The 144,179-nt window shown below is 44.2% G+C and overlaps 6 protein-coding genes across 6 annotated transcripts; 3 read left to right on the top strand and 3 right to left on the bottom strand.

The window, feature by feature from the left end:
* Nucleotides 1–8,878: 8,878 nt before the first annotated feature.
* On the top strand, nt 8,879–11,725 carry LOC120061467 (sorting nexin-21-like). Its single transcript, XM_039011297.1, has 4 exons — nt 8,879–8,994; nt 9,762–10,041; nt 10,408–10,565; nt 10,640–11,725. The coding sequence occupies exons 2-4, from the start codon at nt 9,774–9,776 to the stop codon at nt 11,408–11,410; spliced, it is 1,197 nt and encodes a 398-aa protein (XP_038867225.1). The 5' UTR covers nt 8,879–8,994; nt 9,762–9,773; the 3' UTR covers nt 11,411–11,725.
* A 973-nt stretch (nt 11,726–12,698) lies between these two features.
* Nucleotides 12,699–69,517, bottom strand: LOC120060794 (inositol 1,4,5-trisphosphate receptor type 3-like). Its single transcript, XM_039010216.1, has 58 exons — nt 69,426–69,517; nt 57,539–57,609; nt 56,108–56,229; nt 55,882–55,968; nt 47,265–47,423; nt 46,940–47,038; nt 46,522–46,605; nt 46,222–46,368; nt 46,017–46,112; nt 45,836–45,876; nt 45,570–45,701; nt 45,374–45,473; nt 45,123–45,283; nt 44,778–44,919; nt 44,462–44,623; nt 44,079–44,251; nt 43,851–43,970; nt 43,518–43,706; nt 39,138–39,389; nt 38,888–39,032; nt 38,589–38,730; nt 38,209–38,405; nt 37,955–38,075; nt 37,777–37,831; nt 33,722–33,887; nt 33,347–33,523; nt 32,273–32,347; nt 31,537–31,656; nt 31,259–31,381; nt 30,646–30,846; nt 29,512–29,763; nt 29,076–29,201; nt 28,565–28,690; nt 28,284–28,404; nt 27,134–27,315; nt 26,007–26,155; nt 25,703–25,811; nt 25,456–25,546; nt 24,740–24,915; nt 24,000–24,147; nt 23,637–23,785; nt 21,589–21,789; nt 21,321–21,431; nt 21,111–21,206; nt 20,857–20,958; nt 20,650–20,733; nt 19,310–19,420; nt 18,962–19,154; nt 18,445–18,564; nt 18,024–18,196; nt 17,687–17,851; nt 17,317–17,506; nt 15,055–15,126; nt 14,735–14,853; nt 14,419–14,584; nt 14,158–14,318; nt 13,807–13,968; nt 12,699–13,377 (listed from the first exon to the last, which is right to left on the bottom strand). Exons 1-58 carry the CDS (start codon nt 69,515–69,517, stop codon nt 13,249–13,251), a joined length of 7,935 nt encoding a protein of 2,644 aa, XP_038866144.1. The 3' UTR covers nt 12,699–13,248.
* Nucleotides 69,518–85,410: 15,893 nt separating this feature from the next.
* On the top strand, nt 85,411–89,247 carry LOC120060795 (G-protein coupled receptor 37-like 1). The gene is made up of 3 exons (XM_039010217.1): nt 85,411–85,727; nt 86,259–86,607; nt 88,408–89,247. The coding sequence occupies exons 1-3, from the start codon at nt 85,411–85,413 to the stop codon at nt 89,245–89,247; spliced, it is 1,506 nt and encodes a 501-aa protein (XP_038866145.1).
* Nucleotides 89,248–102,046: 12,799 nt separating this feature from the next.
* Nucleotides 102,047–106,284, bottom strand: LOC120061468 (ADP-ribosylation factor-like protein 8A). Its single transcript, XM_039011299.1, has 7 exons — nt 105,721–106,284; nt 104,890–104,970; nt 104,595–104,668; nt 104,390–104,483; nt 104,142–104,209; nt 104,002–104,072; nt 102,047–103,892 (listed from the first exon to the last, which is right to left on the bottom strand). Exons 1-7 carry the CDS (start codon nt 105,841–105,843, stop codon nt 103,837–103,839), a joined length of 567 nt encoding a protein of 188 aa, XP_038867227.1. The 5' UTR covers nt 105,844–106,284; the 3' UTR covers nt 102,047–103,836.
* Nucleotides 106,285–109,681: 3,397 nt separating this feature from the next.
* On the bottom strand, nt 109,682–122,290 carry LOC120060797 (tyrosine-protein phosphatase non-receptor type 7-like). The gene is made up of 10 exons (XM_039010218.1): nt 122,154–122,290; nt 118,076–118,208; nt 117,580–117,769; nt 117,398–117,482; nt 117,205–117,290; nt 116,758–116,895; nt 114,090–114,200; nt 112,890–113,047; nt 110,919–111,032; nt 109,682–110,571 (listed from the first exon to the last, which is right to left on the bottom strand). Exons 2-10 carry the CDS (start codon nt 118,189–118,191, stop codon nt 110,421–110,423), a joined length of 1,149 nt encoding a protein of 382 aa, XP_038866146.1. The 5' UTR covers nt 118,192–118,208; nt 122,154–122,290; the 3' UTR covers nt 109,682–110,420.
* An 8,994-nt stretch (nt 122,291–131,284) lies between these two features.
* Nucleotides 131,285–137,598, top strand: LOC120060798 (peptidase inhibitor 16-like). Its single transcript, XM_039010219.1, has 5 exons — nt 131,285–131,674; nt 135,092–135,316; nt 135,531–135,640; nt 135,883–135,974; nt 136,737–137,598. Exons 1-5 carry the CDS (start codon nt 131,507–131,509, stop codon nt 137,228–137,230), a joined length of 1,089 nt encoding a protein of 362 aa, XP_038866147.1. The 5' UTR covers nt 131,285–131,506; the 3' UTR covers nt 137,231–137,598.
* The last annotated feature ends 6,581 nt before the right edge of the window (nt 137,599–144,179 follow it).

The following is a 144,179-nucleotide window of genomic DNA, read 5'->3' on the forward strand; positions in this document are numbered from 1 at the left end:
GAACAGTGCAAATTGTTATGAGGGAAAATGGAATGAGGGTTTTCACAGAACTTGAGGAAATGGAGAGTGACGAGAGTGAGATATGAATTAGATATGGTGGCAGGTGCAGTGACTGTTGAGGAGAAGTTGAGTGTAGCTCAGTAGGTAGAGCCTGTTGCTTGCAATGCCATGGTGGTGAGTTCGATTCCCATAGGGGACCAGTATTTGGGGGGGAGGAGTATGAAAATGTATGCATTATTGAAAGTTGCTCTGGATAAGAGTGTTTACTAAAATGTAGAGGCTAGCAGTGTGGTTAGGAAGATGTTGTCTATGAGGGAGACCTTCCTTAGTGCTGGTTCTATAGGTTTTTCTGTAATGACAAGTTATCCGTACCACCAGAGGGTGAAGGGGGACCTGTATCAGTGATGTTGACCAGAAAGACAGACCCTCTGCTGAGATATAACACCCCATGTACTCACCTAAATTTTTCTGTCCCACGTATCATATGACCGCGTACAAAACCAAAATTACCTTATTTTTGAGCATATAAAAATCTGCCAATGGCAAACAAGGTCTGCCAATGGTACATATATATATACATATACATATAGCAGTGTGGTTAGCGTCGAGTGCTAAATAGAGGAATAGTGTTCTAGTAGCTCAGAGATGGAACTACAAGAAGGTGGATGATTTTCCTGCAGCGAGGACCACCGAGGATGTGAAAGATGATTCTGTCCCAGTGCGAGTAAAATTTGTGGAAAGAATAGATTCTTGCATTTTGGCTGATCCATATGTGGTGGTAGGTTGGGTGGAGAAGAGGTTGGGTACTGTTGAGTTGGTGAAAGTAACTAAGAGTGGACTAGTGATGATTTATAGTGTTTCTTCAGCGGGTGGTCACTCCAGATCACGCGATCAGGGACAAGAAATGTGGCTTGCTTTGTTCTCTGGAGCAGGTCACCATTGAAAGTGAATATTCCGGTGTCTGTGACACTCGCTGTTTTGGTGCGACACAGATCTGGTGGCGAGTGTGGGGAAACGGAGAAGAAGTTGTCTGTCCTGTTGAGTTTTGAAGTAAAGTCGTTGCCAGATAAGGTTAAGGTAGGAAGTGTAAGTTGTCCCGTGAGAGAGTTTTGTTCCCAAAATACTTTAGTGTTTTAGGTGTAAAGTTTGTGGGCAATGTTGCAGCAGTATGTGGGAGGGAGAGTCCTAGATGTGAGAAGTGTTCAGGAGGGCATGAGACAAAGGAGTGTGTAGTTTCAGTGGATAAAGTTGTGGAGGTGCCCATGGGGCTGAAGATCAGAGGTGTCCGTTGAGAGAAAATCAGGTTGAGGTTGCTATGGTCAGAGTAATACAGTACAGTACAAAGTGAAGAGAGTGGGAGAGGAAGATGGGACACTGAGAGGATTCCTGTGAGTAGGCTTAGACTAATAGAGAGTGATGGGAAGACTATGTGCTTTCAGTAAGGTAGGTTTCTTGGCAATCATAGCTATGGTTGTCAATTGTACTGCAGAAATGGATCAAAAGTCACAGAAAATAGAGGTTGTGGTGGCAGCAGCAGAGAAATACTTGGGATTGCGAGGTTTTACTGCAGAACAGTTGCAGGGGGTGTTGAGTGGCAGTGTTCTGTCCTCTCAGACCGTTGGTCTGGAGCAGTGGTGTAAAGTACCTAAGTAAAAATACTTGAAAGTACTACTTAAGTAGTATTTTGGGGTATCCGTACTTTACTTTTACTTCACTACATTCCTAAAGAAAATAATGTACTTTTTACTGCATACATTTTCCCTGAAACACAAAAGTACTTCTGACATTTTGACAGGAAAATTGTCAAATTTACACACTTATCAAGAGAACATCCCTGGTCATCCCTACTACTTCTGATCTGGCGGACTCACTAAACACAAATGCTGTGTTTGTAAATTATGCCTGTGTTGGATTGTCAATCCGTCAATACATTTTTATTTTTAAATGGTGTCGTCTGGTTTGCTTAATATAAGGAATTTGAAATGGTTTATACTTTTACTTTTGATACTTAACCGTTGTGTGGTGTTTTCAATGTTTACTAAAATAAAAATGGTTTTGTGAAGAATATGTAAAAAAACACATTTTCAAGTGTGTGCACACTGTGCATCCCCCTACTGTACACATTTATATTACATATGCGGTGTTCGGGTACACTGGACCCAAGGCTAGGAAAAGTGTGTGTGTGTGTGTATGTGTGTGTGTGTGTGTGTGTGTGTGTGTGTGTGTGTGTGTGTGTGTGTGTGTGTGTGTGTGTGTGTGTGTGTGTGTGTGTGTGTGTGTAGGTGAAAACAAGTAAAAATGAAACAAAGGTTTGCTTTGTTCCTTCATCCTGTCTTCCTCCTCCCTGGGCCTGCTGTTTCAACATATCACCAATAACCTGTCTGTCTCCCTGCCTGTCTCCCGCTTTTCTCGCACTCTTTGTCCTTTGTAGTGTGTGTGAAACTACACAATGTCTTGCGGGAACCTACACAATGTTATTACAATACATTTTTTTAAATGCTGTATTTTCCCACACTCTACCCCAGCCAGGTGCAAATTGAGGGAGGGACACAACAAATAAATAGCTTTGCATGTGTGGCTCTTTACCACAATCAATCAGTATGTCAAAAATAATCTCTGCTCAGAGGGCCTTAGAAAGAATGTTTGCCGAGAGAGAAGCTAGTGTGGAAGGAGCGTCTTCCACTTTGGAATATTCAGAATATTAGGATCATGTCTCTGTCAATTCGGAGTCTGACAGTGAGTTGGAAGAAGAGGATGAGATTGACCCTCAGCCAGCCACAGCACCAGCCCGTCAGCAACCAGCTCATCAGCAGCCTGCAGGAGGAGAAATATGGATGTCAAAAAATTGTGAAATTGAAGGGTTCTTCTTGCCCAAGGAATGAGCCACCTCGCATGGCTGCCAATGTGATAAGGATGCAACCAGGGCTGACGCAGATGGCGGTTACTCATGTGCAGGACATAAATTCTTCTTTTGAACTGTTCATCCCAGACACCATCCAGAAAATCATTTTAGACTGCACTAATTTGGAGGAAAGGCGTGTTTTTGGAGAGAGACCAAGCTCATTTACATGCCTATGTGCTGTAAAAAAAAGTTATCTTTGTGTAGAGACCAAGGTCTGGCCCTGGGGTCATCCTTCCCTGGTACCTTATAGAACAGAAACATTAACTTGAATCCGGTCTCCTTAGGTTTTATCACCCAAAACACATTGTAAATCTCCTGTCAGGGTAGCCTAGAGGTTAGAGTGTTGGACTAGTAACCAAAAGGTTGCAAGTTCAAATCCCTGAGCTGACAAGGTACAAATCTGTCATTCTACTCCTGAACAGGAAGTTAACCCACTGTTCCTAGGCTGTCATTGGAAATAAGAATTTGTTCCTAACTGACTTGCCTAGTTAAATAAAGGTAAAATAAATACATATAATCTCCCGAGGCCCACTTTCAGTTCACACAGACACAATAGAGTTATAAGAACCCTCTATTATGTTGCATAAAACAACCATTTGATGCAATAAAAGTATTATAACATAATCTTGCAATTTTGCTCTCACAATTACTAGATGCTGTTCTTCCACTAATCTCATTGCAACTCCCCTCCAAGTCTCCGACCACTACCTTGTATCCTTTTCCCTCTCGCTCTCATCCAACACTTCCCACACTGCCCCTACTCGGATGGTATCGCGCCGTCCCAACCTTCGCTCTCTCTCCCCCGCTACTCTCTCCTCTTCCATCCTATCATCTCTTCCCTCTGCTCAAACCTTCTCCAACCTATCTCCTGATTCTGCCTCCTCAACCCTCCTCTCCTCCCTTTCTGCATCCTTTGACTCTCTATGTCCCCTATCCTCCAGGCCGGCTCGGTCCTCCCCTCCTGCTCCGTGGCTCGACGACTCATTGCGAGCTCACAGAACAGGGCTCCGGGCAGCCGAGCGGAAATGGAGGAAAACTCGCCTCCCTGCGGACCTGGCATCCTTTCACTCCCTCCTCTCTACATTCTCCTCTTCTGTCTCTGCTGCTAAAGCCAATTTCTACCACTCTAAATTCCAAGCATCTGCCTCTAACCCTAGGAAGCTCTTTGCCACCTTCTCCTCCCTCCTGAATCCTCCTCCCCCTCCTCCCCCCCTCCTCCCTCTCTGCGGATGACTTCGTCAACCATTTTGAAAAGAAGGTCGACGACATCCGATCCTCGTTTGCTAAGTCAAACGACACCGCTGGTTCTGCTCACACTGCCCTACCCTGTGCTTTGACCTCTTTCTCCCCTCTCTCTCCAGATGAAATCTCGCGTCTTGTGACGGCCGGCCGCCCAACAACCTGCCCGCTTGACCCTATCCCCTCCTCTCTTCTCCAGACCATTTCCGGAGACCTTCTCCCTTACCTCACCTCGCTCATCAACTCATCCTTGACCGCTGGCTACGTCCCTTCCGTCTTCAAGAGAGCGAGAGTTGCACCCCTTCTGAAAAAACCTACACTCGATCCCTCTGATGTCAATAACTACAGACCAGTATCCCTTCTTTCTTTTCTCTCCAAAACTCTTGAACGTGCCGTCCTTGGCCAGCTCTCCTGCTATCTCTCTCAGAATGACCTTCTTGATCCAAATCAGTCAGGTTTCAAGACTAGTCATTCAACTGAGACTGCTCTTCTCTGTGTCACGGAGGCGCTCCGCACTGCTAAAGCTAACTCTCTCTCCTCTGCTCTCATCCTTCTAGACCTATCGGCTGCCTTTGATACTGTGAACCATCAGATCCTCCTCTCCACCCTCTCCGAGCTGGGCATCTCCGGCAAGGTCCACGCTTGGATTGCGTCCTACCTGACAGGTCGCTCCTACCAGGTGGCGTGGCGAGAATCTGTCTCCGCACCACGTGCTCTCACCACTGGTGTCCCCCAGGGCTCTGTTCTAGGCCCTCTCCTATTCTCGCTATACACCAAGTCACTTGGCTCTGTCATATCCTCACATGGTCTCTCCTATCATTGCTATGCAGACGACACACAATTAATCTTCTCCTTTCCCCCCTCTGATAACCAGGTGGTGAATCGCATCTCTGCATGTCTGGCAGACATATCAGTGTGGATGACGGATCACCACCTCAAGCTGAACCTCGGCAAGACGGAGCTGCTCTTCCTCCCGGGGAAGGACTGCCCGTTCCATGATCTCGCCATCACGGTTGACAACTCCATTGTGTCCTCCTCCCAGAGTGCTAAGAACCTTGGCGTGATCCTGGACAACACCCTGTCGTTCTCAACTAACATCAAGGCGGTGACCCGTTCCTGTAGGTTCATGCTCTACAACATTCGCAGAGTACGACCCTGCCTCACGCAGGAAGCGGCGCAGGTCCTAATCCAGGCACTTGTCATCTCCCGTCTGGATTACTGCAACTCGCTGTTGGCTGGGCTCCCTGCCTGTGCCATTAAACCCCTACAACTCATCCAGAACGCCGCAGCCCGTCTGGTGTTCAACTTTCCCAAGTTCTCTCACGTCACCCCGCTCCTCCGCTCTCTCCACTGGCTTCCAGTTGAAGCTCGCATCCGCTACAAGACCATGGTGCTTGCCTACGGAGCTGTGAGGGGAACGGCACCTCCGTACCTTCAGGCTCTGATCAGGCCCTACACCCAAACAAGGGCACTGCGTTCATCCACCTCTGGCCTGCTCGCCTCCCTACCTCTGAGGAAGTACAGTTCCCGCTCAGCCCAGTCAAAACTGTTCGCTGCTCTGGCACCCCAATGGTGGAACAAACTCCCTCATGACGCCAGGTCAGCGGAGTCAATCACCACCTTCCGGAGACACCTGAAACCCCACCTCTTTAAGGAATACCTAGGATAGGATAAAGTAATCCTTCTAACCCCCCCCTCCCCCCCCTTAAAAGAGTTAGATGCACTATTGTAAAGTGGTTGTTCCACTGGATATCATAAGGTGAATGCACCAATTTGTAAGTCGCTCTGGATAAGAGCGTCTGCTAAATGACTTAAATGTAAATGTAATACTTTGGGGTTCTTATCCTTGCTGTTGTTTTCAGATCCAATGGGGAATCCACAGAACCCTGTGGGATGCAGAAACTGGCAGAGAACTTTTCCGTGCAACAATGTCTCTTCTACAAAACTTCTACATTATTTCCCGGATTATCCGTTTCGATAACCGAGACACCAGACCAGCTCGGCGGCAGTGAGACAAGGTAGCTGCAATCAGGTCAGTTTGGGACAAGTAAGTGGACCACGTCCCCTGTTTTACAACCCTGGGCCCAACGTTACTGTTGATGAGCAGCTTATGCCATTTAGGGGCCGCTGCCCTTTCAGGCAGTACTTACCGTCTAAACCCGCAAAATATGGAATCAAGATCTGGGCTGCCTGTGATGCTGCTTCATCATATGCGTGGAACTTGCAAGTGTATACGGGGAAGCCAGATGGAGGAGCCCCTGAGAAGAACCAAGGGATGTGGGTTGTCCTGGACGTGACAAAGGGACTTCGTGGCCACAACATCACATGCGATAATGTTTTTACTTCGCACAAGCTGGGACAGGAGCTCCTCAAGAGGAAGCTGACGATGTTAGCGGCCAACACGTCCCTAGTGTCCTACGTGCCAAAGAAAGGCAAAAATGTGGTACTCATGAGTGCGCTGAATAGGGATGGGAGAATCTGTGCCCAGGAACATCAAAAAACTAAATCATAATGGATTATAATGCCACAAAAGGAGGGGTGGACAATTTAGACAACATGGTGACTGGCTACAGCTGCAAAAGAAGAAACCTATGCTGGCCACTTGTGATATTCTTCAACATCTTGGGACATCTTGGCGTACAATGCATTTGTCATCTGGATGGCATTGAACCCAGATTGGAACAGATGGAAGCTCCAGAGAAGACGGCTCTTTCTCGAGGAGCTGGGCAAGGCATTGGTAAGACCTCAAATCCAGAGGAGGCAACATATCCCAAGGACCACAGCTTCTGCAGCCATGGTGAGGAGGATTCAGGAGGAGGATGCTGGTGCCCCATCCGCCCGACCCACAGAACCAACAACTTCAATACCGGAAGTAAGTGTGAGTGATGTTGTTGCATGTGTGTGTGTCTGACTCTCCTACCTTGGTCTGCTGTAACTATATATGTGAGTGAGATGTGTCTGACTCTCCTACCTTGGTCTGCTGTAACTATATATGTGAGTGAGATGTGTCTGACTCTCCTACCTTGGTCTGCTGTAACTATATATGTGAGTGAGTGAGATGTTAGTAAAATTCCTGAACTAAGTGTTTCCATCATTCTAGATTGCAGCCGGTAGCAACAAGAAGAAGCGCTGCGATGTGTGTGGACCCAAGAAGGGCAGGAAGACACAGTACACATGCATCAAGTGAAAGAAATACATTTGCAACACACACACAGTACAACTCTGTCCCTTATGTGGTGTGTAGACCGGCCTTAATTTGTGTTCAATGGGTTAATTTATCATTTCCATAAAATACTGTATGTAAAATGTGTCCTTCCAATTTGTTCAGCTCAAAGCAATAAACATCAATAGTGATGAAAACCTTGTTTCATTTATATTTGTTCAAGATAAACATGATTTATTCAACCCACTTGTTGATTATTTTTGTTGACAAAAATCAACATTTTATATAAAAAAAACGAATAATACTTATTGATAAATGTGATCTAGCAGAGCTAAATGGCAAATATTAACCATGTATGCTGTCTATATTGCTTGTAATTGATATGTCAACATCTAATTATTAAGTATTTTTACGTAAATTGTTAGTTATGGCTGTATTTAAAAAAATAATAATAATAATGTTGTGGGTCCATCAGACCCACAACATTGTGTGAATAACAAAAACATGAACACCACACAAGGGTTAAGTACATTTTAGCAATCCCATTTACTTTTGATACTTAAGTATATTTAAAACCAAATACTTTTAGATTTTTACTCAAGTAGTAAATACTGGCTGACTTTCACTTTTACTTGAGTCCTTTTCTATTAAGGTATCTTTACTTTTACTCAAGTATGACAATGGAGTATGAACATTGAGTTTGACTCTACCACACCTGCTGTTTTGACCTCTGAATGCTCAGCTATGAAAAGCCAACTGACATTTACTCTCAAAGTGCTGATCTGTTGCACCCTCTACAACCACTGTGATTGTTATTTGACCCTGCTGGCCATCTATGAATGTTTGAACATCTTGAAGAACAATCTGGCCTTAAATGGCCATGTACTCTTATATTCTCCACCAGGCACAGCCTGAAGAGGCCTGGCCACCCCTCAGAGCCTGGTTCCTCTCTAGGTTCTAGGTTCTCCTTGGGAGTTTTTCTTTGCCACCGTGCTTCTACACCTGCATTGCTTGCAGTTTGGGGTTTTAGGCTGGGTTTCTGTACAGCACTTTATGACATCTGCTGATATAGGGCTCCCGAATGGCGCAGCGATCTAAAGCACTGCATCTCAGTGCTAGAGGCATCACTACAGACACCCTGGTTCGAATCCAGGCTGTATTACAATTGGGCCCTCCCATAGGGTGGCACACAATTGGCCCAGCGTCGTCTGGGTTTGCCCAGTGTAGGCCGTCATTGTAATTAAGAATTTGTTCTTAACTGACTTGCCTAGTTAAATAGAGAAAAATAATGAAATGCAAAAAGTGCTTTATAAATAAATGTGATTGATAGGGTGGAATGGAGTGGTATTTTATTATTATAAAACGTTTTGTTTTATTATATATATGTATATATATTTAGTAATTTTTTTTAGAGAGAGGGCTAATAGTTGGCAAGGTAATTTTTAATTTCCCCAATTCAAATAAATGTAGGTAGGTCGTGAATGGCCTCACACTTCAGTACAGTAGGTGGCGGTGAATCTACCTTCAATTGGATGCGATCCGCCAACACAATCCCGAAGAAGAAGAAATTCAGGGCCGTATCCAGTGGTAAAGAGGTCGGACAGACTGTCCTAAATAAGTTTGGGAGAGAGACCGAAGCGGCATAATGCTGATGAAATAAGGCTGGGTGCTTTACGGATCCATCATAACAGTGAGTAAGAGTTACAACTCCGTTAGCTATAGCTACTTTTTAGCTAGCTAAATAAATTCAAGTAACTAAGTAATTAGCTAGCTAAATAGTTTTTCCTAGCTACAGTAGCATGCTGATTCGTTGCTATAGCTACGTTAACAAGTTAATTAGTTAAATAAGCCGATTTGACTTGCTAGCTAGCTAACGTTATCTATTTGTATTATTTGCTAGCTTCGCTACCTATTAGTTAGATGGTAGTTGCAATCGGGATCCTTGGGACGTGCCCCACTGACGTTGACATTTTAAAAGTGGGTAAAGTTAGGTAATCCTCTTTAGGTAGTCTTGCGAGCTAGCCAATCTATTTTGCATTCGTAACTAGCGAGGTTTTCTTTCCCTTCTACATACATTTGCACGTTGGAGCTCTTGCCTTGGTTAACCATCTTGCACACATGCATGTTTTATTGTTTAAACAATCAGGCAAACGCAATATTCAAAGAACCGCTAACTAGTTACGTTAGATACAAAAGTAGCTATTGTCTTTTAAGACCCCTACTCGAAGTGTCTGGTTTCAGGATTTCCGTTATTCATAAACTACAACGTTTCCATTCAAACGTTCTAGCTGGGGGTGTAACGTTAGTCACCTAACGTAGTTGATCTGAGTTGTTACCATACGAAATAATGATTGATATTTACTATTATAAGATGACTTACACCGACATGGATTTCTTGTAGGTTGTACACTAAAGCATACTCTCTGAAATCAAATGAAATGTCAAACTATTTCCTAGTGGTCTGATGGGATGGCTTCTAAGCTATTGGACAGACTGCGACGGACACTGTTCAAAGAAGGAGAAGTAGTCGCTAGTGAGCCAATTGATGTACAAGAGGACAGCTTCCCAGAGAGTTCTGAGTTAGATGACACAGAGTGTCTCTCAGAGCGGCTTGGGGGAACACTCTGCTTCGATGGGGAGAGCGCCATGGAATCAGAAGACCCAGGTGAGGCCTCAGGACCAGACAGTGATTCAGACTTCCTTGGAGAGTCCGTAGAGGATGGATTCAGCAGCACAGGTAATGTAGACCTTAGCAGCAACTAAAATAGGTGCCAATACTCATTTCAGTGCTGGTACTGTTTTATATTTAGTTGCAGGAACTTTGCAATCCTTTTTGAGCTAATATTCTGAGGTGCAGGAACGAAAGCAGTAGAATATGAGGTGCTGCTGAGTATCCACAACTGTGATTGTGTATGGACAATGATGTACTATTAGGCACAGTCAACTGAAACAGTCTTACCAGAATAACAATAGCATTCATTCCACGGTATCCTGTTTTCTTGAAACTGCAAATTTCACTGAAGGTTTTTCAGTCTGATCTTTCTCAGTTTTTAGATGAGCGGTTTTAGGGCAGTCTGAGCTGATGTCTCTCATTGTTCCTCAGACACCAGCCCAGTGGGCCTGTCTCCTGGAGTCTCATCCCTGCTCACATGTCAGCTGCAGGAGAGCTGGAGGAGCTTACGGAGCTGCACTGTGCCTGAGAAGCTGGTGTTTGAAGTGACTGATGCCAGTGTGGTGCCAGAGAGCTCCTCCAAGTATGTGGTAAGTGTGACACAGCAGAGATGAAAGTCTAGTCCCTGGCTAAGCCTGTGTGTGACATCTCTCCCTCTTCTCAGCTCTACACCATCCATGTGATCCAGTCTGGGATGTTTGACAAAACCCCCGCCGTCATCACCCGGCGATACACCGACTTCGAGCGTCTGCACAGCCGCCTTCGCCGTCGTCACGGGGACCACATGGAGCGTGTCTGTTTCCCCCGCAAGAGGCTGCGTAAGAACTTTGTGGCAGAGACCATCGCCAAGCGGAGCCGGGCGTTTGAGCAGTACCTGACCCACATGCACTCGCTGGCTGAGCTGCGGCGCTCGCCCACCTTTCTGGAGTTTTTCTACCTGGGTGACCTGCAGGCTGGCCAGATGCTGATGCGCGTGGGCCGTTACCAGGAGGGCCTAGGCCCTCTGCTCAACGGCCTGAGGCTCCAGGAGAAGCTAGGCTGTGAGCAGCAGGGGATGCAGCAGCCTCACCACCAGCAGCGCACCCACTGGCTCTTCACCCTGCTGGCCCTGGTGACCTGCTTCCAGGAGCTGGAGCAGCTGGGGGAGGCCCAGGAGCACTGTGACCGAGCCCTGAGGGACCTGGCCCCCTCACCGGAGGCCCTGCAGCAGCACCTCTTTCACCCACTGCTCATCCCTCTCCTCCAGACCAACGTCAGATTGTCGTGGAAGATCTCCAAGGATAAGCGGCGGTGGGAGGTGCTGCTACAGGAGATCCAGGACTCTGGGGCTGATGTAGGGAACCAGCCCAGCCTGAAGGAGTACCTGATGAAGGAAAACCTGGTGGAGAGTGAGGGAAACACTAAGGCCAAGGTCAAACGGGACGACACCACTTAACCCGAAGATAATGGTACTCAGTTAGTTATGAGGAATGCACTTCATGTAGCCTAGCCTAGTAATGAGGTATTTGGTCTCTTTTGACATGTATTTTCTACAGGAATCTGGACTGTTAGACATTCAACTGACCAAGTCATACACAATAAGCAGAAAACAATCACATTGTATAGAATGTCTCTATAGTTCTATGTAATCACTTAGCTTTACCTTGTAAATTGAAAACACTAAAGTTATTTCAATCATTATATTTATGATACAGCTGCTTTGTAGCAAATACTAATATTTTTTATTAAACATTGTATTTTTCCAGGTCAATATTTCAAGTACTGCTGCTTTTAAAACCTTTTTCTTTGAATTATGCCATTCAGAATCTTGATGTGAGTGGACGAATCACTTTTAGGATAAAAGGATCACAGTTCATTTTGATAAGGGAACAGGGATTTTCAAAGGCACATTTTCTACCTGTTACGTGGGTATTATTTGCTTGTTTACACAGTAAAGAATTAAGGGAAAACAATAGATATCTGAGCTCTCGACAAAGCACTCCTACCTGTTAAATCTGTCAAGGAATTTTAATCAACCTTAGGGAATTGTTAATAGCCCAGATTATTCAGAGAATGTGTTTTATTGAAATGCTTCACGAGTATGCAGCCTCTGTACTTTTAGATTTTAGTCACTGTCAGTATAGACTTACATGAGGGGAAAGCATGCTAGTCTACGTTGAGTTCCAATTCTCAGATTTGGTCCCCTTCATATGCCATAAGGGGGAGTGAGAGGGCATAGGGAGGGATCCAAATCTGAATTCACCGCTGGAAGTGTGTGTGTGAGAATGTTTTAGACTAGAGGTATGATGTAACGGTGTATTTTTGCCACACTAACTGAAATAGGTCCTGTATTAGAGCACAGTAACCCTGTGATTAAGTGCAAAAAAGGTACCTTCCTACTCTGTGAAGGAATAGGCTGTAGTTGTCGTACTTTAATTGCTTGAGTGACAATTCCAAACGAATGTAAAAATGATTTTTAGCCTAAATGAAATACTAAGCACTTGCAACAATGCATTTCAAAGTGCCTTTTTTATATTGTGAACTCTAGCCTTAACTCTGTATACTTAACTAAATCCTGTTTTCAGAGTACTTCCTCAGTTATGTCCTTTGTCTATGTATTAACATTATTGGAATGTATTTCGTTGAATAAATCTATCCTAAAAATGTAGTGAAGGCTTTTACTTTTTCCATTTGGAAGAAATTGCATACTATTACTGGCATGTTGTATAGAAGTAAAAACACAGTTAAAATCAAATACATTTTACTGATGTGCTTTCAGAAGATAACATTCAAGTTTCCATTTCTCTAAGAGGGGCCAATACAATGGAGACATTGACAAGTAGACCAAATCTCTGCATGCTTCAGACAAACATTTGGTGCTAGTCATGGACCTACTGTAGTAATCTGTAAATTGTTACTATATTTCTGATATAATGGATGGACGTGTTGCTTCCTGCTTTGCCGTAGTATCACTTTCCAATGTTGTCATCTGAGGTGTGTTTGCAACAGTGCAATGCCATTAATCAATTGCTCTGATTACATTAACATACATGGACCAAGAACAGAGATTGATAATGTTCTTCTTTCTTCAGACATTACTGGAAGCGTTGAAGCCCTTTAAGGAGAAACAAATGGAGTGGATTTACAAAGATCCCAACCTCAGTAACTCAGTCCTGTCAGCATCAGTCACAACTAAAAACATGTTTAACATGTGATTGATGATTCCATCACAGAGCGTTGGCTGATCTTGGATAGTCTTTGGCAAAGCGTGGTGGCACAGTAAGACGACATCAATCATGTTTTGTTGGACATCTGATGGTTTACTCCAGCAACACTGGGGGACATGCTAGCAGCACCAGCTCCTCCTCCTGACTGGACATCCACAAAGCCCATCCTCTGCCGCCTCTTCCTCTGATCTGTCATCTACACAGGAAACAGTATGTCAGCCAGGCCAATCCTCCTGGAAACACTAGCCTATATCATGAGGACATCAGTTCACCAAATTGTACTATTTCTACAATTTTTTCTCCAAAATAGATCAGCATCATAGGTTTCCTATTATTATAGTATGCTATTTTCCCTGGATAAGAGATGTGAATAAGTGCACTGTATATTGTTCTGGAGCTGGCCAGCTCCTCAATGTCTCTGACAAGAGACTAAGGGCTAGATTCTATCCGTACTGTGACATCGTGCGATTTGAAATTTAAAAAGGTCATTTCCGATTGAGCTGACATGCAGCGTTTAACCGTAAATGAAGGCTTCGCGAACACGAGAACATTGCATTTAAATTTCAATCGCACTATAGAGTGGATCTTCTGCAATACGGATTGAATCTAGGCCTGTGTGTTATACCTGCTCTTTGAGCTCTGTTAGCTGTCCTGCGAGTTGGCTGACCGCGTTCATAGTGGACGTCAGTCTGTCCTGCAGGTTCCTCATCTCGTTCTGGTCACCGTCTCCATCCGTCACCACAAGGGACATGGCCTGCATGCGGGGGAACCAGTCCAGGTTCTTACTCTGAGACAGATGGGGGGAGGACATGTAGAATCAGTGGCAGTGCTCTTCCCTAGCAACAGATGAACCCAAAGACAAAGGTATCCAATGCTACTTATAATAAGGATATGTTGTAAACTGGTTTCAGTGAGAGTTATTCTAGAGGTGGTTGTGTTTCCAATTAAAATAGAACTCAACCAGCTATTACTGTACCTTTATCATGAGGGCCACATAACTCTCTGGCCCAGTGTAGTCAGTCCTGTTCTTCTCGCGAACAAGTACGATGAAATACAGGTAGTTCCAGATGTTATGTTCCAACTTTATGTGTTCCTCAAAAGACACCGTTTTATTGTCAAACTTGTCCCTCTCCAGACCTGCAGGGAGTTTCAGGTTGAATGTTTAGATTGCATAACATGAGCTCATAATCACACAATTTTTTTTTTTTTGTTCCTTTCAAAAATCTATTGGTCTCACCACAGATGAAGCAGGTGGTTTTGAGGACCTCCTCTTTCTTCTGTTTCTCACTACGCAAGTCAGCGAAGGTGTCGATAATGACACCAAAGATCAAGTTGAGTACGATGATGATGACAATGAAGTAGAAGAGGAGGTCGTAGATGACGCGGGCTGGGAACATTGGCTCCTGCAAGGTACGCAATGACGTAAATTGTTCAAATGTAAATATGAATGTTGGCTTGTGGAACATTTTGTACTCTTTGACATGAAGTGATACTGATTGTGTACTAAATGGATTGTAAGTAGGTTAATGTGTGTGGTGGGTCTTCGTTCGTACATTTTTGGAGGGCCTGCGTAGCACGTCTCCCACCCCTCCACCGTTCCTCAAGCCGTGGTTCAGCACAGTGACAATGCACATGAGCAGAGTGTCACAGGCCCGCTCCGAATTGTTCTCCTCTGCTAAACCGTAAAATTGTTTAGCTATGTACCGCTCACACCAGACTTTTTAAAGCACATTCTACAAATCATCCATCCAAAATGTGTTTTATATTATTTAACATGTATTTCCTATCCAAACCCGTCATACGATGAGGGTGACTTAACAATTAAAGGAGCAATAGATTACTTACTAAGTAGAGACAATAAATAGAGACTAACCCTCAGGTTCAGCAGGGAGTCCTGCCTTGGCAGTGCAGCTGACTCCATCTCTACTGCAGGTGTTCAGGAAGTCTTGGGATGCTTCCTCATTGCCATGTCGCCCTGCAGAAGATGATCCCAAATTAAATCCCAACCCTATAGTATACCATACACTGAACATAAAGTACTTTTTTTGTTTTTGTAAATAACCTGATTCAGCTTATCAACCAGCTAATTATTAGAATCAGGTGCGCTAGATTAGGGTTGGAGCGAAAACCTACAGGACCGTAGCTCTCCAGGAACAGGGTTGGAACGAAAACCTACAGGACCGTAGCTCTCCAGGAACAGGGTTGGAACGAAAACCTACAGGACCGTAGCTCTCCAGGAACAGGGTTGGAGCGAAAACCTACAGGACCGTAGCTCTCCAGGAACAGGGTTGGAACGAAAACCTACAGGACCGTAGCTCTCCAGGAACAGGGTTGGAGCGAAAACCTACGGGACCGTAGCTCTCCAGGAACAGGCCTGTAGAGCCCTGCCATACACTGACCAATGACCATACGTTTGCTTTTTATCATGTCTTATTGTACCGTCCATACGCTGACTGCTAGTAAAGGCTACCTGTCTGATGGTCCAGTAAGGTAATTAGCCTTGCACAAGCCTTGGCGTGCCATAACGTATCATATGAGCAGGAGCCTATATCCGGTTCCTGTAGCATGAGGTAGCTTGATGTACAAGTACACCCCAATTACTTTTCAATACAAGTATTAAGAACCTTTATTTGGAAAAAACAAGTAGTTGAATATTGGAACGACTCAAATACACTGACATAAATACACTCCCATGGATTTAATCCAGGTATTTGAAAGTACACTACATGACCAAAAGTATGTGGACATGTGCTCATCGAACATCTTATTCCAAAATCATGAGCATTAATATGGAGTTGGTTCCCCTTTGCTGCTATAACAGCCTCCACTCTCCTGGGAAGGCTTTCCACTAGATGTTGGAACATTGACGTGGGGTCTTGCTTCCATTCAGCCACAAGAGCATTAGTGATGTTAGGCGTTTCAATTCATCCCAAAGGTGTTCGATGGGGTTGAGGTCAGGGCTCTGTGCAGGCCAGTCAAGTTCTTCGGCACCGATCTCGACAAACCATTTCTTTATGGACCTCGCTTTGTGCACAGGGACATTGTCATGCTGAAACAGGAAAGGGCCTATCCCCTACAGCCCCAGACTATTATTCCTCCTCCACCAAACTTTACTGTTGGCACTATGCATTCGGGAAGGTAGTGTTCTACTGGCATCCACCAAACCCAGACTCATCCATCGGACTGCCAGATGGTGAAGCGTGATTCAGCACTCCAGAGAACAAGTTTCCACTGTTACAGAGTCCAATGGTGGCGAGGTTTACACCACTCCAGCCGACGCTTGGCATTGCGCATGGTGATCTTAGGCTTGTGTGCGGCTGCTCGGCCATGGAAACCCATTTCATGAAGCTCCCAACAAACAGTTATTGTGCTGCTGTTGCTTCCAGAGGCAGTTTGTAACTCAGTAATGAGTGTTACAACCGAGGACAGATGTTTTTACATGATACAGCACTTGGCGATCCTGTTCTGTGAGCTTCTGTGGCCTACCACTTCGAGCTGTTGTTGCTCCTAGACTTTTCCACTTCACAATAACAGCACAGGGCAGCTCTAGCAGGGCAGAAATTTGATGAACTGACTTGTTGGAAAGGTGGCATCCTATGACGGTGCCACATTGAAAATCACGGAGCTCTTCAGTAAGGCCATTATACTGCCAGTGTTTGTCTATGGAGATTGCATGGCTGTGTTCTCGATTGTATACACCTGTCAGCAACGGTTGTGGCTGAAATAGACGAGTCCACTAATTGGAAGGGGTGTATGTATGTGTAGTGTACTTTGAAATACAATTTGGTTGACTATTTGGTTTTAAAAATAAGCATTCAAATACTCAAATAAAAGTACTTGTTTTGGGATGTGTATTTGAAAATACTAAAATACACAAAGTATTTAAATAACAAACCCAGGTCTGAACAGAACGCTAGTCTATTGCAGGGCCTTATCCCCAGTCTATCTCCTTAATGCTGAGTGCCAAGCAGAGGTGCATCAGGGTCCCATTTCCTGCAGTCTTTGGTATGACTCGGCCGAGGGTTGAACTCCCAATATCAGGGCGGACACTCTAACCACAAGGCAATTGAGTTGGTGATGGTCCAGTAAGTCAGGTGTCTGCGGCACGGTCTGTCTGAGTCTCGTGGTCCAGTACCTGAGGTTATCTGAGGCAGTGGGTCCACCTCCATGATGAAGTCATTCTTGAGGCAGAGGAAGCCCACGATGGAGAACAGATAGACCAGGATGATGGCCAGCAGGGCAGTGAGCAGGATGGAGCGCCCATTCCGGGTCACACTCTTTATCACGTTGAACAGCGTCTCCTCTCGGTAGATCAGATCAAACAGCTACACACACACACACACACACACACACACACACACAACAAAAAGAGCAAAAACAAATCCTAGGGTCTTTGTGTGTATGTAGATGTGTGCGTGTACGCTGAATGATGTCTTGCCAGGTGATTGGTACTTATTGCCAGTAATATTATCAACATAATGTTGTGAGTCATAAGGGTCACCCACCAGGAAGCTGTAGAACAGCTCATGGACACAGAGGCCCAGGGTGCTGGTCAGAACGTAGGCCAGGTGATACAGGAACTCCACGTCCATCACCATCGCACGGTAGCCCATGATAAATGTCCCGTTGTTGCCCACAAAGCTCACCACAAACACTATCTTATTTATCAGCTGTGGAGAGGAACAGATGAACAGATCATTGGATCACCATGTTGTCATTGATATTCAGCATATTTAATCAATACGTTTAACAGAACCGGCTCTGGTCTATGAGGCCAATCCTAACCTCCACATAAATGTTTCACTTAGTCTCCCAGTTGGAATTGACTCAAGTGAGGCTTACATTGAGGGTGCCCAGTAGGATGAGAGTGGGGCCGATGCCAAAGCAGTAGATGGAGCGCAGTATAAGGGCCACGGTGAAGGGCCTGAGGCCGTGACCCTGGGAGAACATTCCCATGACAGACAGACCCAGGAACCCCCAGAACAGCATGGACAGCATCGAGTCGTCTATCGCACCTAGGGGGACAGCAATCACAACATGAAACATTTCGTTTCTTTGTCTTCAATAAGTACACAGGATAAGGATTCTGGGAACACACCCACACCAGTGGAGGCTGCTGAGGGGAGGGCGGCTCATCCCACTCCATACCAGCCATTGTTATAAAACATGGTTTTCATGTGTTTGGTATCATTCCCTTCCAGACATTATTATGAGCCGTCCTCTCCTCAACAGCCTCCACTGACACACACAAGCAGAGCCTCACCTTGGCCTGAGTCGTAGGGGTAGAAGAACGCGATGATGAGGTTGATGAAGACCGCCAGGTTAAAGGAGATGCTACCCCAAGTGCTCATCCTGCGAGAGAACCAAAACAGCACCGGCATACCTGAAACACAAACACCCTTCAGTCTTTTATCACCACACAGCATCCGAGAGAGAGAGAAAGAGAGAGAAAGAGAGAGAAAGCGAGCGAGAGAGAAAGCGAGCGAGAGAGAAAGCGAGCGAGAGAGAGAGCGAGCGAGCGAGAGAAAGCGAGCGAGAGAGAGAGAGATTAAAGCCAGTAGAACATGGACAGGGGGATCAGAAGAGCCAAGCTTATATTTTTATAATTTAGACACTTTTATCCAGAGCGACAGTTAGTGTATTCATCTTAAGATAGCTAGTTGGGACAACCACATATCACAGTAAGTAGATTTTGGCCTCAGTAAGTAGTTATCAGCAAAGTCAGTCCTACTAGGAAAAGACAGGTGCGAGTGTTAGTTCCTTGAATTGTTTTTGCTTACTGCGGAGCTTCTTCTGCCACTCCATCTCGTTGTGGAGGAAGGAGGCCTGTTGGAAGAAGTGTGTGACCTTGCTGCCCTGCTCGTCCTGCTCCGTGGTGTTGAACACACGGAACTTGGACTCCTCCATCAGGAACTCACAGATGGGATGAATGGGGAACACGATCTGCTCCATGCTGCGGTCCTCACGCACAATCTGACCGGAAGACAGACGGACAGGGACAACAAGTTAGGACAGTGGTCTTTTGCAGTCGGCACTTCAGTTCAAGTGAACTTCAGACTATTCACAATGAGCAAGCTTGACTACTGTAGTACGGGGTGAATTGGGGGGAGAAGTGTGGCTGTGGAGACCTCTATCTGTGAAGTGTGCTGGTCATAGAACTCCAGTGGGTCCTGCTCCTCGATCTCCACCGGCACCGTAGATTTCAACATCTGAGAGAGAGGTCTGTTGTTCAGGTTCAGCTACAGGAAGTCAACAGAAGAAACAGAGGTTCAGCTACAGGAAGTCAACAGAACTTTTCCTGTTGAAAAACAGTATCCCATGTATACAGTAATGTACACACACTTAACGGTAAAAAAATATATAGTTTGAGCACCTTCCACAACCCCCCCCCCCCCCCCCCCCCCCCCCCCAGGACAGCTGAACCCCCCCCCCACCAGAGTACAGCTGAACCGCCCCCCCACCAGAGTACAGCTGAACCCCCCCCCCCCACCAGAGTACAGGTGAACTCCCCCCCCCACCAGAGTACAGCTGAACCCCCCCCCACAGTACAGCTGAACACCCCCACCAGAGTACAGCTGAACCCCCCCCCCCCAGAGTACAGCTGAACCCCCCCACCCCCACCAGAGTACAGCTGAACCCCCCCCCCCCCCCCCCCCCAGAGTACAGCTGACCCCCCCCCCCCCCAGTACAGCTGAACCCCCCCACCCCCACCAGAGTACAGCTGGACCCCCCCCCACCAGAGTACAGCTGAACCCCCTATTTTTTGTTGTAGTGTTGATTTCATAAGCCCTCGGGTTTCCAACCTGTACACAGTTTAATTTATTTATTTTTATCTGTTTTGTCCATCACTTGTTTTCTTTGGTGCAAATAAATTCAACTAAACTAAACCAGTTGATAAATGATCTGAAAAGGAGACTGAAGTAGGACTAACAACATCAGAGAGCTTCATTAGTGAATCAAAACATCCTGGCTTTCCCCATTCAGCTTGTGTTTACATTCTAGATCCACAGCTACTACTTCCAAGTCATGCTTTATGTTAAACCATTTCCCGGCATATAAACGAAGCACGGATATGCAAATATCCCCATTTGACGGCATGGTGCTTGCAACGCCAGGATAGTAGGTTTGATTCCCGGTCCCACTCATATGTAAAAAAATAAATAATAATAATTATGTTCACTTTGGATAAATGCTCACGTCTGCTAATTGTCTTATTACTATATTAAAATCAGTTGTTAAACAAAGTTTGCAGTGAGTCTGCTACCATTGATGCGAGCAGCTGTAGCACAGACGTAGAGGTAATGTGAAGGGAGGCCGTTCACAGGACAACTTCCTCAAATTAATAAGAAAACCAGTTTTACTGAAGCTTGCCTTTTACAAACGAACTGACTTTAAAATAAACGCACGTTAGAAAGGCTACAAAGAATGAATAGACAAAAGTGATGAAATGAGAGCGAGAAACACTGACCATAGAGGATATACCCTCCTCTCCCGCTTCGGTCCTCTTTGCAGGTTTCAGCAGATTGAGCAGGATCTTATTGTGCCTCGCCAGCTGACCAAAACATGGCCCACAATCATAAGCATAACAGGTGAAATCATTATTCTCTAACATTAACTTATTACGTTATTAAAGGAGTGCATAAATATACTTCATTAATCTGAAGAGGAGCATTACCTGAAGTGCCAGGATGTAAATGTTGTGGCCGACCTCTTGAGGTGACACCTCTCCAACTTCACACTCACTCTCCTGCTGGTAGGCTTTCTTTATCACCTCTACCTGGGGGCAGAGTAGAATATTGATGTCGGCTGAAGTCTACTGTACTATTCTGCACCGTCCTGTGTGTGGCCGTTTTAGAGGTTAGTTATGAAGAAGAATGAGGAGAAAGAATAGAGGGAGAAGAAGAAATAGAGATGGGTCTTTGCTCTGACCAGTTCCCGAGGTCGGAGGTTAAACAGTATCCTCTCTGCATTCTCGTTGTCATGGCGACTCTCCATCAGAGCCAGCAGCAGCTTGGAGGCGTTGTCCTGGAAACAGGAGAAACAATACCGTCACTGACCATGTCATTTCAGAGGTACGACACAGAGAGGAGTTAGGACACAGAGATCTATATTTATAAAGTAGAACAACAGGAAGTGAACCTTGAGCTGCAGCACCATCTCCATGCGGTAACAACACAGAGGACTGATGTCATTCAGTATGAGGGCTGTGATGATGTCGATGCCGTTGGACTCATGGGTCACTATACAGGTCTACAGAAACAGACAGTTATTATCACAACATAACAAAGTATCTGTGTTATGTCTTCAACCTCACAGAACGTTTAATAAACCTCATTTCTGGCAGTATTATCAAAGTATCTGTCTGAAGAAAAAAACTATTCTGTCGAACTGTGTGCGATTATCTGACCTGGTTCTCGTGGCAGGGGCCCTGGCAGTACTCTGTGAGCGTCTCCAGGGTCTGGGTGATGAGGACCACGTTGCTCTCGTTGATGTAGAGGCCCAGCAGGCCCAGGCCTCCTGTGGTGCTGCCACACATGACGTCCAGAAACTGCAGCGTCTCACACACCAGGTTGTAGTTGGTCTTGTTGTTCTGGCAGCGCAGGAAGTTCTGGGAGGGAAAGGGAAGGATGGTCAGTCAGTCATGTTGGGTCGCTAGGTTAAACAGACCATTTTCAGCATCATCACCCATAGCTACCTCATGGGTGAGTTTTGTATAATGACGAATGACTGTTTAGACCTCAGCAGAGAGTAAATTGTAGCAGTAGTAGTAGTAGTAGTAGTAGCAGTACCAGTAGTAGCAGTAGTAGTAGCAGCAGTAGTAGTAGTAGCAGTAGTAGTAGTAGCAGTAGTAGTAGTACTAGTAGTAGTAGTAGTAGTAGCAGTACCAGTAGTAGCAGTAGTAGTAGTAGTAGCAGTACCAGTAGTAGTAGTAGTAGTAGCAGTAGTAGCAGTACCAGTAACAGTAGCAGTAGTAGTAGTAATAGTAGTAGCAGTATCATTAGTAGTATTAGTAGTAGCAGTAACAGTAGTAGTAGTAGCAGTAGCAGTAGTAACAGTAGTAGTAGCAGTACCAGTGGTAGCAGTATCAGTAGTAGTAGTAACAGTAGTAGTAGTAACAGTAGTAATATCAGTAATAGTAGCAGTAGTATCAGCAGCAGCAGTAGTAGTAGTATTAGCAGCAGTAGCAGTACAGTCGTAGTAGTAGTAGTAGTAGTAGTAGTAGTAGTAGTAGCAGTAGTAGTAACAGTCGTAGTAGTAGCAGTAGTAGCAGCAGTAGCAGCAGTAACAGTTGTAGTCGTAGTCGTAGTCGTAGTAGTAGTAGCAGTAGTAGTAACAGTCGTAGTAGTAGCAGTAGTAGCAGCAGTAGCAGCAGTAACAGTTGTAGTCGTAGTTGTAGTAGTAGTAGCAGTAGTAGTAACAGTCGTAGTAGTAGTAGTAGTAGCAGTAGTAGTAGCAGTAGTAGCAGTAGTAGTAGTAGCAGTAGTAGTAGTAGTAGCAGTCATAGTAGTAGCAGTAGTAACAGTAGTAGTAGTAGTAGCAGTCATAGTAGTAGCAGTAGTAACAGTAGTAGTAGTAGTAGCAGTCATAGTAGTAGCAGTAGTAACAGTCGTAGTAGTAGTAGCAGTAGTAGTAGTAGTAGTAACAGTAGTAGCAGTCGTAGTAGTAGCAGTCGTAGTAGTAGCAGTAGTAGTAGTAGTAACAGTAATAGTAGTAGTAGTAGTAGCAGTCATAGTAACAGTAGTAGCAGTAGTAGTAGTAGCAGTAGTAGTAGTAGTAACAGTAATAGTAGTAGTAGCAGTAGTAGTAGTAGTAACAGTAATAGTAGTAGTAGTAGTAGCAGTCATAGTAACAGTAGTAGCAGTAATAGTAGTAGCAGTAGTAGCAGTCATAGTAACAGTAGTAGCAGTAGTAGTAGTAGCAGTAGTAGTAGTAGTAACAGTAATAGTAGTAGTAGTAGTAGCAGCAGTAGTAGTAACAGTCGTAGTAGTAGCAGTAGTAGTAGTAGTAACAGTAATAGTAGTAGTAGTAGTAGCAGCAGCAGTAGAAGCAGTGGTAGTGGTGGTAGAAGCAGTAGTAGTAGTAGTAGTAGTAGCAGCAGCAGTAACAGCAGTAGCAGTAGTAGTAGTAGTAACAGTCGTAGTAGTAGCAGTAACAGCAGTAGTAGTAGTAGTGGTAGTGGTGGTAGAAGCGGTAACAGTAGTAGTAGTAGTAGTAGTAGTAGTAGTAGTAGTAGCAGAAGTGGTAGTGGTGGTAGAAGCGGTAACAGTAGTAGTAGTAGTAGTAGCAGTAGTAGAAGCAGTAGTGGTAGCAGTAACAGTAGTGGTAGCAGTAGTAGTAGTAGTAGAAGCAGTAGTGGTAGCAGTAACAGTAGTGGTAGCAGTAGAAGCAGTAGTAGTAGTAGCGGTAGTAGCTGTTTCAGCTGAATCAGTGGTGCTTGTTCTGCCTCTCACCCACCTGTAGGTTCTGGTTGTGGTTCTCACAGAGCAGCTGGAGGAAGCGTAGGATGGGTTTCATGATGATAACTGCAGGGCCCATCTCTGTCTCCTGCTGATCAGACTCAGAGGCCGGGACAACGGCGCCAGGTAGAACCGACCCACCAGAGCCTGGCAGGAGACATACCAGGGAGGGAACCATGAACAAAGTGAAATGTTAGTTTAAAAACACCAACAATATACCCATACCATATAGACTTACGTATAATACGTAGTCATTGACGCACAATCATAGTTTTTTCTGTGAATTACAATCATTATTTCATAACCACGACAGTCGAAACCTGCATTTGACTATCTGAGATCAGAGTAGTGTCCCTCTCACCAGTCTGGAGGTCTTTGTTAGTCATCTCTCCCACACTGACTGATACGTTGGCCTTGATGTCCATCTGGGCGTTTATCATCCGGTCGTGGAGGACCTTGAAGAATTTCTCTGACTTGTTGTCCCCCATCATCAGCTTGTAGAAGGAGTTCTGAAGAAAATCCACTAAAAGGATCAGTGTGTTGTCCCCCTCCAGTAGACATATGGCCAGCTGGATGCTCTCCTTTGTTTTAGCCTACCTGTATCTCTGTGTTGTCCCCCTCCAGCAGACATATGGCCAGCTGGATGCTCTCCTGTGTTTTAGCCTACCTGTATCTCTGTGTTGTCCCCCTCCAGCAGACATATGGCCAGCTGGATGCTCTCCTGTGTTATAGCCTACCTGTATCTCTGTGTTGTCCCCCTCCAGTAGACATATGGCCAGCTGGATGCTCTCCTGTGTTATAGCCTACCTGTATCTCTGTGTTGTCCCCCTCCAGTAGACCTAATGCCAGCTGGGTGCTCTCCTGTGTTATAGCCTACCTGTATCTCTGTGTTGTCCCCCTCCAGTAGACCTAATGCCAGCTGGATGCTCTCCTGTGTTATAGCCTACCTGTATCTCTATGTTGTAAACCTAATGCCAGCTGGATGCTCTCCTGTGTTATAGCCTACCTGTATCTCTGTGTTGCCCCCCTCCAGCAGACCTATGGCGAGCTGGGTGCTCTCCTGTGTTATATATAGCCTACTTGTATATCTGTGTTGCTTACCTGTATCTCTGTGTTGCCCCCCTCCAGCAGACATATGGCCATCTGGATGCTCTCCTGGAAAATCTTGTTGTTCTTGGTACTCATGATGAGGTCAGTGAAGAGCTTTGTCCCACCCTCCCTGTCCAGATGACACTGAACAGCAGCTACAGCCACCCAGTCCCTTTCCTGCTCAGCACCTACACATGCACATTAACTCATTAACACACTGGACATAGGAACACAGTATAAATACAAACACAATCAGTATAGACATGCACATTAACACAGTATAAATAGGAACACAATCAGTATAAACATACACATTAACACAGTATAAATAGGAACACAATCAGTATAAACATACACATTAACACAGTATAAATAGGAACACAATCAGTATAGACATACACATTAACACACTGTAAATAGGAACACAATCAGTATAGACATACACATTAACACACTGTAAATACAAACACAATCAGTATAGACATGCACATTAACACACTGTAAATAGGAACACAATCAGTATAGACATGCACATTAACACACTGTAAATAGGAACACAATCAGTATAGACATGCACATTAACACACTGTAAATACAAACACAATCAGTATAAACATACACATTAACACACTGTAAATAGGAACACAATCAGTATAGACATGCACATTAACACACTGTAAATAGGAACCGGCAGTAATAATCTTGTTCTAAGCCTAATATAAACAAACCTGTTGCTCCAAGTTCAACCAGCTCTGCCTTGTTGTTCTTCTTGCTGGTGAACAGGTAGTTCTGGAGCAGCACCTTCCTCAGTGCAATCCCCTTATTGATGAGAAATTCAGTCACACAAAAACATGGTTAGTTTCTTACCCAAATAGTACCTCAATACACACCTTCATAAAACCTTTATTAAAATGCACTCAGATATTCTATTGGTCAATCTACCAGACCTATACTGACTGGTCATTAAGTCTTTACCTTCTCATCAAAGTCCAGTGTACGTATGAGCATCTCCTGCAGAATCCTCAGAACCTTGATACAGAGCTTCTCGTCAGAGTTCATCAGGGCTTTAGTGTGCTGAATCAGTCTGGGCCACAGGTACACAGTGACAGTGTTAGACCTCTGCCAACCCTTACCAAGACTTGCTCCACTCTATTGAACTAAAACGATTCATTGGAATGCTCTTTAACTTAGCATTTGGAAAGATTTGGATCGGTAAATACCACTGCGTTGGTAAATAAATACACCCTCCCCACCTCAGAAGGTCAGTCCCGTGGCTTACTTTGAGATGAAGCCTCCTGATTCGCAGCGTTGTCGTGCATCCGTTCCCTCCAGGAAGAGGAGTTCGGGCTGCTGCAGGACATCCACCAGAACAGACAGCTCTGCGTTCAACAGCGGCTTCAGACGCTGCTCTAGAGTCCCGATGATGTCCTGAACATGAATCAAATCTAGCTTTATTTAAAAAATTGCATTAAAATATCACAACACACAATACGATAAAAGATAACATCAGTGTAGAGGAACAATGTTTACATCACAGGCAAACAGAGAGAAGGGACAGGGTTTTAACCACGCTGGTCAAACAAACACCAAACCCTCAAGAACAGTGAACAAACAGAGAGAAGAGACAGGGTTATAACCACGCTGGTCAAACACCAAACCCTCAAGAACAGTGAACAAACAGAGAGAAGGGACAGGGTTATAACCACGCTGGTTAAACAAACACCAAACCCTCAACAACAGTGAACAAACAGAGAGAAGGGACAGGGTTATAACCACGCTGGTTAAACAAACACCAAACCCTCAAGAACAGTGAACAAACCAGAGAGAAGGGACAGGGTTATAACCACGCTGGTTAAACAAACACCAAACCCTCAACAACAGTGAACAAACAGAGAGAAGGGACAGGGTTATAACCACGCTGGTTAAACAAACACCAAACCCTCAAGAACAGTGAACAAACAGAGAGAAGGGACAGGGTTATAACCACGCTGGTCAAACAAACACCAAACCCTCAAGAACAGTGAACAAACAGAGAGAAGGGACAGGGTTTTAACCACGCTGGTCAAACACCAAACCCTCAAGAACAGTGAACAAACAGAGAGAAGGGGCAGGGTTTTCACCCCACTGGTCAAACACCAAACCCTCAAGAACAGTGAACAAACAGAGAGAAGGGACAGGGTTTTCACCCCACTGGTCAAACACCAAACCCTCAACAACAGTGAACAAACAGAGAGAAGGGACAGGGTTTTCACCCCACTGGTCAAACACCAAACCCTCAACAACAGTGAACAAACCAGAGAGACGGAGGCCAAGGAATTTTCCCATTGCTCTTTCTGTTGTGGCTATGGCTGAATAAAATGATGGATACAGGAGGGGAATGGGAGCAGGGTGGATTATGGGTCCAACCTGCAGCTTCTCAATGATGTTCTTGTAGTCCCAGGGGTTGTTGGGGGCGGAGGGGCGGCTGGAGCGGCTGGAACTCTTGTAGTTGGGGTTGGAGCGGGACAGAGAGTTGAGGGAACTGCTGCTCAGCATGGTGGTGATCTGAGACTCCAGGTCCAGAGGCAGGGAGATGGAGCGGTTCTTTGCTGTACACATAAGATTGGAGAAAGTCATCATTGAGTTCAAAAGGTACTCGCACAATGTAGAACAATCTTAAGTTATATTTACAAACCTTTATTTCACTAGGCAAGTCAGTTAAGAACAAATTCTTATTTACAATGACGGCCTATGAACAGTGAGTTAACTGCCTTGTTCAGGGGCAGAACGACATATTTTTACCTTGTCAGCTCGGGGATTCGATCTTGCAACCTTTCGGTTACTAGTCCAACGCTCTAACCACTAGGCTGCCTGCCGCCCCCGACTTAATTTGACCTTGTGTGTCTAGGCCCTGTATGCCCCTGAATGTAGCCCACCTCTGGGCCCTGTATGCCCCTGACTGTATCCCACCTCTGGGCCCTGTATGCCCCTGACTGTATCCCACCTCTGGGCCCTGTATGCCCCTGACTGTATCCCACCTCTGGGCCTTGTATGCCCCTGACTGTAGCCCACCTCTGGGCCCTGTATGCCTCTGACTGTAGCCCACCTCTGGGCCCTGTATGCCTCTGACTGTAGCCCACCTCTGGGCCCTGTATGCCCCTGACTGTAGCCCACCTCTGGGCCCTGTATGCCCCTGACTGTAGCCCACCTCTGGGCCCTGTATGCCCCTGACTGTAGCCCACCTCTGGGCCCTGTATGCCCCTGACTGTAGCCCACCTCTGGGCCCTGTATGCCCCTGACTGTAGCCCACCTCTGGGCCCTGTATGCCCCTGACTGTAGCCCACCTCTGGGCCCTGTATGCCCCTGACTGTATCCCACCTCTGGGCCCTGTATGCCCCTGAATGTAGCCCACCTCTGGGCCCTGTATGCCCCTGACTGTATCCCACCTCTGGGCCCTGTATGCCTCTGACTGTATCCCACCTCTGGGCCCTGTATGCCCCTGAATGTAGCCCACCTCTGGGCCCTGTATGCCCCTGAATGTAGCCCACCTCTGGGCCCTGCAGTAGGTCCGTCTCACCTGTCATAGCCAGGGTACGGATGCAGGTCTCCACCAGGCCTCTGTGTTGCTGCTGCAGCCAGGGACAGTCCAGCAGACGCATGCTAGACTGGAGCAGCTGTGTTACTGTGGTGTGGTGAGTCTGGTTAAAGGCACAGAGGATATCAGAATCACACGATGAGAATTCATTACACATCATGACTACACAAATACTGTAAGACAATACAAAGACAATACACAGGCTCTACAGTAAACGTTATATCATGACAAAGCCTCTGAGTAGGCAGCAGCAGTGAGCTGACCTGTAGAGAGGTGCTGTTTTCAGAGAAGGGGGAGCTGAAGAAGGCATTGATGGTGTCAAACACCACGTTGATGATGTACTTCTCCAGGATAGGGTCAGTCAGACGCTTCTCTCTCTTGTTACACACCTAGAGAGATTAGAGAGGACAAGAACTATAGATGAAAGGCCGGGGTCACTTTACCCAAAGACTCACGGGTCAGGTCAGGCAGTATGACCCTGCTAGGGCCCTCTGTTTCGCGCAATCATGTGACATGCCTGCATTTTGACCTTTTATTTATTTAACCTTTTATATAACTTTAACTTTAACTTAATTAACTGTCCCCTTATCTTTTTATGTCAGATGGTCCAGCACCATCCTCATACAATCGCTTTCATGTTTGATGTAATTCTCATTTCTGGAAAGGCTTAAAATACAGGATACAATCTTGCTATGTCATATGATTACGCAAAACACAGAGAGGGATGAGACTTGTGGGTGAGAGTGGTCCCATTGATTGGGGAGTGAGACTTACCCTGGCCATGTCCACGATGAAGTCCTCAAACAGTTTCCAGATGTGATTGCTGGTGTAAATCTCCTTCATCTCTACCTCTGTATCTACGTAGCAGTGATTCACAAAGTTCACATAGGCAATCTTCACCTGAGGAACACACACACACACACACACACACACACACACACACACACACACACACACACACACACACACACACACACACACACACACACACACACACACACACACACACACACACACACACACACACACACACACACACACACACACACACAGCTGGGTCAGCCGTCTTTACATTTTGTAATGATAATGTTAACATTACCTTTGCAGGTGTATGTCCGCAGATCATTGCATGCTGCTGTGTTTTTTTCTAAATGAGGATAATGTAGGGTACTAACTAATTAATTATATGCCTGTTCCATTTGAGACATACCTCTGTGATACAGTCCTCGTGTGTGACCACTCTCACCACGTCCTCTAGGGGCAGCAGCGAGGTACATTTGATCTCTGTGTAAACGTTCTTGCCCTCAGCGCAGGCCGATAGCAGCTCCACCAGAGAGATGTGGTAGCGCAGGGGGCTGTGCTCCTGAACCCCCTCCCTGGACTCTGCCATCAGCTCCAGCATGGTGGCAAATGACGCCTTGTCATTATAAAACACCACCACATCCTCACCGGCGTTGGTTAACTAGAGGGGAGACAACCACACCGTGTGAGAGGAACAATTACATCATTATCGATGTGATTGATGTGGCTGGATGTGGTTCATCTGTTATTTTAGCAGCGTTTCAGACAAACTTTGGATTGTAAAACAGACTAGACAAGATAAACATGGAAAAAACTTCTGCATTATTTACAACTTTTACAGGTTGATTCCATACCAATTAAAAAGTCAGGGTTAGCAATGGGTTGATTCCATACCAATTAAAAAGTCAGGGTTAACAATGGGTTGATTCCATACCAATTAAAAAGTCAGGGTTAACAATGGGTTGATTCCATACCAATTAAAAAGTCAGGGTTAACAATGGGTTGATTCCATACCAATTAAAAAGTCAGGGTTAACAATGGGTTGATTCCATACCAATTAAAAAGTCAGGGATAACAATGGGTTGATTCCATACCAATTAAAAAGTCAGGGTTAACAATGGGTTGATTCCATACCAATTAAAAAGTCAGGGATAACAATGGGTTGATTCCATACCAATTAAAAAGTCAGGGATAACAATGGGTTGATTCCATACCAATTAAAAAGTCAGGGTTAACAATGGGTTGATTCCATACCAATTAAAAAGTCAGGGTTAACAATGGGTTGATTCCATACCAATTAAAAAGTCAGGGTTAACAATGGGTTGATTCCATACCAATTAAAAAGTCATGGTTAACAATGGGTTGATTCCATACCAATTAAAAAGTCAGGGTTAGCAATGGGTTGATTCCATACCAATTAAAAAGTCATGGTTAACAATGGGTTGATTCCATACCAATTAAAAAGTCAGGGTTAGCAATGGGTTGATTCCATACCAATTAAAACGTCAGGGTTAACAATGGGTTGTGGGGGAAGGTCCCTTACCTCAGTCATGATCATGTCCTGACACTTCTTCACATACTTCCCCTCGGCCTTGATGATGGTGTGCAGGAAGTTGAGGTACTGGACGTGGCGTCCGTGAGTGGCCAGGCAGTGGACGAAGTGCTGCAGCACGTTCTCACTGATCTCTGTACACAGCTGGTAGTTATTACTGAAGATGTGCTGCACTGTCTCTGCCTCCATGAGCTGGAGGGAGGGAGAGAGGGGGGGGAAGGGGGAGAGAGCGAGAGAGAGGAGGAGAGAGGGTAAGGGAGAGAGAGAGCGAGGGAGAAAGGGGGAGAGAGCGAGTGAGAAAGTGAGAGAGGGGAAGGGAGAGAGAGAGGAAGGAAGGAAGAGAGAGGGGAAGGGACCGAGAGAAAGAGAGAGAGGGGAAAGGGACAGAGAGAAAGGGGAAAGGGAGAGAGAGAGCAAGAGGATGAGAAGGGAGAGAGGGAAGGGATAGAGAGGGAGAGATGGGAAAAAAGAGAGAGGGGAAGGGAGAGAGAGAGGGGAAGAGAGAAAGGGAGAGAGGGAAAGGGGGAGAGATGGTTCATTATTACGTCTGATGAGAATAGGATGGATTGAAGTAGAAAACAACATGGTGTGTGAATTCACTCACTCCTGGGTTCAGGAAGAGGCTGAGGTTCTTATGAAGCAGCACCTGGTTCTCCAGGTTCCCCATGCAGAACTTCTGCAGGAACAGGTGAGTGCACCTGATGATCCCTTGCATCTTGGTGTCATGCTGAAACCCAGGAAAGTGTGAGAGAGAGAGAGACAGAAGTCATGTTATTTAGGGTGGCTTTAACTAACAACACCGGGATGTTTTAGTAGATATGTTAGTATTGGACTATGTGTTTGGTTGTCAGTGTGGGGGCACCGTTCACGTACATCCCCCACCTGATCGTATGACACCTGCAGCAGGTCCAGCATCACTTTGTGGGCTCCCATGTTCTTCAGGAGTCTCTGCTGCTTCTTCCACACCCCCGTGCTGCACATCTTATTCAGACGCTCCATGATCTGGAGGAAACAGAATGTCTTCAGAAATACAGCCCAACACTACTCCACGGGGACTACGGGACATGCTAACCTGGGTAACACTACTCCACGGGGACTACGGGACATGCTAACCTGGGTGACACTACTCCACGGGGACTACGGGACATGCTAACCTGGGTGCCACTACTCCACGGGGACTACGGGACATGCTAACCTGGGTGACACTACTCCACGGGGACTACGGGACATGCTAACCTGGGTGACACTACTCCACGGGGACTACGGGACATGCTAACCTGGGTGACACTATTCCACGGGGACTACGGGACATGCTAACCTGGGTGACACTACTACACGGGGACATGCTAACCTGGGTGACACTATTCCACGGGGACTACGGGACATGCTAACCTGGGTGACACTACTACACGGGGACATGCTAACCTGGGTGACACTACTCCACGGGGACTACGGGACATGCTAACCTGGGTGACACTACTCCACGGGGACTACGGGACATGCTAACCTGGGTGACACTACTCCACGGGAACATGCTAACCTGGGTGACACTACTCCACGGGGACATGCTAACCTGGGTGAAGGACAACGTGACAGTTCCAATGGAAAAGATACACACCTCTCTGACTTTCTGGTAGTTCTCATTGCTCTTATCCGACTGCTCTTTCTTCAGGGTCACATCCTCTAAGTCCATCTAAAAGGAAATCAGAAGTGTTGTTAGCACGGTGTTAGTCCCTACACTAAGTGTTAGCACGGTGTTAGTCCCAACACTAAGTGCTGTTAGCACGGTGTTAGTCCCTACACTAAGTGTTGTTAGCACGGTGTTAGTCCCAACACTAAGTGTTGTTAGCATGGTGTTAGTCCCAACACTAAGTGCTGTTAGCACGGTGTTAGTCCCTACACTAAGTGCTGTTAGCACGGTGTTAGTCCCTACACTAAGTGTTGTTAGCACGATGTTAGTCCCTACACTAAGTGTTGTTAGCACGATGTTAGTCCCAACACTAAGTGCTGTTAGCACGGTGTTAGTCCCAACACTAAGTGCTGTTAGCACGGTGTTAGTCCCAACACTAAGTGCTGTTAGCACGGTGTTAGTCCCTACACTAAGTGTTGTTAGCACGGTGTTAGTCCCTACACTAAGTGTTGTTAGCACAGTGTTAGTCCCTACACTAAGTGTTGTTAGCACAGTGTTAGTCCCTACACTAAGTGTTGTTAGCACAGTGTTAGTCCCTACACTAAGTGTTGTTAGCACGGTGTTAGTCCCTACACTAAGTGCTGTTAGCACGGTGTTAGTCCCTACACTAAGTGCTGTTAGCACGGTGTTAGTCCCTACACTAAGTGCTGTTAGCACGGTGTTAGTCCCTACACTAAGTGCTGTTAGCACAGTGTTAGTCCCTACACTAAGTGCTGTTAGCACGGTGTTAGTCCCTACACTAAGTGCTGTTAGCACGGTGTTAGTCCCTACACTAAGAGCTGTTAGCACGGTGTTAGTCCCTACACTAAGTGTTGTTAGCACGGTGTTAGTCCCTACAATAAGTGCTGTTAGCACGGTGTTAGTCCCTACAATAAGTGTTGTTAGCACGGTGTTAGTCCCTACAATAAGTGGGGTTAGCACGGTGTTAGTCCCTACACTAAGTGTTGTTAGCACGGTGTTAGTCCCTACACTGGTAATAATAGAGTTTCTTCAATCTAAAGCCCTCACCTCTACATTTTCATTTTTGTCCTTCTTGTCTTTCTTCCCCTCCCCTCCTCCAGAGCCGCTCTTCTTGTCCACCCAGAGCTCAGACTTCTCCACCATGGTGCGGAGAAGGTCAAGGTCACTCTTTATCAGCTTGTAGTTATCAACATCCTGCCCCGAGATCAGCAACTGGACCTGAGGACAACATGGAGAGAATTTCAGAGAGACCAGGAAACAAAGATAGCAAGAATATATAGATACTGTATAAGAACGAGATGGCAATAGAGTACTTGCAGATACTGTACCAAGTTTATATTGGAGTGCAGGTCATTATTGTTTGTTTATTATTTGTTTGCCTTCAGTGATTTCATCATTTTGAATTGATCTCCTTACCTGTTTAAAAGTGTGCAGGACCTCCTGTCTCTGGCTGAAGTGCTTGAAGAGCAGCTGGAGGGCCCCAGACACCAATGGAGGGTAATCATGCATGGTGAGGTGGATCAACACCCTCAAGAACATTCGACCTCCCTCATCATCCACCTCTAGTATGCTGTTCCCCTTCCTGACAGGAGGACACAGTCACGGGTTAGTATGCTGTTCCCCTTCCTGACAGGAGGACACAGTCACGGGTTAGTATGCTGTTCCCCTTCCTGACAGGAGGACACAGTCACGGGTTAGTATGCTGTTCCCCTTCCTGACAGGAGGACACAGTCACGGGTTAGTATGCTGTTCCCCTTCCTGACAGGAGGACACAGTCACGGGTTAGTATGCTGTTCCCCTTCCTGACAGGAGGACACAGTCACGGGTTAGTATGCTGTTCCCCTTCCTGACAGGAGGACACAGTCACGGGTTAGTATGCTGTTCCCCTTCCTGACAGGAGGACACAGTCACGGGTTAGTATGCTGTTCCCCTTCCTGACAGGACACAGTCACGGGTTAGTATGCTGTTCCCCTGCCTGACAGGAGGACACAGTCACGGATTAGCATGCTGTTCCCCTTCCTGACAGGAGGACACAGTCACGGGTTAGTATGCTGTTCCCCTGCCTGACAGGAGGACACAGTCACGGGTTAGTATGCTGTTCCCCTTCCTGACAGGAGGACACAGTCACGGGTTAGCATGCTGTTCCCCTTCCTGACAGGAGGACACAGTCACGGGTTAGTATGCTGTTCCCCTGCCTGACAGGAGGACACAGTCACGGGTTAGTATGCTGTTCCCCTTCCTGACAGGAGGACACAGTCACGGGTTAGCATGCTGTTCCCCTTCCTGACAGGAGGACACAGTCACGGGTTAGTATGCTGTTCCCCTTCCTGACAGGACACAGTCACGGGTTAGTATGCTGTTCCCCTGCCTGACAGGAGGACACAGTCACGGGTTAGCATGCTGTTCCCCTTCCTGACAGGAGGACACAGTCACGGGTTAGCATGCTGTTCCCCTGCCTGACAGGAGGACACAGTCACGGGTTAGTATGCTGTTCCCCTTCCTGACAGGACACAGTCACGGGTTAGTATGCTGTTCCCCTTCCTGACAGGACACAGTCACGGGTTAGTATGCTGTTCCCCTTCCTGACAGGAGGACACAGTCACGGGTTAGCATGCTGTTCCCCTTCCTGACAGGAGGACACAGTCACGGGTTAGCATGCTGTTCCCCTTCCTGACAGGACACAGTCACGGGTTAGTATGCTGTTCCCCTTCCTGACAGGAGGACACAGTCACGGGTTAGCATGCTGTTCCCCTTCCTGACAGGACACAGTCACGGGTTAGTATGCTGTTCCCCTTCCTGACAGGAGGACACAGTCACGGGTTAGTATGCTGTTCCCCTTCCTGACAGGACACAGTCACGGGTTAGTATGCTGTTCCCCTGCCTGACAGGACACAGTCACGGGTTAGCATGCTGTTCCCCTTCCTGACAGGACACAGTCACGGGTTAGCATGCTGTTCCCCTTCCTGACAGGAGGACACAGTCACGGGTTAGTATGCTGTTCCCCTTCCTGACAGGAGGACACAGTCACGGGTTAGTATGCTGTTCCCCTTCCTGACAGGAGGACACAGTCACAGGTTAGTATGCTGTTCCCCTGCCTGACAGGAGGACACAGTCACGGGTTAGTATGCTGTTCCCCTTCCTGACAGGACACAGTCACGGGTTAGTATGCTGTTCCTCTGCCTGACAGGAGGACACAGTCACGGGTTAGTATGCTGTTCCCCTTCCTGACAGGACACAGTCACGGGTTAGCATGCTGTTCCCCTTCCTGACAGTAGGACACAGTCACGGGTTAGTATGCTGTTCCCCTGCCTGACAGGAGGACACAGTCACAGGTTAGCATGCTGTTCCCCTTCCTGACAGGACACAGTCACGGGTTAGCATGCTGTTCCCCTTCCTGACAGGAGGACACAGTCACGGGTTAGCATGCTGTTCCCCTTCCTGACAGGACACAGTCACGGGTTAGTATGCTGTTCCCCTTCCTGACAGGACACAGTCAGGGGTTAGTATGCTGTTCCCCTTCCTGACAGGACACAGTCACAGGTTAGCATGCTGTTCCCCTTCCTGACAGGAGGACACAGTCACGGGTTAGCATGCTGTTCCCCTTCCTGACAGGACAGTCACGGGTTAGCATGCTGTTCCCCTTCCTGACAGGACACAGTCACGGGTTAGCATGCGCTCCTCTGTGTCTCAGTTGGTAGAGCATGGCTCTTGCAATGCCAGGATCGTGGTTTCAGTTCCCGGGACTGCCCATACAGTGGGGCAAAAAAGTATTTAGTCAGCCACCAATTGTGCAAGTTCTCCCACTTAAAAAGATGAGAGAGGCCTGTAATTTTCATCATAGGTACACTTCAACTATGACAGACAAAATGAGAAAAATAAATCCAGAAAATCACATTGTAGGATTTTTTATGAATTTATTTGGAAATTATGGTGGAAAATAAGTATTTGGTCAATAACAAAAAGTTTATCTCAATACTTTGTTATATACCCTTTGTTGGCAATGACAGAGGTCAAACGTTTTCTGTAAGTCTTCACAAGGTTTTCACACACTGTTGCTGGTATTTTGGCCCATTCCTCCATGCAGATCTCCTCTAGAGCAGTGATGTTTTGGGGCTGTTGCTGGGCAACACGGACTTTCAACTCCCTCCAAAGATTTTCTATGGGGTTGAGATCTGGAGACTGGCTAGGCCACTCCAGGACCTTGAAATGCTTCTTACGAAGCCACTCCTTCGTTGCCCGGGCGGTGTGTTTGGGATCATTGTCATGCTGAAAGACCCAGCCACGTTTCATCTTCAATGTCCTTGCTGATGGAAGGAGGTTTTCACTCAAAATCTCACGATACATGGCCCCATTCATTCTGTCCTTTACACGGATCAGTCGTCCTGGTCCCTTTGCAGAAAAACAGCCCCAAAGCATGATGTTTCCACCCCCATGCTTCACAGTAGGTATGGTGTTCTTTGGATGCAACTCAGCATTCTTTGTCCTCCAAACACGACGAGTTGAGTTTTTACCAAAAAGTTCTATTTTGGTTTCATCTGACCATATGACATTCTCCCAATCTTCTTCTGGATCATCCAAATGCTCTCTAGCAAACTTCAGACGGGCCTGGACATGTACTGGCTTAAGCAGGGGGACACGTCTGGCACTGCAGGATTTGAGTCCCTGGCGGCGTAGTGTGTTATTGATGGTAGGCTTTGTTACTTTGGTCCCAGCTCTCTGCAGGTCATTCACTAGGTCCCCCCGTGTGGTTCTGGGATTTTTGCTCACCGTTCTTGTGATCATTTTGACCCCACGGGGTGAGATCTTGCGTGGAGCCCCAGATCGAGGGAGATTATCAGTGGTCTTGTATGTCTTCCATTTCCTAATAATTGCTCCCACAGTTGATTTCTTCAAACCAAGCTGCTTACCTATTGCAGATTCAGTCTTCCCAGCCTGGTGCAGGTCTACAATTTTGTTTCTGGTGTCCTTTGACAGCTCTTTGGTCTTGGCCATAGTGGAGTTTGGAGTGTGACTGTTTGAGGTTGTGGACAGGTGTCTTTTATACTGATAACAAGTTCAAACAGGTGCCATTAATACAGGTAACGAGTGGAGGACAGAGGAGCCTCTTAAAGAAGAAGTTACAGGTCTGTGAGAGACAGATATCTTGCTTGTTTGTAGTTGACCAAATACTTATTTTCCACCATAATTTGCAAAAAAATTCATAAAAAATCCTACAATGTGATTTTCTGGATTTTTTTTTCTCATTTTGTCTGTCATAGTTGAAGTGTACCTATGATGAAAATTACAGGCCTCTCTCATCTTTTTAAGTGGGAGAACTTGCACAATTGGTGGCTGACTAAATACTTTTTTGCCCCACTGTATGTAAAATGTATGCACGCATGAACGTAAGTCGCTTTGAATAAAAGCATCTGCTAAATTACTAGTATAACAACAACACATGTTCTGGAGAAGGACTTCAGTGGTGAACCTACCCCACACCAAACATGGCCTCTGCCTGATCTCCTATGTGCTGCAGGTTGATGGTGGCTGTTGAAAGACAGAGTTAAGAATGTGACTTATTGAGGTGGAGAGAAGCTGTTCAAAGAGGAATAATGTATAAGGCCTGGTTAGTAGAGAGCAATGGGTCCCTTAAAATAGCTACTGCACTACCTGCTTGCTCCATTGATGTTGTAGCATCGGCATCTGCCATGGGATAAACATCAACAAACTCCTTCTTGAAGACGGACAGCAGGAAGGAGAGCCGGTAGTCCAGGCGGACATTCAGGATAAACTGAAGATCAACAAGAGAAAGAACAGCGCTTAGCATTAAAAGGGATACATGAAGGGCTATGACTTGTTTTCCATTACAAGCATAAACACAACCCTATGAGAAGATGTCGTAGCTTCCAGTAGGTTTATCAAACCTGCAGGATTTCCAGTATTTTCAACTTGGTGTCCATGACGGTGATGTCCTGTTTGCCGATGCTGTCCTTGCTGCGGTTCGGTCCTTCTATAATGGAAACACTCCTCCCTGGACCTCCAAACATGGACTGTTTCCTGCTCAGTACCATGGTGGACATCATCTGACCCACGCCATGGATGGAACGCTTCGTGTTCTTTCCTAAAACACAGAATGGGAGATGTAAAGAACCCTGAAACTACTTCATTATTACGGAGATGGTGAAAAGCATTGAGGAAACCCGAATATGAACGTCAGTTGTACCGATTTGTTTTTCATAAAATGTGTGGTAACTCTCCCCTAATACTGTTGAATGCAGAAAAGAGGTGTTTCTTATCCTCTTACCACTGCCATCGTCCTGGAGCGCTGGGTGAAGTGAAGGGTTGGGAATACAGTCAATGATTCCCAGAAGAGTGCGTGTCAACCTCAGCAGCTCAAAGAAACTGTAAAAGCCGAAGTAGATGAGGTGTCTGGCCAGGCTCACCACCTGAGGGGACAGAACATTCTAGCAGTTATCATTCTAGCAGTTATCATTCTAAAGTGGTAGCGAGCCAGAGAGTTCTTGTCCCATTACCAAATATAGGTGTTTTTGAGGTATTCACAGTATTGTTAAATGGGAATAGGAATGAGGAGGGAATTGACACCTCATAGGTGAGTTTGTTCTTCTCCTCGTCAGCGAAAGGCAGGTCGTCATTGAGGACATTGTTGAGGTACTCCTCCATGAACACCATGGTGTTGGCAAACTTGTTCTTCTTATTGTCCCGCAAGTCATCCATGTTGGAATCATAACTAAGCAAGGGAAGAGATAAAGAAATATAGAAATACACAGCCTGAGTTAAACTGTACCTCAATGTGCACAATACAATGTTCTGGGAAAAATGCTTGAAGTCTTACTCTTTAATTGTGATGGAGGTTGGGATCTCTGTCCACAGACGTGCAAACTTGACAGGGGTCACCAGCTCCTGGGGGTCTCGGTCCACGTGCGTGTGCAGCATGAGTCTGCAGAAGGAGGCTCTGAGGTCAAAGGGCAGCGTCTCGTCCATCATACACAGGAAGATGAGTTCCACATCCAGCTGCTTAGAGATCTCACCTATGGCCAGGTACTGGCGGTCCAGACATATCCGCGCATACAGCTTCAGCTGGTACCTGCAGGGACAAAGGGGAAGGTTTGACAATGAAGCATACACAAGACTTCATCAAAGTAGATCCCAGGGTTGAAATACTTCAGATTAGTATAATTTCCTGTTCACATTACCTTTAGTAACAGTACATTCCCATATCGAGACATAATGGAAGGGGTGCAACTTTCACTGTGGACAGGGGGGACATGACCCCCCCCGCATTATGAGATTGCATGTTTGTCCTCCCCCCAGTTTTATCATTGCACTGTGATACAAAACATGGCAACGGTGTGCTTTAGGACCATGTGGATGCCTCAGAGAGGTCAGGTAGGCAAAGCTTCTGAAAGCTGGTGTATAGGACCAGCATGGGAGAGATGAACAGCGGCAGCTGCTGTCTGTTACGCTCTTTCAATGAGTTGTAAAAGCAAGCAGAGCAGAAACTGGCAACTCTTTAGCTGACTGATCTAGCTGGCAAGATAGCTGCTGTTTGACAGGGGGGAACAAGTATTTATTCCCAGTGCTGAGCTAGTAGTGTAACTGACATGTTACGTTCGCTAATGTTTCATTCCCTCTCGACTGAAGTGAATGAACTACTAGCAGCTAGTTAGCTTACTAGTAGCTACCACAGCCAGCTCTAGCTAGCCTCTACCTATCTGTCAGGTAGCAGTATCTAACCGCTTTTGTGTTTATGGAAATGTTTTGTAGCCTTTGTTTTGTCCCATTTCAACAGAAGTAAATTTGATGATGTACCATTAGCTAGAGCTAGCCAAAAGTTGGCTAACGCTAGCGAGCTCACTAACTTTAGCTAATATTTTTGTCTCAATCACACTAGACCTGAATCAAACAATGAAACCAAGCCTCCCGGGTGGCGCAGTGGTCTAGGGCACTGCATCGCAGCGCTAGCTGCGCCACCAGAGACTCTGGGTTCGCGCCCAGGCTCTGTCGCAGCCGGCCGCGACCGGGAGGTCCGTGGGGCGACGCACAATTGGCCTAGCGTCGTCCGGGTTAGGGAGGGTTTGACCGGTAGGGATATCCTTGTCTCATCGCGCACCAGCGACTCCTGTGGCGGGCCGGGCGCAGTGCGCGCTAACCAAGGGAGCCAGGTGCACGGTGTTTCCTCCGACACATTGGTGCGGCTGGATTCCGGGTTGGAGGCGCGCTGTGTTAAGAAGCAGTGCGGCTTGGTTGGGTTGTGTATCGGAGAACGCATGGCTTTCGACCTTCGTCTCTCCCGAGCCCGTACGGGAGTTGTAGCGATGAGACAAGATAGTAATTACTAGCAATTGGATACCACGAAAATTGGGGAGAAAAAAAAACAAAAAAACAATGAAACCAGATGGCCAAACGATTGACATCCGATATTCTATTTGTTTTTTTCAGCGCAATGAGTTTTTATTAATCAGTATAGCAATGTAACTTTATTGATCTGTCAGCTTCCCTAATTAATTCACTACGTTTCACACTGACTCAGTATAAACAGCTCTACAAGCTTCACTGTCATGGTGCACAGTCAGTACACAACACTATGCTCATCATGTCTTAGCAGGATCAGATAGTGACAGGTGTCATAGCCAGGGAAGACCAGTCTACAGAGCTCAGGTGAATTGTGCTGTATATTATAACAATCAGCAAATGGATACAAAGTTCCATCTTGAGTTGATGGGTACAGTCTGGGATCAGGGAATAATGGTCACTTCAATTATTTAACCATTTTTATTCATGGATAATATAATGTATAAATGTACACCAAGGTAATTATTTGTCATGCCTCATCTGAGCAGGATCAGATGGTGACAGGGGTCTCATCAGGGTCAGGCAGCTAGGGAAGACCAGTCTGTGACGGTGCTGAGGTGAACTTTTGCAGATACAGTTTATTGAAACTATTTTAAGGCAGTCTGACAAACCTCTAAAGTCGATTTCCAAATGTATCAAGGGTTGCAAGGCTTTTCGCAATGAGACAAAACATGTAAAACAAAAATGTAAAGAAGACCTGGGAGACACTATTGATGATGAATGGATACAGATGTGTTAGAATGCCCCGTCATGTTCATATAATCTCAGACATAAATGACTGCAGTTTAAGACCATCCAGAGAACATACTATATGCCAGCGTACGTGAATATCATGCACTCAGAAATGTCATTCTGCTGGAGGTGTAAAACACAAAGGGGGACATATTTGCATATGTTATGGTCTTGTGAAGGCTGGCTGAATTCTGGCAAAGAGTATGTTCTTTTATCTCAGCAGGTCTACAGATTCTCCCTTCACTCTGTTTTTCCTTGCTTGGAATGTTGATACTGTAGACTTATCAGAAGAAACTATGTAACCTAGAATTTATAGCAGCTAAGAAATGCATTGCCATTAATCGGAAGGTTGGTTATCCTCCCACAATGGATGGAAGAAATGTCAAGTTATGTATCACTAGATTTATTACAAGAATAAGGGTATACTGGGCAACTTTCATAAGGTCTAAAACCCTTATGTAGAATACTGTACGACAAAATAAGTCTGTATTGAAAACATGCCCATGTCAGAGGAGATACCTATTTAGGCAATCCCTAGCTGCTGGGCTGCTCAGTCCTGCCCCTGGGGATCTGCTGTACTGTTGGTTGTCACTCTGGCCTTGGCCTAACACACCTGAAACCAATAATGAATGTTTCACTAAGATCCATAAGCTGAGTGGGGTGTGTTGGGGTGCTACAGGGCCGTGGACCCCTAGTGGAAGGACGGGGTGACCCAGCTATAGTGTGCAAGTAAGAAGAGTTCTACAGTACTATTAGGCCTATGATATGGAGGATGGACTGTTTCTGTGTGTTAATGTGGAGATGTATGAGTGTTTGTATTACAATTTTGTTTCCCCATGGGCCTCCCGGGTGGCGCAGTGGTCTAGGGCACTGCATCGCAGTGCTAGCTGCGCCACCAGAGTCTCTGGGTTCGCGCCCAGGCTCTGTTGCAGCCGGCCGCGACCGGGAGGTCCGTGGGGCGACGCACAATTGGCATAGCGTCGTCCGGGTTAGGGAGGGTTTGGCCGGTAGGGATATCCTTGTCTCATCGCGCTCCAGCGACTCCTGTGGCGGGCTGGGCGCAGTGCACGCTAACCAAGGTCGCCAGGTGCACGGTGTTTCCTCCGACACATTGGTGCGGCTGGCTTCCGGGTTGGAGGCGCGCTGTGTTAAGAAGCAGTGCGGCTTGGTTGGGTTGTGCTTCGGAGGACGCATGGCTTTCGACCTTCGTCTCTCCCGAGCCCGTACGGGAGTTGTAGCGATGAGACAAGATAGTAATTACTAGCGATTGGATACCACGAAAATTGGGGAGAAAGGGGGATAAAATAAAAAAATAAAAAATATATATATATATATATATATATATATATTTTGGTTTCCCCAAACTTTCCCTTGAGCGGGCTGGCTGGGCGGTCTGGCTGAAATTTGATATTGTAACGATGTGCGCTGAGAGTCGGGATGCAAGTTCAGGGAGTGAGTGATTTAATAAATAAATGAAACAAACACGTAACACAAACAACGCACAGACATGACCCAGGAATAGAAACAATGACGCCTGGGGAAGGAAGGAACCAAAGGGAGTGACATATATAAAGGGCAGGTAATCAAGGAGGTGATGGTGTCCAGGTGAGTGTCATTATGCGCTGACGCGCGTAACGATGGTGACGGGTGTGAGTCATAATGAGCAGCCTGGTGACCTAGAGGCCGGAGAGGGCGCACACGTGACAGATATAGAGGATGTCTTTGTACTTTATTTGTAAGAGCTGTTCATTTGTTAGGCTATTGGTTAAAGGTGCAACACAATATTGATTATTGAATTATTATTGATCTAGTTCAGTCTTAGCAATCACTTAAACATATTTAATAACTATCTCTTACCCAGCTTGATGACTGTGGGCATTTTTGCTTACTTTTTGTTGTTCTAAATAGAGACGGCTAGAAGGGTCATGGGTCATATTAGATTGTGTAAAAATGCAGGAAATAAGCTTTAGATGCCCCGCAAAAATGGGAGGCCACCCAGGCCCCCCCGCCAAGTTATCACCCCACTTCTAAAACCAAAGTTGCACCCACTGATGTTAGATAAGTAGTCTCCTTCAGGATAAATAAAGGTTAAATAAAATAAAAATACAAAATAAATAAATCCATCTACCTATAGTATCTGAGCACGTTCTCGTCATGAGCGTTCCCCTGTCTGGCCTCCTGGGCTAGCTGTCTGATGCCCTTCTCTTGCTTCTCATTGGTCTTGTCAGTCCAGACCAGCCACACCTCATCATCGTCAGAATACTCTTCCATGCCCATGTATTCAGTGGCATGGGGCATCTCTTTGGGCACGCGCCGTCTGCATGGGCAAACACATTAAATCATGAACACTCAACCCAGAAGAAAACACACACACACACACACACAGAGAGAGAGGCCATTGCATGTCAACTGTGTGTTTGTGTGTGTAGGAATATACACAGTAAAGAAGAGCACCACTTACTCAGTCTTGATGAGAATGTCTTGGTTCCTGGGATCCAGCACACACTTACAGATCAACTCCTGAGTTACAGAAATGGCCACGTTATTGGACACACAAAGATCTGACAGGTAGTCCAGAAACCTGAGGGGAAACAGGCCCATGTTTAAGTTACACCACAAAGGTTTTGAATGAACATAAATATTATTTGAATATTAGTTGGGGGGGGGGGGGGGGGGTCTCTCTCCTCACCTGGGTTCCCTGTTCTTGCGGACCAAGCTAACGAAGGTCTCCACCTCCTTCTTAGTGATGTGTTTCTCCAGCAGCTTGCGGTTGTTGTGTAGCAGGGCAGTGATGGTGTCCTCAGCTAGGATGTCATAGCCAATCTGAGACTGCATCAACCCAAACTGCTTGGCTATGTGCTCCTGAGGGGTGGGCGGGGTGGGGGGGGGGGAGTCAAGAGTGGGGATTTTTTGTGCTGTCAGCCACTTTGTGTATCATCCAAGTGACCTGTTGCTCTACATTTAGCTTCAGCATTTAGCAGCAAAGGAGGCCCAGGGATCAATCATTTTATCTTGGGCCAGGAAAAGTAATCTACCCTGTTACAGAATGTGAGTCAATGTGGTGTACAGTACCTGGTTTTTGCGGTAGTCCTGCTGTGAATGTCGCAGCACCCGGTAACAGAGGCGAAACATGTACTGGTAGGGGGAATTCTTCTGGTCTGACAGCTCCTCCAATCGCAGCAATGGGCCTTCTGCCCCTTTATCCTTGAACGGGGCCTTCAGGATCCCAAAGATCTGTGGCAGGACAAAAGAATAGAGAAATATTCAAGGTAACATGTGACAATATGGATATAATTATGACAAGAAAACATAAACCTATATGTGATCATCAATCTGATGTTTAGGCAGGCGTCATTACACTAGGCTTGTTTAAAATGGTTCTTCTGACCTGTTTGAGGATGTTTTGTTCCCTCATGAGTTTCTGTCTCTCTCGGTTGACCTTGGTCATCACCACATCTAGCACAACCTGACCGCTGTTGGGCGTGTCCACCACAAAGAACACCAGGTCCTCTAGCAGCTTAATGGCAAACCTGCAGTGTCAAGGAAAAGGACACACACACACAACTGTTACTGGTCTGGCCAGGGAACTAACCCTATTGACTGCTACAGTGCAGCTCTTAAAATACTGACTTCAATCAAGTAGAACGGAGAGAAAACAGACCAAAAGCTTTCTTTCATAAAAATGGTTTGATTTCATGGATATATTTTTAAGCCTTTTCTGCAGACACTTTACCTTCTGTCATTGGGGCTGATAAATCCCTCGTTAAACCTGTCCACTACGGTGCTCAACATGAAACTGGCATCGTTGGCAAAGTCCAGGTCCCGGATCTCCATCACTGGCACTGACACGATGGCAAAGGCCTCCTTATCCTCTTTGGTAGGACAGGTGCCCAGCTAAGAGAGGGAGATGGAACAGAAAGACTGTCTGTTTCTGACAGGAAGTCAGTGTCAAGTGACAGTGCATGTACAACAGCCTGTACTTACCATGAGTCTAATAGGTCTCTCCTCATCTATATCTATGGGCACGTTGGTGCTCTGGATCCACGTGTTGGTGCATAGGTGTATGAGGCGCACATACGAATTCCTGAGAGGAAGAAAGTTTACAATAGAGAGCCAGTGAAACATACTGTAAGTCTTTACTGTATGGTACAGTCTGTGCAGAGTCGATGCAGTACACTACCTTGGCACAAAGGAGTCTGTTTTCTGCAGAGTTGTGGGGTCTAGCTCAAACAAAGAGGCAATGTCATTCCCATGTGGCATAGCCGACAGCTTGTACTTGATCCTCTCACCCAAAATCTTCAGTTTTCTTTTACTGTCCTGCTACAGAGGGCAGGGGTCAAGGGTCAGGTTTTAACACAGTAACACTGACTGTCAACATCACACCGGCATGAGTAACCCTAGACAGTCAAATAATATAGTATGCGTACCGTATCTTCAATCAACAACGTCTGGATTTCAACACCGTCACCTTTGTAACACGGATTTTCCTAAAGCAACGATAACAACACATCGTGCTCTATAAAGTAAAACGACCCAACATCACTATAATGAACAACATCACTATAATGACCACAACGTGGTGACTAAAAGCCGTGGTTCAATAACCAGTAGTGCAGCGGTGTGTTACCTCAGCTGCCAGGTAACTCCCTGTGGCAAGGTGTTTAAACCGATAGAGAGTGTTCCAGTGTCCGGCTCCTCCTCGACACGGATCATGATGCACCACCTTGGGAAAAAAATCACACCATCAAAACAAACTTCAGTCATTCCTTAAACCATTTAGCTACGGTACAACAGAGCATATTGTGTGTGTGTGTGTGTGTGTGTGTACCAACCTCCACTTCCCACAGGGCATTGGAGCTGGTGGCAGAGGTAGCAGACTGGCGCAGGGTGGTACGGAGGAACACATGTAGCTTGACCTTGTACTCGTCACAGGTCAGGAACTTCTCCTGCTCCGCATGGAACAACCGCACTACATCCCCCTGACAGGACACACCAGCAAAGTGCTGCATTCATCTAAAGCTGGAGGTTCTAATGCTATTATTGGTGTTAGGCTGTGAAAGTGAAGAAGAAATCGATCACAGTGATAGAAGTTTGATAGATAGTATACATCAAGGACGTTACAGGAGACTTACTCCTTTCAAGACCTCATCCTTATGGTCACTGAACATCATGAACAGGTTGATCTTCCAGCTAGTGTTGCAGTTCACAGAGTTCACCTGCAGAGGGAGACACACACACACAGCTTCAGCATGGCACCCCTGTTGCATCTACAGTAGACTCATCTGGATAACCCAGAGCTAAAATCTCAAAACCAGTAGATCTGTTTCACGAGAGATTAACATTACAGCTATTCATCATTGCCGTCAGTAACAACTGTTTTGCATGCGTGTGTGTGTGTGTGTGTGTGTGTGTGTGTGTGTGTGTGTGCGTGCGTGCGTGCGTGCGTGTTCGGTGGGTGGGTGTGTGTGACAGGAAGAAGCCTCACTCTTCCAGAGAGTTTGCCACGGATGAATCAGACAATGTGGTAATGACGACAGAACTCTCCATTACCTCTTTGCATCCAGTGTGGTCGGAGAGCTCATAGTTGCTGGCGTGTAGGGGCTGGCCTGCATTCACTGGGTTCAGGATCACCTTGTCTCCCACCACTACCTGCAGAACAACACATGACCAGACTGGTTATGTACCTTGGATGACTGATCATTCCGACTGATGTCTGTACTCTGTACTCATCACAGTAAAAAAACAAGCCAATGCTGTAATTGGCAGTATCCTTCTAGATAGTGGTTATGGTACTTTTCTTGGTGAAGCTAACATTTAGGTTAGTGTGTATTAATGTCATTTGAGTCTGTACTGTAATAGGAGTTAGTTGAGTTACATTGTCTCCGTTGGCCCTTAGCTTCCAGAAGGGCTGGATGAACAGCCAGGAGCCCTCATTCCCCGTCCCGTCCAGGGTGACCCGCATGGCATTCTTCTCCAGTAGGGCAGGCAGACGCTTATTCACAGTCAGGAACTTGTTACTCTTCATATGCAGCAGCTGTCAAGCCAGGATACGTAACACACAAAAAGACAGGCCACTGTTAAAACCTCCAAAAATCACTCACTTTCATATCATGTCTGTGATAATGTGCTGTTATGATGGTAGGTTGACATGGATAGAATGCACCACTATCCTATCAAGAATGGGAATCAGCCAACCAGGAAGGGGAACCACTTAAGAAAGCATGGTTGGAAGACCAAGATGAATAGTACTAAAACCATGCATCAACAGACAAGATTCCCCCAGATGTTGTCATTCAGAGACTATGTTGTCTCAGACATTTCAAAAGGAGATAATGAAGCGAAAGTAGCACACCTGTCCTCACTGAAGCTTATTATGGTTAAAAGAGATTAAAAGGAGAATTAGGAGGGAATAAGCAGGGAATTTTGGTTAAAAGAGATTAAAAGGAGAATTAGGAGGGAATAAGCAGGGAATTTTGGTTAAAAGAGATTAAAAGGAGAATTAGGAGGGAATAAGCAGGGAATTTTGGTTAAAAGAGATTAAAAGTAGAATTAGGAGGGAATAAGCAGGGAATTTTGGTTAAAAGAGATTAAAAGGAGAATTAGGAGGGAATAGGCAGGGAATTTTGGTTAAAAGAGATTAAAAGGAGAATTAGGAGGGAATAGGCAGGGAATTTTGGTTAAAAGAGATTAAAAGGAGAATTAGGAGGGAATAAGCAGGGAATTTTGGTTAAAAGAGATTAAAAGGAGAATTAGGAGGGAATAAGCAGGGAATTTTGGTTAAAAGAGATTAAAAGGAGAATTAGGAGGGAATAGGCAGGGAATTTTGGTTAAAAGAGATTAAAAGGAGAATTAGGAGGGAATAAGCAGGGAACTTTATTGGTTTCTGTTTTTCCAGAAATCCTGGTTGGAGGATTATGGATTTCCTGCTTATTCCCTCCCGATTCCGGGAATCCTCCAACTGGGATTTCAGGAAACCAGGGAATTTATTGAAAGTTCACGGAATTTTACAACCCTAAGGAGAATAAAGGACTGGGGGAAACCTGAGGAAGGGTGAGGGTGTGTCCAAACCTTAGAAGAACATCAATAAATCCTCAAAGCTAAATTAGACCTTACTTCCTGGAAGATAAAGTGACTCAGCAGTTTTTTATTTTATTATTGTACTGCATTGTATGCTTGTCATTGTGATAACCCCAAGGTGTGCTGTGTGCACTCGCTGCACAGCCATTAACAGATTACAGCTAGTGATCTCCAGAGAGAGAGAGACAGACTCCCCCTTTGGTCTTCAACCCTCCCCTACCTCTCCCCCCCTCAGTCCGTCTGAATCAGAAGGACATCTACACTACACAGTTGAATCACAGTTGAATCACACCTATAATGTCTGCCCAGATCAGCGAGGGCTTTTAACATTGACTCTTCACTGTGTGTCCCACCATTCTGTAAGTCCATTACATTCAGATCTCATCCAGAGCGACTTACAGTTAGTTAGTGTATTCATCTTCAGATAGCTGGGTGGGACAACCACATATCACTGTCACTGTAAGTGTATTCATCTTCAGGAAGCTGGGTGAGACAACCACATATCACTGTCATTGTAAGTGTTTTCATCTTCAGATAGCTGGGTGAGACAACCACATATCACTGTCATTGTAAGTGTATTCATCTTCAGATAGCTGGGTGAGACAACCACATATCACTGTCATTGTAAGTGTATTCATCTTCAGATAGCTGGGTGAGACAACCACATATCACTGTCATTGTAAGTATATTCATCTTCAGATAGCTGGGTGGGACAACCACATATCACTGTCATTGTAAGTATATTCATCTTCAGATAGCTGGGTGGGACAACCACATATCACTGTCATTGTAAGTATATTCATCTTCAGATAGCTAGGTGGGACAACCACATATCATAGTAAGTACATTTTTCCTCAATGAAGTAGTTAAAATCAGTCAGTGGTAGTAGGAAAAGACACGAGCACAGCCCTCTCTCTCTTTGTGTTGCAATAAGAGTCAATATTGACCAGGCACATGTTCAGTGGAAATCCTGGCACCTAGACCTCAGTCAATAAATACATTTCTCATAAGATATTGACACTGTACTGTACATTTTCCTATGAATTATTTAATATCTCTTCTTCATTGGGCCTTCAGTGATGAAAAAAGGGGTTGGAGATGTCTGATCATAACCATCAATTGTAGCCCAGGTATGAAATTAACAAAACTCTAAAATATGTTCAAGTTCAAACCAAGAACGTTTTTGTTTAAGAAACTCAATATGTTGTCTATTTACGACATTAATGTACACCAATTATGCACTTTTATCTACAAATACTTATACCTCCCAGACAGTTTACCTAAACCCTTCAATGGATTGTTCCAGGTTCATTCTGAAATCTATCTATATAACACAAGACACTGGGATAACCTTCACCCTCCCCACTGCCACACCTCACATAGTCAATTCTCTATCAGATACAGAGGTACCGTACTCTGGAATTCTTAAATTCACATTGCCAAAATGTCATCATCCCTCAGTAATCTCCTCTATGAAGACTGGGGGTCAGCCTGACGGACCAAACTACCTGGTAATCTCCTCCATTAAGACTGGGGGTCAGCCTGACGGACCAAACTACCTGGTAATCTCCTCCGTTAAGACTGGGGGTCAGCCTGACGGACCAAACTACCTGGTAATCTCCTCCATTAAGACTGGGGGTCAGCCTGACGGACCAAACTACCTGGTAATCTCCTCCATTAAGACTGGGGGTCAGCCTGACGGACCAAACTACCTGGTAATCTCCTCCATGAAGACTGGGGGTCAGCCTGACGGACCAAACTACCTGGTAATCTCCTCCATTAAGACTGGGGGTCAGCCTGACGGACCAAACTACCTGGTAATCTCCTCCATTAAGACTGGGGGTCAGCCTGACGGACCAAACTACCTGGTAATCTCCTCCATTAAGACTGGGGGTCAGCCTGACGGACCAAACTACCTGGTAATCTCCTCCATTAAGACTGGGGATCAGCCTGACGGACCAAACTACCTGGTAATCTCCTCCATTAAGACTGGGGGTCAGCCTGACGGACCAAACTACCTGGTAATCTCCTCTATGAAGACTGGGGGTCAGCCTGACGGACCAAACTACCTGGTAATCTCCTCCATTAAGACTGGGGGTCAGCCTGACGGACCAAACTACCTGGTAATCTCCTCCATTAAGACTGGGGGTCAGCCTGATGAACCAAACTACCTGGTAATCTCCTCCATTAAGACTGGGGGTCAGCCTGACGGACCAAACTACCTGGTAATCTCCTCTATGAAGACTGGGGGTCAGCCTGACGGACCAAACTACCTGGTAATCTCCTCCATTAAGACTGGGGGTCAGCTTGACGGACCAAACTACCTGGTAATCTCCTCCATTAAGACTGGGGGTCAGCCTGACGGACCAAACTACCTGGTAATCTCCTCCATGAAGACTGGGGGTCAGCCTGACGGACCAAACTACCTGGTAATCCCCTCCATGAGGACTGGGGGTCAGCCTGACGGACCAAACTACCTGGTAATCTCCTCTATGAAGACTGGAGGTCAGCCTGACGGACCAAACTACCTGGTAATCTCCTCCATTAAGACTGGGGGTCAGCCTGACGGACCAAACTACCTGGTAATCTCCTCTATGAAGACTGGGGGTCAGCCTGACGGACCACACTACCTGGTAATCTCCTCTATGAAGACTGGGGGTCAGTCTGACGGACCAAACTACCTGGTAATCTCCTCCATTAAGACTGGGGGTCAGCCTGATGAACCAAACTACCTGGTAATCTCCTCCATTAAGACTGGGGGTCAGCCTGACGGACCAAACTACCTGGTAATCTCCTCCATTAAGACTGGGGGTCAGCCTGACGGACCAAACTACCTGGTAATCTCCTCCATTAAGACTGGGGGTCAGCCTGACGGACCAAACTACCTGGTAATCTCCTCCATTAAGACTGGGGGTCAGCCTGATGGACCAAACTACCTGGTAATCTCCTCCATTAAGACTGGGGGTCAGCCTGATGGACCAAACTACCTGGTAATCTCCTCCATTAAGACTGGGGGTCAGCCTGATGAACCAAACTACTCAGTAATCTCCTCTATGAAGACTGGGGGTCAGCCTGACGGACCAAACTACCTGGTAATCTCCTCCATTAAGACTGGGGGTCAGCCTGATGAACCAAACTACTCAGTAATCTCCTCCATGAAGACTGGGGGTCAGCCTGACGGACCAAACTACCTGGTAATCTCCTCCATTAAGACTGGGGGTCAGCCTGATGAACCAAACTACTCAGTAATCTCCTCCTTGAAGACTGGGGGTCAGCCTGACGGACCAAACTACCTGGTAATCTCCTCCATTAAGACTGGGGGTCAGCCTGCTGAACCAAACTACTCAGTAATCTCCTCCATGAAGACTGGGGGTCAGCCTGACGGACCAAACTACCTGGTAATCTCCTCCATTAAGACTGGGGGTCAGCCTGCTGAACCAAACTACTCAGTAATCTCCTCCATGAAGACTGGGGGTCAGCCTGATGAACCAAACTACCTGGTAATCTCCTCCATTAAGACTGGGGGTCAGCCTGATGAACCAAACTACTCAGTAATCTCCTCCATGAAGACTGGGGGTCAGCCTGATGAACCAAACTACCCGGGAGGGATCACTGAGAAACCGGTGCGGTCTGTTCTCTGTCATCACTTAGAATCTCTTTAGAATATGAACACACTTAAGAGGAAAATCTAGGCTGACTTCACCTGGCTAAGACAACCTGACAAAACAGACTGTCTAGGTTTCCATACAAGGGTGACATGCAGAAATATTCCGTTATGGACCAGCTATTATGAGTCATGATGAGGAAGCTTGGGTTGTGAAACACCTGACTGCATGGAATACCAATCCCTGTAACTTGGAGGTCAATAATCCCATTAGTGAGTGGGTGATTTCTAAGCAAACAGCTGGAGGCAGGGCTTTTTCCTATAGATCTCCATTTTTATGGAATGGTCTGCCTACCCATGTGAGAGACGCAGACTCGGTCTCAACCTTTAAGTCTTTACTGAAGACTTATCTCTTCAGTAGGTCATATGATTGAGTGTAGTCTGGCCCAGGAGTGTGAAGGTGAACGGAAAGGCTCTGGAGCAACGAACCGCCCTTGCTGTCTCTGCCTGGCCGGTTCCCCTCTCTCCACTGGGATTCTCTGCCTCTAACCCTATTACAGGGGCTGAGTCACTGGCTTACTGGTGCTCTTTCATGCCGTCCCTAGGAGGGGTGCGTCACTTGAGTGGGTTGAGTTACTGACGTGATCTTCCTGTCTGGGTTGGCGCCCCCCCTTGGTTTGTGCTGTGGTGGAGATCTTTGTGGGCTATACTCGGCCTTGTCTCAGGACGGTAAGTTGGTGGTTGAAGATATCCCTCTAGTGGTGTGGGGGCTGTGCTTTGGCAAAGTGGGTGGGGTTATATCGTTCCTGTTTGGCCCTGTCCGGGGGTATCATCGGATGGGGCCACAGTGTCTCCTGACCCCTCCTGTCTCAGCCTCCAGTATTTATGCTGCAGTAGTTTATGTGTCGGGGGGCTAGGGTCAGTTGGTTATATCTGGAGTACTTCTCCTGTCTTATCCGGTGTCCTGTGTGAATTTAAGTATGCTCTCTCTAATTCTCTCCTTCTCTCTTTCTCTCTCTCTCTCGGAGGACCTGAGCCCTAGGACCATGCGTCAGGACTACCGGGCATGATGACTCCTTGCTGTCCCCAGTCCACCTGGCCTTGCTGCTGTTCCAGTTTCAACTGTTCTGCCTGCGGCTATGGAACCCTGACCTGTCCACCGGACGTGCTACCTGTCCCAGACCTGCTGTTTTCAACTCTCTAGAGACCGCAGGAGCAGTAGAGATACTCTTAATGATCGGCTATGAAAAGCCAACTGACATTTACTCCTGATTATTATTTGTGAACATTTATGAACATTTGAACATCTTGGCCATGTTCTGTTATAATCTCCACCCGGCACAGCCAGAAGAGGACTGGCCACCCCTCATAGCCTGGTTCCTCTCTAGGTTTCTTCCTAGGTTTTGGCCTTTCTAGGGAGTTTTTCCTAGCCGCCCTGCTTCTACACCTGCATTGCTTGCTGTTTGGGGTTTTAGGCTGGGTTTCTGTACAGCACTTCGAGATATTAGCTGATGTACGAAGGGCTATATAAAATAAAATCGATTGATTTATTTGAGTGATACTGCCCACAGCTAGCTCATTTGGGTTTTTGGTTTTGGTTTCACATTGGTTGTGGGAATGAAGACATATCTTTTCTGACCAGTAAAACGGAATGTTTTTTAAACATTCCGAGAACAGAGGTGAACATTTTGCCTGTTCTGGAATGTTTATTTTTAGGTTGCAGGGAGGTTCTGAGAACATTTTACTCTGGTCCCTTGAACGTTTTCCTGTGAGGTTTTATTAACACTGAGAACAAAAATTATGTTTTTAAGTTTTTCTTTTTATAACTTCCTTAAAACTTTCACTGAATGTTTCAATAAGACTTTTCTGAACTCCAAGCACAGTTAGGACACAGGGAAATTCATTTCCTTAGGCATTAATCAAGCAAACACATTTATTTTTCATCGTGACACAGCATCAGTGAGACCCAAACCTAGAATCTTCTATTCTCTGTCCATGGAATTAGTCCACTGCGCCACCAGGATGGAGCTATCATGCCATGTTTTTACAACTCATTAAAGCTGTTCATTTTAGTTTATTCAAACAGACCCCATTTCAAAGGAAACAAGCACTCATTAAGATCTGGTGTAGCCAATTAGTGGGTGTGGCCAACACGCAACATGAGAGAATTTTGTTGATACTGAGAACTTAATATATACGTTTTTAAATAACTTTATTAGAACATTCCCTGAAACTTACAAAAGTTTGTCGTTTTTATGGAACGTTTTCTTAATGTTTGAGCATGATGTTAAATAGGACCATATAGGAAATAGGAAACCTATAGGAAACTTTATGCTGAACTACTGACAGAAGAACGTTTGTTTCCTAACATTCTCTGATCTATTTGAGAACATTCCCAACGTCAAACCAGTTGGAGAACGTTCCTAGAACACTACTAAAATGTCAGTTGAATGTAAACATGTTTGAACTTTTCGGAAAAGTTCTGTTTAAAAGTAAATACCTAGAAAATAATATTTGTAATTTAATGTGTTTGAGAATGTTCCAAAGCCAAGCAACTATCCTGCACCATTTCCCAGAACGTTGTGGGAAGAACGTAACATAACTATAGGACAACCACACTCTCACCAAGCTCTAAGTAACATATGGTTCTCTGAACGCTATGTGCTAGCTGGGTGCATATTTGCTGAAAGTGATTCAAAACACAGGTATTCTGGGACCGCTCCCTGATTGATACTGTGCAGGTGTGCTCAAACCCTTTACCAGACACATTACTGATTGGTGATCTGCAGACCCATCACACTGAGAATGTGCAGGTGTGCTCAAGCTTCCCCTCAGGTACAAGACCAGCCATTCATTGACATCGGCCTAATCCAATTACATTACGCTGCTGCTACTCTCTTATCTATGCATAGTCACTTTAATAACCCCACCTACATGTATATACTACCTCAATTACCTCAAATAACCGGTGCCCCCACACATTGACTCTGTACCGGTACCCCCTGTATATAGCCTCGCTATTGTTATTTACTGCTGCTCTTTAAATTATTTGTTACTTTTATCTCACTTTTTTCTCACTTATTTTCTTAAAACTGCATTCTTGGTTAAGGGCTCGTAAGTAAGCATTTCACTGTAAGGTCTACACCTGTTGTATTTGGCGCATGTGACAAATACAATTTGATTTGTTTGATGTATTTGATATTGTTCCACTCCAGAGATTACCACGAGTGCTGCTTGGGACTCAGACCTTACCTGAATGTGTGCTGCTTGGGACTCAGACCTTACCTGAATGTGTGCTGCTTGGGACTCAGACCTTACCTGAATGTGTGCTGCTTGGGACTCAGACCTTACCTGAATGTGTGCTGCTTGGGACTCAGACCTTACCTGGATGTGTGCTGCTGGGACGCAGACCTTACCTGAATGTGTGCTGCTTGGGACTCAGACCTTACCTGGATGTGTGCTACTGGGAATGCAGACCTTACCTGAATGTGTGCTGCTTGGGACTCAGACCTTACCTGAATGTGTGCTGCTGGGACTGCAGACCTTACCTGAATGTGTGCTGCTGGGACTTAGACCTTACCTGAATGTGTGCTGCTGGGACTCAGACCTTACCTGAATGTGTGCTGTTTGGGACTCAGACCTTACCTGAATGTGTGCTGTTTGGGACTCAGACCTTATCTGAATGTGTGCTGCTGGGACTGCAGACCTTACCTGGATGTGTGCTGCTGGGAAAGCAGACCTTACCTGAATGTGTGCTGCTTGGGACTGCAGACCTTACCTGAATGTGTGCTGCTGGGAAAGCAGACCTTACCTGAATGACAGTGCCGTATTTTACTACGTCGCCATGGACCTTCTTGTTTTCGGTCTCGTTCTGTTTTTGCTCCAGATTAGAGGCATGCTGTGGAGAACAAGGAAAGGTTTCATCACTGTCTCTAACCTGGCGGTATGATCCTTGTTCTACTGTCTCTAACCTGGCGGTATGATCCTTGTTCTACTGTCTCTAACCTGGCGGTATGACCCGTGTAAGTATCTTTTACCTGTAGTTTCTGAAGTAGCACCACATCAGCAATCTTGTCCTTCTCATGCTTGGCCTGCTTGGCTTTCCAGAACTGTTTCTGTGCAGAGTAGCGGTTCATGGGACACACTTTGAAGAGGCAGTCTAAGACAGAAGTGTGATTTAAAGAGTTAAGATTGCTAATAAGGGAACTGGTGAGTATTCAATGTTGTAGGTGTTTTGGTTTCAAATATTAAAAACCTGTGAAATATAATGTGTGTGGGGGGGCTAGTGAGGCACTATTTTACGATTACTATGCCAAGATGGCTGCCATTCTCCCGAGCATCTATGTACTTTATAGCAAAGATGAGCTGTGTCACTGTCTGAGCAAGTTTATATCGCTTCCACATAAAATTAAGTTTGCTTAGGGAAGAAAAGAAAACTGTAATTTGCCCCCACACCTACCATAGGGGAGAGTGGATCTGGGTTTCAGGTAAATATTGACTCTCCCCATCCTCAGAGGGATATCCTGTTTTTAAAGGAGCCTAATACTAATATTGGAGATGAAGGCCATCAGCTGGCGGTCTGTGTGCTCTGCTCTGTGAGTACAGTCGTTGTTACCTGTCACACAGGTCTGGCAGGAAGGTTATATCAGCACCATAACGGCAAACATCCTTAAAATGCATGTCGCCCCTTAGCAATATTGAAACGTCAACTTTGATACAGTCGAGTTGTGGCAGGCACTGGAGGCTGTAGCACCTTAATTGGGAAGGACGGGGCTCGTGGTAATGGCTGAAGCAGAATTAGTGGAATAGTATCAAATACATCAAACATGATTTTCTATGTGTTTGAAACCATTCAATTCGCTCCATTCTGGCCATTTATTATGAGCCGTCCTCCCATCACCAGCCTCCAGTGGTAGCAGGATAAATCTTTATAAAGGGAATCATGCAAACTACTGACAGAATATGAGTCATATAAAACCATCATATGGGAAACAATTATAGTGTTATTAGACTGTACTGGACAGTATTGCTGAGACTTTTGGGACAACATACGCTTACTTAGATGGGCAAGTTGTCATTTCTGTTTAAACTGAGATCCAAGGAGTAGGACATCAATGAACCTTTGATCAGACAGAAATGCACTGAATGCGTGTCACCCCAGTGATGGAATCGGAGAAAAGTAAGTGTGGGTTAAAAAATGTAAAAAAAGTGTCTGCTGTCTTGATTTGGAGTCTGTTCTCTCTGGTGCCCATATCAGGCTGAGTAGGCAGAGCTGTACATTCCCTATATGTCACAGTCACGGGCACACTGAGTCACAAGCAAACACACAACAACATATTGTGAATCACTCTCACAAACACACAGGGAAATACGCATGCACACATGTACATAACACTCCCACAATGCACCCACACACATGCACCCACACACTACATTGTAGGCATAAATAATGTGAATACTAATCTGACCTCTGAACTTCTTGGGGGGAGTGTCCAGGTCCCCTGCAGCTGGCTCTACCACACATCTGTCATCCACTAACCTGGGGAGAAACACAACACACAGGAGATCAACACTTGCACTGCAGTGTTTGTATACGTACCCCTGAAATCCACAGCTTTCCCCCACACTTCCCCTCTAATCAGGGACTGAATTAGACCTGGCACACCAGGTGGGTGCAATTAATTATCAGGTAGAAGAGAAAAACGGCAGTAGTCCGGCCCTGGCGGGGTAAGACTGGAATAACACCCTGATATACATAATGACAACATATGGCAAAGCCAATGTTGTGACACTAATGTCCTTATGCAGAAACCATCTACAATGATTTCCACATGGATTTACTCCAGGTCTTATTGTGGTCAGACTTCAGTAGCTAACCACTGTGAGAGCTAGTGACTTAAAGGACTTACTAGTGAGGTAGCCCTTTCCTGCAGTCAAATTACCTAGTGGCCTCATGGGTGGAATGTTAATATTTTTCATAATTAACAAAAATATATTTTGGGTTGAAAATCTGGTGTTTCTATGTCAAACTGTTTTGTTATATTTCAGTCTTCTGAGATGTATATAAAGTGGAATATTGGGATGCAAACTCAAGACAAAGGAGATGATTGTGGACTACAGGAAAAGGAGGACCGAGCACGCCCCCATTCTCATCGACGGGGCTGTAGTGGAGCAGGTTGAGAGATTCAAGTTCCTTGGTGTCCACATCACCAACAAACTAACTTGATCCAAGCACACCAAAACAGTTGTGAAGAGGACACGACAAAACCTATTCCCCCTCAGGAGATTGAAAAGATTAGGCATGGGTCCTCAGATCCTCAAAAGGTTCTACAGCTGCACCATCGAGAGCATCCTGACTGGTTGCATCACTACCTGGTATGGCAACTGCTTGGCCTCCGACCGCAAGGCACTAGTACAAACGGTAGTGCGTATGGCCCAGTACATCACTGGGGCCAAGCTTCCTGCCATCCAGTACCTCTATACCAGGCGGTGTCAGAGGAAGGCCCTAGAAATTGTCAAAGACTCCAGCCACCCTAGTCATAGACTGTTCTCTCTGCTACAGCACGGCAAGCGGTACCGGAGCGCCAAGTCTAGGTCCAAGAGGCTTCTAAACAGCTTCTACCCCCAAGCCATAAGACTCCTGAACATCTAATCAAATGGCCACCCAGACTATTTGCATTGCCCCCCACTTTTACACTGCTGCTACTTTCTGTTATTATCTATGCAATTGTCACTTTAATAACTCTACCTACATGTACATATGACCTAAATTACCTAGACTAACCGGTGCCCCTGCACATTGACTCTGTACCGGTACCCCCTGTATATAGCCTCCACATTGACTCTGTACCGGTACCCCCTGTATATAGCCTCCACACTGACTCTGTACCGGTACCCCCTGTATATAGCCTCCACACTGACTCTGTACCGGTACCCCCTGTATATAGCCTCCACATTGACTCTGTACCGGTACCCCCTGTATATAGCTGCCACATTGACTCTGTACCGGTACCCCCTGTATATAGCCTCCACATTGACTCTGTACCGGTACCCCCTGTATATAGCCTCCACATTGACTCTGTACCGGTCCCCCTGTATATAGCTGCCACATTGACTCTGTACCGGTACCCCCTGTATATAGCCTCCACATTGACTCTGTACCGGTACCCCCTGTATATAGCCTCCACATTGACTCTGTACCGGTACCCCCTGTATATAGCCTCCACATTGACTCTGTACCGGTCCCCCTGTATATAGCTGCCACATTGACTCTGTACCGGTACCCCCTGTATATAGCCTCCACATTGACTCTGTACCGGTACCCCCTGTATATAGCCTCCACATTGACTCTGTACCGGTACCCCCTGTATATAGCCTCGCTGCTGTTATTTTTGTTACTTTATTTATTTATTACTTTTACTTCTTTTTTTTTTAGGTATTTTTCTTAAAACTGCATTGTTGGTTAAGGGCTTGTAAGTAAGTATTTCACTGTAAGGTCTACCTGTTGTATTCAGCGCATGTGACAAATAAAATGTGATTTGATTTGAAACTCTGGAATACATTTCAACACTGTATCTGTCATGGCACTGGTGTCTTCTTCTTTGAAGCCCATAGCCATGTGTGTGAGGTGTATACTTTTGTAGATTTGTTTAAGACTACCCTGATTTGGCCCACTGCAGTAAAAGGTTAAAGGTCTTGCTAATGACTAGTGACTTAACCCCCTAGAGTCGATGTCCACGCCCCGCGCAAATTGAATTAGCATAATAATAACAACAACAAATCCCCATAAAAATCTGTCAGTTTCAGCTGGTGATATGTATTATTTATTTACATCCACTGATGTCGCAATTCCGCATCTGAGGTGAAATGTGACAGAGCTATAGTGGTGTTTGTCCGACCATGAGACATACTGAAAATCAGTCTTCTCACACAATTGTCTGTAGTGTCTGAACGGTTAGTGTGCAAACTATTATGACCCCTCTATGGAAAGATGAGACACTCACGCAGGTTGTTTTGCTCTAAGACGCCCACAGGCCTCACAAGACTCGTCTGAAGATCCCCAGTACCAGTTCACAAAATGAATGGAAGTATATATGGAGACTGCTTAGTGCCCCCACAATATAATGACAATGAAGCCTGAACAGTGAACACTAAATGAACTGTTTATATTGTAACAATGGCCTGTCCACAAAGCATATGCCGTTTCCTGGTATGTAGACAACAGTATGTCCACTGTGATTGGCCAGAGCCGACACAGTGTCTTATGACAGACTGTTACATAATGGCTAGTGTGCAAGTCAGATTTGTTTGTGGACTCTGATTAGAGCCAAAATAACTTCATTAAAATAACTGAGTAAGATTATTCCAGATCTGTTTTCCCTATATTGTTGCGTAGTGATGAACCAGGATAAAGACAACAGTTTCCCAAAATGACATCCATAAAGCAGATTGGATTGTATGATTCGTGCCTTATTATCAAATTACACATGGCCTCAAAGGCCAATTGTCAGTTGATTTGAGTCAGAAATCTGTATTTTATTTTTCCTCACTGTCACGGTTAAGAAAGACGGTTTAAAGACATCTGACCCTGAGTGTATTTAAACCCACGATCATGACCTGTCTGCATTTCCTTATTTAACCACCCCTCCCTCCCCGCTACGGACTTCCACAAGCTGTCAGTAAACATAACGAATCCCTAGAGACCACTATCCACAGCAGCTCAGAAAACTAAATATACAAATCAAGTGAGCCTAATTACGGTCTCCCTGCAGACTCTGAGCTTTCTTCAGATCATCCGTCGCAGCCTTCCACTTTAAAGTCAACTCTTAGCATGGCTTGAACTGCAGTATGTACAGCGCCTTCAGAAAGTATATTGACTTTTTCCACATTTGTTGTGTTACAAAGTGGGATTAAAATGAATTTAATTGTTATTTCTTGTCAACAATCTACACAAAATACTCTGTCAGTGGAAGAAAAATGTGAATGTTTTGTATTTATAAAAGAAAAGGAAACTCTAATATTTATATAGTGCATTCTGAAAATATTCAGACCCTTTGACTTTTTCCACATTGTTACATTACAGCCTTATTTTAAAAATGATTACATTAAAACATTTTCATCAACAATCTACACACAATACCCCATAATGACAAAGTAAAAAATATATATAGAGATTTTTGCAAATGTAAAAAAATAAATAAAATAAAAATACGTTATTTACATAAGTATTAAGACCCTTTGCTTTGAGACTCGAAATTGAGCTCAGGTGCATCCTGTTTCCATTGATCATCCTTGAGATGTTTCCACAACTTGGAGTCCAACCTGTGGTAAATTCAATTGATTGGACATTATTTGGAAAGGCACACACCTGTCTATATAAGGTCCCACAGTTGACAGTGCATGTCAGAGCAAAAACCAAGCCATGATGTCGAAGGAACTGTCAATAGAGCGCAGAGACAGGATTGTGTCGAGGCACAGATCTGGGGAAGGGTACCAAAACATTTATGCAGCATTGAAGGTCCCCAGGAACACAGTGGCCTCCATCACTCTTAAATGAAAGAAGTTTGGAACCACCAATACTTCCTGGAGCTGGCTGCCTGGCAAAACTGAGCAATCGGGGGAGAAGGGCCGTGACCAAGAACCCGATGGTCACTCTGAAAGAGCTCCAGAGTTCCTCTGTGGAGATGGGAGAACCTTCCAGAAGGACAACCATCTCTGCAGCACTCCAGATCAGGCCTTTATGGTAGAGTGGACAGACTGAAGCCACTCCTCAGTAAAAAGCACATGACAGCCCACTTGGAGTTTGCCAAAAGGCACCAAAAGGACTCAGACCATGAGAAACAAGATTCTGTGGTTTGATGAAACCAAGATTGAACTCTTTGGCCTGAATGCCAAGTATCCCGTCTGGAGGAAACCTGGCATCATCCCTACGGTGAAGCATGGTGGTGGCAGCATTATGCTGTGGGGATGTTTTTCAGTGGTAGGGCAATGACCCTAAGCACACCGCCAAGACAATGCAGGAGTGGCATCGGGACAAGTCTCAATGTCCTTGAGTGGCCCAGCCAGAGCCCAGACTTGAACCCGATCAACATCTCTGGAGAGACCTGAAAATAGTTGTGCAGTGACGCTCCCCATCCAACCTGACAACGCTTGAGGATCTGCAGAGAAGAATGGGAGAAACTCCCCAAATACAGGTGCCAACCTTATACTGTAGCTTCATACCCAAGAAGACTCAAGGCTGTAATTGCTGCCAAAGGTACTTCAACAAAGTTGAGTGATGGGTCTGAATAGTAAGTGTTATGGACTACTCATGTCATTATGAGGTATTGTTTGTAGATTGAGGGGGGAAAAAACAATTTGATCAATTTTAGAATAAGGCTGTAACGTAACAAAATGTGGAAAAAGGGGTCTGAATACTTTCCCTGAGTCAATATATGCTAGAAATACCTTCGGCTGTTAACCTCCGAGTTAACCAGAAAAACGTTCATACCTGGTTTGTGCAATATTTGCCCATTTTATTATTTTAAGAATTCTTCAAGCTCTGTCAAGATGGTTGTTGATCATTGCTAGACAGCCATGTCTTTCCACAGATTTTCAAGCCGATTTTAAGTCAAAACTGTAACTAGGCCAGTCAGGAACATTCAATGTCGTCTTGGTAAGTAACTCCAGTGTATATTTGGCCTTGCGTTTTAGGTTCTTGTCTTGCTGAAAGGTAGATTTGTCTCCAACTGTCGTCTAGTATTTTGCCTGTGCTTAGCTCAGTTTTTTTATATTAAAAAAACTCCCTAGTCCTTGCCAATGACAAGCATACCCATAACATGATACAGCCACCAGCACGCCATGCTTTTGATACTCAGTGATGTGTTGTTGGATTTGCCCCAAACATAATGCTTTGTATGCAGGACATAACGTTAATTTATTTGCCATATTTCTCAGTATTATTTTAGTGACTCATTGCAAACAGGATGCATATTTTGGGATGTTTTTATTCTGTACAGGCTTCCTCCTTGTCACTCTGTCATTTAGGTTAGTATTGTGGAGTAACTACAATGTTGTTGATCCATCCTCAGGTTTCTCCTATCACAGCCATTCAATTCTGTAACTGTTTTAAAGTCACCATTGGCCTCATGGTGAAATCCCTGAGCGGTTTCCTTCCTCTCCGTCAACTGTGTTAGGAAGGACGCCTGTATCGTTGTACTAACTGGGTGTATTGATACACCATCCAAAGTGTGATAACTTCACCATGCTCAAAGGGATATACGTTTGCTTTTTTTTTTACCCATCTACCAATAGGAGCCATTCTTTGAGAGGCATTGCAAAACCTCCCTGGTCTTTGTCGTTGAATCTCTGTGCTTAAAATTCACTGCTCGACTGAAGAACCTTACAGATAATTGTATGTGTGGGGTACAGAGATGGGGTAGTCATTCAAAAATGTATGTCGAACACCATTATTATAGTTAGTCCATGCAACTTATCTAAGCAAATTTTTACTCCTGAAGTCATTTAGGCTTGCCTTAACCAAGAAGTTAAACTTATTGACTCAAGACTTTTCTGCTTGTCATTATATATTCATTTGTAAAAAAAAATATCTAAAAACAAATCTTCTTTGACATTATGGGGTATTGTGTGTGTAGGTTAGATTTAATCCATTTTAAAGTCAGGCTGTAACACAACAAAATGTGGAGAAAGTCATGGGGTGTGAATACTTTCTGAAGGCACTGTAGGTTGTAATCTATAGCCTATTATACTGCAGGTGAGGATGTGGTCACTACAAAGCTTCTTAAAGTAGTCTGAATGCTTTGGGCTGCTCCTCTTTAGAGTGCCCGTAGAACCCATTACCCAAAAACGTCTGAAACATGCTGAAGTGGTATTTCCATGACAGCAGATGAAAAACACAAGACAGGCTCACAGTTCACACAATGCAGTGGAAATATGCAAAAAGGGTTTGTGTATCTAAAAGACGCTGCCTGAAAAGCCAAGATAATCCTACATCTTTACCATCGGTCTGTACATGTTTGCGTGCAGAGGGTTGTCTCTGGTTAATGTCCCTATATCCCCCTCCTTCACATAATCAATGGGAGTTATCTAGCAGCCAGGTGAGGTTTGTCTACCCATTGTGGGTTCATTGCTTTGGCTAGAGTCTGGCGTGCTCCGCTGGTCATTTGCATTGCATATGAATCACTCAGGAATTGAGGTCTTTATAAAAACAGATTTATTTGTTAAACTTCAGTCATTGAATTAATTCACATAGATAATGAATATCATTCAATGTGATTTTTAACTTATGCAAGATATTTTTCTTTATATACAGTGCATTCAGAAAGTATTCTGACTCCTTGACTTTTTCTACATTTTGTTATGTTACAGCCTTGTTCTAAAATGGATTAAATAAAAACCTCATCAATCTACACAATACAGATCTGTACCTCGACACAATCCTGTCTCTGATCTCTACGGGCAAGTCCTTCGACCTCATGGCTTGGTTTCTGCTCTGACATGCACTGTCAACTGTGGGACCTTATAAGACAGGTGTGTGTGCCTTTCCTAATCCTGTCCAATCAATTGAATTTACCACAGGTGGACTCCAATCAAGTTGTAGAAACCTCTCAAGGATGATCAATGAAACAGGATGCACCTGAGCTCATTTTCAAGTATCATAGCAAAGGATCTGATTACTTACACCAGATTTACATATGTTGTATTTTTTTTTAAATAAAATTGCCAAAAAATCTAAACCTGTTTTTGCATTGTCATTATGGGGTATTGTGTGTAGATTGAGGAAAATGTTTTATTTAATACATTTTAGAATAAGGCTGTAACGTAAATTTTGGGAGGGAAGAAGTCAAGGGTTCTGAATATTTTCCAAATGCACTGTATATATTTAAATTGTAGTATGATTACCATCAGTGGTATGCTGTTTGAATAGGCTACCATCAGTGGGTTGAAGCTTTTCACCTGAGACAGAGAATGCAAACCATGTGTGATTGAATGCAGAGCTATCATACCTCACAACAAGGGTGCAGGCTCTAAAACTACACAACAGAAAATCAGGGCCTTTGTGAAAGCTGCACCAGGTGTATGTGTGGTTTTAAAGTCTGTGCCACTTTAAAAAACCTATGTCAGGCAGTCTAAAGCACTGCTGAGGCACCACTACAGCCTGGGGTTTGATCCCAGGCTGTGTCACAGCTGGCCGTGACCGGAAGCCCCATAGGGTGGCGCACAATTTGCCCAGCGCCGTCCGAGTTAGGGTAGGGTTTGGCTGAGTTAGGGTAGGGTTTGGCTGAGTTAGGGTAGGGTTTGGCTGAGTTAGGGTAGGGTTTGGCTGAGTTAGGGTAGGGTTTGGCTGAGTTAGGGTAGGGTTTGGCTGAGTTAGGGTAGGGTTTGGCTGAGTTAGGGTAGGGTTTGGCTGAGTTAGGGTAGGGTTTGGCTAGGGTTATTCCTTGGCTCATCGCGCTCTAGCGACGGGCCGGGTGCCTGCAAGCTGACTTCGGTCGTCAGGCGAACAGTGTTTCCTCTGACACATTGGTGCGGCTGGCAGTGTGTTAAGAAGCAGCGCGGCTTGGCACATGTCTCAACCTTCGTCTCTCCCGAACTCGTTGGGATTGGCAATTCGACATCACAAAATTATATTTTAAACTGTCAGGTCCCTGATGATTTCATTCATAAACACAGATCTGCACTGTGTTCTCTCACGTGTAAATAACTCAGGCACCGACGCAGATGCTGTCAAAAATAGTTACAACTCATTTGTCCTGCTTCTGTCCTTACAGGCATCATGTGTTATACAGTAAGACAGACTTAAAGCAGCTTTAGGTATTTAGCTCTGAAGTCCAGTATCCATGTTTTAAATATAAGTGCAGAATTTATTATCATTATTGGTCATTCTTGGCCGTTGATACACAACATAGATGTAATTTAATTCTGAAATAATATTGTATTCTGTTAAGTGTTAGAGCTTTGAGGTAACCCCTATGTAAACAATACAAACTTTCTCTCTGGACGGAGACCTGATGTGAACCTAAAGAACATCACAGTGTGCTTCCTTCTTTTTACTGGTGACTCAAGACACTTGCTAAAAGCTATTTGTCATACTGAGCTAGAACCTTCCAATAGGCAGCCCTATGTTGTCAGACAGTCAAATGTGTGTCCTGTCCTCGACAGAGATTTGGCATGCGTTACCCACTGCTCCATCCCTTGTTGTGACTGATTACAGCAATCATCCCAGTGTTTGAATTTATGCAAACTAAGAGACATGATTTTAGAGACATGCTGTTATACAGTCCTCATGTGATCCTGTGTTATAGGCTACTATCCACTTCCCCATCATTTCAGAAGGAAGCAATTGTGTCTCTCCACAGATGATAAATAAATAAGTAAGTTAAATAAGTTAAACATTGACTAGATATTGTTTCAAATATGACTCAGCCAGACACTTGTAGCCTACTTCGCCATAGTGGATTTGTGAAGTGAATAAATTAAGTGTGGCTAAGAGGTGACTCAAGAAGCTGTTTGAACAGGCATCAGAGGCCCAGCCCTGGAGCTGTATCAGCGGCTGACTGGACAGGGCTCCATTCCTAGGAAAAAGGTGTTATTTGTTTGTACCTATAGGAGAACCCTTTTTGGTTCCAGGTAGAACCCTTTGATGGTGAAAAAGGTTCTACTTAGAACTTTATATTAGTGAAAAGGTTCCACGTAGAACTTTGTATTAGTGAAAAATAGTTATTTTCAAAGGTTGTCCCATGGGGACAATTGAAGAAGCCTTTATGGTTCCAGGTAACACCTTTTCTAAAAAAGCTTTGTGGGTGGGCAGCAGAGGCATCATGCCCAGTAGGGGCACAGGGGCAAGTACTCCCTCAGATTTGTCCTGTAAATAAAATACTTTTTTTTGTTTCTCTGTAGGCAACCTAGCTATTTTATGAAGTTGACTTTAGTTAGCCCAGATAGATTCTCAATCTTCCAACCTGATAACTTGCTACCAAGAAGCCATTTCAAGCTATCAATCACGTTAAAGTAGCTAGGTTGTCTATATTAGCTTGCCTCTGGCAAGGCTGGTAGACTTTAGAAAAGCAAGTAATAACTACATGTACTGAATAAGACTCACAAACCTTTTACCCAGATTTTTGCAGAGAACCATATTTTGTTTCTTTAAAAAAATAAACCAGTCAAGGAGGATACAGACAGCTCAAGAGGTATGCTTAGATATGCATAAAAATACATATTGTTTACATAGAATTAAGCAGGACCTAGCCCCACTCCGGACCACCCCCAGCCATCCTCACATACTTTGTGCCCCCTCAGATTTTTGCGGTGCCTGACGCCCCTGGCGGGCAGCGCCAAGTGAACACAAAGGGCACCAGAACACATCGAATGCTGTTCCTTCTCCGGCAGCAACTGGAGAAACCACAGGAAGCACTATGAATAGAGAGGATTTGAAAACATCGCAAATGGCAACGTATTCCCTACATAGTGCACTACTTTTGACCAGAGCACAATGGGCCCTGGTCAAAAGTAGTGCACTTAATAGTGGATAGGGTGCCATTTGGTACAGTCCCAAGTTACCCGAGCACCTATCTGTTGGAAATCTCCAAAGAACACACTTGGAATGGCTTCCTGATCCTGACATAATTCCTACTACAATAATGGCATTCAGGCAAACAATGGAAGGGGGGCTGCAGTGTATATGTGAACATAAACAACAACAGGATACTGCCAGGGGAATATATCCTGGGACAAAGTTGTAGCCATGTTGTCACTGACAGAGTATTAAACCAATAATGTCTATGTTCTTTTTTTCAAGGACATGTTTCTGACTAGAGCACAGGTGTCAAACTCATTCCACGGGGGGCCGAGTGTCTGCGGGTTTTCGCTCCTCCCTTGTACTTGATTGATGAATTAACATCACTAATTAGTTAGGAACTCCCCACACCTGGTTGTCTAGGGCTTTATTGAAAGGAAAAACCAAAAACCTGCAGACACTAGGCCCTCCGTGGAATGAGTTTGACACCCCTGGACTAGAGGAAACGCACCACTACTTTAGACATTGGCGGCAGGTAGCCTAGTGGTTAGAGCGTTGGACTAGTAACCAAAAGGTTGCAAGATCGAATCCCTGAGCTGACAAGGTAAAAATCTGTCATTCTGCCCCTGAACAAAGAAGTTAACCCACTGTTCCTAGGCTGTCATTGAAAATAAGAATTTGTTCTTAACTGACCTGTCTAGTTAAATAAAGGTAAAATAATAAAAAACATATGCCTGCACAAAATCAGGTGAAACAACACTATTCATCATCAACAACGTAGGTGCAACTCTTCACTCTAATTCCTTGCCATGTGAAATACAGTTTAAAGTGGGGCTCTCCAACCCTGTTCCTGGAGAACTACGGTCCTGTAGGTTAACTACAACCCTGTTCCTGGAGAGCTACCCTCCTGTAGGTTTACACTCCAACCCTGTTCCTGGAGAGCTACCCTCCTGTAGGTTTACACTCCAACCCTGTTCCTGGAGAGCTACCCTCCTGTAGGTTTACACTCCAACCCTGTTCCTGGAGAGCTACCCTCCTGTAGGTTTACACTCCAACCCTGCTCCTGGTTGATACCGATTAATCAGGTTACTTACAACTTGGGTTGGAGTGAAAACCTAAAGGAGGGTAGCTCTCCAGGAACAGGGTTAAAGGATTAGTTCACTATTTTACAACTTGATGTTAAATGATTCCTCAGCCTGAAAGCAGTCTATTTGCCAGGAGAAACACTGTAGCCCATGGTTCAGTTCTCTAAATAGATTAAGTCTGTAATGACTAACTTTAGCCACTGCTAGCTGAAAAATCAATGGAACAAAGTTGTAAAATAGTGAACTCCTTTACATGAGCTTTCTGAACACAACAATTGTAATGTCTTACTAGAGAACAGATGTTTCCATATGGTTATGCTTGACTGTCTAGAGATCAGACTCCATGGCCCACTTTGCCATACTGAGACTGGGTATAACTTATTGTCATCAGCTGATGACATAAATTAGGGTCTCTCAGAGACACTAAATCTCAGACGCAATGATCTCATGACTATTTAATATGGCTGGAATTGTTATAATAGCTTACTGTGCTGTGTAACATGAGCTACACAAATACATGAAGCCTAAATCATGGATTCGTGGAGTTTTGTATTTCTCTAAAATTAATTCACTATCAGAGAGCAAAACTTGACATAGAGGCTACAAGAGGTGAAGGAGATAAGAGTGAGTCTCGCAACGAAGTCGACCGATGGGGTAAATACCGTATGTTGAAATTTAGATCTGTCAAAATGACAAGACTGTAAACGTATAACCACAGGCAAGGTACAGTGTTTGTAGGGACATGCACATACTTACCCAAGTGTACTTATAAAACCATTGACAGAGCCCTCCGCGTAAAGGGAAACGATGTCCCCAATGTGCAAAAAGCTGGACATTGAATCCGACATCTTCGGTGTCTTTCGCGTTGACAATTGTCAACCGAAATACACGTATCTTCTTCTGTATTCTCCACTTGACTGCTGTGACTTTTTGTAGCGCTACTCGTATCAGATCTTCCTCCTCGTGCACTGAGGGCTAAGAACTCTCATTCGAACTAATGAAGATTTCGTTGGAATGCACGGAGGACAATGTAGTTGATTCAAATTATAGTTTAAATTGTTGGATTAAATAAAGTTTAAACCCGAAAATGAGCAATGACAACCCGATGTTAATAATGAAAGTAGAGAAAGTCCAAATGTGTCAGCGAAGTCCTCATGTTGACACTGCACCTGAAGACAGATAGAATTGGAACCAGGAAGTGTGTTATCTTGATAACTCCTCAGTTATCTGTTCTTGGTTCAGTTTTCTTCTCAGTTGCCTGTTTCTGACTGTAGAAAGTGCAAGAGAAAGATTGCGTTATACCCTCTCTTGCCTACATACATTAATACAATAAGAGTTGGTACAAATGGATGGTACAGTAGGCTACAGTACAAGGGTTTATATTAAGTACACCTACTAATGTTTGTTCATCTGCTCATTATAGAGCCAATAAAAGTCAGATGATTTAAAGGGCGTCTTAAAGGGCGTCAATAAACCATGATTTAAACGATATAAATCATAATTAAGAGATATAGTTTATTGAGTTTAATATGAACAGATATATTTGTAGAGGGTTTTAAGTTCAAAAGTGGATCACAGCTGCACTACTGTCTATGAGAGTGTGATGTAGTGGGATTCAAAAGATTCCTTTTTGATTTAGTATTTTCTACATGCCCTGCTGGAGTTTAACTAGGCCTATTTCAGACGTCACTCTCTTACCATAGTTTACCATCTAGGGTTCTTGCTTACTACATCGTCATAGTTGTGGCCTTTCTAAAAGAAACTGAGTTCAAAGTATTGAACAACATTTAGGCAGCTGTGTAGCAAACACATACAGCCATGCTTTCTTTCTGCCCACTGTTGACAACTCATAGTAGCAGGCGAGTCATGCTCAGCCTTTGGCTTGGACTTCCTGGTGCAGTCAAGGGGTGATACAGGCTGAGGCTGAGCCAAGCTGTTTGTGTAGGAGAGACGTCTTGCTGCTTTCCTTACACAATACAGTATGCACAATCGAAATGTAGCCTCTCTTTCATGGTTTTCTAGAGGGCAGGTCTGATCGGTTGATCTCATCTAGCTGTTCAAAAAGTCAGTGTTTGAGGAAAATTACATTTCTAACAATGTGCCAGTTAACTTAGCACTTATTCAGCAAGTGTCACCGTACCATGGCTACAGTAGGCTACAACCTTATCTGAAGTACTTTCTGAGCCAAAGTACAACTCTCTAAACATGCAGTTCTTTCTTTCTTAGATTTCCCATTAAATATTGGTTGACCCTCTGTATTTTCGCCACGATTCCTCTGGTTAGCGCTTGCATTGCAAGGCCATTGTAACGGACTGACTTACTGCCTTTAACTATCATGTCCCAGGCCGGACCATACATGGACACTACAAGGCAACATTTATTATCTGGCTTGGCCCATGTGAATGTATCTATGGTGAACATTTGTAATTCAAGGTTCCTCCGTCTTGTTTCTATGGTGATGGAGACAAAGGCCCAATGAAGGAGCGTGAGAGAGGCCCATAGAGGTCCACTGGACCTGAGGAACATTCGGTCTCTCTCATTATGATTAATACCTACTTTAGGCCCTCACAGCAGTGGTGGTTGGAGAGACCAAACCTGAACCATATTTTACTCCCCACCTTCCCCTTTACAAGTACCACACAGAAACTTTAAGCTGGATAGCCACCTTCTTAATAAAGAACTGTAAGTATTATTATCCTTATTGCTCTAACGCTGAAAAGAAAACGGACTGACACCTATTTTACTGGCATGTTTCCCCATGTAGCTGAGTGGGTTTTAAAGGGGAATTTCACCCTGGGGGAATATGGGCTTGTTTTCATCATGTCTAAGGAATTTCTAGGTCAGTGAGATGTGTTTCACACATACACTATATATACAAAAATATGTGGACACCCCTTCAAATTGGTGGATTTGGCTATTTCAGCCACAACCGTTGCTGACAGGTGTATAAATCGAGCACACAGCCATGCAATCTCCATAGACCAGGTATTACCAAACTGGGGTATGCGCAATTCTCGGCCCTCACTAGCATGAAAACTAAATACAGGCACAGACTGTGTGGAAAATGATTTAAGACTGAGACTCTCTCCAATACAACCTGACATTGCAGAGTTATGTGCATCCTTTCAAGCACACCCTTCTCATTAACCTGTGGTGAGTTATTCACAATTTTCAATTAACAAATAAAGTTTTATATGTAAGATGGCTAAATAAAAAGCAAAATTATTGATTATTATTATTTGTGCCCTGGTCCTATAAGAGCTCTTTGTCACTTCCCACGAGCCGGGGTGTGATGACAAACTCACACTCATTCTTATGTTTAATAAATGTATTGTATAGTGTGTGTGGCAGGCTTATACAATGATGGCAAAAAACAACATTTGAGAGTGCACTGATCCTGGTGCTAGAGGGGGTACGCAGCTGGAGGTTGAATGTTTGAAGGGGTACGGGACAATAAAAAGTTTGGGAACCACTGCCATAGACAAACATTAGCAGTAGCATGGCCTTACTGAAGATCTCAGTGACTTTTAATGTGGCACCGTAATAGGATTCCACCTTTCCAACAAGTCAGTTCATAAAATGTCTGCCCTGCTAGAGCTGCCCCGGTCACCTGTAAGTGCTGTTATTGTGAAATGGAAACATCTAAGGGCAACAACAGCTCAGCCACACAAGCTCACAGATTGGGAGTGCTGAAGCACGTAGTGCGTAAAAATCGTCTGTCCTCTGTTGCAACACTCACTACCGAGTTCCAAACTGCCTCAGAAGCAATGTCAGCACAATAACTGTTCTTCGGGAGCTTCATGAAATGGGTTTCCATGGCCGAGCAGCCGCACACAAGCCTAAGATCACCATGCACAATGCCAAGCGTCAGCTGGAGTGGTGTAAAGCTCGTCATTGGACTCTGGAGAAGTGGAAATGTGTTCTCTGGAGTTATGAATCACGCTTCACAATATCGCAGTCAGACATACGAATCTGGGTTTGGTGGATGCCAGGAGAACGCTACCTGCCCGAATGCATAGTGCCAACTGTAAAGTTTGGTGGAGGAGGAATAATGGTCTGGGGCTGTTTTTCATGGTTTGGGCTAGACCCCTTAGTTCCAGTGAAGGGAAATCTTAATGCTACAGCATACAATGGCATTCTAGATGATTCTGTGCTTCCAACTTTGTGGCAACAGTTTGGGGAAGGCCCTTTCCTGTTTCAGCATGACAATGCCCCATGCACAAAGCGAGGTCCATACAGAAATGTTTTTTTAAGATCGGTGGAAGAACTTGACTGGCCTGCAGAGAGCCCTGACCTCAACCCCATCGAACACCTTTGGGATGAGTTGGAACGCCGACTGCGAGCCAGGCATAATCGCCCAAAATCAGTGCCTGACCTCACTAATGCTCTTGAGGCTAAATGGAAGCCAGTCCCCGCAGAAATGTTCCAACATTTAGTGGAAAACCTTCCCAGAAGAGTGGAGGCTGTTAATAGCAGCAAAGGGGGACCAACTCCATATTAATGCCCATGATTTTGGAATGAGATGTTCGACGAGTAGGTGTCCACATACTTTTGGTCATGTAGTGTAATTGCACAGCAGGAAGGCAGGTCTGGGCTTTACTCGCTGAATGATGGCCCTATGATGCCTTCTGGTGTATTGATGACAAATACAAATGCCTACCTAAGTAAGTTATTTTTCCTGCAAGCCACCTAGCTAGTTAGCTAACTGTAGTTTATCTACTGAAAGCCATGTTGTGTATTGCTGGCTAACATACTACATTGTTACAGTGGGGGGAAATCAAATGATTTTTCAGTTTGTTAACTTAGGTAGGTAGCTAGCTAGTCTAGCTAGCTAATTGAGCTGAACAACTACAGGTAGCCATATTTATGACAAAAAATAGAGGTTTTACAATCAGAGATCTGTTGTATCTCGATTGTAAAACTTCTTCTCTTTTTAGTCATAGATGTGGCTACTAAACAGCAAGCTATAACAATACAACCAGCCACCTGAAGCTAGGTTTACCAGCAAACGTTAGCATATGACTAGAGTTGGCTTGCTAGTTAGCCTGGCATCTGCTAACTTGTTACCACAGATAGAACAATGAGCTAGATATTGGTCACAGTGGTCCCGTGTGGCTCAGTTGGTAGAGCATGGCGCTTGCAACGCCAGGGTTGTGGGTTCGATTCCCACGGGGGGCCAGTACAAAAAAGTATGAATGTATGTACTTGTAAGTCGCTCTGGATAAGAGCGTCTGCTAAATGACTTAAATGTTAAATGTATATTTCACCGGATGTATAAATGTGAAGCATCCAGTTGGCGTTTCCAGTCACTACCAAATATGGTGATGAGAGGAAGCCCAGTGGCTGGCAGTGGGAGAAGATGGAGCGAGATGGACATTCTGCAAATTTTCTCATTGATGAAACATTTGATGTTTCCAAAATTACACTGAACAAAAATATATATTTTGTTTCATGAACTGAAACAAAAGATTCCAGAAATGTTCCATACAAAAAAAAGCTTATTTTCTCAAATGTTGTGCACAAATTTGTTTACATCCCTGTTAGTGAGCTTTCCTCCTTTGCAAAGATATATATTTTTCATATTTTAAAACTTTATTTAACTAGACAAGTCAGTTAAGAAAAAAATCTTATTTACAATCACAGCCTACAAAGGCATGCTGCGGGGACGAGGGCTGGGATTAAAAATAAAAATCTAGGACAAAACCCTCATCACGACAAGTGAGACAACACTACATAAAGAGAGACACCACAGCACTAGATAAAGAGAGACCTAAGACAACAACATAGCATGGCAGCAACACCACATGACAACAACATGGTAACAACACAACATGGCAGCAACACAAAATGGCAGCAGCACAAAACATGGTACACCTGACAGGTGTGGTATATCAAGAAGCTGATTAAACATCATGATCATTACACAGGTGCACCTTGTAAAGGCCACTAAAATGTGCACTTTTGTCACACGACACAATGCCACAGATGTCTCAAGTTTTGAGGGAGCGTACAATTGGCATGCTGACTGCAGGAATGTCCACCAGAGCTGTTGCCAGAAAATTCCTTTCTCTACCATAATCCGCCTCCAACATCGTTTTAGAGAATTTGCAGTTGTTTTAGAGAAACTTTTAGAGAACCGGCCTCACATTTGCAGACCACTTGTATGGCGTTGTGTGGGTGAGCGGTTTGCTGATGTTCACAACGTTTACAGAGTTCCCCATGGTGGTGCTGGGGTTATGGTAAGGGCAGGCATAAGCTACGGACAACAAACACAATTGCATTTTATCCATGTCAATTTCAATGCACAGAGTTACCGTGATGAGATCCTGAGGCCGACTGTCGTGCCATTCAGCCCCCATCACCTCATGTTACAGCATGATAATACACCGCCCCATGTCGCAAGGATCTGTACACAATTCCTGAATGCTGAAAATGTCCCAGTTCTTCCATGGCCTGCATACTCACCAGACATGGTTGGTTGAAATAAATTGATAATAAGAAGATAGTGGGGGCTGTACTGCTGGATTTCAGTGCAGCCTTTGATATCATTGACCATAACCAGTTGTTGAAAAAACTTAAAGTGCTATGGCTTTTCAACCTCTGCCATATCGTGGATTCAGAGCTATCTATCTAATATAACTCAAGTTTTTTTTATTTATGGAAGCGTCTCTAATGTCAAACATGTAAAGTGTGGTGTACCGCAGGGCAGCTCTCTAGGCCCTCTACTCTTTTCTATTTTTACCAATGACCTGCCACTGGCATTAAACAAAGCATGTGTGTCCATGTATGCTGATGATTCAACCATATATGCATCAGCAACCACAGATAATGAAGTCTCTGAAACCCTTAACAAAGAGTTGCAGTCTGTTTCGGAATGGGTGGCCAGTAATAAACTGGTCCTGAACATCTCTAAAACTTAAATATTTGTATGTGGTACAAATCATTCCTTAAGTGCTAGACCTCAGCTGAATCTGGTAATGAATGGTATGGCTGTTGAACAAGTTGAGGAGACTAAATTACTTGGCGTTACCTTCGATTGTAAACTGTCATGGTCAAAACATATAGATTCAATGGTTGCAAAGATGGGGAGAGGTCTAGCCGTAATAAAGAGATGCTCTGCTTTTTTGACACCACACTCCAAAAAGCAAGTTCTGCAGGCTCTAGTCTTGTCTTATCTTGATTATTGTCCAGTCGTGTGGTCCAGTGCTGCAAGGAAAGACCTAGTTAAGCTGCAGCTGGCCCAGAACAGAGCGGCAGGTTTTGCTCTTAATTTTTATCAGAGGGCTGATATAAATACTATGCATGCCAGTCTCTCTTGGCTAAGAGTTGAGGAGAGACTGACTGCATCACTTCTTATTTTTATAAGAAACATTAATGTGTTGAAAATCCCAAATTGTTTGCATAGTCAACTTACACACAGCTCTGACACACACACACATATCCCACCAGACATGCCACCAGGGGTCTTTTCATGGTCCCCAAATCCAGAACAAATTCAATAAAATGTACAGTATTATATAGAGCCTTATTGCATGGAGCTTACTTCCATCTCATATTGCTCAAATGAACAGCAAACCTGGTTTAAAAAAACAGATAAAGCCTCTCCCCAATTTGACCTAGATAGTTTGTGTGTATGCATTGATATGTAGGCTATGTGTGCCTTTTTAAAAATGTATGTAGTTCTGTCCTTGAGCTTTTGTTTGTCTAATGATGTTCTGTATTATGTTTAATGTTTTGTGTGGACCCCAGGAAGAGTAGCTGCTGCTTTTGCAACAGCTAATGGGGATCCTAATAAAATACCAAATGTCACCCATTGAGCATGTTTGGGATGCTCTGGATCTACGTGTACGACAGCATGTTCCAGTTTCCGCCAATATCCAGCAAATTCGCACAGCCATTGAAGAGGAGTGGGACAACATTCTACAATCAAGATCCTGATAAACTCTATGCGAAGGAGATGTGTCACGCTGCAGGAGGCAAATGGTGGTCACACCAGATACTGACTGGTTTTCTGATCCACGCCCCTACCTTTTTTTAAAGATATCTGTGACCATAAATTAGGGCCTAATGAATTTATTTCAATTGACTGATTTCCTTATATGAACTGTAACTCAGTAAAATCTTTGAAATTGTTGCATGTTGCATTTATATTTTTGTTCAGTATAGAATCTGTACCGCATTTTGACAAAGTAAAAAAAAAAGGGTGTTGTTGAGAAGGAGTGCAAGGGGCGAATTAAGTTATTGTACATGCACACTTCACAGAGTAGGTGTTCCCTAATGGAAATATGCAGATAAATGCTAGAATGTGCCAATAGGATCTCACTAGCTTGTGCTTGGCTCTGCCCACCTCCTTGCTTGTTCTGCCCACTATGACTCATTTGCTCCCATTTGAAACGACAGGCTCTGGTTAATCTTTGGTTAGTTATAAAAAATCTTTGTTGTTACTATGCTCCAGGCCTCGCGTTTGTAACTTTTCAGCAATAATGTGTCACATCAGCAACTGTAAATAGTTTTATTAGCTATGTAACATAATTGACAAGGGTTGACATTAGTTATGATTGACCGTGGATGCATTTTGAAATCACCAAATTATAGGCACGATGCACGATGGTATTACAAACAGATGTAAGTAACAATTACTGTCTATCCAGCAAGCTAGCTAAGTTTACTAGCTAACAATGTGGAGAAAGAATAATACAACAATTTGACTGTTGTGAATCTCTAAAGCTGATTTTACTATTAAAATATTTGCCAAAGCATGCCTGTTAGACATTGCTGTAGCTAGATACTGTCTGCCTACCTACCTAGGTACATTTCTACGGTCTGGTCACTGTGCAAAGGTTGAGGGTGATGCCATATTTCTTTCTATTAGGCTAGATATTGTTGTAAATGGCATCTCTGTGCCTGTCCACATGTATGCATGTGCAACTAGTCTACCCTAATGTTGTTATGCTGGCACAGTTCAACTATCATTCAAACTGTGCAATGGAGTATAATTTATTATATATATTTTTGTCTTGCAGACGATACAGTGTGGTGCCTGGGCTTCTTCCTGGAGTGGATTCTTGGAGAGAAACAGATTTTCTTTGCCTGCGTGTGTCATTGTAGCAGAACTGTATCCCGTATCCTTCTGGATGGATTGGACATTATGCTGGATTTCAAGCAGAAGACGACTCAAGAGGAGCTGTTGTTTGATGGCAGTTTGGTCATGACAACACTCCTCCCACAGCTGTACAAGTGTTCCCTGAACTTACTGTATGTCCCTTTGTAATGGCAATTTCATCATGACCACCTCTCCCATCAGCTGCTGATCCCCACTTCTCTTAGTCTTCGTCGTTGATTCGTGAAAACAGCAGTCTCATAAAGTGTCTGTGTTCAGTTGCAAGGGATCAGTTTGAATTTAGAAAATGCTCAGTTATTAAAATAAATACTTTTTTTGCTCCATGAAGTAATACAAGACAGGTGTCTGTCATCGTGACATGCGACACTTGTGTCATTACTGTTGTGGTCTTGATTTTATACCTTGCAGTATCCTTTGCCCGTTTCTGTCCCACAATCTTGTTGTACTCCATAACCGCAAGGTGTGTCCGCTCCCTCATGCGTGTGTACACAAAATGCCGTAGCTTTGTATTTTTTTCAGCCAGGTGGACTCCAGATAACCTGACAAAGAGAAAAGAGGTAGACTACATTGATGACATGGTCTGGAAGGTTTTCTGTGGTCCTCAGTCTACATCTAACCACCTGTAAACCCACAACACAAACCATACAAACATGCTTACTGTAAATCTTAGCCGTCAGCTTGTACATATTTTTTGCCAACTTACCTTAACCTTGTGCAGAGCTAATAGAATGGTGGAATCAGATGATGTACCACCTACAACAAAACACCTAACAATACACAATTGAACCACTCCACTAATTGTATTGATCTCTATTAGACATGGTAGCTTAGCATACCTATCATGGACATTTCAGTATTGCTAATTGCTAATTAGCTAATTAGCATCAGCTGAGAACCAACTAACCAACCATAGACAATTTATACACATTCATCATTACTACCAACACACCGAGAGTGAGTTAGCTATAATCGACAATTCTATTTTTAGTAACAGAGTGTTTTCCAGACAAGGGTGTAATAGATGGTTACCAGATTGAGTTACTCTTATTTGCTAACGTTAGCTAGCTTACATTCGCTAACGTTAGTCAAACTGGTATTGCATCACTTCCCAGCTGTCGTTTAAATGTATTCCCCATGCATTCAGCCTGACAATCCCTCTGATAATCTTTGGTCACTGTAAGCATCATTTTTGACAGCTGCAAACAACTGGCAGCATCGGGGTACATTTCTGGTAGGTAGCTAGTACGGTGAAAGATAACTTATTTTCACACTTGTTTGTAATTAGCACAGCCAGACAGAACACCACTCGGGCATGATGACAAACGTTAGTGAAAAACAAACGTAAAAAAAGAGAAGTTCTGAGACTACTATGTGTTGGTTGTTCGAAGTAAACAACGCCATAAACCAAGTTTGTGGGCACACCCCATCTATCTAGCAGAGCGGTATCTGCATTTGCTATAAATGCTGGACTTTATGCTTCACTATGAGCAGCCAAATACACAGGCAGCCGAAACTTCCTGATTCTACCATTGAAATCAAATAGTGCTCTTTCTAGCTTGTGGTTTGGATAATTTTGATGTTTAAGACAAAAACATAATGTTGTTAATATAGTCATGACTAATCTCAGCAAAAAATGAAACGTCCTCTCACTGTCAACTGCGTTTATTTTCAGCAAACTTAACACGTGTAAATATTTGTATGACACTAACAAGATTCAACAACTGAGACATAAACTGAACAAGTTCCACAGACATGTGACTAACAGAAATGGAATAATGTGTCCCTCAACAAAAGGGGGGTCAAAATCAAAAGTAACAGTCAGTATCTGGTGTGGCCACCAGCTGCATTAAGTACTGCAGTGCATCTCCTCCTCATGGACTGCACCAGATTTGCCAGTTCTTGCTGTGAGATAATACCCCACTCTTCCACCAAGGCACCTACAAGTTCCCGGACATTTCTGTGGGGAATGGCCCTAGCCCTCACCCTCCAATCCAACAGGTCCCAGACATGACATGCTCAATGAGATTGAGATCTGGGCTCTTCGCTGGCCATGGCAGAACACTGACATTCCTGTCTTGCAGGAAATCACGTACAGAACGAGTAGTATGGCTGGTGGCATTGTCATGCTGGAGGGTCATGTCAGGATGAGCCTGCAGGAAGGGTATCACATGAGGGAGGAGGATGTCTTCCCTGTAACACACAGCGTTGAGATTGCCTGCAAATGACAACAAGCTCAGTCCGATGATGCTGTGACACACCGCCCCAGGCCATGAAGGACCCTCCACCTCCAAATCGATCCCGCTCCACAGTACAGGCCTCGGTGTAACGCTCATTCCTTCAACGATAAACGCAAATCCGACCATCACCCCTGGTGAGACAAAACCGTGACTCGTCAGTGAAGAGCACTTTTTGACAGTCCTGTCTGGTCCTGCGACGGTGGGTTTGTGCCCATAGGCGACGTTGTTGCCAGGGATGTCTAGTGAGGACCTGCCTTCCAACAGGCCTAATAGCCCTCAGTCCAGCCTCTCTCAGCCTATTGCGGACAGTCTGAGCACTGACGGAGGGATTGTGCGTTCCTGGTGTAACTCGGGCAGTTGTTGTTTCCATCCTGTACCTGTCCCGCAGGTGTGATGTTCAGATGTACCGATCCTGTGCAGGTGTTGTTACACGTGGTCTGCCACTGCAAGGACGATCAGCTGTCCGTCCTGTCTCCCTGTAGCGCTGTCTTAGGCGTCTCACCGTACGGACATTGCAATTTATTGCCCTCGCCACATCTGCAGTCCTCATGCCTCCTTGCAGCACGCCTAAGGCATGTTCACGCAGATGAGCAGGGACCCTGGGCATCTTTCTTTTGGTGTTTTTCAGAGTCAGTAGAAAGGCCTCTTTAGTGTCCTAAATTTTCATAACTGTGACCTTAATTGCCTACCTTCTGTAAGCTGTTAGTGTCTTAAAACTTCTTATGGCTGCATTCCCGTTAACGGGATGATATGACAACAGCCAGTGAAAGTGCAGGGCGCCAAATTCAAACAACAGAAATCTCATAATTAAAACTCCTCAAACATACATGTATCTTATACCATTTTAAAGGTAATCTTGTTGTTAATCCCACCAAAGTGTCCGATTTCAAATAGGCTTTACAGCGAAAGCACCACAAACGATTATGTTAGGTCACCGCAAAATCACAGAAAAACACAGTCATTTTTCCAGCCAAAGACAGGAGTCACAAAAAGCAGAAATATAGATAAAATTAATCCCTAACCTTTGATGATCTTCATCAGATGACACTAATAGGACTTCATGTTACACAATACATATATGCTTTGTTCGATAAAGTTCATATTTATATCCAAAAACCTCAGTTTACATTGGAGCCATGTTCAGAAATGCCTCCAAAATATCCGGAGAAATTGCAGAGAGCCACGTCAAATAACATAAATACTCATCATAAACTTTGATGAAAGATACATCTTTTACATAGAATTAAAGATACACTTGTTCTTAATGCAACCGCTGTGTCAGATTTCAAAAAGCTTTACGGCAAAAGCACAATATTCAATAATCTGTGAACAGCGTTCAGCCACAAAAGGAAGCCATACAGTTACCCGCCAAAATGTGCAGTCAACAAAACTCATAAAAAGCATTATAAATCTTCACTTACCTTTGCTGATCTTCGTCGGAATGCACTCCCAGGACTCCCACTTCCACAAGAAATGTTTGTTTTGTTCGGTAATGTCCATCATTTATGTCCAAATAGCTATTTTTGTTAGCGTGTTTGGTAAACAAATCCAAAGTCAGGAAGCGGGTTTACTAAAAGCAGACGAAATGTCAAAAAGCTCCGTAACAGTCAGTAGAAACATGTCAAATGATGTATTGAATCAATCTTTAGAATGTTTTTAACATAAATCTTCAGTAACGTTCCAACCAGAGAATTACATTGTCTTCAGATGTGCGATGGAACAGAGCTCCCTCTCATGTGAACGCACATGGTCAGAGCATGGTCAGGTCATGATAGACCTGACTAATTCCTGTCTCCTTCGGACCCACTTCACAGTAGAGGCATCAGACAAGGTTCTACAGACTGTTGACATCTAGTGGAAGCCGTAGGAAGTGCAAACTCATCCATATCCCACTGTGTATTCAAAAGGGGCTTGGTTGAAAATCGACCAACCTCAGATTTCCCACTTCCTGTTTGGATTTCTTCTCAGGTTTTTGCCTGCCATATGAGTTCTGTTATACCCACAGACATCATTCAAACAGTTTTAGAAACTTCAGAGTGTTTTCTATCCAATACTAATAATAATATGCATATATTAGTGACTGGGACTGACGAGCAGGCAGTTTACTATGGGCACCTCTGGGCACCTTTCATCCAAGCTACTCAATACTGCCCCTGCAGCCATAAGAAGTTAACGACCGTTCCACAGGTTCACAGCATGTTCATTAATTGTTTATGGTTCATTGAACAAGCATGGGAAACAGTGTTTAAACCCTTTACAATGAAGATATGTGAAGTTATTTGGATTTTTACAAATTATCTTTGAAAGGCAGGGTCCTGAAAAAGGGACGTTTCTTTTTTTGCTGAGTTTAGTTGCAGTGTCAGAGCCAGAGTGAAATATTCCTCTAAAAGAAGACTTTGTTGTGCATTTTCAGAGAGAGAGAGAGTACGTACAAGTGTATGAGAGGGAATACCTCACAGGAGACATAGGAAACATCCAAACATCCAACTGCCAATCAACAGGTTGCCCACTATTTCTTGGACCAGAGAACTCTTTCCTGTAGCCGGCCATCTATCTATTATATTTGACTTACATTCTGCCTCATTAGGGCATAGCGTTACTTATTTCAGTCTGACATTTTGGCCTTTTGGTGAATTCTATAACCCCCTTCATGAAAGGTGTTTGTACTTACAGTTTTTTACGATTGCTGACACACTACAATTTAACTTTTCCCACAATTAGCAAAACCTTACACTCAAGGAGCAAAACACAAGGCTAGATTTGCACAACTGTAAGCACATTGTCAGCTTCACACTATTTGCAAAACATTACACACAGTGATTTGCAAAACACTAAACACACTTGTATACATCAGACACAGAAGTATATCATAATGTCACTTCCTTGCAATTCAAAAGCACTGACTGTCAAATTACCACACCTATGAGCCAATCTGTTAAACACAGCCATCAGGTGCACAAACACATGATTGCTAAATTGTAGACACACCAATCAGGTTTAAGCACTATAAAAATGCAGGAGGTAGGTTCACCTGCCTTCAACCAAAATGCCTTCAACCAATATCAATGTCACAGGGCAACGTGGGGGTAACATCACCCTTTGCGCTGCCATTTCACAGCATGGGGTTGTCCTCCATCATGCCAAAATGGGCCTTTACAACACACCTCACATTCTCTCATTTTTGGACCGATTGCACCACATCGTCACAGTAGGTAATGAAATGCACCAGATGCAATACACGGTCTTCTGGGACAATGTGTCATTCCACCGCTCTGCTTTGGTCCAGAACTGGTTTCAACACCATCCACAGTTGACAGTACTATACCTTCCACCATACTCTCCGTTTCTAAACCCTATCGAAGAGTTTTTCTCTGCATGGCGGTGGAAGGTTTACGATCTCCAGCCCCAGGCTCAGGTACCCCTCATTCAGGCCATGGAGGACGCCTGTGACCAAGTCGACGGCGCAGCTGTGCAAGGATGGATTCGACATTCAAGACGGTTTTTCCCGCGTTGTCTTGCTAATGATGATATTGCTTGTGATGATGAAATTCTCTGGCCAGATCCAGCTAGGCGAAGAGATAATGTATAGTATGTTTACTGTAGTATTTTCTGTACAATATTGTCAGTTTTTTTCTGATAATTTTTTATGTTTGTTGTTGTTGTTATTTACTGTAATTGTAACCTGTACTGGATACAGTATTTTAAGTTTGTCTGTTGTTTGCTGAGCTAACAGTGATATGCACACTACTGTAGTAGCATGAAAACTGGGACATGTTTTGTTGTGATTCTCCATGTTGACATGTTGACTGATTTGGGTATATGGAGAGAAATAAATGATATTTTCCTCAGTCTGCAGCGTTGGTCTTGTGTAGTGTTTGTATAGTTGCACTTTCTCTGTGTACTTCATTTACACTACTCTAATCACTGACAATTAGACTTGCTAAAAGTGTTTTAGGTTAGCAACAGCAGTGTGTAACTGGTTCAAAAGGATTGAAGTCATATGAAATGTGTGTGTTTCGTATGGTAACAAAATATCATTTTTATGAAGTCGTGTATAGTTTTGACAAAAGTGTTCCATTTTGCAAATAATCTGAAGTGTTGTGCTACTATGGTGTAGGGTTGTGCTAATTGTGTGTAGTGTTTTGACAAACCGGGCCCTGTTTTCAAAATTGTGCTTAAACAATTGAAAAAAACTGTAAAATATGCTCTCCGCCTCGGACACTACACTCTTAGAAAAAAAAAAGGGTGCTATCTAGAACCTAAAATTGTTCTTCGGTTGTCACCCACAGGAGAACACTTTTAAGAACCCTTTTTGGATCCAGGGGGTTCTAATTTGAACCCGAAAAGGTTCTACCTGGATCCAAAAACAGGTCCCCTATGGGGACAGCCGGAGAATCCTTTTGGAATCCTTTTTTCTAAGAAATTAGAAAAATACCTGAGGCTTAGGAATGTGCCTTTACCATGGAACCTGTGCGTGCGTGTGTGTGTGTGTGTGTGTGCGTGTGTGTGTGTGTGTGTGTGTGTGTGTGTGTGTGTGTGTGTGTGTGTGTGTGTGTGTGTGTGTGTGTGTGTGTGTGTGTGTGTGTGTGTGTGTGTGTGTGTGTGTGTGTGTGTGTGTGTGTGTGTGGACATACGTTGGTACAGGAAAGAGGTGTGCGTTATTGCCAAGAGCAGTGCAAATGAGCACTGTAATGACACATTCCAATAGATTGTAGATGACGTAAATTACTCCACCTCTCCTACGGGCTAAACCTGTCAATGCTGTTGTGTGTATAGTAGGGGAGCTGGGCTGTTCATGTGAATTTTGAAACAGGACGCTGTTCCAACACTGTGAAAATATACTGCGCCTTTGAATAACACAACAGATCTGCTTATATATACAAGACACACAAGAAAACCATCTGCGTGTATCCTTATTGATGGTGTACCACCTGGATGTAATATTGAAATGAATGGGACCAGATCGGTATTTGGGATTGGTGTACTTTTTTGGAGACATGCACTGCCCTCTACAAGCACAACATAAAACTGCAACTGATCAGTATTTTGACCAGCAGAGGGCACAAACGTTTTGCTCCATTTGGGGGTCCATAGAGAGAAACAGATGAGTTCGCCTCTTGTCTTTCCCTTTTCAAAGGGACCAGCCACCCATGAATGAGCAGGCAACGGTACTTGTTAACAGACTCACAGACCCGCCTATGGACCTGCAGCCACAGGACGCAGAGAGAGGCAAGTTCCCCAAGCTTCAGTATCCCACCACTGATTGGGCAACTTCTTCTTCTCTACTAAATGAACTTCTGCTGAGGGGGCCTCATTTTGACATCGTCTCCTGCCGTGATCAACATTTAAAAGAAAAGCTACTTTTCAGGCTACTGCTCTCAAGATGATTCCCTCTATTTCACTGGTGGTACTATTGACTGTGTGGGCTTCCGATGCCAAAACAATTCCACAGACAAACAGTGCATCTCTTGAAAAGGATATGATCAATCTCGACATTCAAGTCATTCAAAGCCATGGTTATGGCAATGAGGATGTGAAACGACTGGAATGGGACAAGCACCACAAGAGAGCACGGCGGGGTGCAGAGGACGAGGACACAGACGCAGGTGAACCTCAGTCTACCTTCTCACGGTCTTATGAGAACGAGTCCACCTCACCCAGAGCTACCCAGTTCGCTAGCTCAACCCTGGACACTGGGGCCAACACAGACTCAATCCTGGACACTGGGGCCAACACAGACTCAACCCTGGACACCGGGGCAAACACAGACTCAACCCTGGACACTGGGGCCAACACAGACTCAACCCTGGACACTGAGGCTAACACATACTCAACCCTGGACACTGGGGCTAACACATACTCAACCCTGGACACTGGGGCCAACACAGACTCAACCCTGGACACTGGGGCTAACACAGACTCAACCCTGGACACTGGGGCCAACACAGACTCAATCCTGGACACTGGGGCCAACACAGACTCAACCCTGGACACCGGGGCAAACACAGACTCAACCCTGGACACTGGGGCCAACACAGACTCAACCCTGGACACTGAGGCTAACACATACTCAACCCTGGACACTGGGGCTAACACATACTCAACCCTGGACACTGGGGCCAACACAGACTCAACCCTGGACACTGGGGCTAACACAGACTCAACCCTGGACACTGGGGCTAACACATACTCAACCCTGGACACTGGGGCCAACACAGACTCAACCCTGGACACTGGGGCCAACACAGACGTGGATCAGGGCAACAGCAGCACTACAGAAAGGGGGATCACCAACATCCACAACCCTCTGTACCCGGTGACTGACAGTTCCTACACTGCCTACGCTGTCATGTTCCTGTCCCTGGTGGTGTTCTCTGTGGGGATTATAGGGAACCTGGCTGTGATGTGCATCGTCTGGCACAACTACTACATGAGGAGTACCTGGAACTACATCCTGGCCAGCTTGGCTTTCTGGGACTTCCTGGTGCTCTGCTTCTGTTTACCTGTGGTGGTCTTCAATGAGCTCACCAATAAGAGGCTGCTGGGGGACATCTCATGCAGAGTGGTACCATATATGGAGGTGGGTTCGATTCCCTTAGCCCCCCCCCCCCCCCCCCCCACACCGCTCAAGCGACACCCCTCCCCTTATGCCATGGTTGAATCACATGAAAATGATTAATGAACACAACTATTTGACCATGGCTATATGATTATGTGTCCCTAATGACACGTTTAGTACCTGTTGTTGCCTAAAACAATCATACATTTATTTTTGTTGTTCCTTTGATTATATAATTATTAAGGATATTTACACTGATTTATGACATTGTTGCAAACCAGGCCGTAAAAGAAGGTTATGGGTTGAATTATGTTTATGGGCCACATAGCATTGTGAAATGTTTTTAAATGTTCAATCATTTTACCAATTGAATCTTTATAGTATGTTTTCTGGTAAACCATAGTTTATTGACTGATAATAAACAACACATTGCATAGTTGTATGTAAGCCATACATTATAGAGTATCTAGATACTACACTGTAAACTCATCAATGTATATCTCGACGGCTAATGTAACAGGTCAGAAAGACTTCCATATTGAAAATGTTCTGTAATTTAAATTACGAGTAAAACTACTATAAAAAATACTTCTCTTTCCATCGATTTTGGAATTTTTGATGCTCCCTGACTGTCTAGAGTTAATTTCAGTAATTATTAGTGAGCTGGACCCAGTCAATTAACTGTATGAATGTAGTGATTATTAGTGAACTGGACCCAGTCAATAAACTGTATGAATGTAGTGATTATTAGTGAGCTGGACCCAGTCAATTAACTGTATGAATGTAGTTGTCACGTTCCTGACCGGTTTTCTGTTATTTTGTATGTGTTTGACGGTCAGGGCGTGAGTTTGGGTGGGTAGTCTATGTTATGTGTTTCTATGTTGGTTAAAGGGTGACCTGATATGGCTCTCAATTAGAGGCAGGTGGTTTTCATTTCCTCTAATTGAGAGCCATATTAAGGTAGGTGTTTTCACATTGATTGTTGTGGGTGGTTGTCTCCTGTGTCAGTGTCTGTGTATGTTACGCCACACGGGACTGTTTTCGGTTTTGTTTGTTTGTGCGTTCGTTTTATGTAGTCATTTTTCCTGTTCATGCGTTCTTCGTGTTTCATGTAAGTTCGTCGTCCAGGTCTGTCTACTCCGTTTTGTTATTTTGTTAGTTATTCAAGTTAGTTCGTTTTTTGTCTTGTTCAATAAATATCATGTCAAGTTACCACGCTGCGTATTGGTCATCTGATCCGTCTCGCCTCTCCTCGTCCGAGGAGGAGGAAGAGCTAGAGAACCGTTACAGTAGTGATTATTAGTGAACTGGACCCAGTCAATAAACTGTATGAATGTAGTGATTATTAGTGAACTGGACCCAGTCAATAAACTGTATGAATGTAGTGATTATTAGTGAACTGGACCCAGTCAATAAACTGTATGAATGTAGTGATTATTAGTGAACTGGACCCAGTCAATAAACTGTATGAATGTAGTGATTATTAGTGAGCTGGCCCCAGTCAATAAACTGTATGAATATAGGTCCATGATCATTTATACACCGTTTAGATTAGGTTTTAGTCATTTTAAAGTATATTGAGTTTGTCCCCCCCAAACCACCCGTGTGCCGGATTGGACCCCCCCGCAGGCCGTATGTTTGACACCCCTTTTTTTAACATGATACGTGTTTATAAACGTTGTGTGTGCAGCATGTGAAAAGTGTAGTTTTCGCTAATTCCACCCACATTTGTAGATTGAAAGATCACAAAAGTCATAAAAAAAAACACAGATAAGCAGATATCTCACAAGTTCTTCCTCTTTAATCCATATAACTCTCCAGGTGACCTCCCTAGGGGTGACATCCTTCAGCCTGTGTGCCCTGGGTATTGACCGCTTCAACTCTACCACCAGCTCCCAGCCCAAAATCCGGCGAGTGGAGAGCTGCCAGTCCATCCTGGCCAAGCTGCTGATCATATGGCTGGGCTCCATGGTGCTGGCGGCCCCAGAGCTACTGCTGTGGCAGCTCAGCCAGGCCGTGTCTCCAGCCACAGGGGCCGTGGTGGACTCCTGCACCATGAACCCTACCTCCAACCTCCCCGAGTCCATGTACACCCTTGTCATCAACTACCACGAGTGCCGCATATGGTGGTACTTTGGTTGCTACTTCTGCCTGCCCGTGGTCTTCACCCTCTTGTGCCAGTTGGCCACCTGCCACGTGTCCAATGACAATATCCCCCAGCGCCTGGTGGAACGCTCCCCCTCCAAGAAGCAGAAGATACAACACAGTCAACAGGTGGAGCGCCAGCTCAATTACACCGTGATGGCCCTGGCTGTGGTTTACGGCATCTGCGCCCTGCCGGAGAACGTGTGCAACATCGTCCTGGCCTACACCGCCATGCCCATCTCTGACAACACTGCCACCCTGCTGGCCCTCATCAACCAGTTCTCCCTGTTCTTCAAGTCGTCGGTGACGCCGGTGCTGCTGCTGTGCCTCTGTAAGTCCCTGAGCCAGGCCTTCATGGACTGCTGCTGCTGCTGCTGTGAGGAGTGCCAACCCAGTGGCTCACATTCCCCTGGCACCGAGGCCAAACTCAAGAGTACCAACGAGATGTCCTCCTCCATCTTCTTTGACAAAGCCAAGGACAGCTCCGCCATCCTGTCGATCAGCGGGTCCAGCTGAACTGGCCTCTCCTGCTTCCTTTCCATCACTTAAACTGGTTAGATGTGGTAACAAAGCAACTCACCTTTCAGCAGTGGACATTCCAATCTCAACCATGGACACACCTTTGTTTTCAGTATTGTTAGTCAGAAGACAGGGACCATTGACAGCTTCACCTTCTCTGTAGCCTTAATGTCTGTAATGTCTCTCCTTTTGATGTTCTCTCCAAATAGATACAACACCCCATCCAGTTTTAAGGTGGTTCATTTTACAGGAAGTTCAGACATTGACTAGTGCAGACTAGGGGGACTGGAGAGAAGAAGGACAAGAGCTCCATTTAATATCCTTGTAGAAGTGTCACCCTAATGTGTTTAGTCTAAGGATTATTAGGTCAAAAATAAACAGAGTATTATGTTAGATTACTATACTAGGGTTGACTAACAGCCCCAGAGTGTTCGGCACTGAGATCATTATTTCTTGATGTCACAACTATTAACATATCTGTAAAATGATATGTGTTGGCTCTTTAGTCGACACAGATAAGTGTGCCTTATCGTTTTCTTCATGCCACCCAATTATCCATGCAGCTACTTCATCTATAGCCGTCCCGTGTATCAATTATTGTTTTGAGTAATATTAATAATCAACAGGGAGGGTTTAGACATAGCATTTTCCATCTAATCAAAGTGCTGTGAATAATACAAAATAATTTGACCAGATAATCATGAGAAGTCACTGTACAGAGGTCAAGGTTATAAACTGGTTGTAAGAAGGTTAGGAAAGAAGTCAGACATCATGTTGTGAATAAGAGAAAAATCCACCAGCTCTAGTTGTGTTTAATTTATCAAATAAAGGTTTGTAATTTATCAGCGCTTGTCATTTTTCTCACAGAGAGATTTCATAAACGTTAGTTTAAAAAATAAATTTGCTCAACCAGATGAAGAGATTTTGGGTGATTTGTGCTTGATGCGCATCCCATTGACCCTATGAAACTCAATAATGGTGTCCTCCCTCTGACCTGGAGCATATTTCTCCTCTCACTGATTCAGGCTTTGGACAGCAGCAGAGTTCCTCTCATAAGAGTGTCATTGTTCTACAGGGGCCAGTGGAAGCCTCCACTCAGAGGCCCTGGGAGTGGAACTACAGTTGAGTTGCCAGGTTATCGTCCCAAAATTCACGGGTATTGTAGACGAGCCAAAGCCGGGCAGGCCTTCCACCATTTTCTCACCCTGTCTGGTGCCCCTGTCCAAATGAACACGTGGCACTACTGCATGTTCTCTCATGTTGTCGTGAAGGTTTGAAAGAAATATATGTTGTTTTTTTACTTAAAAAAATGGAGATGGACATTGGCTTGGGGATGCGAGAAGTTTCCAATGTGATGGACTAGGTTCAATCAGAGAACACCACCACAGCACAGACACCAGGATTATGTAATGCGTTGTTTCCAACATACAATGAAACTCAAGCCAACTTGATTGGACAGCATATCAAAAGATCACCAGTAAGCCAATAGAGGGCAACAGTAATAACGTCTTTTTGTAGGCATTAACAAGAGGCTAACTCCACAATGGCTTGTTGGCCAAAGCCTATGGGGATCAACACTGAAAATAAGGTCTGAGGAGATCGTATACTGTACGTTTTGCTCTATGAGATCATCTTCATTATCTAACCAGTGTTAATTTTCAGGTTCCTATGCCTCTGCTGCAGTTAATTATTGTACATTTTTGAACTCTTACGAAAAAAGATTGCTGCAAATAGTGTGTCCAAAATAACATTTTTTTTTACTACAGTAATTTTGCTGTGTAACTGCAGTTACAGTGCACTATACTGTAAATGCAGTTCAACTTTTGTAAGGGCACTTTTTGTGAATTTGGAAGCATTTATGTAATCAAAACAAGCACATAAAGGCTTCATCATTGATAAAGCTTATGTTATCTGACTGATATTAGCTCATAAAACAAAACTTATAAGATCTCCTAATGCTATGTTAACCTCAGACCTTATTTTCAGCGTATATCCCAAAACCCCACTCTTTCCTCATTAAATTTCACCATAGGACTGGCCAACAAACCAGAGGTAGAAAATGCTAACTCATGAATGTATTTTAGCACTATAAGCTGGCGAGCTCTATAGGGCCTAACAATACCCAATTGTGATTAGCTTAGAAGTCAGTTTGAATGTACAGAGACAATCTGGTTTCTCCATTAAATGATGCACTGATTGAAGGGTTTAGAGACAGAGGAGGGTCTTTTTTTTCGGGGGGTGGTTGACCTCTTTAGAGTCTCTCTCTCTGGGTCTTGGAGCATGTTCAGAGGCTGTCAGGGCCTGGGCAGATGGTGTTGGAGCCTCATTAGCAGTGAGCAGAGCTCCTCACCAGCTCCTGTGGACACTAATGACTGAACAGTGAACAGTCGCCTCTCTGTTTCATTAATGAAGCCACCGACACAAATCAACAGATAGCCTCCCCATGCTATAACATCCAATGCCAGTCCGCTAACATACAAGGACTGAGGGAGTGGGATGGTTCATGAAGCCCTGCAGCAGGTAAACAAATAGAGAGCGTATTCCAGGATGAAAAGTTGACTACATGATGACACAGCAAGCTGGCGTTACAAGCAGCAATAGGACAGAAGTTATCCATCTTATAGATCAGATCATGTGCACTCATTTGATTGATACTGTAAGTACATTTCTAAATGCTTGATGAAACAACTTTTTTGATTAAACTACTTTCACCTGCATTGTAGTGTATTTATGAAACACCAAAGACGAGGGAGAGAGAGAGGGAAAGAGAGAGGGTGAGAGAGAGAGAGAGAGAGAGAGAAAGAGAGAGAGAGAGAGAGAGAGAGAGAGAGAGACCTCTTTGGGTTGGCTCAGTGAACGTAGACTAATATGACCTGAATGTCCCCACTTATGAACACAGAGCTGCCTCACCTCCCCTTGATGCGGGGACAATGTTTGTTTTGTTCTGTGGGAAAACTGACGAGGGTTGGGGGGAGCTCTGTTGTCATGGCAGAGGCCTGACAGAGAGCTTTGGCCCTCCGAGGAACACAAATTGATCTGAATCAGAGAGGCTGGCGTGGATCCTGAGCATGAATGTCCACACACCGGTCCTGTCCAGACCCAGGCCTCTATAGCGGACCACCTTGTTCTCTCTGGACAGGAAGCCTCATTATTGTCATGCCAAGGAGGGACAAGAACAGAGCTTGTTGTCACAACTCGTTTGTATTCATGGCATAATGCGGCTCAACCCAGAGAAGAAGGAGAGTAGGGAGGAAAGTAACTTCTATTCAGCTTTAGTCTGGGCCTTTCTGAGATCACCGATCTCATAGTACCTCTCTGGTACCCACAGTTCCTCCCCTCTCTGGGGTCTGGGTGCTTGGGAAGCTCTCTAAAACAACACAACAGTTCCTCCCCTCTCTGGGGTCTGGGTGCTTGGGAAGCTCTCTAAAACAACACAACAGTTCCTCCCCTCTCTGGGGTCTGGGTGCTTGGGAAGCTCTCTAAAACAACACAACAGTTCCCCCCCTCTCTGGGGTCTGGGTGCTTGGGAAGCTCTCTAAAACAACACAACAGTTCCTCCCCTCTCTGGGGTCTGGGTGCTTGGGAAGCTCTCTAAAACAACACAACAGTTCCTCCCCTCTCTGGGGTCTGGGTGCTTGGGAAGCTCTCTAAAACAACACAACAGTTCCTCCCCTCTCTGGGGTCTGGGTGCTTGGGAAGCTCTCTAAAACAACACAACAGTTCCTCCCCTCTCTGGGGTCTGGGTGCTTGGGAAGCTCTCTAAAACAACACAACAGTTCCTCCCCTCTCTGGGGTCTGGGTGCTTGGGAAGCTCTCTAAAATAACACAACAGTTCCTCCCCTCTCTGGGGTCTGGGTGCTTGGGAAGCTCTCTAAAATAACACAACAGTTCCTCCCCTCTCTGGGGTCTGGGTGCTTGGGAAGCTCTCTAAAACAACACAACAGTTCCTCCCCTCTCTGGGGTCTGGGTGCTTGGGAAGCTCTCTAAAACAACACAACAGTTCCTCCCCTCTCTGGGGTCTGGGTGCTTGGGAAGCTCTCCAAAACAACACAACAGTTCCTCCCCTCTCTGGGGTCTGGGTGCTTGGGAAGCTCTCTAAAACAACACAACAGTTCCTCCCCTCTCTGGGGTCTGGGTGCTTGGGAAGCTCTCTAAAATAACACAACAGTTCCTCCCCTCTCTGGGGTCTGGGTGCTTGGGAAGCTCTCTAAAACAACACAACAGTTCCCCCCCTCTCTGGGGTCTGGGTGCTTGGGAAGCTCTCTAAAACAACACAACAGTTCCTCCCCTCTCTGGGGTCTGGGTGCTTGGGAAGCTCTCCAAAACAACACAACCTCTTTACCACATTGGTGCTTAGATTTGTCATACACAAAGGCTTTACCCACTTGTTGAAAATCAGCATTGAGAAAGAGGTGAGAGTGTTGTAGGGGAAGCACACCCTCCCCATACGTGTGTAGTGTATTATTTATTTGTATTTAACCTTTTTTAACTAGGCAAGTCAGTTAAGAACAAATTCTTATTTTACAATGACGGCCTACCCCGGCCTATCCCTCCCCTAACCTGGACAATTCTGGGCCAATTGTGCGCCGCCCTATGGGACTCCCAATCACAGCCGGTTGTGATACAACCCGGGATCAAACCAGGGTCTGTAGTGACGCCTCTAGCACTGAGATGCAGTGCCTTAGACCGCTGCGCCACTCAGGAGCCTCGAAAGTGTAAGCACGTTAAAACTTGCCTACTTTACTTTACTGACTTTATTGTCCCCATGGGGATATTTTGTTGCAGTGTCATGTACACAATTAAAGTAGCGTTTAAATACAAAACAAATTGACAATACAACTTTCATAATAGTTACATACCAATAAAAAGAAATTAGCCTGCTGGCCTTACTCGGTCTATAGGAACATTAGCATGCTGGTCTTACAGGGTCGATAGGAACATTAGCCTGCTGGCCTTACTGAGTGGATAGGAACATTAGCCTGCTGGCCTTACTGGGTGGATAGGAACATTAGCCTGCTGGCCTTACAGGGTCGATAGGAACATTAGCCTGCTGGCCTTACTGAGTCTATAGGAACATTAGCCTGCTGGCCTTACTGAGTGGATAGGAACATTAGCCTGCTGGCCTTACTGGGTCTATAGGAACATTAGCCTGCTGGCCTTACTGAGTGGATAGGAACATTAGCCTGCTGGCCTTACTGGGTCTATAGGAACATTAGCCTGCTGGCCTTACTGAGTGGATAGGAACATTAGCCTGCTGGCCTTACTGGGTCTAAAGGAACATTAGCCTGCTGGCCTTACAGGGTCGATAGGAACATTAGCCTGCTGGCCTTACTGAGTGGATAGGAACATTAGCCTGCTGGTCTTACTGAGTGGATAGGAACATTAGCCTGCTGGCCTTACAGGGTCGATAGGAACATTAGCCTGCTGGCCTTACAGGGTCGATAGGAACATTAGCCTGCTGGCCTTACAGGGTCGATAGGAACATTAGCCTGCTGGCCTTACTGGGTGGATAGGAACATTAGCCTGCTGGCCTTACTGAGTGGATAGGAACATTAGCCTGCTGGCCTTACTGAGTGGATAGGAACATTAGCCTGCTGGCCTTACTGAGTGGATAGGAACATTAGCCTGCTGGTCTTACTGAGTCTATAGGAACATTAGCCTGCTGGTCTTACTGAGTCTATAGGAACATTAGCCTGCTGGCCTTACTGGGTCTATAGGAACATTAGCCTGCTGGTCTTACTGAGTCTATAGGAACATTAGCCTGCTGGTCTTACTGGGTCTATAGGAACATTAGCCTGCTGGCCTTACTGGGTGGATAGGAACATTAGCCTGCTGGTCTTACTGAGTCTATAGGAACATTAGCCTGCTGGTCTTACTGAGTCTATAGGAACATTAGCCTGCTGGCCTTACTGAGTCTATAGGAACATTAGCCTGCTGGTCTTACTGAGTCTATAGGAACATTAGCCTGCTGGCCTTACTGGGTCTATAGGAACATTAGCCTGCTGGCCTTACTGAGTCTATAGGAACATTAGCCTGCTGGCCTTACTGAGTCTATAGGAACATTAGCCTGCTGGCCTTACTGAGTCTATAGGAACATTAGCCTGCTGGCCTTACTGAGTCGATAGGAACATTAGCCTGCTGGCCTTACTGAGTCTATAGGAACATTAGCCTGCTGGTCTTACTGAGTCTATAGGAACATTAGCCTGCTGGTCTTACTGGGTCTATAGGAACATTAGCCTGCTGGCCTTACTGGGTGGATAGGAACATTAGCCTGCTGGTCTTACTGAGTCTATAGGAACATTAGCCTGCTGGTCTTACTGAGTCTATAGGAACATTAGCCTGCTGGCCTTACTGAGTCTATAGGAACATTAGCCTGCTGGTCTTACTGAGTCTATAGGAACATTAGCCTGCTGGCCTTACTGGGTCTATAGGAACATTAGCCTGCTGGCCTTACTGAGTCTATAGGAACATTAGCCTGCTGGCCTTACTGAGTCTATAGGAACATTAGCCTGCTGGCCTTACTGAGTCTATAGGAACATTAGCCTGCTGGCCTTACTGAGTCGATAGGAACATTAGCCTGCTGGCCTTACTGAGTCTATAGGAACATTAGCCTGCTGGTCTTACTGAGTCTATAGGAACATTAGCCTGCTGGCCTTACTGAGTGGATAGGAACATTAGCCTGCTGACCTTACTGAGTCAATAGGAACATTAGCCTGCTGGTCTTACTGAGTCTATAGGAACATTAGCCTGCTGGCCTTACTGAGTGGATAGGAACATTAGCCTGCTGGCCTTACTGAGTGGATAGGAACATTAGCCTGCTGACCTTACTGGGTGGATAGGAACATTAGCCTGCTGGCCTTACTGAGTGGATAGGAACATTAGCCTGCTGGACTTACTGAGTGGATAGGAAAACTAGCCTGCTGGCCTTACTGAGTGGATAGGAACATTAGCCTGCTGACCTTACTGGGTGGATAGGAACATTAGCCTGCTGGCCTTACAGGGTCGATAGGAACATTAGCCTGCTGGCCTTACAGGGTCGATAGGAACATTAGCCTGCTGGCCTTACTGAGTGGATAGGAACATTAGCCTGCTGGCCTTACAGGGTCGATAGGAACATTAGCCTGCTGGCCTTACAGGGTCGATAGGAACATTAGCCTGCTGGTCTTACTGGGTCAATAGGAACATTAGCCTGCTGGCCTTACTGAGTGGATAGGAACATTAGCCTGCTGGCCTTACTGAGTGGATAGGAACATTAGCCTGCTGGCCTTACTGAGTGGATAGGAACATTAGCCTGGTGGCCTTACTGAGTGGATAGGAACATTAGCCTGCTGGCCTTACAGGGTCGATAGGAACATTAGCCTGCTGGCCTTACAGGGTCGATAGGAACATTAGCCTGCTGGTCTTACTGGGTCAATAGGAACATTAGCCTGCTGGCCTTACTGAGTGGATAGGAACATTAGCCTGCTGGCCTTACTGAGTCGATAGGAACATTAGCCTGCTGGCCTTACTGAGTCGATAGGAACATTAGCCTGCTGGCCTTACTGGGTCTATAGGAACATTAGCCTGCTGGCCTTACTGGGTCTATAGGAACATTAGCCTGCTGACCTTACTGGGTGGATAGGAACATTAGCCTGCTGGCCTTACTGAGTCGATAGGAACATTAGCCTGCTGGCCTTACTGAGTCGATAGGAACATTAGCCTGCTGGCCTTACTGGGTCTATAGGAACATTAGCCTGCTGGCCTTACTGGGTCTATAGGAACATTAGCCTGCTGGCCTTACTGGGTCTATAGGAACATTAGCCTGCTGGCCTTACTGGGTCTATAGGAACATTAGCCTGCTGGCCTTACTGGGTCTATAGGAACATTAGCCTGCTGGCCTTACTGGGTGGATAGGAACATTAGCCTGCTGGCCTTACAGGGTCGATAGGAACATTAGCCTGCTGGCCTTACAGGGTCGATAGGAACATTAGCCTGCTGACCTTACTGGGTGGATAGGAACATTAGCCTGCTGGCCTTACTGGGTGGATAGGAACATTAGCCTGCTGGTCTTACTGGGTGGATAGGAACATTAGCCTGCTGGTCTCACTGGGTCGATAGGAACATTAGCCTGCTGACCTTACTGGGTGGATAGGAACATTAGCCTGCTGGTCTTACTGGGTGGATAGGAACATTAGCCTGCTGGTCTCACTGGGTCGATAGGAACATTAGCCTGCTGACCTTACAGGGTCGATAGGAACATTAGCCTGCTGGCCTTACAGGGTCGATAGGAACATTAGCCTGCTGGCCTTACTGGGTGGATAGGAACATTAGCCTGCTGGCCTTACTGGGTGGATAGGAACATTAGCCTGCTGGCCTTACAGGGTCGATAGGAACATTAGCCTGCTGGCCTTACAGGGTCGATAGGAACATTAGCCTGCTGACCTTACTGGGTGGATAGGAACATTAGCCTGCTTGCCTTACAGGGTCGATAGGAACATTAGCCTGCTGGCCTTACAGGGTCGATAGGAACATTAGCATGCTGGCCTTACAGGGTCGATAGGAACATTAGCCTGCTGGCCTTACTGAGTGGATAGGAACATTAGCCTGCTGGCCTTACAGGGTCGATAGGAACATTAGCCTGCTGGCCTTACAGGGTCGATAGGAACATTAGCCTGCTGGTCTTACTGGGTCATTAGGAACATTAGCCTGCTGGCCTTACTGAGTGGATAGGAACATTAGCCTGCTGGCCTTACTGAGTCGATAGGAACATTAGCCTGCTGGCCTTACTGAGTGGATAGGAACATTAGCCTGCTGGCCTTACTGAGTCGATAGGAACATTAGCCTGCTGGCCTTACTGGGTGCTTAGGAACATTAGCCTGCTGGTCTTACTGGGTGGATAGGAACATTAGCCTGCTGGTCTTACTGAGTCTATAGGAACATTAGCCTGCTGGTCTTACTGAGTCTATAGGAACATTAGCCTGCTGGTCTTACTGAGTCTATAGGAACATTAGCCTGCTGGCCTTACTGAGTCGATAGGAACATTAGCCTGCTGGCCTTACAGGGTCGATAGGAACATTAGCCTGCTGGCCTTACTGAGTCGATAGGAACATTAGCCTGCTGGCCTTACTGGGTCTATAGGAACATTAGCCTGCTGGCCTTACTGAGTGGATAGGAACATTAGCCTGCTGGCCTTACTGAGTGGATAGGAACATTAGCCTGCTGGCCTTACTGGGTCTATAGGAACATTAGCCTGCTGGCCTTACTGAGTGGATAGCAACATTAGCCTGCTGACCTTACTGGGTGGATAGGAACATTAGCCTGCTGGCCTTACTGAGTCGATAGGAACATTAGCCTGCTGGCCTTACAGGGTCGATAGGAACATTAGCCTGCTGGCCTTACTGAGTGGATAGGAACATTAGCCTGCTGGCCTTACAGGGTCGATAGGAACATTAGCTTGCTGGCCTTACAGGGTCGATAGGAACATTAGCTTGCTGGCCTTACAGGGTCTATAGGAACATTAGCCTGCTGGCCTTACAGGGTCGATAGGAACATTAGCTTGCTGGCCTTACAGGGTCGATAGGAACATTAGCTTGCTGGCCTTACTGAGTGGATAGGAACATTAGCCTGCTGGCCTTACAGGGTCGATAGGAACATTAGCCTGCTGGCCTTACAGGGTCGATAGGAACATTAGCTTGCTGGCCTTACTGAGTCGATAGGAACATTAGCCTGCTGGCCTTACAGGGTCGATAGGAACATTAGCTTGCTGGCCTTACTGAGTGGGTAGGAACATCAGCCTGCTGGTCTTACAGGGTCGATAGGAACATCAGCCTGCTGGCCTTACTGAGTGGATAGGAACATTAGCCTGCTGGCCTTACTGGGTAGATAGGAACATTAGCCTGCTGGCCTTACTGAGTCTATAGGAACATTAGCCTGCTGGTCTTACTGTGTCTATAGGAACATTAGCCTGCTGGTCTTACTGAGTCGATAGGAACATTAGCCTGCTGGTCTTACTGAGTCTATAGGAACATTAGCCTGCTGGCCTTACTGAGTGGATAGGAACATTAGCCTGCTGGCCTTACTGAGTCGATAGGAACATTAGCCTGCTGGTCTTACTGAGTCGATAGGAACATTAGCCTGCTGGTCTTACTGAGTCTATAGGAACATTAGCCTGCTGGCCTTACTGAGTCTATAGGAACATTAGCCTGCTGGCCTTACTGGGTCTATAGGAACATTAGCCTGCTGGCCTTACAGGGTGGATAGTAACATTAGCCTGCTGGCCTTACAGGGTCGATAGGAACATTAGCCTGCTGGCCTTACTGAGTGGATAGGAACATTAGCCTGCTGGCCTTACTGAGTGGATAGGAACATTAGCCTGCTGGCCTTACAGGGTCGATAGGAACATTAGCCTGCTGGCCTTACAGGGTCGATAGGAACATTAGCCCGAGCTATTTAGGAGGGCTTTCACACCTGGCACAAATTATTGTCTAGTTCTGTTTTCCCTGTCGAGGGGTGCCCTATACCTGCGCCCAGAGGGGAGTAGTTCAAAGTCCGGGTACAGGGGGGGGGGGGGGGGGGGGGCGTGGGTCTAAAATTATTTTGTGAGCCTTGATGAGGGCCCTGACCTTAAAGATCTCATCCAAGCCTGTCAATTTGACTCCAAGTAACTTGCTGAGGGCCCTGACCTTAAAGATCTCATCCAGGCCTGTCAGTTTGACTCCAAGTAACTTGCTGAGGGCCCTGACCTTAAAGATCTCATCCAGGCCTGTCAGTTTGACTCCAAGTAACTTGCTGAGGGCCCTGACCTTAAAGATCTCATCCAGGCCTGTCAGTTTGATTCCAAGTAACTTGCTGAGGGCCCTGACCTGAGGGCCCTGACAGTGGAATTGCCAAACCAACAAACAATACAAAAAGTTAAAATACTCTCAATGAAAGATTTGTAAAACAGAGTCAGTAAAGTACAATTAACATTAAAAGATCCCAGCTATTTGAGAATGTACAGTCTCTGACGTCTACTGGTTTAAGGGGAAGAGTTCTTGGTTCACAAATCCCTGTTCCATACCAGCCTTTGACTAAATCTAAAATGATAATTGTTATATGAAATATACAGAGAAACAATATACAGTCACAACAGATCACTAAAATCTATGATTTGAAACATCAAATGTGTGAAAGTGCCAGTCAGCGGTATGAGTTTGTCACAGGGCAGCATTGTGTGAAACAGACAGAAGACACATAATGGTCCAACCCAGTGGACTGCTCAGTCTGCTGCTAGGCTATACCTCAGCAGTAGATCAGCTCCAAGTGACAGTCCTGAGGTCATTAACCACCAATCCTGCTAAACGTCCTCAGTCTAATGCACAACCTCCTTTCATTAACAAACTGCCCCCAGAATACTCACTACAACGTCACACACACATTTAGACCATGTGTGTGTTTAAAATAATTTTAGAGGGATTTACTGCCGTATAGTCTACTCTCAATCACCCAGAAATGATCTGCGACGGGAACCTACTGCCCCCTGCTGTTACCTCAATGCAACTCCTGCTTAAATAATATTATGTCGGTAGGCTTGGATCTTCCCTTAAGCAAATCCTTTAGAAATAGTTTCAGAAAATAATATTTTGTTGTTTGCCCCAAAATTATATATATTTTTTACTTAAGTGCCTAATGCAGTCCCTATAGGACTTTCACTATCTTACTATTCAAAGACAAGCCCTAACTGAGGACAGAGAGCAACAACTCTTTAAAGGGCCTATCCGTAGTTGAAACAATAACAAAGCCTTTCTCTCTCTCTCTCTCTTTCTCTCGGAGGACCTGAGACCTAGGACCATGCCTCGGGACTACCTGGCCTGATGACTCCATGCTGTCCCCAGTCCACTTGGTCGTGCTGCGGCTCCAGTTTCAACTGTTCTGCCTGTGGCTACGGAACCCTGACCTGTTCACCGGACGTGCTACCTTGTCCAAGACCTGCTGTTTTCAACTCTCTAGAGACAGCAGGAGCGGTAGAGATACTCTCAATGATCGACTATGAAAAGCCAACTGACATTTACTCCTGAGGTGCTGACCTGTTGCACCCTCGACAACCACTGTGATTATTATTATTTGACCCTGCTTGTCATTTATGAACGTTTGAACATCTTGGCCATGTTCTGTTATAATCTCCACCCGGCACAGCCAGAAGAGGACTGGCCACCCCTCATAGCCTGATTCCTCTCTGGGTTTCTTCCTAGGTTCCGTCCTTTCTAGGGAGTTTTTCCTAGCCACCGTGCTTCTACACCTGCATTGCTTGCTGTTTGGGGTTTTAGGCTGGGTTTCTATACAGCACTTTGTGACATCAGCTGATGTAAAGAAGGGCTTTATAAAATACATTTGATTGATTGATAAAATGCTGAGGGATGCAGCTGGAGAAATGGAGCCACTATCAAATTCATAGAAAGAGCTGTGGATGCAAATATATCAGAATTATATTTTTAAGCATGTTTTAAGGCTATACAGTGTTTGAGATTTACTTTTTTTAGAATCTTTTTTTTATTTTTTATGTTGACAAACAATGGAGTAAAAGAAGCTTCTATTTTGGGTTCTGATGAGGTACGACAGTTGAACTAAGCTCATGAGGCATTTGTGATATATTCTTCAAGAAACAATGGGTATTATTTAATTAATTTATAAGTCCAAAAGTGGATATAACAACTGTAGATTGCACCTTTAGCCACACTGGTCATGGGAAGTACAATTCTCAGAGGTAGCAGTTGTCGGAGCCACAGCTATTATCCTCATTGACTGCAGTGATTAGAAATGAGAGGCACTGTTCCTCAGGTTGTGACGAGTGCCGTGGCATGGATCCTTTAATTAGAGAACAACCAAAACACTACGTTTTCTCCCACATTGATTCTTTCATATACATAAAAACAGCCAGACAAACATACACATGACACCACATGAAAAGCACCAACCATCATCAACAATCTAAAGCCACTGTGAGTACTGTGTGGCAACAATCATATGAATTCTGCAGACCATGTATAAAGTGGTTTTCAATGTTTTTCATTATCATACATAAGCACATCCTATTAAAAACACAATCATCAACTTAATTGAAACAATAATGTACAAACAGGTTAAAACAGATATAGTATTTACTATATTTGCCATAAAAAAATAACAATTTATAGTTAATTCTCAAAGGTCCCACAAATACTTATGCCCCTGCATGCAAACAAAAAAGCAAAGATGTGGCGGTTGTCAATGGTTACGTTGGCGATGTTGGCCATGTGGGAGGTAATATAATATCATAGACATGGAAGTTTATATAAAATTAGAAGCCTTCATCATTAGTTAATATGACATTTCCAACACCTAGATTATATTGTCTGACACCTGTATAATCTCAATTTATCTGGGGGACTTCTTTATCACAGATTTTCAATTTCTAAATGGGTTATTCATGATCATGTAATGACATGAAAACTGGCCAAATAGTATCTGTACATTACTGGGTGGAAAGGAACTATTGCATAATGATATAAATCAATGACAGGAAATGTGAAAAGATGCATAAATCTAAACATTTATATTTTGTTTGTAAACCATATGTTGCAGATATTGATTGCCCATTGACATGGCTAATGGAAATTAAAATTGTCCATGTTGCTTAGTTTAAAGAAAATCTTCCTGCTGTTTCTAATCTACCAAAAGTGTGTCAGGACGAGCAACAGACAGAGAAGATGACATAATGCAAATGTATATAGAATCACAATAGAGATTACATCAAGGACATCTTTCACAACACCTCCCATTAGCCTTTAGAGAAGAGAGAAATGGAGAGACTTGTGCAAACTCCAAGTATTTCAATCAAATGTTGTAACACTCCCCCTTCAAAAGGTACATACAGTACCATTACACACAGTACCACTTAAGTTGGGCACTGTTGTTGGGAAGTAATAGGACTATGGTCAAAGACAGTGGTTCCCAACCAGGGACACTACCCACAGGGGGTACTTGGCCTACCCACAGGGGGTACTTGAGAAGATCCATGAGAACATAGGCTTTCTGGTAAAATATACATGGGGTACTTCTGGGGTACACTGGGCAGAGCAAAATTCAGTCGATGGTACAGTAACCGAAAAAGGTTGGGAACCAGTGGTCTAAGACATAAATACAGTTTGAAATGTGATATCAGTGTGGTAAAGTTGACTTTGAAGCTGCTAAGTGATGCAGTGTTCAGACTCCAGTCTTCTCTACCTATTGGGAACAGAGGTTATGTACTGTACTCTGCCCTGTCTCTGGATCAGTTGAATATAACCCTCAACATCAACAAAGATGATGAAGTATGACATATTATGAACATCAGGGCAACTAAGTACCACTTTATCCATCAGAGGTCATAGGTCACAAGAAGTTTTATATTACAAAAAGAAAATGAACACTGCAAATAAAGGTTTCCAGGCTCCCTTCAGGTGAGTGGAATCAGGCTGGGGGGGGGGGGGGGGGGGGGGGGGTCTTGGCAAGAGAGGGCCATCCAAAGAAAAGGGGAGTATGGACAAGCTGGGGAGGACAGAGGTCAGGGGAATTGGGACAGCTGAAGGCCTAGGTCTTGAGATGAGGTTCTCATGAAGTGCTCCGCTTGGTTCTAGAGTGCTGGATCAGCCACTGTAGCGTGATATCTGGAGGTGAAATAACAGGTGTTTAAATGCCATGAAATACACAGGAAAACTAAAAGGTAACATTTTCTGTGATATAAGCTAGAACAAGTCAGAGACGTCGGATGCTTACCGATGTTGTCCTTTTCCTTGCAGGAGATGGAGTAACAGCAGATCTCTCTGTCTTGGATGGCCGAGAGGTTCCTGTGGACCAGAGGAGACATGAGCATCACAGACAGTGAAAGAGAGACAGACAGAGACACTGATACTTACATTCTCTCAATCAGCTCCTTCTCATCAAGCGCCCCAGGAAGATCCCTCTTATTCCCCAAGACAAGAACCTGTGAGGGGGAAACAATATTAGTATTGAATCTTTCTTCAGACACCACGGTGTGTTTTTCAAGGGAGCCCTGCATGACAAGACCAAGTAGGAGCATAGGAAACACTGGAAAGTTGGACAAAGTCCAGTAGTAGACCTACTGTAGCTACTGGATCAGCTAGCACTGTATGGGGGTACTCACAGGAATACCCTGGAGCTGGGGCTTGTCCAACAAGTTGTGTAGTTCATTCTTAGACGCCTCTGTCTTTTCTGGGTCAGCTGCGTCAACCATGTATCTTAAAAATGATATGGTTTCAAAAGTTACAATAAATATCCTTATTTGAAATAAGCTACCAATATAATTGACCACTTCCTGCACAAGGGGATAGGAGGGTGCTGTTACTCACACAATGGCACTGACTCCTCTGCAGTATCGCTCCCACATGCTCCTGAATCGAGGCTGACCGCCGATATCCCACAGCTAAGGATGAGATCAAAACATCAACACAACATTGACACTGCGAAGCTAATCAGTTTTCAACCTTTCACATTTAATAAAACAGCTTAAATGGGTCACAGTCAATCACAGGGACCATCCAAGATCACCCCCTCCACTTCATACTACTCCCTCTGTAGCAAAAAAGACATGAATCAAGAGATGACCATGAAGTGGCTTGACCTCTAACCTGGCAGTATACTGACCTTGATGGTGACATTTCCCTTGGTGATCTTCCTCATGTTGAAGCCCACTGTGGGAATCATGTCTTCGCTGAACTGGCCCGACTGCAAGCAAGGGGAAAGAACTTAAAATGTAACCCACTTTATTATGTTCAAATCATCTGGGCCCAGTTTTTCAAAAGTTATCTCGGATAGGATTAATTCATAGAAAGAATAGAACAGTTGATTTATTGACTTGAATGGGGACTCCTGTTCTATGAATTACATTCCTATGAATTTAATAGTATTCGATAGCCAAAATCCAGATAGATAACTTATTAAAAATTAGGGCCTGGCAACTAGCTATGGTTAATAAAATATTACTGAAATATGGTAATGTTGCTCATAAAACTGTTATCCTAGTAAATTCAGGAAAGAGAGAAGACACAGACAAGATTGAATGCACATCAAGTGAACTGAATGAAAACACCTGATTGTCTTGACTAGACAGATGTGATGATGGACTAACGTTATACTGCTACATGCCTCATGTGCATGTTGTCGTTAGCTAACCACACTAGCTAGGGTCATCATCACCGCCAAAGCATGTCTGGGACCACACAGAGCCAGCTAGTTTACCAGCTAGCTAGCTAGCTTCCTCGCTAAACTAGCTAGCTTCCTCGCTAAACTAGCTAGCTATAGTATCATTACAAAATATCAGGTTACAGAAACACGATTGAAACACAGAACATGGTTATGATAGCAGAGGCTAGCTAGCTGCTTAGCTAACAGAACTGGCATTGGTGGAGCACGAGCAAACATCTCGATCTGTTTAACAACAATGGACACCATCAGATGACAGCAGATTGACCGTACCGCGATCACGTTAACGAAGGTTGTCTTGCCCGAATACTGGAGTCCCACCAATGTTAACTCCATTTCCTCCTTCCAAAACAGTGTTTTGAACCAGTCAAGGAGCTTGTTTATCAATGCGATCATCCTGGGCGCGTTGTGATGGCACTGCTACTGGAACTGGAGCTTGCTAGCCTGCTAGCTAGCTGTAACGTTAGCTGCAAGTTGTCTAGCTAGCTATCTAGCTTGCCGTGACAACACAGGGTACAAAACGTATTACTAACGGTCGAATAACGTGCCTATCATGAATATTCGCTAAACAATCTATTTTGTGCGCAAGTATTGGCACTATTATTTCAAGTAAGTTGTAGTTATCTGCCTTGTTTACTACGCCTCCTTCCTCCCTGTTTGTCTTTTCCTGCCTGACAAGGGTCGTCACTGGTTACTACAGCCACAAAGTCATAAACCCTGCACATTTATACAATTTATGTTCGTAACATGTGATTTTAAGCCTTAACCATAACCTTAACTACATGCTAACCGTATACCTAACCAAAAATCAGGACCAAAAAACTATTTTTTGTTTTCATAAATTTTCACGATATAGACCATTTTTACTTTGTGGCTGTGGTAACTAGTGGAAACCCTGTTACGGGTTGTTCTTCCTCATTGGGTGGGGTTTCAGAACCACATCAGCCACAAACAATATTTGCATCAGCGTCTCGTCAGCAACACTAAAAAAGGACTTCTGGTCACGCAATTTCAGATTCTTTTCAAAACAAAAGTCCCCCACGTGTCGCAATATCAAATCATATGTTATTTGTCACATGCGCCGAATACCGTGAAATTCTTACAAGCCCTTAACCAGCAATGCAGTTTTAAGAAAAATAAGAGTTAAGAAAATATTTACTAAATAAATTGAAGTAAAAATAAATGAGCAACAATAAAATAACAATAAAGAGGCTATATATATATGGGGTACCAGTACCGAGTCAATGTGCGGGGGTACAGGTTAGTCGAGGTAATTGAGGTAATATGCACATGTAGTTAGGGGTAAAGTGACTGTGCATTGATAATAAACAGAGTAGCAGCAGTGTAAAAAAAAAGGGGGGGGGGGGGGTTAATGCAAATAGCCTGGGTAGCCATTCGATTAGCTGTTCAGCAGTCTTATGGCTTGGGGGTAGAAGCTGTTAAGAAGCCTTTTGTACCTAAACTTGGCGCTCTATGACCAGGATGGCTGGAGTCTTTGGCAATTTCTAGGGCCTTCCTCTGACACCGCCTAGCATAGAGGTCCTGGATGGCAGGAATCTTGGCCCCAGTGATGTACTGGGCCGTACGCACTACCCTCTGTAGCGCCTTGCGGTCGGAGGCCGAGCAGTTGCCATACCAGGCGGTGGTGCAACCAGTCAGGATGCTCTCGATGGTGCAGCTGTATACATTTTTGAGGATCTGAGGACCCATGCCAAATCTTTTCAGTATCCTGAGGGGGAATAGGTTTTGTTGTGGCCTCTTCACGACTGTCTTGGTGTGCTTGGACCATAATAGTTTGTTGGTGATGTGGACACCAAGGAACTTGAAGCTCAACCTGCTCAACTACAGCCCCGTCGATGAGAATGGGGGTGCGCTCAGCCCTCCTTTTCCTTTAGTCCACAATCATATCCTTTGTCTTGATCACATTGAGAGAGAGGTTGTTGTCCTGGCACCACACTGCCAGGTCTCTGACCTCCTCGCTATAGGCTGTCTCATCATTGTCAGTGACCAGGTGTTACCACTGTTATCCTGTATTTATTAATGACATATGACAAATAATTGTCTAAACATTACCAATGATTCACATTTGTTCATATTTAAGTGAAAGTTGCATTAAATGTTCCAAAGTGAAATCATGTGAATCACGGTATATGCAGTACATATTGGTTGATAGAGCAACATTTTTTCTGGGTGCCGCAGTAAAAGTATTGTAGGGAATACTCAGTAGGGTCTGTAGAATGTATATATATATGATGTCATTTCATGGAGCTCTGAATAATACGTAGTGTTGCTGGCCTTTTACTCCATCCATTCCATTGGCCACAATGCAAATCACTGTCTATGGAATACATATTGGCTTATAGAGCAAAGACTATTAGGACAGCAACACTCTGTATTATTCAGGACTCCGTGAAATGACACCACATTCTACAGATCCTACTTAGTACTCCCAACCCCACTTTTACATTGGTACATAGAATCGTTTTTTCTCTATAAGGCAATGTGTAATTTATAGGCCTACAGTGTATTGCATTGGGAGCAATGGAATGAGTGGTGTAGAAAGGGCTGCTGTGTATTTAGACCACAGTCAGAAATAACACCATATACTGTATGTAGACTCTAGTGGTAGATCAATAGTGTCTGTACAATATATTTACTTAAGATCCAGCCATTTCTCAATGTGCTCCATCGTATAATATTATTTATCACATATAAAGAAGCAATTATCTTTAGTTTAGATTTCTGTAGTTATAATTTTGAAACACTATTTTAACATTATGCGTTTTACTGCAGACTTTTATTTTGAAGGCAAATTCGGGAAAACCGGAAGTTTCGACGTTGCTGCCATGATGCTAATCAGAAACACCAAGGCGCTAGATAAAGAGGGACTCTCCGCATATTATGTTCTCAATTCACGACACTTGCCCTCTGCTGGAAAGAAGGGGGTCGTCATCGTAGCTCTTCTGTATTTCACTTTCTCTTTTACATATCAACATTTATTGATCAATTCTGTTTTACATATAAATATGTATTTATTAATCAATTAGGAAATCAACCTGGAACCTAGAAAAACAAGAAATTATAACCTACTACACTACCGTTCAAAAGTTTGGGGTCACTTAGAAATGTCCTTGTTTTTGAAAGAAAAGCAACTTTTTTTGTCCGTAAAAATAACATCAAATTGATCAGAAATACAGTGTAGACATTGTTAATGTTGTAAATGACTATTGTAGCTGGAAACGGCTGATTTTGAATTGAATATCTACATAGGCGCACAGAGGCCCATTATCAGCAAACATCACTCCTGTGTTCCAATGGCACGTTATGTTAGCTAATCCAAGTTTATAATTTTAAACGGCTAATTGATCATTAGAAAACACTTTTGCCTTTATGTTAGCACAGCTGAAAACTGTTGTCCTGATTAAAGAAGCAATAAAACTGGCCTTCTTTAGACTAGTTGAGTATCAGGAGCATCAGCATTTGTGGGTTCGATTGCAGGCTCAAAATGGCCAGAAACAAAGACCTTTCTTCTGAAACTCGTCAGTCTATTCTTGTTCTGAGAAATGAAGGCTATTCCATGTGAGAAATTGCCAAGAAACTGAAGATCTCGTACAACGCTGTGTACTACTCCCTTCACAGAACAGAGCAAACTGGCTCTATCCAGAATAGAAAGAGGAGTGGGAGGCCCCGGTGCACAACTGAGAAAGAGGACAAGTACATTACAGTGTCTAGTTTGAGAAACAGACGCCTCACAAGTCCTCAGCTGGCAGCTTCATTAAATAATACCCGCAAAACACCAGTCTCAACGTCAACAGTGAAGAGGCGACTCCGGGATGCTGGCCTTCTAGGCAGAGTTGCAAAGAAAAAGCCATATCTCAGATTGGCCAATGAAAATAATAGATTAAGATGGGCAAAAGAGCACAGACAGTGGACAGAGGAACTCTGCCTAGAAGGCCAGCATGCCGGAGTCATCTCTTCACTGTTGACGTTGAGACTGGTGTTTTCCATTAAAAAGCAGCCGTTTCCAGCTGCAATAGTCATTTACAACATCAACAATATCTACACTGTATTTCTGATAAATTTTGTGTTAATTTAATGGACAAAAAATGTGCTTTTCTTTCAAAAACAAGGACATTTCTAAGTGACCCCAAACTTGTGAACGGTATGTGTATGTATTTTGTCTTCAGAATGTCAAGTGGACTGCAATTAATTAAAGCCAAGGGCATAACATATTTATTATCAGGGTAGCAAATATGGACAAAATGATTATTCATGAATTTCAATACAATTCCAACCAGTCCCACGTGCCCATAAAAATGCTACAATAACTGTCACAGTCAAGGGGATGAGATTGCCACAGACAGCACATGAGCAGAGTTCCAGAAGCTTGTTCTCCCATACAGAAAGACAGAGTTCCAGAATCTTGTTCTCCCATACAGAAAGACAGAGTTCCAGAATCTTGTTCTCCCATGCAGAAAGACAGAATTCCAGAAGCTTGTTCTCCCATACAGAAAGACAGAATTCCAGAATCTTGTTCTCCCATGCAGAAAGACAGAATTCCAGAATCTTGTTCTCCCATGCAGAAAGACAGAATTCCAGAAGCTTGTTCTCCCATACAGAAAGACAGAATTCCAGAAGCTTGTTCTCCCATACAGAAAGACAGAATTCCAGAAGCTTGTTCCCCCATACAGAAAGACAGAATTCCAGAAGCTTGTTCTCCCATACAGAAAGACAGAATTCCAGAAGCTTGTTCTCCCATACAGAAAGACAGAATTCCAGAAGCTTGTTCTCCCATACAGAAAGACAGAGTTCCAGAATCTTGTTCTCCCATACAGAAAGACAGAATTCCAGAAGCTTGTTCTCCCATACAGAAAGACAGAGTTCCAGAAGCTTGTTCTCCCATACAGAAAGACATAGTTCCAGAATCTTGTTCTCCCATACAGAAAGACAGAGCTTCAGCTGGGCTTTCTCTGTCACCGCGTTTCTCCTGTAGTACTGCCGGTCTGGACAGGGACAGGGACAGGGCTCTCTGAGCCACAGTCTGTGTTCACCAGCTGTCGGCTGTACTGGGCCAGGGTGAGGTACAGGAACTGGTACTGCTCACTGGTCTGTATCATACCACCCCTGACAACACAAACAATCAATCACATTTATTTTATAAAGCCTTTTTTTTACATCAGTAGTTGTCACAAAGTGCTTTACAGATACCCAGCCTAAAACCCCAAGAGCAACACAGAGCGGCAGAGAGTGAAGGAGCAGCATCCTTCAGGGCAGCATCCCCAAGCTCCGCATCTAAGATCCCTATGACTACAGCACCTTTTAAATAACTCAAGACAAATTTCAAATGCGTTGTTTGAAGCAAGGTGCTCACTTGATAGTTTACTTGATAGAAACAGAGTTTTGATGAAACATGCTTGGCACTTTACTACCAGCTGCAGGGCAGCAGCAGGGCAGTGTGTAGTATCTAGTACCTGTCGAGGCGTAGCTTGCAGACGATTCCAAGCACGTCAGCCTTACTGGTGTGTTTTAACTGCAGGCATCCAATGCTGCTGGCGATGAAACAACCTGTTCTACCAATCCCTGCACTGTAATGGAGAGCATATGACAAATGAAGTCAGATCGAGTCACAGCATAAAAGCACTGTCTGACTCTAACCTGATCCTCCTGGCAACTTGTTCTACTATTCACCCCTTTTTAAAATGTGAAAGGAACGTGAAGGCAGCCTACACAGGGGCCTTTGTTATGAACACACAGACAGAGAAACACGTGACGGAGACATTGGAAATCCAAAGAGACTCCAGAAAGCGGTCCTAAATTAGCAGAGCAGAAATTTGACGAACTGACTTGTTGGAAAGGACATGTATCTATTCTCCAGTCTCTGCTACAGTATTTGCCTGCAATACACAGTCCACATGCAGTACATACACGTATTGAACACAACACAAAATTAATTCCATAGCAGTCACCTTTCTCGTCAGTAAGTGAACTCAAGCTAGTCACGGTAAATCATTATTGTAAGAATTTAATTCTGACTGACATGGTATGTGAAATGGAGCCTCCCTTAAGTGTCATGACATAGACTACTTTACCAAAAGTATGTGGACTCCTGCTCGTCGAACATCTTTTTCCAAAATCATGGGCATTAATATGGAGTTGGTCCTCCTTTTGCTGATATAACAGCCTCCAATCTTCTGGGAAAGCTTTCCACCAGATGTTGGAAACATTGCTGAGGGGACTTGCTTCCATTCAGGCACAAGCGCATTAGTGAGGTTGGGCACTGATGTTGGGAGATTAGGCCTGGCTTGCAGTCGACATTATAATTCATCCCAAATGTGATCAATTGGGTTGAGGTCAAGGCTCTGTGCAGGCCAGTCAAGTTCTTCCACACTGATCTCAAGAAACCATTTCTGTATGGATCTCGCTTTGTGCACGGGGGCATTGTCATGTTGAAACAGGAAAGGGCCTTCCCCAAACTGTTGCCAACAAAGTTGGTAGCACAGAATAATCTAGAATGTCATTGTATGCTGTAGCATTTAGATTTCCCTTCACTGGAACTAAGGGGCCTGAACCATGAAAAACAGCCCCAGACCATTATTCCTCATCCACCAAACTTTACAACTGGCGCTATGCATTCGGGCAGGTAGCGTTCTCCTGGCATCCACTAAACCCAGATTCGTCCGTCGGACTGCCAGGTGGTGAAGCGTGATTTATCACTCCATTGAACGTGTTTCCACGTGTTTCCACCACTCCAGCCGATGTTTGGCATTGCACATGGTGATCTTAGGCTTGTGTGCGGCTGCTCGGCCATGGACACCCATTTCATGAAGCTCCCAACGAAAAGCTCTTGGGCTGACGTTGCTTCCAGAGGCAGTTTGGAACTCGGTAGTGAGTGTTGCAACCGAGGACAGACGATTTTTACGTGCTATGTGATTCAGCACTCCCATTCTGTGAGCTTGTGTGGCCTACCACTTCGCTGCTGAGCCGTTGTTGCTCCTAGACGTTTCCACTTTACAATAACAACACTTACAGTTGACCAGGGCAGCTCTAGCAGGTCAGACATTTTACGAACTGACTTGTTGGAAAGGTAGCATCCTATGGCGATGCCACATTGAAAGTCACTGAACTCTTCAGTAAGGCCATTCTAGTGCCAATGTTTGTCTATGGAGATTGCAAGGCTGTTTGCTCGATTTTATACACCTGTCAGCAACGGGTGTGGCTGAAATAGCTGAATCCACTAAGGGTGTCCACATACTTTTGTATATATACTGTATAAACACACTGGAAGCGAGAACCGTTCAATTAGGACTATTTTCTTATCAAGGACATTCTATAACATATGCCAATGTTAGTTCTCTCACATGTATCAAAGTGAAAGTTAATGACAGCTCGTGTTAAGGGTTGTGTTAATGAGAGCCAGTGTTAAGGGTTGTTTTAATGTGGACCTGCAATGGACGATGGTGGTTCCTAGGCTGGGGTGGGACTGCCTGTGTTCCTCCACGTCTGACACCAGTCTGAGCAGAGGCCCAGTGCAGTCTGGAGTCTGGTGGTCTGGCCATGTGGAGTACCAGTAGTGCCTCACCTGCCTGCTCTCTGAGCCCACCTGTAGGACACATTGTTGTTAGTAAGTTAACTGCTTCCTTCATCCGTCCCTTCGTTCATCCATCTATCCATCCCTTCATTCATCAGTCCATCCCTTCATTTATCCATCCATCCCTTCATTAATTCATCCATCCATCCATCCCTTCATTTATCCATCCATCCGTCCCTTCGTTCATCATCCATCCATCCCTTCATTCATCCATCCATCCCTTCATTTATCCATCCATCTGTCCCTTCGTTCATCATCCATCCCCTCATTCATCCATCCATCCCTTCATTTATCCATCCATCCATCCCTTCATTTATCCATCCATCCATCCCTTCATTAATTCATCCATCCATCCCTACATCCATCCCTTCATTCATCCATCGATCCCTTCATTTATCCATCCATCCATCCCTTCATTAATTCATCCATCCATCCCTACATCCATCCATCCATCCCTTCATTCATCCATCGATCCCTTCATTTATCCATACATCCATCCATCCCTTCATTTATCCATCCATCCATCCCTTCATTTATCCATCCATCCATCCCTTCATTAATTCATCCATCCATCCCTACATCCATCCATCCATCCCTTCATTCATCCATCGATCCCTTCATTTATCCATCCATCCATCCCTTCATTAATTCATCCATCCATCCCTACATCCATCCATCCATCCCTTCATTCATCCATCGATCCCTTCATTTATCCATCCATCCATCCATCCCTTCATTTATCCATCCATCCATCCCTTCATTAATTCATCCATCCATCCCTACATCCATCCATCCATCCCTTCATTCATCCATCCATCCCTTCATTCATCCATCCATCCCTTCATTTATCCATCCATCCTTTCATTCATCGATCCATCCATCCCTACATTCATTCATTCATCCATCCCTTCATTCATTTATCGATCCATCCCTTCATTCATTCATCCATCCATCCCTTCATTCATTCAGAAGTTTTGAAGTTCTGAAACTGGTGTAACCCAGAGCTTTGACTGGCATTATGAGATGTTCAGACAACAACAACCTACTATCTCACCTGAATAATTATGTCTCGAATTGTGTAGCCATCACATTCTTTCACAATGGCCACTCTGAGCTCAAATCTGCCATAGCTGCCCTCCTTCTCTGGCCAGTAAAGCTCACACTTCTGAAACACAGAACACACTTTCTGTAGACTTCAGACATGAACCAAAGTCTCTTACAAGGATTTTATAAACCATCTCTGCTTTACTACAAATGGGTCTGTCAAAGGAAACCCTTTAGGAGATTAGAGTTTATTGACACACCCGTGCATCAATCTAAGAAACATAATAAAAAAATCCCCATCAAAATCTGCCAGTTTAATCTAGAGATATCTGTTTTTACATGGGCTGTGCGTCTCAATCCACGGCATCCGCCTATGTCGGCCTTCCACATCTGTGGTGGAAGGTGGCCGAGCTACAGCCGTGTTTGTCAGACCATGAGACATCCTGAAAATTGCTCTTCTCACGAAAACGTCCATGCAAATTAAAAGGATCACTCTACAGAAAGATAAGACTCTCACAAACCTTATTCCTTATGATACATTTTTTGACTGTCTTTGTTGCCATTTATTGATGTTTTATTCAATGTGTTTCTATGGGCTTTAGTAGGAAAGGCCAATTTCAATATTTTATCCCCCCAAAAATGTATATATATATATATATATACAGTTGAAGTCGGAGATTACATACACTCCACAAATTTTCTGTTAACAAACTATAGATTTGGCAAGTCGGTTAGGACATCTACTTTGTGCATGACACAAGTAATATTTCCAACAATTGTTTACAGACAGATTATTTCACTTATAATTCACTGTATCACAATTCCAGTGGGTCAGAAGTTTACATACACTAAGTTGACTGTGCCTTTAAACAGCTTGGGAAATTCCAGAAAATTATGTCATGGCTTTAGAAGCTTCTGATAGGCTAATTGACATCATTTGAGTCAATTGGAGGTGTACCTGTGGATGTATTTCTACCTTCAAACTCAGTGCCTCTTTGCTTGACATCATGGGAAAATCAAAAGAAATCCGCCATGACCTCAGAAAAAAAATTGTAGACCTCCACAAGTCTGGTTCATCCTTGGGAGCAATTTCCAAACGCCTGAAGGTACCACGTTCATCTGCACAAACAATAATACGCAAGTATTAACACCATGGGACCACGCAGCCGTCATACCACTCAGGAAGGAGACGCCTTCTGTCTCCTAGAGATGAACGTACTTTGGTGCAAAAAGTGCAAATCAATCCCAGAACAACAGCAAAGGACCTTGTGAAGTTGCTGGAGGAAACAGGTACAAAAGTATCTATATCCACAGTAAAACAAGTCCTATATCGATATAACCTGAAAGGCCGCTAAGCAAGGAAGAAGCCACTGCTCCAAAACCGCCATAAAAAAGCCAGACTACGGTTTGCAACTGCACATGGGGACAAAGATTGTACTTTTTGGAGAAATGTCCTCTGGTCTGATGAAACAAAAATATAACTGTTTGGCCATAATGACCATCGTTATGCTTGGAGGAAAAAAGGGGCGGCTTGCAAGCCGAAGAACACCATCCCAACAGTGAAGCACGGGGGTGGCAGCATCATGTTGTGGGGGTGCTTTGCTGCAGGAGGGACTGGTGAACTTCACAAAATAGATGGCATCATGAGGGAGGAAAATGATGTGGATTTATTGAAGCAACATCTCAAGACATCAGTCAGGAAGTTAAAGCTTGGTCGCAAATGGGTCTTCCAAATGGACAATGACCCCAAGCATACTTCCAAAGTTGTGGCAAAATGGCTTAAGGACAACAAAGTCAAGGTATTGGAGTGGCCATCACAAAGCCCTGACCTCAATCCCATAGAAAATTTGTGGGCAGAACTGAAAAAGCGTGTGTGAGCAAGGAGGTCTACTAACCTGAGCTCTGTCAGGAGGAATGGGCCAAAATTCACCCAACTTATTGTGGGAAGCTTGTGGAAGGCTACCCAAAACGTTTGACCCAAGTTAAACAATTTAAAGGCAATGCTACCAAATTCTAATTGACTGTATGTAAACTTCTGACCCACTGGGAATGTGATGAAAGAAATAAAAGCTGAAATAAATAGTTCTCTCTACTATTATTCTGACATTTCACATTCTTAAAATAAAGTGGTGATCCTAACTGACTTAAGACAGGGGCTTTTTACTAGGATTAAGTGTCAGGAATTGTGAAAAACTGAGTTTAAATGTATTTGGCTAAGGTGTATGTAAACTTCCGACTTCAACTGTATATATATATATTTATTGTTTTACATAAAGGGGTCCTAAAATGTTAAATCAAACAGCTAAATGAACTGAATGAAATAGCTAAAAGGGGGGCCCGTGTGGCTCAGTTGGTAGAGCATGGCACTTGCAACGCCAGGGTTGTGGGTTCATTTCCCACGGGGGGACCAGGGTTCAATTCCCACGGGGGGACCAGGATGAATATGTATGAACTTTCCAATTTGTAAGTCGCTCTGGATAAGAGCGTCTGCTAAATGACTTAAATGTAATGTAAATGTAAATGGGGGGGTGTTCTACTAAGCTAAAATATGGAATTGTGTTAACAACCTTAAAAGTATTCCACATGTTAGCTTAGTAGAACCCCCCCCCCCCCCCCCCCCCACAACGGCTTAGACTTTTAGAGGTTAGGAGAGAAATGGAAGCAGGATAGGATTTCACCTCTTTCTTCTCCTTCAGCTTGGTGATCATGACAATGGAGGTGGATCTCTCCTGCCACACCATTTCCCAGAAGTCATGCACGGTGTTGAGCATGGGGCCCTGGGTGGCGATGTAGGCGCTAGGTGCACCGTTGTAACCCTGCGTGGGCGACAGCAAGATATGGGGCTGTGTCATTTCCACTTTGACTTCCTGTGGGTTTCCTTGGTTGACATCATGATACACCCACGTAAACCAACTGTATCACTCCACATCCTTAACATCCACTGTGCAATGCGTATGCTATACTTTCACACAACCTTTTATATACATTTTTATGACCTTTTTGTATGACTTCATGTTCACCTACTTACACTTCTTCATCCCCATAAGGTCTAGAATGACTTTAAGTCTGCATAACTTAAATACAAATAAAAACCAATGACCATCTTAATTACAGGTGGTTCTAACCTTTATGTAGTTTGCGTTGATGTATCTCTCAGTCTCACCCGCCTCCTCTGCTGCGGGGTTCCTCAGACACACACGGGTCTCAGGATCTGGTTAAACATGATTATACTTTATACATTGTTTATTATATTGCCTGGGTGCCATTGTGTTTCAGCATTTATCAACTTATGCTTATCAATTTTCCCTAGTCACTCACTTGGCAGTATGGTCTTGTATCTGTCTTTTAAAGCCCGTCCGGGAATATCCAGCTCTGAAGGGTTCACAAAGTTTGGAGGAATTTTCTGTTGGAAAGAACGGACAGGCTTAAGGTCCAGATTCAACTTGATCCTGCATGCAGTCAATTGTCTGCATATAGTAACAGTTACAGTAGATACCGACCTGGTACTCTGAGTTCAGCCTGCTGGTCTCTTCAGACGCCTCCTGCAGCTGAGAGGGGGTCAGAGGGCGTGTTGAGGTCCTCAGCAGGTGGAGGATGGTCTCTCTGGGAGTGGAGATGGAGCATAGGGTCTCCACTGCTTCCAGACTGAGACTGCTCACGCCCAGCACCAGGGACACATTGGATCCCCGTCTGAGGATGATTGGAACCACAGAGAGGACAAAACGATCAGGGACTCTATTTGCATTTACGTAATGTATCACTTATAGTTTATCATAAAATATATTTTGATTTGTTTAACACTTTTTTGGTTACTGCATGATTCCATGTGTGTTATTTCATCGTTTTGATTTCTTCACTATTATTCTACAATGTAAAATTTTTTAAAAATAAAGAAAACCCTTGAATGAGTAGGTGTGTCCAAACGTTTGACTGGTACTGTAGTTTATCATGGCCATGATGACAGTACTGTGAGTTGAATATCATGGATGTGTGTACCTCTCCTGGAGCCGGACTGGTCTGCGAGGGGCTGTGGCAGCAGGGCAGGAGGCTGACTGGTCTTTGTCCACAGGGTGTGATGATGGTGATGATGTGGATTCTACTGACTCACTCATGGTGCTGTGTTGAATTACTGGTTGAATTGAGTGAAAACAATCCCAAGAGAGAGAGAGAGAGACAGAGAGAGACAGAGAGGGAGGGAGAGAGAGAGGGGGGGGGAGAGAGAGGGAGGGAGAGAGGGGGGGAGAGAGAGAAAGAGGGGGAGGGAGGGAGGGAGAGAGAGAGAGGGAGGGGGGGAGAGAGAGAGAAAGAGATGGAGAGGGAGAGGGAGAGAGGGATGGAGGGAGTTGGGGGGAGAGAGGGAGAGGGGGATGGAGGGAGAGATGGAGAAGAATAAAGCGGGGGAGTGGGAGAGAGTGGGAGAGAGAGGGAGAGGGAGAGATGGAGAGGGAGAGAGTGGGAGAGAGGGAGAGAGGGAGAGAGGGAGAGATGGAGAGATGGAGATGGAGAGATGGAGAGAGGGAGAGATGGAGAGGGAGAGAGAGGGAGAGGGAGAGAGGGATAGAGGGGGAGAGGGAGAGAGGGAGAGGGAGAGAGGGATAGAGGGAGAGAGGGAGAGGGAGAGGGAGAGGGAGAGGGAGAGAGGGAGAGAGGGATAGAGGGAGAGAGGGAGAGGGATAGAGGGAGAGAGGGAGAGGGAGAGGGTGAGGGAGAGGGAGAGGGAGAGGGAGAGAGGGATAGAGGAGACAGAGAGAGAGAGGAGAGAGAGAGCGAGAGAGAGAGAGAGAGAGAGAGAGAGAGAGAGAGAGAGAGAGAGAGAGAGAGAGAGATCACATTATTTCCTCATTATGCCTACACAGTAAACACACCAAAACAGTAATTCAATTCAGATGGAATTTAAAATATTTCACCCTACTTGTCAACTCTTCTTGTCAAAAGAACAGCAGTTTATGAAAGATCTCACATCCCCTGAAACTGACATTCACAACACATGACACGCAGTAGAGAAACACCATTGACTAAACTTTTTTTTTCTTCAGATCATCAGACATCATTTCTCTCCTTTGTTGCCTGATTGTCGCTAAACTAGGATCTATCCATACCTGAATCCTGGTCTGTCAATATGTCAGAGTAATCCTAAACCAAATGAAATGTCTGCCATCGACATGAACCAACCACAGTGAGAAACAGAAAGAGAGAGAGGGAGAGAGAGAGTAACACAATGAGAAGTAGAGAGTGAGAGAGGGAGAGAGAGAGTAACACAGTGAGAAGTAGAGAGTGAGAGAGGGAGAGAGAATAACACAGTGAGAAGTAGAGAGTGAGAGAGGGAGAGAGAGAGTAACACAGTGAGAAGTAGAGAGTGAGAGAGGGAGAGAGAGAGTAACACAGTGAGAAGTAGAGAGTGAGAGAGGGAGAGAGAATAACACAGTGAGAAGTAGAGAGTGAGCAGGCACAGACATGCAGTCTTTTTGACACAGTGACTCAGTATGTTAGCAGCTAGCCTCTTCTCTGGCTTCAGGTGCACATGTCTAAACGTGAGAGAGGATCAATCACTGAGACGTTCCTGGAGGGAAAAGAAGGGGGAGAATATTGTAAAGCTGGTGTTGTAAAGCTGGTATTGTAAAGCTGGTGTTGTAAAGCTGTTTTTTTGTTGCCAATAGGTGATTCAGTAGAGTCATTCCTCAGTGACTCCAGGCTCAAGGCAGCTGCAAATATGCAATGATTTATTCATCATACTAACATAAACGTTTGCATATTGTATATTTTCTGATGAAGTCCTTGAAGCGGGATTGTATGACAGAAATAAATAATGTACCAAAAAACTAAATATAAATATTCTCAGATAAGTACAGTGCCTTATGAAAGTATTCACACCTCTTGACTTTTTCCAAATGTTGTTGTATTACAGCCTGAATTTACACAACACCCCATAATGTCAAAGTGGAATAGTGTTTTTCATTATTATTATTATTATTTACAAATTAATGAAAAATGAAAAAATTAAATGTCTTGAGCCAATAAGTATTCAACCCCTTTGTTATGGCAAGCCTAAGTACGTTCAGGAGTGAAAATGTGCTTAACAAGTCATATAATAAGTTGCATGGACTCTGTGTGCAATAATATTGTGTAACATGATTTTTGAATGACTACCTCATCTCTGTATCCCACACATCCAATTATCTGTATGGTCCCTCAGTCGAGCAGTGAATTTCAAACACAGATTCAACCACAAAGATCTGGGAGGTTTTCCAATGTCTCACAAAGGTCATCTATTGGTAGATGGGTAAAAAAAAAAAGCAGACATTGAATATTCCTTTTGAAGTGAAGTTATTAATTACACTTTGGATGGTGTATCAATACACCCAGTCACTACAAAGATACAGGCGTCCTTCCTGACTCAATTGCCATGAGCCAGAGGTGACTTTAAAACAGTCACAGAGTTTAATGGCTGTGAATACAGTGAATGTTCCTGAATGACTGAGTTACAGTTTTGACGTACAGGTAAATCTACTTGAAAATCTATGGCAAGACCTGAAAATGCAAAAGATCAACAACGAATTTGACAGAGGTTTAAGAATTTTGAAAAGAATAATGGACAAATGTTGCACAATCCAGGTGTGGAAAGCTCTTAGAGAATTACCCAGAAAGACTCACAGCTGTAATCACTGCCAAAGGTGCTTCTACAATGTATTGACTCTTTCTAAATTTGCCAACATTTCTAAAAACATGTTTTCACTTTGTTATTATGGGGTATTGTGAGTAGATGGGTGAGAAAAAAACATCAACGTAATCGATTTTGAATTCAGGCTGTAACACAACAAAAGGAGAATACTTTCTGAAGGCACTATAAATAGCTTTCAAGATTGATATGAGCTCAAAAGCATTTTCAAAGAAAATAGAAATAAACATTTAAAATATAAATAAAGACTTCAGTGAGTATTAGAATATTAAATGATGAAGAGGTGATGTGTTTATTTATAGTTAAGCAATAAGGCCCGAGGGGCTGTGGTATATGGCCAATATACCACGGCTAATGGCTGTTCTTAACCACGATGCAACACGGAGTGCCTGGATACAGCTCTTAGCCGTGGTATATTGGCCATATGCTCACCCCGTTATCATCCAGAAGGCGAGGCCAGTTCAGGTGCATCAAAGCTGGGACCGAGAGACTGAAAAACAGCTTCTATCTCAAGGCCATCAGACTGTTAAATAGCCATCACTAACATAGAGGCTGCTGCCTATATACACAGACTTGAAATCACTGGCCACATTAATAAATGGAACACTAGTCACTTTAATAATGTCTACATATCTTGCATTACCCATCTCATATGTATATACTGTATTCTATCCTATTCTACTGTATCTTAGTCTATGCCGCTCTGACATTGCTCGTCCATATATTTATATATTCTTAATTCCATTCCTTTACTTAGATTTGTGTGTATTGGGTATATGTTGTGTAATTGTTAGATATCACTTGTTAGATATTGCTGCACTGTCAGAGCTAGAAGCACAAGCATTTCGCTACACCCACAATAACATCTGCTAATCACGTGTATGGGACCAATAACATTTGATTTGATTTGATTTGACATACCACAAACCCCCCCCCCCCCAGGTGACTTATTTATATTATAAACTGGTTGTCAACATAATTAGAGCAGTAAAAATACATGTTTTGTCATACCCGTGATATGCGGTCTGATATACCACAGCTGCAGGCCAATCAGCATTCAGGTCTGGAACCACCCAGTTTCTAATTATTACATATAGCACAACAAAACAATATGGTCAGGAAGCTCAGAACATAACCGTACGCCGTACTGTAATGATGGAAGATTGAGCTGAAATCATGCATCAGCTGGGCTGAAACGCTGCCTCAGACTGACCAGCGAGTCTTCCATGTTCTTAGCGAAAAAGTGACGTTAATTCCAAGTGATATGATGAAGGGGGAAACATTATAACAAGCTGAAGACAATCTGTAGTTTATCTGCAGGCATACAGTACAGTATGCAGGTGCCTCTTGGTTGTCACTATCACACTGTCAATGAGATAGGCCCAGCAGGTAACTTACCAGCGCAAGGGGACTGCAATCGAAGTTGGCCCTCGGTTATCGCCTCTCTCCTTGTGCTCCTGTGTACTGTGTGGATGTGTGTTGGACCAAGGTCTCAGTCCAGATGAGCCAGCAGCACAGACGCAGGCAGGTTTGACTCTTTACCGCTTGGCTTTAGGGAAGCTTATGAGACAATCTTTTTTTTCTTCCTTTTTTCTACCTCTCCACCGCTTCCTCTCTACCCACCCACCCACTCATACTCTCATACCCTCATTTCCACACACGCACACGCACACGCACACGCACACGCACACACACAACATTCAAGGCTGCCTCACCCCTGCAGACTCAGTGCCACTGGCTTTGTGTAACCTCCAAGGAGAGCACACTAACCTCAAATGTGAATTTTAAGTTGGCTATTATTTTCTCTACAGCAACAAGGGACCAATGTCCACAATTACAACAATACAACCATTGAGTGAATAATATACTATGTCAAATGTAAGAGCCCTATTGCAAGTATTTTCTCATTTCATCACAGTGTCTCCACAGTGCAAAAGTGAATAACAGTCGCTGTGGGCGAAATGTCTAATGTTTATGAAATTGTAGTGAAAATAAGCATTGCTGTGATGGAAACAGCTGGGTGACAAAGTGAATAACAGGGTTATTTTATTCATTTGTTTATTTTGCCTTTATTTAGCAGGTAAGTCATTGATACCACATGATATTTTACAATAACAACCTGAAATACATCAATAGGGTTGATAGAACACGGGTATCAGGCTTCTTCCTGTAGAAACGCTGAATAGTTTCCTATTATGTGAGGTTGATGTTGATTTACCACAGTGCAATGTGGGTATTTCAAGTAACAACCTGGTCATCAATGCTAAGACAAAAGGGACAGGTAAATATTACAGTAAGTTTGTGGAAGTGGAACTTTGGCACAAAACATTTGATTGTGTATTAAGCTCATAGTAACAGGTCAGAGGTATTCACATTGGAGGTAGGCCTACAAGTTGATCCATATAGGTGGCCAGTGCAGCACATGAAACTTGGTGAGGGTGAATCTGCTTACTGTGATTATGCTTAATTCTAACGTAAGATCTACGATGCATCACCGTACAGCTATCACAGATGAGTCAGGCTTGTGGTGGTTGCTACGTGGGAGGTCAACCGGCCTGAATCTGGTAACAAGAGTTTGTGCAAGCCACTTCCTGTCATGCCAATACAACACTTCCTCTTGTTAACAGACATTCATTGGACTGCTTTTGTCACTAAGCCGTACAGTGTTAGTCAGCCACATGATAAACATGAATGTAAATACAGCGCCAGAGTGTGAGACTGTTGATTTATGAGTCGGTTCCGTTATTGAGGAATACATCTCATAGTCTTTGCCTGGATGGATTAAATAAATCAACTTAGCCCTAATGAAAGATACTGTGGGGCATGAAGTACATGAGTAATCAATAATTTACATGATGTGAAAATGTGAGCTGAAGCAAAGGTATTGTTCCACCTATATCCTTCAATAGTGCTCTGTACAGTTGAATGGAGGTCCATATTGGCCCTTGCATGACCAGCTGTGATGATGATATGTGTACTTTCACGTCTCCTCCCACGCAGGCCAGGCAGTGAAGCTCTGAATGTGATGCGGATGTTTTGCTTGTCTTTTTATTTCCTACTGATGAATATGTCACACACACATCCCACTGGGCACAGACGTAAATACAACATCTGTTCAACGTTCCTTCGACGTGGTTGCAGCATTGATTCAACCGGTGTGGGACTGTTCTTGCCTTTGAAACATTGTAACACACCACTCTGCAAATAATACAACAAGAATGTGTTAGAAATATAAATATATTTTGATTGAATTAGACGCAACGTATGTTACATAACAGTAATATTGTACCCCACACAGTTTAATTACTATCAATACAATCCTTGTACATAGTGACATATAAATCATCAACAGCAGGGGGCACTGCATGTTTTAGTCTTACTGTTTTCTGATTGGTTTTCACAATGCTGTATTCATGAGCTATTGCACACTAGGACAAATCTAATAAAAAGCGAGGTTATGTAAACATTATTCAAATGGTTTTGCCAGTACAATGTCAGTTGCTCTTCAGAGAGTATCTAATTTTGGATTTTCAGAGAGGGTCTCATTTTTGTATTTCAGCAGATGTCAGTTGAGTGATTTTATGTCGCATTTGTCTTGGAAAATGACTAATGCTTTTGATTTGGTAATGCTGTATTTCGATTTTCTGTTGAAATACAGATTGCTGTGTATCATAGAGTATAGTCAGTGCATGTCTCCAGTCAGAGAGACGTGTTCTGTTGCTTCTAGGGGTTCTGAAGTGTTCTGTTGCTTCTAGGGGTTCTGAAGTGTTCTGATTCTTCTAGGGGTTCTGAAGTGTTCTGTTGCTTCTAGGGGTTCTGAAGTGTTCTGATGCTTCTAGCGATTCTGAAGTGTTCTGATTCTTCTAGGGGTTCTGAAGTGTTCTGTTGCTTCTAGGGGTTCTGAAGTGTTCTGATTCTTCTAGGGATTCTGAAGTGTTCTGATGCTTCAAGGGATTCTGAAGTGTTCTGATTCTTCTAGGGGTTCTGAAGTGTTCTGATTCTTCTAGGGATTCGGAAGTGTTCTGATGCTTCTAGGGATTCTGAAGTGTTCTGATTCTGCTAGGGGTTCTGAAGTGTTCTGATTCTTCTAGGGGTTCTGAAGTGTTCTGATTCTTCTAGGGGTTCTGAAGTGTTCTGTTGCTTCAAGGGATTCTGAAGTGTTCTGATTCTTCTAGGGGTTCTGAAGTGTTCTGATTCTTCTAGGGATTCTGAAGTGTTCTGATGCTTCTAGGGATTCTGAAGTGTTCTGATTTTTCTAGGGGTTCAGAAGTGTTCTGATTCTTCTAGGGGTTCTGAAGTGTTCTGATGCTTCTAGGGGTTCTGAAGTGTTCTTCACTCCACGTACGGTAAGCATTGAAATAAAACAACAACAAAAGCCTATGTCTCTTTGACAAGTCATTTCCTGATCAGAATTTCTGAGCATCATAAAGGGGTTCCAGAACTTCCACCAGACAACAAATTGTGTAATATCCCCGAGGATAAAAGTCACTGTAATATCCCAGAGGATAAAAGTCACTGTAATATCCCAGCGGATAAAGGTCCCTGTAATATCCCCGAGGATAAAGGTCCCTGTAATATCCCAGAGGATAAAAGTCCCTGTAATATCCCAGAGGATAAAAGTCCCTGTAATATCCCTGAGGATAAAGGTCACTGTAATATCCCCAACTATAAAGGTCACTGTAATATCCCTGAGGATAAAGGTCCCTGTAATATCCCAGAGGATAAAGGTCCCTGTAATATCCCAGAGGATAAAGGTCACTGTAATATCCCCAACTATAAAGGTCCCTGTAATATCCCTGAGGATAAAAGTCCCTGTAATATCCCCAACTATAAAGGTCCCTGTAATATCCCCGAGGATAAAAGTCCCTGTAATATCCCCGAGGATAAAAGTCCCTGTAATGGTCCAGAGGATAAGTCATACTCAAATTCTAGCTCTGGAAAAAGTTTATAGCATTGCATTAATTGGATTTGATTACACATCCGTATTTGCAATCACTTCTGTATAAGTAATGTGTGATGATTGTTGCCAACATCAGAAGTCCTGAGTATCAAAACAAGTTACCGAACACAATTTATATGTCTCTGTCGTCAAAGCAGAGCACAAAGCATAACATGTTCATTTAACCTGTCCTGGAGCACTTTAAAGTATTCATCAAATCGAACAGCGAGCGCCACTCCCCAGTACCCTGCTTCCCCACAGCACTCACCCTGAGAGAGAGCGAGAGAGAGAGAGAGAGAGAGAGAGAGAGAGAGAGAGAGAGAGAGAGAGAGAGAGAGAGAGAGAGAGAGAGAGAGAGAGAGAGAGAAAGAGAAAGAGAGAGAGAGAGAGAGAAAGAGAGAGAGAGAGAGAAAGAGAGAGAGAGAGAGAGAGAGAGAGAGAGAGAGAGAGAGAGAGAGAGAGAGAGAGAGAGAGAGAGAGAGAGAGAGAGAGAGAGAGAGAGAGAGAGAGAGAGAGAGAGAGAGAGAGAGAGAGAGAGAGAGAGAGAGAGAGAGAGAGAGAGAGAGAGAGAGAGAGAGAGAGAGAGCGAGAGAGAGCTGCTCTGAGGGCGTGTGATGTAATGTGTTCCAGATGGAGTGAGAGTTTTGCGGGGAGTCCCCAGGGCTCGAACACAATGAATCAGTGCCTGGAGCAGAAGTCATACTCAGCTGTGGAAGACAGACACCCCACCCTAAAACCGTCCTGTACTCTTCCACCGTGGTGGTCAAAGCAATAGCCAGGCCAGAGCACGGAGAGGACGCAGCAGAGGGGCAGCAGAGTCAAGGACAAGACAGCGACAGCCGCCCAAGAGCTCCATGTTGTCACACACAGGCATCTCCATATAGCTCTCCGGGCTAACACATGCATGTGAGACTCTAATGGCCTATTACTTAATACATACTGTAATATAACTCAGTATGAAGGGTTTCTTAAACATATTACTGTCTAAAAGCATAATAACTCATGGCTCTCTGAGGTAATGATATGATAAGCAGGATGGAACACTTCCAAAGAGAGAGTGTCTGCTCTTCATTGGTTACCATGCCAAAGTTAATGGTTGTATCATTTTTTTGTTTTGGTAATGGACCATAAAACAATCATAGTCTCCACCCATGTAAACACTGTCTATCAGAATGTTTACAGGTACTCACAATAAACCCAAGTGCCAATCAAATAGCCCTAGCCCTGGGTCTAAACCCCGCCCTGTGCAACTGGGTCCTGGACTTCCTGATGGGCCGCCCCCAGGTGGTGAAGGTAAGAAACAACATCTCCACTCCACTGATCCTCAGGACTGGGACCCCACAAGGGTGCGTGCTCAGCCCCCTCCTATACTCCCTGTTCACCCATGACTGCGTGGCCAAGCACGCCTCCAACTAAATCATCAAGTTTGCAGACAACACAACAGCAGTAGGCTTGATTACCAACGACGATGAGACAGCCTACAGGGAGGAGGTGAGGGATCTGGGAGTGTGGTGCCTGAAAAACAACCTCTCACTCAATGTCAACAAAACAAAGGAGATGATCGTGGACTTCAGGAAACAGCAGAGGGTGCACCCCCCTATCTACATCGACTGGAACGCAGTGGAGAAGGTGGAAAGTTTCAAGTTCCTTGGCGTACACATCACTTACAAACTGAAATGATCCAGCCACACAGACAGTGTGGTGAAGAAGGCAAAACAGAGCCTCGTCAACCTCAGGAGGCTGAAGAAATTTGGCTTGTCACCTAAAACCCTCACACACTTCTACAGGTGCACAATTGAAAGCATCCTGTCAGGCTGTATCACCGCCTGGTACGGCAATTGCACCTCCCGCAACCGCAAGGCTCTCCAGAGGGTGGTGCGGTCTGCAAAACGCATCACCGGGGGCAAACTACCGGCCCTCCAGGACACCTACAGCACCCGATGTCACAGGAAGGCCAAAAAGATAATCAAGGACAACAACCACCCGAGCCACTGCCTGTTCACCCCGCTATCATCCAGAAGGCGAGGTCAGTACAGGTGCATCAAAGCTGGGACAGAGAGACTGAAAAACAGCTTCTATCTCAAGGCCATCAGATTGTTAAACAGCCATCACTATCACATTAGAGGCTGCTGCCTATAGGCGTAGACTAGGAATCACTGGCCACTTTAAGGAATGGAACACTAGTCACTTTAATAATGTTTACATATCTGGCATTACTCATCTCATATGTATATACTGTATTCTATACTGTTCTACGGTATCTTAGTCACTTAATAATGTTTACATATCTTGCATTACTCATCTCAAATGTATATACTGTTTGCTATACTATTCTACGGTATCTCATTCACTTAATAATGCTTACATATCTTGCATTACTCATCTCATACGTATATATTGTTTTTTCTATACTATTCTACTGTATCTTAGTTTGTTCCTCTCTGACATCGCTCGTCCATATGTATATAGTCTTAATTCATTCCTAATTAAATTTGTGTATATTGGGAATATGTTGTGTAATTTGTTAGATATTGCTGCATTGTCAGAACTAGAAGCACAAGCATTTCGCAACACCTGCAATAACATCTGCTAATCATGTGTATGTGACCAATAAAATTAGATTTGATTTGATTTGAAGGTCTACAGTAGCCTCGACAGCACTCTGTAGGGTAGCACCATGGTGGAGCCGGAGGACATCTAGTTACCATCCTCCTTTGTGTACATTGACTTCAATACAAAAAGGAGGCTCATGGTTCTCACCCCCTTCCATAGACTTCCACAGTAATTATGACATCTTCCGGAGGACGTCCTCTAGCCTATCAGAGCTCTTGCAGCATGAACTGACATGTTGTCCACCCAATAAAAGGATCAGACAATGAATCTAGTACTGAAAGCATAAGCTACAGCTAACTAGCACTGCAGTACATAAAATGTGGTGAGTAGATGACTCAAAGAAAAATACAATAGCTGAACAAATTCATTTCTTCAAAAATTAAGGAGAAGCAAGAGAGAGATAGAGCTAGCTATATTTCATTGTATTTTTTTCACTTTCGCTTTCACTTACTTAGCTAGCAAATGCAGCTAGCTAGTTTAGCCTAGTCAAACACCCATCTCAAACAGAGAGGGATGCTATGTTAGCTAGCTGGCTATGGCTAACTAACACTGGAACTCTTCCAAGTCAAGGTAAGCTTTTGGTCATATTAGTTTATTGCCACCTGGGGCCTGCGGTGTAACTGCTAAACTGCTGACTGTACACTATACTGCATGATTGTAGTGGGTTTACCAACGCGTTAATTCTAGTAGCTATGTTGACTATGACGTTAACTAATATGGTGACAACGATGTAGGCTGTCTGTAGCGGTTATGCTATGAAGGTTTGGCTTGGAAAGTTTTTTTTGCATGGACACAGACAGCTGTTGTGTTCTGCACTGACGTCCACAAGCGAAGGGAAAAGGTGAGAGGAGGAGAGTACGTAGATGTGAGAAGGAATTATACAACGAGCAAAGTGATCATGCTGTTTGTATGTGGCTGCTATGAAAGTAAACTGTGTTTGCGGGTGATCAAGAGGTATATTCATTCCAAAGTGTTTCTTAAATGGAAGCAAACGGAATGCAATGGGGATAAACATACCTGAATTTGTCTAATAGAAACTCTTATTTGCAATTGTTTGGACTAATGATTACACCCCAGATCAGCTACTGTAGATGCAGGCAAGAGTGTGCAAGGCGGTATTGAATGTGTCACTGTCTGTCGCCGTGATTACAATTTTTTTCTCTCGACCTGTGCACCTACATTGTAAACTTTAATTTGTAGTTCTGGTTGGAGCAACCTCATGATAGGGAGAATTAAAGTATCATGTTGTAGTCTAAACCTATTGATGTTACATTGAGCTGGGTGAATAGAATATCAATAACAGTCATCCAATATGTTGTAATATAAATACGGAGAAAAAAAATCATCCTCCCTAATCTTAAATGGCACCAGCCACCACTGGTAGGACACCAGGGGATGGATTTGAGGTACAGTACATTACAGAGATATCATTTCTGTGGATGTTGAAGTAATTAAATAATGCAATCCTCTCCTCAGCTGGTAGTAATACTGTACATTTCCTGTCAGTAAGTCGTAGTTGTTTTGAAAGCTTTACTCTCAGGCAAGGTTTCTCAGAACAGCCCTAGTACTTGTTCTCCCTGTGGCATTACCGTCACGGAGAATGTGCAGGAGAAAGGCTTTTTAGGAGGGTCCCGGTTCAGCTGATCAGGTCTCAGGTTTCACTTCATTCTCTAAACATGTTGAGCCACTGGCCATCGACAGCTGGAGTGTTTGGTTACTGTGAGGGACGGCCCCACGCCTCTGGACTAACGACGTTTTGAGGATCTGAAAGATCATCACCGTCTATGAGTCTAGTGAAGCAGAAATGAAACAAACCACTTTACTGTGAACACTTCAATATGATCGGTACTGCATATGTAATTCATTAATAATGGAACGTCCGCCACTAGAATGAATGACAGCACAACATCACATCACATCTGTTGATGTTCTGCAGTGCAAACCTCTGGCTGGCCTCCCCTAGAGTCATAAGGGGATTATTATTACATGAACTAGCATGGAGATGATGTATGTATGGTCTCTGTGTGCTGGTGTGAGCAACGGTACATTCCCCGCGGCTCCATCAGGATTGTATGAATTATGACCTGGGAAAACGCCTTTATTTGCTACATTTGTCATAATGAAATAATAAAATCCCAATTCATGTGTTTAGGAATGTGATCCTAAAAACAAACGTATTCTTGGAAATTCCTGGAAATGTAATGAAAAGGAACTTGTATGCACCCAGCAGAAAGACGTCTGGCAGCTACCAAAATGTGGAAGATACAGAGCATGTATATGTGCCAAGTGTATCACGTCCAATCACAGGCACCTTAATTGGGGAGGACGGGCTCGTGGTAACGACTGGAACGGAATCAGTGGAATGGTATTAAATACATCAAACACATGGTTTCCATGGTTTCCAGGTGTTTGATACCATTCCATTTGCTCTGTTCTGGCCATTATTATGATCCGTTCTCCCATTAGCAGCCTCCTGTGCGTCCCACCCAACCCAAAGCATAGTATCACATTATCAGCTGTGGAAATGTCTCCTCTATGAAGGGCTGTAACGGAAGGAGAACGAAAGTCAACATGACACCGGGGTGAGATACACAACATAGATCAACTGCCTAATGCCGCTCACTCATCATGCTTGGTTTTAAGATATTTCCTGTTTGGTGCACTACGGGGAAATCTATGTCCTGACTCAGTGTTTAGAGCAAATGAGCACATAGTGACGGCCAACTGTGTGTGAGTCAGAGACGTGTATCTCTACGTAGCTCAATCTGTGTCTGTGTCCTGCCTGAAATCACACCAGATTTGTAAGAATAGGGTGATTGTTTTCGGCTGGTGCGGTGTCGGTGCGTACCAGTCAGAGCAGCGTGTAATGTGACCTAGTGAGGGTGAGGAGGGGAGTCGATGTTGTGGTTCTCCTGTGGAGAACGGGGTGGATCCTCTCCCTCTCAATATACCCAGGCTAAGGAGGCTGAGCCGTACATCTAAGAGACGAAGCAGAGCAGCTGGAGTACACACACACACACACTACACACTACACCAACTACACACACTCACAAAACACACCCGCACACACTCTAAACACACACTCGCATACAGAAACAGACAAACAGCAAGGCACACCGTCTGACACCGGCAGACATCTGAAGTGATTCTTGAGAGAAAGAGAGAGAGAGAGAGAGAGGACTTCACTTCCCAGACAGACATGCTGAGGGGGACAGCTCTCTGGGCTGGCCTGGTGGGACTGTGTGTCATCGTCACCCAGTGTCCAGCCACCTGCCAGCTGAGCCAGGAAGACGCGGAGACCCTCATGGAGCTGCACAACAGTTATCGGGGCCAGGTGGTACCCAGTGCCACCTACATGCGTAAAGTGGTAAGGGCTGCGTGACTGGGGAGGATGGATGGGCAGCTATCTCTAGCTGCATCTGTTGTCTCCTGCAGGATGGGACATGTTCAGTCAGGGCACTGCATTAGCAGGTGTGGAAATGATGTGTTTGAACCCTTTGTGGTGATGAGCTTGTTGGATCCTGAGATTTCCTACTGTATGGCTGCAGGGATTGATGGAGTTCAGCCCGCTGTCTCCTGGTATGGTTAGCAGCTCTATTTCCTCTCATGGGGCTAATCTGTAGTATAATTGATCTTGAGTTGGTTGCAGGTGGAGGTAGATGCATAGCCTTCTTCTGGAGAGGGAGTTTTTGATTGAGATTTATTTTGGTGTCATGCTGATAGCTGTTCATTATTAAATTATCTGTTTGATATTCAGCTTTAAAACTGTCTCGTATCAAAAACGAAACTCTGGCTGCATCTACAGTATCATAACCATCTACAGTATCATAACCATCTACAGTATCATAACCATCTACAGTATCATAACCATCTAGAAAATCATTGTTTTGCTGATCAAAAGTTGCTTGTAGTACAGAACACTTAGTACATAAATAATCACTCTTATTTTAGTCACTAAATCACAGTGCTGCAGAAGATGCATTATCCCTTATAAATCTTACCACACCAGGAATTTGACATAAAACAGGGCTTCTTCATTTAAATCTGAATATAAAATTATAGAAGTCATCCCAAGACACACTTTTGTTGACCTCTAGAGTTACGGGAATTACTTTGTTGATAGAGCCTGTCTGTGCCTCAGTGCGAATGGGTGTTCAGAGTTGAGTCCAGTGTTGTGCAATGCATGGGAATGTGTGTGTGTGTGTGTGTGTGTGTGTGTGTGTGTGTGTGTGCGTGTGTGTGTGTGTGTGTGTGTGTGTGTGTGTGTGTGTGTGTGTGTGTGTGTGTGTGTGTGTGTGTGTGCGTGCGTGCGTGCGTGCGTGGGTGGGTGGGTGTATACTGTGTAATGTGCTTGCTTAAGTTGCTATCTGCCATTGACTGGTTCCAGGGACGTCTCTGCCTGTCTCTGTGGTTTGATGGACACCTCACTGGGGCCATTTTCATATTTCATGTTCATGCCTGTTTCAGTAAACAGGACTGAGAATGCAGAGTGAACGGGTTCATAACATAACATTCAGAACATTACAGAACTAATGGGATTGGACTGGAATCATGTGTCATGACCAGCAAATCCGCATCATTCTGAATATGTATCTGAGAAATTCATTTTATTTCTTTATTTTTATTCTGGAAGATTCAATCGAATTTTAACGGAGGTTTCAAAACATAACCATATTGTATGTAATTGGCTACTATGTGTTTCTATGTCACTACTTGGTGATTAATTGACTGTGTCAGACTTGATTTGCCTTAATGAATAATTGATCAGGCCCTACAAGAAATGTCCATGAATTATAATCCACATAATAATTTGTAATTCCTATTGCTGCAGGATTATTTGATTGCTGTAGAAAACTGGCTCAAATTAAGATGCCACGTCTGTAACACTGACCAGATGGTCTGGATGACGCCTCTGTTATCTCAGGCAGAGGCACAGCAATGATATACACTACAGCTCTGTTTGTTAAAGCACAGAGAGGAGGAGATCTGATGTCCTGAGGCTAGGACGCAAGATGTTGTGGAATTTCAACTAGCATCCTTCAATACAAGTGTTTGTTTGTGACTGGACAAATAAACTGAACTTCACATGACTCCACACTGGACCTCTCTGTCTGGATAGTTCACAATACAAAAACCATATGCATTCGTACGATATTGCATCTCTGCATTTCTTTGAAACAAATTATCACCATAACAATGATCAATCTCAGTCAAGATCAGGCCTTATCTGCCAAGTGTGATCACGTCCTCTTGTTCTGTCATTCCAATAGTTGAAGACGAATTGGACTGAAATGATCAGATAACATTCCTCAACCACTGATACACATATTACCGAAAGGTTCCTTATAGGTTCCTTAGTAGAGGTTTGATTTAATAAGGAAGGATAATAGTTTACATGGGAATGTTGGTGTGACTAATATAATCTAATGTACAGTATAGTGTAATGTAATCTAATGTACAGTATATTGTAATGTAATCTAATGTATAGTGTAATGTAATCTAATGTACAGTATATTGTAATGTAATCTAATGTATAGTGTAATGTAATCTAATGTACAGTATATTGTAATGTAATCTAATGTATAGTGTAATGTAATCTAATGTACAGTACAGTGTAATGTAATCTAATGTACAGTATATTGTAATGTAATCTAATGTATAGTGTAATGTAATCTAATGTATAGTGTAATGTAATCTAATGTACAGTACAGTGTAATGTAATCTAATGTACAGTACAGTGTAATGTAATCTAATGTACAGTATATTGTAATGTAATCTAATGTACAGTATAGTGTAATGTAATCTAATGTACAGTACAGTGTAATGTAATCTAATGTACAGTACAGTGTAATGTAATCTAATGTACAGTATAGTGTAATATAATCTAATGTACAGTACAGTGTAATGTAATCTAATGTACAGTATAGTTTCAAGGCGATAAAGAACATTTGCTACATAGATAATCATTGTCTGTCTTCAGGACTCTGGCCAATCTTAGTATAACCCTCCCTTATTGGTTTACAATACTAACGTTTCCATAGTGAATAATGAAATTCCTCTTGCTATAGGCAGTATTAAAATAAAATACTATCATCATCTGGCCAGGTGGCCAGGTCAGGAATAACTACCACAAGGTTAGTTTGGCACAATACATAAATAAATAGCTCCATTCAAAAAAAACATCAGCAATACAGTGTCTGTATCTACAGATATGATCAGATGTATACCTCTTGTAATACCATCTGTTAGTGCTGTGCTATCTATATCAAACCTGTACTACTGGTATTTAGACTGGGGGAAAAGCACAGATCATAGTTGATGCTATTAGAATACACATACTGTTCACTATCCTCTTTAGAATCAGGACAATAGGACAATAGGATGTGAGTTTAGGAATCGAACTTACTTACAATGTGGTGGATATGGTGAATAGTATGATTCATATTAATACAGTATAGTATTGAAACACTAATATGAGAGAGTTGTCCAGTGGGCTACATACACAGAGTTCTGTTATGGTCCTCAATGTTGGTTAATGTCTCCCCCTGTCTCTCATTCTGCAGCACTACATCTACAGTATACAGGTTATCAGGCAGATTACTTGTAGTCTAATACAATAATATGCCATTTAGCAAATGCTTTTATCCAGAGTGACTTACAGTGATTCGTGCATACATTTTAAGAACGTGTGGGCCCGGGAATCAAACAAACCATCCTGCCATACCAACTAAGCTACTGAGGACCACTGATGGTAATGTGACAGTTTGTCTCTTTATCCCTGCAGAAATGGGATGAGAAGCTAAAGATCCTAGCTGAGGGCTACGCTGTGAAGTGTACGTGGGAACAGAACCCGGATCTAGAGTTGCTGAACACGGGAGAGAACCTGTTTGTGTCCAATGAGCCCTTGGACCTCAACATGACCATGGAGAAATGGTTCTTGGAGCACCTAGACTACGACTACAAACACAACAGTTGCCAGGACGACAAGATGTGTGGACACTACACTCAGGTGAGAGACCCAGAAAGAGAGATGCTAGACAATGTCACTGAATTGGTAGAATTAGACTTCTGATAACCTGAGACAGTACTATAACTGTAACAGGTTGAATATTCCTTGGTGCGCTTCCTCCTGTGTGTATAACCCCTGTGATGGTGGGGGATGATGATGATGATGGTGACGATGAAGACATTGTAAATTGATCAGACTGATGGGGGTGTTTCAGATGGTTTGGGCGGACTCTCACTCTGTGGGCTGTGCTGCTCATCGCTGTGACACCATGGAGGGGCTGTCCTCCGAGAAAGTTACCTTCCTGGTCTGCAATTATTACCCAAAGTAAGTATGGTACCAAAGAACATGTACAACTTTACACACTTATATCCTATTTCCACACTTAGACGATGTCTAAGAATACATCAATTAACATAATTAATCCTTACAATTGCATTTCACTGATTGCGTTAGGGTTAGAGTTAGGGGTTGTGGTTAGGGTTAGTGTTAGGGTTCGCGTTAGGTTTGGTCCCTGACTTACAGCCCTGACTGAGTGACCATTGACTTGTGTTTCATTTAAATTTCAGAGGTAAGTTTAAGGACGAGAAACCCTATGAGGAAGGTGAATGGTGCTCCAAGTGCCCAGACAACGTGCCGCGATGTGACCAGAACCTCTGTGGTAAGAATTCAGCACCTATCAATCACACTACGTTCCCCCCCTCCATTTAATTCACAGCACTATCTCGCTCCTGTGTCAAACTTCATCCTCTCCAACCTGACCTCAGTATCCAGCCAATTGTGGTTGATCATGATATTGTAACGGCTTTCTTCCTGGGATGAAGGAGAGGACCAAAATGCAGCGCAGTTAGTGTTCAACATGTTTAATCAGACGTTACACGGTGAACATTAACACATAACAAAATAACAAAACGTGAAAGCCGAAACAGTCCTATCTGGTGCAGAACACAAACACAGAGACAGGAAACAACCACCCACAATCCCCAACACAAAACAAGCCACCTATATATGATTCTCAATCAGGGACAACGATTGACAGCTGTCTCTGATTGAGAACCATATTAGGCTGAACACAGAAACAGACGAATTAGACACACAACATAGAATTCCCACCCAGCTCACGTCCTGACCAACACTAAACAAGCAAAACACATAAGAACTCTGGTCAGGACGTTACAGATATCCCCTCTTTGTGGAGATAGATTGACTCCTATGGACTAGTGACCCTGTAATCAGTTTGTAAGACGTAGCTCTAGATTTCTCATCACTGTTTTCTCATCAAAGCTTATTAAAGATCAGTGATACTATCAAGGGCAGTGTGCGGTTTCCTTTTTCCCTCATTGTCCAGTTGTTACAAAGCACCGGCAAAAAGATTGCTCAGATGTACGAGTGCCTTTTGAATTTTCATCACTGTTTCCCCCAGTGCCTGATGCCCCCGAGCCTTCAGAGGAGCCTGATGTTGAGGAGCCTGATGCCCCCGAGCCTTCAGATGAGCCTGATGTTGAGGAGCCTGTTGCCCCCAAGCCTTCAGAAGAGACTGATGTTGAGGAGCCTGATGCCCCCGATCCTTCAGAGGAGCCTGATGTTGAGAAGGAGACAACAGAGAGCTCTACCCCACACACAGCCACCGCCACAGAGCCTGGGTATGAGGAGGAGGGGGACGAGACAGGCACGCAGCCTGGGGACGAGGAGGACGAGGAGGAGACAGGCACGCAGCCTGGGGACGAGGAGGACGAGGAGGAGACAGGCACGGAGCCTGGGGACGAGGAGGAAGAGGAGGAGTGGGAGGGGGAGGAGAGAGCAGCGGAGAGGGAGAAGGAGAGGACTAGGAACCAACCTCCGGCCAATGCAGGAAGGATCACTACCCCCCTACTTCTTGTTACCAGCCTAATGGCTTTACTCTCACCAGGATTGTGAGGGAAGGTATGAGAGTAAGGCATGACACACATACACACACACTATCTGGAACTGAACTGGACATTGCTGGAAGTTGAATTACATTGTGCTATAACCATGTCTATAGCAGAGGGATTTGTTGATGGTTATTTTGTTATTATTTGCTCGCTAGTAATTACAGTTGCTAGTTTAACATATGCCTTCTTAGCAATAGCAATAAGCACACAACATACAATAGTTAACAATGTATTATAACAGTTGTATAATAACAGTTACGACCTGTTACAAATGTAACAGCAATACATTTTCTTAAAGCAAGGCACGTCCTCTATATGGATGTGATTCGTAAACCTAAAGGAGCATAACTACTGTCAATATTGAATATTTCTGTAAATGTCTGTATATAGAGTATAATAAATATTGTTTCTTCTACTTGTTGTGTCTCAACATTTCCATGTTCTACACCGTTGTCTGGACTGGGAATACGTGTTTGACCTTTGACCACAAAGGACGGGGAAAAAACCGAGCAGAAAGAGAGTATGGATAGGAATGGGATGGTATAGTGGCTGGGGAGAACATGCTAAGACATGTTAACAAAAGGTTTACACCTGAGGAGAACATATTAACAAAAGGCTGGGGAGAACATGCTAAGACACGTTAACAAAAGGTTTACACCTGAGGAGAACATATTAACAAAAGGCTGGGGAGAACATGCTAAGTCATGTTAACAAAAGGTTTACACCTGAGGAGAACATATTAACAAAAGGCTGGGGAGAACATGCTAAGTCATGTTAACAAAAGGTTTACACCTGAGGAGAACATATTAACAAAAGGCTGGGGAGAACATGCTAAGTCATGTTAACAAAAGGTTTACACCTGAGGAGAACATATTAACAAAAGGCTGGGGAGAACATGCTAAGACATGTTAACAAAAGGTTTACACCTGAGGAGAACATATTAACAAAAGGCTGGGGAGAACATGCTAAGACACGTTAACAAAAGGTTTACACCTGAGGAGAACATATTAACAAAAGGCTGGGGAGAACATGCTAAGTCATGTTAACAAAAGGTTTACACCTGTGGAGAACATATTAACAAAAGGCTGGGGAGAACATGCTAAGTCATGTTAACAAAAGGTTTACACCTGAGGAGAACATATTAACAAAAGGCTGGGGAGAACATGCTAAGTCATGTTAACAAAAGGTTTACACCTGTGGAGAACATATTAACAAAAGGCTGGGGAGAACATGCTAAGTCATGTTAACAAAAGGTTTACACCTGAGGAGAACATATTAACAAAAGGCTGGGGAGAACATGCTAAGTCATGTTAACAAAAGGTTTACACCTGTGGAGAACATATTAACAAAAGGCTGGGGAGAACATGCTAAGTCATGTTAACAAAAGGTTTACACCTGAGGAGAACATATTAACAAAAGGCTGGGGAGAACATGCTAAGACATTACATTTACATTTAAGTCATTTAGCAGACGCTCTTATCCAGAGCGACTTACATTTAACCTTTATTTAACTAGGCAAGTCAGTTAAGAACAAATTCTTATTTTTCAATGACAGCCTAGGAACAGGGGGTTAACTGCCTTGTTCAGGGGCAGAATGACAGATTTGTACCTTGTCAGCTCGGGGATTTGAACTTGCAACCTTTCGGTTACTAGCCCAACGCTCTAACCACTAGGCTACCCTGCCGCCCAAAGACATGTTAACAAAATGTTGATAGCTGGGGAGAAAAGAGAAAAAACTAAATAGATCTATCACAGTCTGGGCTGTCTTGGAGTCAGCAGCACAACTGAAATATTAATTCACCACTTCTCTGTGAGGCTATTTCTGGAGGAGCATTTAGACACTCAGCCCTCCACAGCGTTCACAGGGAAATTAGATTTAGTCGAGGGGGAGGTGGGCCGGGCTCCCCATTCGGTACCCAGAACTGAAGGACTTTTTCTTTCTGTCTCTGGGTTTATATTTTATATTGTATATATATATATATAACTTCCACATCTGTTCTATCCCCAAGCCATAAGACTGCTGAACAATTCATCAAATGGCCACCGGACTATTACATTGACACCTCCTCCATTTGTTTTGTTCATTGCTGCTACTCGCTGTTTATTATCTATGCATAGTCACTTCACCCCTACCTACGTGTACAAATTACCTCAACTAGCCTGTACCCCCGCACACTGACTCGGTACCAGTACCCCCTGTATATAGTCTCCACACTGACTCGGTACCGGTACCCCCTGTATATAGCCTCGTTATTGTTATGTTATTGTGTTACTTTTTATAATTTTTTATTTTGGACTTCAGTTTATTTGGTAAATATTTTCTTAACTCTTCTTGAACTGCACTGTTGGTTAAGGGCTTGTAAGTACGCATTTCACGGTAAGGTCTACACATGTTGTATTTGGATTATGTGACAAATAAAGTTTGATTTGATTTGATATTACAATAACAAAGATGTTACTTCAAACAAAGAATACCATTTTTTCCACTTGGACATCATTGCACGCGCAATAGAACAGTAGAGAATAACTTTTTTTTTAATCACGTTGCAAGATGAGTAGAATAGAGCAGTACTTTATTTATCCCAAATTGGGAAATTGTTTTATCACTCAGCTTCATTAATAAATGACAAAGACCTGTATGAACACAAGCACATGATAAAAAACACATAATAAGACTTAATAGCAATAAAAGATAGAGACATGGGCCCATATCCACTAAGCATCTCAGAAAAGGCCTTAGTAGGAATCATTTATTTATTTATTTTTTACTCAAAGCTCAGAGTTTTTAGAATGATGTTAAGACACTGCCCAGACAAAATCTGAGCCAGGAGTAAAATCAACTCATAAAAGTTTATCTCAGCTGGTAATCACGACAGTTTGAAGTACTGCAAAGGAAAGATAGTGAATTATGTGTTCTATTATAGGTTCTATGTGGTTTATTTCTATGTGTTTGGCCGGGTGTGGTTCTCAATCAGAGGCAGCTGTCTATCGTTGTCTCTGATTGAGAACCATACTTAGGCTGCCCTTTTCCCTCTTTCTGTGTGGGATCTTGTTCTTTGTTTGTGTGCCGCTAGGTTGCACGACGTAGCTGTTCGGTCGTCGTAGTTTCACTTCGTGATTAAAATTATGTGGAACTCAAAGAACGCTGCGCCTTGGTCTCATTCTTCCCAGGACGATCGTTACAATATTGGTTGAACTATCCCCAATTCAATGGAATTGCAACCCTCTGCATGCACAACATTAGCCAAGGACTACATGCTTTCTGGTAAGTTTTGATTACAATACTGGGTGGGGTGAATGTTTTATGACATACATAATTTTTTTGTTAACTAGTAAATAGTAGCCTACAGCAGTGTGTTTAAACCATTTCTAACATGTTAACAATTTCTGCTAGTTAGTTTTTGTGTCACGCTGGTATGAATGATTCGGGAGACAGGCACAGGAATGTGTAATAAAAAAAATAATTAAGCCCCAAATTAAGGCATGCCGTGTAAAGGCACGGTGACGAAGACCAAACAAACACGTAACAAAAACACAGGGTTGAAACCCAAACAAAAGAGCGAGGAGTACCTCAAATAAATAACACTAACACCGGGGACAAAGATTGTACTTTTTGGAGAAATGTCCTCTTGTTCTGATGAAACAAAAATAGAACTGTTTGGCCATAATGACCATCGTTATGCTTGGAGGAAAAAAGGGGCGGCTTGCAAGCCGAAGAACACCATCCCAACAGTGAAGCATGGGGGTGGCAGCATCATGTTGTGGGGGTGCTTTGCTGCAGGAGGGACTGGTGGACTTCACAAAATAGATGGCATCATGAGGGAGGAAAATTATGTGGATTTATTGAAGCAACATCTCAAGACATCAGTCAGGAAGTTAAAGCTTGGTCGCAAATGGGTTTTCCAAATGGACAATGACCCCACGTATACTTCCAAAGTTGTGGATAGATGGCTTAAGGACAACAAAGTCAAGGTATTGGAGTGGCCATCACAAAGTCCTGACCTCAATCCTATAGAAAATGTGTGGGCAGAACTGAAAAAGCATGTGCTAGCAAGGAGGCCTACTAACCTGACTCAGTTACACCAGCTCTGTCTGGAGGAATGGGCCAAAATTCACCCAACTTATTGTGGGAAGCTTGTGGAAGCCTACCCGAAACGTTTGACCCAAGTTAAACAATTTAAAAGCAATGCTACCAAACACTCAATTAGTATATGTAAACTTCTGACCCACTGGGAATGCGATGAAAGAAATAAAAGCTGAAATAAATCATTCTTTCTACTATTATTCTGATATTTCACATTCTTAAAATAAAGTGGTGATCCTAACTGACCTAAGACAGGGAATTTTTACTAGGATTAAATGTCAGGAATTGTGAAAAACTGAGTTTAAATGTATTAGGCTAAGGTGTATGTAAACTTCCGACTTCAACTGTACATGTTGGACCCCAAGTATGCTGGCAAGAGCATCCTGTCTGGTGCAGAGATCAACAAGGCCTATGGCGTCATCACTACCGTGTCTCGCCCCCTTGGCCTGGATGAGGGCAAGGCTCTTGGCAGTCTGGCGAAGTACACTTCCAAGCAAGGGCTTTGGGATGGAGATGCAATATGGAAGTCGTGCCAACATATCTCATCAGCCATCTGGTGGAAGGGACTTTGTGGATCTGAGATTCTTTCCCCTGTTGCCTCCATCATTCTTCAAATCCCACCAACATCAGCCGCCTCAGAGCGCAACTGGTCCTTGTTTGGGAACACACACACCAAGCACGCAACAGGCTGACCAATGCAAGGGTTTAAAAATTGGTGGCCATCCGGGCAAATTTGAGGCTTTTTGAGCCTGACAACGAGCCATCGTCAACAAGGTTGGAAAGTGACAATGAAGAGGAGGCCTCAGAGTCTGATGTTCAAGAGGTGGACATTGAGGAGGTCCAGGGAGAAGACATGGAAGCCTGAGAGGAAGAGAACCAAAGCTTTAGTTTCTAGACTATCATTTAACAGATGTATGTTGAAAATGTTTTTGGGAGATGTGATAGATCATTGGGGGATCATTCAATATTCCCTTTCTTTTGTTGTTCAGTGAAATCATCCCATGTGAAGAGTCAAATCATTTAATTAAAGTTGAATTCGTAACTAAATTGTGTTTTTTATTTCTATTGGAAGGATTTAATCATTTGCAATTATGTCTACTTATGATAAGGTAAAAGGTTTCCATTTCTGTCTCCGTATGATATGGTAAATATATCCAATGCAAAAAACATCTACATTTAAATGGTATTAATATTAATTCCCGTTAATTCGCATATATTGCTGTTAATTCCCACGGAAAGTTTCCACCTCTGAATATTCTCCAAAATGTGCAACCCTACACACACGATCCTCTGTCACGTTTGAAAAACAGAACAAAAAACAATAGCAAATGTGCCTGGGGTGACCAGTGGTGCTGTTCCATCTTATGTGGATCTCATCTTTAAGAGACCAGGCACTGAAATGTCACATTACATCACAATGCATGACTTTCTCCCGGTAATAGGATGTGAAATGTTTTGGGTTTCTCCCATCACTGACATTAACAGGAAACCAACCCTGTCAGTTGTTAAAGTGAGCGTCTATACTGTATTAATGGGTGTGTGCACAGGGACTTTAATGAATCATAATCAAAGAGAGAGAGAGAGATAGATATTCTCGGTGGGATACAGTAGCTAATTCTACAACACTGACTGCACCACCTGGACAGGGGAATACCACGCACACTTAAACTACCACACAGAACGCCTCTACGCCAAAATTTACATATGAAATATACCTGGAGATATTAATACAGACAGACAACAGTAGTGGATGCAGAGAGCCCTAGTGACCGAAAAACAGAGCAAGCTTTGTGAGAGGGGACAGCAGGACAGCCCCTGCTGACTATAGCTGAGGCTGGGAGGGAGGAGGATCTGTGAGAGAGGAGGATCTGTGAGAGAGGAGGATCTGTGAGAGAGGAGGATCTGGGAGGGAGGAGGATCTGGGAGGGAGGAGGATCTATGAGAGAGGAGGAGCTGTGAGAGAGGAGGATCTGTGAGAGAGGAGGATCTGTGAGAGAGGATCTGTGAGAGAGGAGGATCTGTGAGAGAGGAGGATCTGTGAGGGAGGAGGAGCAGGGAGGGAGGAGGATCTGGGAGAGAGGAGGAGCTGGGAGGGAGGAGGAGCTGTGAGGGAGGAGGATCTGGGAGGGAGGAGGATCTGTGAGAGAGGAGGAGCTGGGAGGGAGGAGGATCTGTGAGAGAGGAGGATCTGTGAGAGAGGAGGATCTGTGAGAGAGGAGGAGCTGGGAGGGAGGAGGAGCTGGGAGGGAGGAGGATCTGTGAGCGAGGAGGATCTGTGAGCGAGGAGGATCTGTGAGCGAGGAGGATCTGTGAGGGAGGAGGATCTGGGAGGGAGGAGGATCTGTGAGAGAGGAGGATCTGGGAGGGAGGAGGATCTGTGAGAGAGGAGCTGGGAGGGAGGACGTAATTGTAGATGACATGAACTAGTGTGCCTGTGTTACAAGTGATGACCGTTTTGAGTTTTGTGTCTAGAGTTTTGAAAAATGACCACAAGGTTCTGAAATTAGTGCCAAAGTAATTGTAAAAAACTGTAACAGACTTGATAAAAAATAAAGAAAACACACCGACAAACCGACACACACACACACACCAGTGTTGCCCTCTCTATGCATTTGGTAGCGGTGCACCGCCACTGCAAACTGAACTCCTAGGGGTGTGAGTCAGTGAAGGAATGTGTGGATCTGTGTGTTTATGCCTTTCTCTCCTTGGAGTTTACATTGTAAACTCCTTAACCATCGTTAATGTTTCTTACATTATCCCCCCTCCTCCTGTACACATTATTAGACCCGACAACTCTGTTCAATAATTAACACAATTCCCCAGCATTCCAAACACAAATCGTTGTCAAGGGTTGGCTACTTGAATGCAT

Source organism: Salvelinus namaycush, chromosome 16 (genome assembly GCF_016432855.1).
Source record: "Salvelinus namaycush isolate Seneca chromosome 16, SaNama_1.0, whole genome shotgun sequence".
NCBI classification, from domain to species: Eukaryota; Metazoa; Chordata; class Actinopteri; order Salmoniformes; family Salmonidae; genus Salvelinus; species Salvelinus namaycush.

What these genes read in the sequence shown, in the direction of transcription:
- LOC120060797 (XM_039010218.1), bottom strand. Translation starts at nt 118,191, where the DNA reads ATGAGTGAGTCAGTAGAATCCACATCATCACCATCATCACACCCTGTG. An exon ending in TCAACGCAAACTACATAAAG is followed by an intron (nt 116,896 to 117,204) that starts GTTAGAACCACC and finishes TCGCCCACGCAG; the next exon opens with GGTTACAACGGTGCACCTAG. An exon ending in TTCGAGACATAATTATTCAG is followed by an intron (nt 113,048 to 114,089) that starts GTGAGATAGTAG and finishes TGTGTCCTACAG; the next exon opens with GTGGGCTCAGAGAGCAGGCA.
- LOC120061468 (XM_039011299.1), bottom strand. Translation starts at nt 105,843, where the DNA reads ATGATCGCATTGATAAACAAGCTCCTTGACTGGTTCAAAACACTGTTT. An exon ending in AGGGAAATGTCACCATCAAG is followed by an intron (nt 104,669 to 104,889) that starts GTCAGTATACTG and finishes TCTCATCCTTAG; the next exon opens with CTGTGGGATATCGGCGGTCA. An exon ending in AAGGAGCTGATTGAGAGAAT is followed by an intron (nt 104,073 to 104,141) that starts GTAAGTATCAGT and finishes TCTGGTCCACAG; the next exon opens with GAACCTCTCGGCCATCCAAG.
- LOC120060794 (XM_039010216.1), bottom strand. Translation starts at nt 69,517, where the DNA reads ATGTCGGATTCAATGTCCAGCTTTTTGCACATTGGGGACATCGTTTCC. An exon ending in AGGATGAGGTCTTGAAAGGA is followed by an intron (nt 46,369 to 46,521) that starts GTAAGTCTCCTG and finishes GTGTCCTGTCAG; the next exon opens with GGGGATGTAGTGCGGTTGTT. An exon ending in TAACAAAGACCTCCAGACTG is followed by an intron (nt 23,786 to 23,999) that starts GTGAGAGGGACA and finishes GTCTCCTGCCAG; the next exon opens with GCTCTGGTGGGTCGGTTCTA.
- LOC120060798 (XM_039010219.1), top strand. Translation starts at nt 131,507, where the DNA reads ATGCTGAGGGGGACAGCTCTCTGGGCTGGCCTGGTGGGACTGTGTGTC. An exon ending in CCACCTACATGCGTAAAGTG is followed by an intron (nt 131,675 to 135,091) that starts GTAAGGGCTGCG and finishes TTATCCCTGCAG; the next exon opens with AAATGGGATGAGAAGCTAAA. An exon ending in GTCTGCAATTATTACCCAAA is followed by an intron (nt 135,641 to 135,882) that starts GTAAGTATGGTA and finishes TTTAAATTTCAG; the next exon opens with AGGTAAGTTTAAGGACGAGA.
- LOC120061467 (XM_039011297.1), top strand. Translation starts at nt 9,774, where the DNA reads ATGGCTTCTAAGCTATTGGACAGACTGCGACGGACACTGTTCAAAGAA. An exon ending in GGATGGATTCAGCAGCACAG is followed by an intron (nt 10,042 to 10,407) that starts GTAATGTAGACC and finishes ATTGTTCCTCAG; the next exon opens with ACACCAGCCCAGTGGGCCTG. An exon ending in AGAGCTCCTCCAAGTATGTG is followed by an intron (nt 10,566 to 10,639) that starts GTAAGTGTGACA and finishes CCCTCTTCTCAG; the next exon opens with CTCTACACCATCCATGTGAT.
- LOC120060795 (XM_039010217.1), top strand. Translation starts at nt 85,411, where the DNA reads ATGATTCCCTCTATTTCACTGGTGGTACTATTGACTGTGTGGGCTTCC. An exon ending in TCAACCCTGGACACTGGGGC is followed by an intron (nt 85,728 to 86,258) that starts CAACACAGACTC and finishes CTCAACCCTGGA; the next exon opens with CACTGGGGCCAACACAGACG. An exon ending in GAGTGGTACCATATATGGAG is followed by an intron (nt 86,608 to 88,407) that starts GTGGGTTCGATT and finishes ATAACTCTCCAG; the next exon opens with GTGACCTCCCTAGGGGTGAC.